A 129,154-nucleotide genomic window follows, 5' to 3' on the forward strand; every position below is an offset into this window, starting at 1 on the left:
TTCACGCCTGAAACAAACCAACACGTCTGTCACGTGTCTGTTGTTCTTCCTCTCCAGGCGCTGGTTTACTACACAGAGAGTTTGAAAAGCACTGAGGTTCAAATCCAACACTGCTCCTGTCTGGCTCTGAAATGCCTCAGGGTGAGAGACGCACATTTTACAAACTGTCTGCAGACGCACACACAGAGACGTGTAGTGTTTTGATTTGTGTGTGTGTGTGTGTGTGCATGTGTGTGTGTGTGTGTGTGTGTGTGCCAGGCGACAGAGTGTGTGGACCACATAGCAGATTTGTGGAGATCAGCGGATGAGGATCTCCGCGGCGCTGCCAGACAGACCGTCCTCTCTTTCGGTGAAAACAGTGAATCCTTCTTCATTGGGCACCTGACTCGTTTCTATTCGATCGTGTGTAAGTCGTTTCCTTGTCTGCAGGTAAGAAAGGCTTCTCGGCCTTCCAGAGGATGGAGCAGCTGTACACGGAGATGCAGGAGGAGGCTTTTCAGAACCAAGAGACGGAGATCACGATTCTATAGGAAACTGCTTTTATTTTAAAAACAAAAGATGAATCATGAAGAATCTCAACGGTCCTGAGTTTCAGGACGAGAGACGAGACGTCGATGACACTGCACTGAAGGACAAAGCCTCTTATTTTGAAAAACTTTCATAATAAAGGTCACGTGAGCAGAGGAAGAGCTGATGATGGACAGATCGACAGAAAAGTTGCTTTTACTGGGACTTGATTTCAGTCAAATATGAAAAATTATGTTCAAAAATAAAAGATGTTCTGTTGTGTTACAATCTGCTAAAGTTTTTTAACAAGATAAGAAAATGATTCCTGCTTATCCGGAGCTGGGAGTGTCAGAGCCATGTGGGCAAAAAATCTGAGATTTCACGAATAAAGAAATAAATTTGTAGTATTACAAGACTTAAAACAATATTCTAACACTTTTACGACAATTTTCTAGTTATATTAGAACTTAATTCTCATTAAAACTTTATTATTGTGATTCAACAATTTCATTTGTGGAATATTAGAACTTTATATACGTAATATTTAAATTGTATTTTGTAATATAACAACTTTTTTCTGCATAATATTATGACTTTATTATGGAGAGCTCTATTTTTTTTCCATTTGAGTCGTGCTTATACTCAATTGTAAATCTCTATGGTTGTTTCACTGGAAAATGAAGAAAACATTTTATTTTCACATTGTGTCACAAACGCATGTTGGAGGGAAATAATGTACAAACAAATCTGTGGTTATCTGGCTGCAGCTGCTGCAGGTGAAGAGCTGCGGAACGATTGGAGTTCGATTTGAGATAAAAACACAGGGGTTATTTACACGATTTTGTCTTTATCTCCCTTTTCAAGCATAATTTGTAAATATAATTTTAGTCCCACTAAACAAATTTGCTACCAACTATGGTTGAGAGCCAAAAATCAGGACACGAATATTGACACTTAGCAATATTTAAACCTCATGAACTGTGTTTCTCCAGAAAAAAGAAAACTATCTTTAGTTTCCCATGTTGTTGTTGAAGCCCAGCTGAGAAACACAGGCGGGTGCTGCCCTCTGCTGGCTGCTCAGGGAACCAGATGTTTGGGAGGGGCCCTGACCTCTGGATGCTTTGTCTCACCACACATCAGACTGAGGTCAAACTGACCCGGGACCTGAGATATTCACACTGTTTGTCAGGTCAATAAAGTGTCATGGGAAGACGACGGCAGTTTTCTATCTGGAGGAAGTCGTGGAGTCTGCGTCACGTTTCAGGATTTTTTTCTGTTTGAGTGCCCAAGAAATGCTACTCCATAAACTTCAGTTGTGTTGTCTTCGTCCTGCATGAACACATGCTGCAGATTCTGCTTATTCTTAATTGGTATATGTCCTTTTTTGTAGGATTGAGATGAGTTGAAATAAGGAGATGAGATAAGATGAGGAAATGATGGGTGTTGGTGGCACAGAGGAATACAAAGTACAAAGTAAAAGTACAAATACTACAGTGAGAAACACTGGGCTCCTATGAGTAGAAATACAAAAGTATTACCAGCCAAATGTACTTTAAGCACCAAAAGTTAAAAAAACACTTGTTATGCACAGTGACGCATTTCTGAATATCTCAGATTTTGACCATGATGATGCACAATCTGTATTTTGGCACAAAGATGTGCGTCTGTGATTAATTATTCTGTCGTTGTGGAAACACACAAGACCTCCTGAGCGGCTGCAGCAGGATGAAGATATTAATTATCAGGAGCTGAGTGACGGTGGTGGAGCAGGTTTGTTTGTCCTTGTGTTGCATCATCTGAAACACGTCAGTTTCATATCGTTTCCTCGTCTTGTAGCATTTTGTCCCAATACATATTTAATGTCCCATTTATACTTTCTAATACCATAAAATGTGAATTAAAACCATTTTATTGTTGGTTTGTATAACAAACACAATCTATTACTGCATTACTTCTTCCGAGTTACATGTAGAAACGATTAATGACACGATTTCTTAATTATTTCAGGTTTTTGCTTAAATTTACTTGAGACATTTTGCTTTGAAAGATATTAAACATTATGGTTTTTCTATGGGAATTTCTTTAGTTACTTTTAAATTAATTCCACCGTATAGAGTAAATAAGTAGAATGTATTTCAATTTGCTACAACCAGACACATTTCAGGGCATCTCAACTCCAGCTACATTCATTTGATCGTTGAAGTTTCTAAATCTTATAAATTATGAAGCAATGATATTAATTTAAATACCAAATACTTTTTACAATTACACATGAAACGATTAACTGAGTGTTAACTATTAAGAAACATATTAATCAAATTAAGAAAAAGATAGTTTGAGTGAGAATTGAATCTTATTGTCTGACTTCAAATTATTTTTCTAATAAAAAAAATCACTAGAGAAAATAATCAGGATTTTACTCAAATAATTTAAGACCAAACTTATCTAAAGAATAATTTAAAGAAACCCAATAACAAACTCAACTTATAACAGTTTGAACATGTTGAGGAAAAAACTTTATTTAAATTAAAACCAAAGCAATCAGGTAGCAGTGAGCATGATGTGCACTGCTACACAAGGCTACACACACACTCTCACACACACACACACCATTAGGTAAACAGTGTAAACACCGTAGCCTGTGTCCGACAGGGCATCATAACACTCAGAGCAGTGACACACACACACACACACACACTCTGATCACCAGTAAACTTGTCGATAACAACGGAGTTTCCGCAGCCAGCGCTCTGTATTGCTTATTTTTGCTGGAAATACTGCCCCCTGCTGCTTGCAACCATGCGTCAACACTTTGTTGTTTTCTTGCGCACATCAGCATGACTTGATCACACACACAGAAAAACCCAACACACCCATCACACAACACACAAACCTTTCATTCACCCTACACACACACACATCCAGATTTTTATACCCTTTGGAAACGTTCGGCATTTTGTTTAAACTCACTAAAATCTGTGTGTGAACTTAATACATGAAACCCAAAAAAATAACGTCAACCCATGCACAATGAAAAACAGCAAAAAGAACAAATAAAGATCAAATGGTAAGTCTGGCGGATCGGGGACGTTTCCCTCGAAGGCGGGAGGAGTCAGATGAGCAGAGAGGACGCTGGGTAATAACGACGGGACAGTTCCTCAGCATTGTTACGCCGCCTGAGTTGTGTGTGTGTGTGTACGTGTGTGTGTCTGTGAGTGTGTGTGGCAATGCGGCAAAGGAGGAATTATTCACAGCATAGTTATTGATTGTCCAGTGTTCTGTGTGCTCTCCTTGTGAAGGGTAGCATGACGTGTGCAGAGAGAGAGAGAGTTGGGAAAGGGTTGGACTCGGAGGCAGCCGACTCCACCAGGTCCAGAAGTGTGAGGACTGAAAACTCAAATCGCCTGAGCTCCGTCTGGAGAGTTCCCTCGGGCTCAGGTGGACTGAGGCCGTCGATTCCTTGAAGTAGAGAGGAACCAGAAAACTGAAACACAGCGGCCACAAGGACCCCCCCCCCCCCCCGTGACACCTGTAGTGTATTTATATATATATATATTTATTAATATCGTCTGGTTTTCATTCAAATGCTGGAATGAAAGATTCAGAAAATAAAATTCTTCTCTCCTCACGTCAACAGGTGTCGTCTCTCGTCCACCACGTCTCCTCCGATGCAGCTTCTCCCTCCTCTCCTCCGACCACTTCAGATTTAAGTCAGTTTTTGTTGACAGCATTAAAAAAACCTAAACCGCCCCCCCACCCCACCCCCTGTGGCAGTATTCTGTATTTTCAGCAGAACAACCCTCCAGCGCCTCCTCCTCACCACTCTCCGACCCCCAAAAGTGTGGTCCATCCCCTCTTATATCATGGCAGTATCATTCTACAGTAATTCTCCAGCAAAGCCTCATCACCCTTCACCCCCCCCCCCCCATCTCTCCCCGTCTTTTCCCCTCCTAGGTTCCGACTATGGCTGGGTCGTGGGCGGCGTCCGGCAGCGCGGCGTCCTGGCAGTGGTACAGGAAGCAGTTGCCCCAGCAGCTGTAGCAGATGAGGAAGAGGGCCGCGAGGAAGACCAAGGCGCAGATGGTGCACGGCTTCCTCTCCAGCAGGAAGCTGAGCAGGTAGAAGCCCATGAACATGGAGTGGTTGAACCACAGCGCCGGGTTGAGCGGTTTGGGGATGAGCAGCACGGGCAGCAGCCACTGTAGACAATACATGGTCTCTCTTTGGTGAAGGACGTTGGCAGAGGATCTTCTTCTGCGGCGGGAGCACCGTTCACTCACAGGTCGTTAGAAGGGTGTGGTGCTGGGGGGTGGGGGCGGGTGGGGTCAGCCCTTACGCAGATGGTGCGATGTGGAGGAGTCGTTCTACCCGACGGAGCTGCAGTGATGCAGAGACAGGTCGAGGAAGTCAGAGGCTGCGGTCGTCAAGTCCTCCCTGGAGACAGCGGAGGACAGAGAAGTCAAACAACGGAGGGGGAGTTTTAACATTTTAACAGTCTCTTCAAACCAGAGCTGAAATAAATATCGTTATCAACTCTTAATTGTTTGCTCCACAAAGTGCACGAAAGAGTCGCGATGGCGTTTGGGCAGGAGTCCGCAGCAAACGCTGATAAGTGAGAGGATGAGAAAAAGTTGAATGACGATAAGTAATGAAACCAATTACTTCTCCATTCATTATGGAATTGACTGCATCAGCTACAGTGCAAACATCTTTTCTGTGACTGTATATAGATACTATGAGAGTGTTTATTCAAACTTTAAATACAGAGAGTGGAAGAAGCTACATTCATACGCATCTTCACATTCCACAGATTAAAACATGATCAAATAGTTTAGTTCTGAGCTGAAATAATTTGTCGATTAGATAATTGACTAATCATTGTCCCAAGTTGTTTTAAAGCAAGAAATACTAAAACATTCTCTGGGTTTCAGCTTTGTAATTGTGAGTATTTCTATTTACACTATATAATTAAACACATTACAACTGATCAATGTTTTACACTCACGGCAAAATGTAATTTGAATCATCTGCCTTAGCTTGTGTTGTGGTTTTAAATGATCCTGGTTCCTTTAGCAGGGATTCGTCCACGTAGAAGAAGGATTAGACATTAATATAAACTGTATATTGGGTTTTAAAAGACGGCAGGTGTTTCCAGGACATGTGTCTCTGGACATGCAGGATAACGTTTCTCTCTTACACTCGCACACACTTCAGGAAGCATCTCACCAACTCTTTGCCTGGGTAACTTCCTCGTAAAGGGCCTGGTGCTGCAGACTAGCCTCTCAGCTAACGTGAACATATGACGTGTGGGAGAACAAACTCATCACATGCAGGTGTTTTTTGAATCTAATTCTGACTGAAGAGTCGAACCAGCATCGGCCTGTGTTCGAATCTGCAACCAACAAAATGCGGAAGTGACCGAAGCACGGAAAGTGAAGTGTGAGGAACAGCTGCAGCTTTTCTCCTGCCTCACTTTGCTCCCCTCGATGCTAACACACCAGCTACAGCTAGCTAGCTCGTTGTTCACTCGCAGCTGGTTAACACTGACTTTGTGCCACAGCTAGCTGCAGCTAACTGCTAGCTCACTCACACAGCAGAACACGCAGTCGGGTTCTTTACGCACAGATCTGGACGCTAATTGAAAGGCGTGTCTAATGCTAACGTGTGCTCACCACCGAGCCCCATTCAAAACCACAGCGGTGTTTACCAGCAGAGGAACTGGGTTCAGAGGCGAGTGGAGCCACGAACCACTTCGATCGCGATTGTAACCGAATAAAAACCCGTTAATTAAAAGGGTATTTGCCGGTAATTAAGTGTGATTTCCAGTCGCGGTGGGCGGCAACCTCCGTTAGCAGTGTGAGCTAGCTATGGAAGCTAACTAGCTTTGAAACACAACAAAAGGTGTCCCCGGTGTTTTCGAGGCGTTAAGAGTCAAACCGGTTCAGGAACGTCCCGTGTGGATGTGCAGTGTCTGTGTGGAAGTTGAAATGTCAACTGACCTGACTCCCGTCGGGCGCATTCTACCACAACCGACTGCGTGCGTAGCTGCTAACCTCCGACAAGCTAGCAGGCATCAGCGCTGGCGCGGAAGGACCCCTGGTGCAAAGAGGTTTAGGAGGCTGAGATCTGCCTGAATGAATTCATCTTAACTTGCGCATCAGACAGAAAATCCTGCAGATTGTTTCCCCTTTTCCCAACTCCAGGTGAAAAACACACTGTTACTGTATTACTCCCATAAGAATATATAGTGTAGTAATCCGAGCACGGACCACCAGACATAAAAACAGCTTCTACCCCCAGGCCGTAAGGCTTCTTAATCAGCAACACTGACCCTCTGAACAGTTACAATGTACATTCTGCTCCACCACCATACAAATACACTTTCAACACATATGTTCATATTATTTAATTTAATATCCCCTCCGCTTCAACTGTTGGTAAACTGCTGCTTCTTCTTTTTGCTTTGCTATGTTATATGTTATATGTTATATGTTATATGTTATATGTTATATGTTATATGTTTATGTTTTATGTTATATGTTATGTTATTTTTTGTTTTAATTTAATATTCCCCCACTCCACCCGGTAAACATCTGCTTAATTTTAATATTTTTCTGCTTCATTTTAATATTTTAATATGTTTTACGTTATATGTTATATGGTAGGTCAATTCTTTTTTAAATGTTTGTAAAGCCAGTCTACTGTGTAGATGCTGCCTGCATAGATGCTGCCTGCCATGTCCCAAGAATTTCACATGCACCAATGACGCTGTCATTGGTGCATGTGACAATAAACTTTGATTTGATTTGATTTATTACTAAATGAACTAATGCAGTATCTGCATGAAGATGCTTCTCACTCAAAAAGCTCTAGGTTTAAAATAAAGCAGGGCCGGGTCTAGGCAGGGGCAAGAGGGGGCTTGGCCCCCTCAAATAAATGTTGTGCCCCCTCAAACTAAATCCCAATTTATAATAATAATAATATAATAAAGCACAATGCCCCCTCAAGATTTGTGGCTGCCCCCTCATACATGCCTGTCTAGACCCGGCCCTGAAATAAAGTATAAAGAAATGTTGTTCACAAGGTGTAGGGACACTGTTCCCTTATTTGGTCACATGATTAGGGCCCGAGCACCGACGGTGGGAGGCCCTATTGTATTTCGAAGGATTTGTATTTCTCTTTTATGTCTTTTTCAGGGCCTAGACATGCTCAAATTGTTACCAAGGTTTGCAGGAAATTCAAAGCCCCAAAAAGTATTTGTATTCTGGAGTAATTCGAAATGGGCGTGGAAAAATGGATCAAGAGCGCAATCTAAGGAAAAGCCCCTCAGTTAGCTTTCACCAACCTTCACAGAATCATAGCCCAGGTGTATCATGACCAGATAAACAATACAGGAAAATTGGAACTCTGACCAATTTGTCCCAGGGCTTTCATCAGATCAACTTCATATTGACATTGTCATTTCAACAATATGGAGATATAAACTACCTCGTTATATTTTATTTGATCACACAGTGATGATTCGCCTCCTCTGTGCATTGTTCCATCAGCCTCAAACCTCATTCACACATTCACAGACCCGCCCTGATCAGATCCATGTGTCAATATTGACCCGTCGTCAAAGCCCCCCATGCTGGCTACAGGAAGTGACTTGTTTCATACTTTGATGAACTGCTCTTGGCTGCTTTACAATATACAGCTCATAAGAGCTCAGTCAAGTCATTGGACCATGGTCAGAATTGTTACACTTTCCTCAAACTGTGTAAACATTGATGTGCGGCGAAGGTTCATCCTTCGTCAAAGGATAAGATGTTGTCATAACTCCACTGTGCATTGTCCTATCACCACCAAACTTCTGTCTCATTATCAGAGACCAAGTCTGAACAGCTCTATGTGTCAATATTGCCTAAGGGTCATAGCGCCACCTACTGATTTGCCATAAAACAGGAAGTACTCTGTGATCCACTCTGACCTATAATCACAATCCAGACCTGAACAGCTCCATATATTAATATTAGTGCAGGGTCATAGCGCCACCTTCTGATCAGTGTGAAAATGTAATTGTTTTAACATTGTCCAATTGACACAAAATTGCTCACGCTTCATCAGAGCCCGTACTTGAACAGATCTTTTAGTCCGTAGGTAATAAAAGTGATTGCGCCACCTACTGGCAATAGGAAGTAAGCTTTGTTTTACAACTATTATTCGATTTACATGAAATTTTCACAGTGTAATGTGCAATTGATAGCCTGGACCGTAATGAGCAATTAGCAGGCAAGGATCGACATCACGTGACGGACGCAGGAAGTGAAGCGTATGTCCTCGTCGCAGTGCGCAAAACGCAACCAACGTGAGCACACTCCATTTTACCTGCCCCTTCATTCGCTGAGACAAATCACCAGGTGTGAGTCAAACTCCTGTTACTATAAAAACCTGCTGTTAACTTTGACAAAAACATTTTGAAAAAACACCTTCTGATTGATCAATTTTATTTTAAATGTTTTATACAGGAAAAGGAAGAAAGTGGGACATGATCTGATTAAGATATAATATACAAATTTCCTCAGAGGGGTACCAGAAGGACTCAAACAATGTTGACTCGTGAACATTTTGTGCTCCGTTCAAAATGAGACGAGACGCTCCCAGTCTCAGTAGCATCTGTAAAAGGACGAATGTATTCATAATTTACCATATTTGGAAGCTGATTATGAATACATTCGTCCTTTTACAGATTTCCCCTTTCATTTTCTCAGTTATTCTACAGTAAAAATACACAAAAATGTATCTCAGCATAGTCGGAGACACCATGAACAGGAATCCACTCGAAGTAACTTATAACCTCTCAAGAAATATTATTAATCAGCTTCCAAATATGGTGACATTATGAATACATTCGTATTCATTACAGACTTGCCCTTTAATTTGCATTAAAAATACATGATAATTGACATGAGTAGGTACGCCATGAAGATTGAAAAAAAAAAATCCAATAAAATAAAGTTGTGTTTTTCTTAATTTTGGGCCGTTTCACCCAACCATGCTGTTTTACCGTAAAGCCACAAGTAGACGCGCAAAAAAAAAACCAGCGGGGGCGGCTGGCTTCCCAGATGACGGCTCACTTTGCTGCGGTGCTGGCTCGCTTCGTCCACTCCGAGACTCAAAGTGCGCAAAGAGGAGGAAGATGTGCGACGTGCAGCTGCTGCGGGAGTCGGTACATGAGCGGATCAGCGCCGCCGCCGAAGACTTCCTGCTGCAGCTGGAGAAAGGAGGAGAAACGGCTCGAGTCCCGGAGCTGAGAGCGATGCTAACCGAGCGGCTAACGGCGGCGGCGGAGGAGATCGTCGCGGTGTTCGAAGACAGAATGGAGCGGTCCGAGCGGGAGATCTGCCGCCAGAGGAGGCTGCTGGAGGCCGTGATGAAGCCCGAACTCCGGCTGCACCGAGTTGGTGAGTCCCTCGAGGAGCCGCTCACAGGCTAACGCTAGGTAGCTTCAGCTCTGCTAACGCTAGGTAGCTTCAGCTCTTCTAACGCTAGGTAGCTTCAGCTCTGCTAACGCTAGGTAGCTTCAGCTCTGCTAACGCTAGGTAGCTTCAGCTCTGCTAACGCTAGGTAGCTTCAGCTCTGCTAACAGGAGAACAAACACTCCTTAAAGGGAACGATACGTTTAAAGCAATGTCTGGTTGGTGAAGTTGGTGGAATGTGTAGATCCGAGGATCAGGAGCTTTGACCCTAAGCTGCCGCCAGGGGTCACGTGTCCTCGATCATCATCTGCAAGCTGCTGTTAGAAGCTCAGCTCACATCTGGGCTGTTCTGCATTTTGGCTCCTTTTGTGTAAAAAGTTCTCCAGACTGCTTCGTCTCATCCTGAAAAACAGACACATATTGTGTGAATAATTATGATACTGGCATATTTTACAGTGAGTATAATTTCTACATCACTGTTGTGTCATATTAATAACAATCAGTCGTGTACAAAGTACTTGAAAGCCATACTTCAGTAAAAGTACAGATATCTTCCCTGAAAGTGACCTCGGTAAAAGTAAAAGTCACCAGTCAGAAAATGACTTGAGTAAAAGTCTTAAAGTAGCTCATATTAAATGTACTTAAGTATCAAAAGTATCTGGTGTTGAAATGTACTTAAGTATCAAAAGTAAAAGTACAAGTATCAAATTAAAAATGTAAAGTGCTTTTTATAGTAGGCCTACACAGAAACAAAACAACCAAAATTGTTCTATTCAGGCTTTATTTCAACTGATTTCAATTATTATTTATAAAATAATATAGAACTCATACATGAACAAGTGAAATTGGAAGTGATGAAACTTAAAATAAATATTAAATAACATTTTCTTACTTTCTAACAAAGAACTTTAACCACTTTAAACAAAATGTCGGGTTGTATTGTTACCGTGCCATGACAACCATGCCATATAACAGGACTTAAAGCGACACTTGTAGAACATGAACTGACAATGCATAAAATTACAAAACCCAACAGTGTTTTTTTCCTTTTTGTTTGTATTTACAGTGATTGATAAGGTCTGATTTTGAGACCCGTTTCACCACGCAACTACACGACCCAAACCTATACCAAAGTTTACAATTTTGAAATAAGCAGACCTAAAAACTCAATGCAGTGGTTAAACTTTGGTAGAGGTTTGGGTTGTGTAATTGCATGGTGAAATGCCTATAATGACTTTAATTTGTCATAGTGCTTTATTAAAAGTCAACAAACTTGTGGTTCATCTTCAGCAGAAGTTGATTCTCAAAATTGCGTGAATCCAGCCGAACTCTTCGAGGGCTGAAGACAAGTCCTGCATAGCTAAACAGTCGTTCACAGGCTGCAGAGGCAGGCAGAGGTGTGTTCAGCTTAACAGACAACTTGCAGACAGCAGGGAACGTCTTCAGTACATCCATCTGATCTGCTGTAAGGGCCAGGTATCCATCTAGTTGCTTGGAGCTGTCTTGAGTAACGCGAGAGCTCTTCAGCGAAGAGAAGAAGTCTCCCTCATCAAATGAGCTGGATCTAGTGGCTTCTCCTGACAATGAAGGATCCGCGATCTGCTCCTTGATGTAGTCCATTCCTGAAATACAGGGAGGGTCAAAATAGAATTAGTACAGCTGAAATACCATTAACCCTGATTTCATGTACACTCACATATTATTTTCCTTTACAAATGTCAACATTTATCCTCTTCATTTGTCTTACCGATTCTGATTGTAGCAATATCGTTCGTCCATGCAGTTCTAAATTTAGGGAGGAGAATAGCAGCGGCAACCAATTCAGGGTCTGTTGACATGTGGCCAAAGCGGTTGTTTACTCCCACTTGTAAGGCTTCAACCAACGGCTTGCAGTACTTTAGATGGAGCTTGGCTTTCTCCAGTTTTGAACTGAACAGGGTAATAGTCGGAAGCAGCCATCCCATCTGGACATTCGTTTCGGCCTGAAGAATGTTGATGGCCTGGGCGACTGGGCTCATGGTGGTGACATACTCAGTTAGGAAAGTGAGTTCAACTGGATTGAACCTGTTCGGAAAAAACAAAACATCAGTGTTTTACCACGCTGCATTAATATTTTATCCAAATAATCAATAGCTTATTCATCTATTAGGTTTTAGGCTAAGGTTTTAAAGTAAATCATGTAGCCAATTCTGGGGTTGTCTACCGGTTCCTATTGTGGCTCAGTTTATTGGGGCAATAAAATATTTTTACCACTACTGGAGTTGCAGTAGTAGATAGATTGTTGAAAGCTGAACAGGATTTGTAATGATGGATCAAAAGTGGATAAGTAATTTCCCCTTAGGGATCACTACATATGCCGGATTTTTTCTAAGGGGTCAAGAACAATATATAAAAGTAGGTGTTGCTGTAATAGGTAACAAACCAGGGACATTCACCAAAGCCATGACATAAGCATTACTATAAATTCAAATTCACACAACACATAATCCCAACTTACATTGGAACCTTCAATTCTGTGCAGACAGCTCTCAAAGCTGTCTCTCCCTTGTCTTTCAGAATCTTGAGCAGCCTTTCCACAGCCATAAACAGTGAGTTCCACCGGGTGGCATTTGGACGTAGCAGCTGGATGGAGCAGAGGTCTTCCACTGCTTCAGCTGCTAGAGTGGATCGCCCACATTTATTCCAGAGTCCATGACACTTGCTGAATGCTGAGCGATGCAGTTTTTTGTATGCATCGTTGGCAGTTGCTTTTTCAGCATCGACTGTAGAGACCAAATTGAGCAGATGACAGGCACAGCGTTGATGCTTTGGGAGCTCAACTTCCAAGCCATCATTCTGATTTAGGATCTCTGACACTTCAGCAAACTCCACTCCTTCATTACCCTCATTCTCTTCTTCCTCCCCTGGTTCTGCATCACCGCAGACTTCATTGTTGTTTGTCTCCTCCCCGAAAACTTTGAAAGCCTTTAGGAAGTTGGAACCGTTGTCGGTGGTTGTTGTCACAATTTTGTTCCTGATTCCATATTCTGAATGGATATCATTGAGTGCGGTGGCCAAAACATCAAAGGTATGGGAACCTCTCAAATGTCTACAGGTCCAGGGCTGCTGATTTTCTGGTTAGGCTGTCAGGGTCCACCCAGTGGGCAGTCACACCAATAAAGCTCCTTCTTCTGACTGACCAGCAGTCTGTAGTGGTGGCGATGTGATCCACAGCCCTCATGGCCTCAGATACCAATATTTTCATTTGCTTGGCGACAGCTTCAATCCTCGAACGCAGGGTGGCCCTTGAGATGAATTTAGCATTAGGCTGTAGATCTGTGACAAAGTCTCTAAAGGCTTGATTTTCCACTGTAGAAAATGGCTGGAGCCCTCTGACAACAAACTTCACCACAGCTTTGTCTATTGAGCTTTGAGAGATGGATCTGGCATTCACCAATGTGGTCTGTTTGAGGATGGAAGTCCCATTTTCCAAAGCCCGTTTTTTCTTTTCAGTGCCGTCAGCTCCTCGTATTTGGTTTTATGATTTGCATGCTTTCTCTACATCAAAAAAAGAAGAGAAAAATATCAGTTTGATGCTCATCACACAGCAGTTATTACAATGACAGGCAGCCTACAGTTTGTTTAAACATGAATTTTATTGTTAATACATTTTAATATCCCTTTCACAGCAGAAATTTTGACACTAAACTAGTAGGGTTGGGTAAACAGTTATTATCAATGATATCGGCAGATGAATATATTACATTGTATATAAATAGAATTGCATCTTTCCTAGGTTACTGAGGTAGGATATGCAACTATATGTTGCAGCCAGAGAATATAAATGGGAGAATAAATTACCAACTGCACTCAGACAATGGACATACAGAATATACATAGATTCAGCAGAAAGAATATACTCTACAAATAGCTGTAAATGTAGTGAACTATAACAATTATGAGCTACATGCAATCCAAACAACAATTTGTGTATGCACGCCTACACTTGGACCATACATGGAAGCGCATGCACGTGTCTACTTTGTAGACACGCATGTTAAGCATGTTGAGTAAAATGCTCAGCTGTATCTGTTCTGTTGGCAAACTATATTTTACCAGCGAGACTTTTGCACTTATTCCTGGCACAATACATAACATGACTCTGGCTGCCATTACTTAATTCACTTACCTGAATGTGTTTTTTGAGGTTCGACGGAGAGTTTTGAAACGCCATTATTTCCGTCTCCCTCGGTAGACACATGAGGCACTTCATTCGATAGGATGCATCTTGTATCCCCACGAAGGCAAACATGTTCGCGAGATACGGCCACGGGTGTGGTTGATTTAATTCTTCGGCGGTGTCTTCAACATCAGCGATAGATGAGGTGGATGAGGTAGCCATGGTGGTTTCAGGGTTTGTACGGTCATGGAAAACCTGGAAAAGTCATGGAATTTTAAAATGTGTTTTTCCAGGCCTGGAAAAGTCATGGAAAAAAATAATCTCCCAAAAGTTTTGGAAAAGTCATGGAAATTTGTTCTATTCTTATTTTCATGTCCTTCGTTTTAGGGATGGGCATAATTACTCGACTATTGATTAATTGATCATTAAGAATTTCATTGATGACATTTTTTCATCAATAAACTATTGCATGTTCGCTATGTGACAGGAGGTCGGAATATCCGAGTTGCCCTGAACGCAGCACAGCGAGGCTGTTAGCAGCTGGAGGAAGCAGCCCGGAGCTAAGCCTCTGCTGCTCGGCTTCATGTCCGCACACGGACCCTCAGTCCACGCGGAGGGTAACCCGGACAGACCCGGGTCTGGGTGAGGGGTTCCGGGAGTGAGGGCGTGACAACGACCGGACTGAGAGGTCGAGAGCCGTCAGATCGAGCTAGCTCTCAGCGGCTAGCTGCTCTCTCTCGGGGCTCAAGATTACAGCAGCGCATATTTTCAAGTGTAACATTGAACGGATCCCGTTTAACTGCCACAAGAGTTGTTAATCTTGTAATAAAGATCTCAATGAGGAAAGACGCTGTTTTTTCTATTTTCACTGCATTTTAATATAGGCTATAAATAGTGAATTTTAATATAAAAATATGAATGATTAATCGAAAAATCGATCGTTAATTCTTCCGACGATCGATTAAGACAATTTAATCGAATGCCCATCCCTAGTTCATTTACGCTGAGTTTTAAATAATTCATATATTTTTAAAGAAATATGCTCAAAATATAAGCAGGCATACTTGGGTTTGTGTCATTTAAGGTATACTGTATGCCTTGGAATTCTCATTGTTAGTTTGAATACTACATTTTGTCACTTTTTCGCGTATACACAGAGATTTCACGAAATGTTCGGTCATGGAAATTTGGTTTAAAGTCATGGAAAAGTCCTGGAAAAGTCATGGAAATCCATTGTTCAAAATGTGTATGAACCCTGTGGTTTACTCCGGTGTAGTCGGGTTGACGGCTAACTGCTTATCTCCCGTGCCGCCCTCAAGTTATCCTCGCGAGACACCGTCGGTTCACGCACAGTCCGGATAATCCAATCGCGATGAGAGACAATTATAATTATATTCAGATTTTAGTTTGTAACGAGTAACGAGGTGTTCAATGAAAATGTAACAGAGTAAAAGTATATATTTTTTCTTTTAAATGTAGTGGAGTAAAAGTAGAAGTCCTGATGAATAAAAATACTCAAGGAAAGTATAGATCCTCAAAAAACTACTGAAGTACTGTAAAGAAGTACTTCTACTCCGTTACTTTACACCACTGATAACAATAGACCCTATTTGTGAGAAGCTTGATTTCAAAACGATTGCTGTGACACACAGATGAATAAATCCATGTTTGTCAAAGCAACACTTTCCCTGAACTGGAGAATCTGGGTTTTATTTAAATTAGGGCTGCACATTTAATCGAATTTTAATCGCGATCACGATTTTTGCTGTCTCAATTAAATGAGCATGATCGTCAGCGATATTGACGTTTAAAATGCGTGCTCTGCTACGTTGGTAGTTGACAAATAAGGGTGAAACAGTATTTTTTAAATAAAGTTCTAATGAGGATTACAGTTGTATGAAATTATAATGTTCAAATGCTGAATTTTTTTAAACTGCTAGTATTCCGTGGATTTTTGTATAATTTCATTGTGGTCGTCACACCGTAGGACATTTTCATCCTTGTGGCCATTTTAAGTGATTGCTATACAAGACTGACCTTAGCTATTATGCTAACTGAATAATAACACAGTTTAACCTTAATATGTTTAATTAAATAAAAATTTTAAAAAAAGTTAAAAAAAATGTGACACATTCATTGTCTGACAGAAAGAGTGACATTTATGAAATAAATCAGAGGTTAACAGTCAGCTTTCAACATACACAGTGCATTCCAACATCTGGGGGACTTCCTGGTAGTGGGATAAACTAAGGGCCCCTATAGTTGTCCATTTAACTGCCGTTTCAAAAATCTGATTTTCCATGTCACGCCACAGGACAGCATCTGTGTTACAAAAGTTATTTTGCTGTAAAAACTAATATACTAGTTTTGTGCATATTAAAACCTAATATTAATAAAGTCATTATAATGCCAAGGCAGTTATTACCTGCTCCAGATATTTCTGTTTTATTTTGTTAATATGTAAGTTTAAAACAAAGTACCATAACATGCATCACATCCATGTGTTGTTTAAGTGGTTTAATGCATCTAAATAGACATTCACACTTAGTTACAGAAAAATCATGCGTCGTGTCATCCACCCACATATCAAAACATGCGCTACCTCAACTAACAGTCAGCCAACCACCAGGGGGAGACCGAGATGGGAGGTTTCATGCGCGCAGCGGCAGCCTCAAGAAAAGTTCCGTCTGCAGTCGACTCCGGTATTAGTAGGAGAGTAGAGACACAGACAACAACACAGAGAGCAGACGCTCACGGGTGACGTGTGAAAGGTAAATCAAATGTCAAGAGCAGAAGGCGAGGAGTAGGGCTGCTTGATTAAGGAAAAAATCATAATCAGGATTATTCAAACGATTATTAATATGTGCCCTTATTCTGTAGTCTATGCTTTATTTTTATTTTTAAATTATAACCGGAAGTACCAGTCACTTCCTGTTTCGGTAAACACCGATTACGGCTGCGTGTCTTATTCCTCCATGAAACCGGGATATCGGTGCCCGGTTATTCAAATCCTTAATGATGGCAACATTGACACTACAAAAACACTTTGTAACTGTGAACTCAGTTCCCATACAACATAACTTTTTTACACTTTTTGTCGATCAGACGGGGCTGCCCTCCCTCTGCCATTTTCCACTCGCAAGGTTTTTTTAAATACCTCCGGTCACCACGCACACAACTCGCCTCCTTCACTTCACAGCTGCTTGAGAGTGAGTGCCAGTCAGCGGGGCCGCGCTGAATGCTCCGGGGGAGGGACCGAATTGCGAATGCGCGTCTCTTTCGAAAGAAATGCCAAATAATCGTTTCAACTCGATTATAGTAGTTTGGAGATCGTTTGACCCAATAATCGTAATCACGATTAAATTTCGATTAATTGAGCAGCCCTAGCGAGGAGCTACTCCCACGAAAAGGATCATCATCCGTTGTCTGTCGATTTTTGGATTTAACGAACAAATCATATGCACCAAGTGTGTTAGAGTTGTGTCTGCGCCGCATAGCAATACAGCTAACTTTTTCAACCACCTGAAAAATCACCACAAACCACAGTACGGCGAATGCATTAAGGCCAAAGCTAACGTTACCTCACTGAATCTACGTCGATGTCCAATGTCAACCCAAAAAACCATAACAGCGACCCTGCATAGCGCCACAGCGTATCCATCCACCTGCTTTCTTTTAAAATGGAGCCCTTAGTTGAGATAATGAGGCTTAAGTTTAAAGGGGACATATACTATGAAAATTCCACTTTTGTAGTGCTTCTACACGTTAATTTGAGTATCTAGCATGTCTACCGTCCCAAAAACTCTGGAAAAAAACAACTCCCGCGATTTGTTGTGGTTCCTCTATGTCAGAAATATACGCTAGAGTGCGTCCAATGGGATCCGACTGGAATACACGTCATAGTCTTGCTACACGGCCCGGCTCCACCGGCCCGGTTAGCTCGCGAGCTAACGCTAGCCGGGGAACACTCAAAACACGTCAATCTGAGGAGCGCTGCTTTAGACAGGGTAAAAAGGGTGCTGTTTTTAATGATCCTTGTGGTATTTTGAACAAAATATGTTTCAGACATTTCATTAAGACCCCAATGAACCATATCAACTGCAGTAAAATGGGCATAATATGTCTCCTTTAAGGGGAATAAATTATACTGTAACAGTTACAGTATAATTTATCAATTACAAGGTTAGGCCGCCTAACACATGGTTACTGATAGGCCTGAATTGTTATTTGAATAAGGTGAATAAGAACTGTATACATTTTATTTTGATGCAAAAGCGTGTACATTAACTGGAAGGTAGCACAACATGGAAGTGAAAGCAGTGCTCTGTGGATTTAATTTTGGGTAAAAAGTGTTGATACTATTTTAATTATATTTTCCTTCTACGAGATGCACTGTGATAAGGACGAGTCTGATGCAATGATTTGTACATTAGCCAGAATGTAGCACAACAATGGAAGTGGAAGCAGTATTCTTGTTCATTTAAACGTGAAAGTGCAATAAAAAGATGTTGTCACTAAAATTAATGAATAATCGTGTTAAATAATCGTGATCTCAATATTGATAAAAAATAATCGTGATTATGATTTTGGCCATAATCGTTCAGCCCTAATTTAAATACAAAAATTGGTTTACAACATGGAGTGATTCAGTCACTAAAGTTGTGCAGTGAAGATGATCCCTGCTATCCCAGTCTATTCCATTCCATGTGTTGATAATCATAATATATTACACTTGTTTCAGGACAAAAAGTAAAACTTGCGGTTCTGTCTCGCTCCAGATGCCATCTTGAGAAATCTCCCCTGGATGCTCCAGCTTCAAGTGGTCGTGCATCACGGTTGTGCTGCTGTGATCATTTTGGATTTGCAGAGTTTACAGAGAAACATGTTGTTTGGTCTCCGTCTAAAAAACTCCCAAACTTTAAATGATCGTGGGCTATTTGTTTCCTGGCTTCAGTTTGATCTTTTGGTGAATCAAAGCTTTGACTCGACGCAGCCATCTTCCTTCCTCCTAATGACGTCATCACTAGAAGACCAGACAGAGATGAGAAGAGAGTTTGTGTTGATAAGAGCTGACGACGGTGTTGGGGTGATGTAAACTGATCACATGATCTATGCAGCGGAGTTAATATGTCACTTCCTGTCTCTATCTGCTGCTCCTCCTTCACCTGAATAATAAGGAGGATTTGATGCTGTTGTGAACAGAGACAATTCTCTGGTTTTTATCCACAGGTCATATCTGAAAACAGCTTAACCAACTAACTAACCTCCACTCGCCCTGCTCTGCTCTGTTAGTGTCCTTATTTGTTTATTTTACCTCAAAATATAAAACTTTTTTACTTCCAGTGTTAAATGCTTCTAAATTTACGAGCTGTGTCGAGATGTTGAGGTGATGTGAGGGAAATTCATCTTGAAATTTGAAATAATGAAATTCTCAGACTGGAGCTGCTTTTGAGTCTTTATAATAATAAGCATTACAGAGTTTATACAACAAGCACGGGTGCTCAAAATGGAACAACTGGCCTCAAGTTCACAAAAGCCAGAACTTACACAAAGAGGCGTTACATAACACATATGATAAAAAGAAGACATGAGATCATCATCTTTGTCTATCTGCTGATCTGTCCGTCCGCTGTACCAGTTGGAAGAAAACATCACCAATGTTGTGCAATAATGCTTAAAAAGTGATACCATAAAATGGTGTGCCTTTAGGCATTCAATACATTTGGTTATCAAAATTAAATATAAAACATTAATATTTAAATATAAATATTAAATCATAACTTTAATTGGTTAAAGTTGTCTCGGGTCACCACCCGTTGAAGGAAGGGAAAGGATAGCCAATTTATTGATTAAGATCAGTCTCATTTAGACCTAGTTCAATTAGAAATCTCAATATTTACTATTAAAGATTATATAATGAACAGTAAAGGTTATATAGTTCTTGACAGTGTAGCGGTTGGCAAAATTCACTTATGCAACATTAATGAAAAAACATTTGTGAAGGAAAATATTTATTATGAACATAATAAAGTATAATAACACAAATTATTAACAAGTGTACTAACTTACAAAGATGTGTATGTAAATAAGGGTGCTTCCCAAAATGGCTGACCAAAGTTCACACCTTCAGCATGCTTTCAACATGGTGGTTTGGCCCACTAAAGTTAACAGGCCCTCCTTTTCTTCTGCAGTGGGGAAGGAAATAAGTAGGTGTAGTGATATGCGTGTGTCTGTGTTGGTGCTAGATCAGAAAATGCAAGAGTCAGAGAGACCTACAAAGGAAGCCTGTGAATGGCCTAACTAACATTAGCTTTCATTTAACTTGTAGCCACAATATGTAGCCACGTATGGTCTCTGCCTTAGCGTTGCTGTGGAGCTGTGCGCTCAGATGCTGGTTCGAAGTCCTTACCTGCAGGACATCAAGTTGCTGCTAGGAGTTTGTAGAGCTTGATTTGAGCGGAGGGTTCCTTGAGAAGATGAGCTGGAAGCTAGACCTTTGCGCTCCTCTTGTAGATTGGAAGAGAAGATGTGCTGGAGCAGTCAGGCCCTCTCCTTGGCGATGCAGGAAGGGAGGCTGGCCGCCTGCCTCTTCGGTTGAGGGAAAGAGAGTGAAGAGAGGGAGATCTTGGTCTTATATAGGCCTGGTGACCTCACAGGTCACAGGGCCAGAGTGACCAATAGGAGGTGAGCCTTGTGGCATTTCACACCTCTGTGTGAGGTTGACCGGAACAAAGGAACATGCAGCATTCTGGGAGCCTGAGGTTTTTGTCTCTCATAGTTCTACTGAATAAGGGGCTATGCTTGTTCTCAGGCTTTGACCACACATGTAACCCTAACCCTAACTTCCCCTCGCCCTGTTCTCCTCTGTTAGTGACCTCATTGGTTTATTTAGCCTCAAAATAAAAACAACACAACACAAATTTTTCAAAACACTTCCGGAAACTCTGAAATGATAAACATGTGTATTTGTGATTCAGTGTGTCCTGCAGACGTACAGCAGCTGATGGTGAAGAAAGAAGAGGTTCCCCCTGAGGAGCAGCAGTGGAGCCTCCTTGTGGACCAGGAGGACCAAAAGCCCCCCCACATTAAAGAGGAACAGGAGGAACCGTGGACCAATCAGGAGGGAGAGCAGCTTCAACAACTTGAGGAGGCTGATATCAAGTTCACATGGACTGCTGTCACTATAAAGAGTGAAGAAGATGAAGAGAAACCTGAGTTGTCACAGCTTCATCAGAGTCAGACTGAGGAGAACAGAGCGGACTGTGGAGAACAAGAACCAGCCAGGAACTCAGGTCCTGATGGACATTTACAACAAGGTACTGAGGACAAGAATGAAGACAGTGAAGATGATTGGATGCAGACCAGGGAACCTCAATCTGGTTTAAATACAAAAAATAGCAAACAGCCTCTAAATGATATGAAATGTAAAACTGGTAAGAAAGCATTTGGTTGTTCTGAGTGTGGTAAAAGATTCAGACAAAAGAGCCATCTAACCGTACATATGAGGACTCATACTGGAGAGAAACCGTTTCGTTGCTCTGAGTGTGGTAAAAGATTCAAACGAAAGTGGGATCTAACTGAACACATGTGGGACCATACAGGAGAGAGACCATTTAGTTGCTCTGAGTGTGATCAAAGATTCAAACGAAAGGGCCATCTAACTCTACATATGAGGATTCATACAGGACAGAAACTGTTTAGTTGCTCCGAGTGTGGTAGAAGATTTCTTCAAAAGGGCCTACTAACTCTACATATGAGGACTCATACAGGAGAGACACCGTTTAGTTGCTCTGAATGTGGTAAAAGATTCAAACGAAAGTGGGATCTAACTGAACATATGTGGGACCATACAGGAGAGAGACCATTTAGTTGCTCTGAGTGTGTTAAAAAATTCAGAGGAAAGAGCGCGCTAACTGTTCATATGAGGACTCATACAGGAGAGAAACCGTTTAGTTGCTCTGAGTGTGGTAAAAGATTCAAACGAAAGTGGGATCTTACTGAACATATGTGGGACCATACAGGAGACAGACCATTTGGTTGCTCTGAGTGTGATCAAAGATTCAAACGAAAGGGCCATCTAACTCTACATATGAGGATTCATACAGGAGAGAAACTGTTTAGTTGCTCCGAGTGTGGTAGAGGATTTCTTCAAAAGGGCCTACTAACTGTACATATGAGGACTCATACAGGACAGAAACTGTTTAGTTGCTCCGAGTGTGGTAGAGGATTTCTTCAAAAGGGCCTACTAACTCTACATATGAGGACTCATACAGGTGAGAAACCGTTTAGTTGCGCCGAGTGTGGTAAAAGACTCAGACGAAATTGCGATCTAACTGAACATATGAGGATTCATTCAGGAGCAAAACCGTTTAGTTGCTCCGAGTGTGGTAGAAGATTCAGACGAAAGTGCGATCTAACTGTACATATGAGGACTCATACAGGAGAGAAACCGTTTTGTTGCTCTGAGTGTGGTAAAAGATTCAAACGAAAGTGGGATCTAACTGAACATATGTGGGACCATACTGGAGAGAGACCATTTAGTTGCTTTGAGTGTGATCAAAGATTCAAACGAAAGAGCCATCTAACTCTACATATGAGGATTCATACAGGAGAGAAACTTTAGTTGCTCCGAGTGTGGTAGAAGATTTCTTCAAAAGGGCCTACTAACTATACATATGAGGACTCATACAGGAGAGAAACCGTTTCGTTGCCCCGAGTGTGGTAAAAATTTTTTGCAAAAGAGCCATCTAACTGAACATAAGAGAAGTCATACAGGTAGAAAGCATTTAGTTGCGCCTAGTGTGGTAAAAGATTTAGACTAATGGGTAATCTAACTGCATATGAGTTAGCCTGGGTGCCAGATGAACTTAGCCCCGCCCACAACATTTGAGTTCAGGAAGTTCGGTCTGGCATTGCTCCGTTGGGGAGAAACTATGATCTAACAGAAGCTGTTCTGACCAATCAAATTGTCAGGGCGGGCTTTATACGATGATGGACAGATGATCTACAGTGATGTAATCAATCAAGTCACCAAACAGCGCTGCCTGCCGCTGGAGAGATGAGATGTGTCGATGCTGCCATTAAGTCTGTTTCAGCAGACATCGACAGCGCATTCATTTTGAAAGAGGAACAGAGGAATGCGATCAAGGCATTTGTAGAACAAAAAGAGGTTTTTGCCGTCCTCCTACGGGATTCTGAAAAAGTTTTATTTATCAGCTGGCCCCGATGCTGCGGCCACACAAGCAGTCATATAAATAAAAAGAGTGGGGGGTGCTACGGTCCTCAGCACAGATGAGACAAAAAGACACATGTTGGGACGCTGTTGTAGTTAATGTTGGAGCAACAAGTAAGTGTATGCCTGAAAAAGATGATTAACTGCTGTTTGACTCCTCGCTGGCCTCCTGCAGAGCCATGACAGCGGAGCTCTGGAAGCGCAGCTTGCGGATCAGCAGCTCCGTAGCGACGGAACTCTCTCAGAGCTTAGCTACCGGCCGGTGCTCTCACAAGCTATCCGTATTCATAGTTCACTGTTGTAAAAAGAGAATTAAGAATCCCTCAACCTGTTTAGTGTTAAACAACTTTTATGTTCCTAGAAAATACAACTCATTGAATAACATGAAATATTTGTGTTGATAGTTATTGTTTCTACTGATTTATGACTCATATAATTCACACCTATACAGTGAAAGAAATAAGTATTTGATCCCTTGCTGATTTTGTAAGTTTGCCCACTAACGAATAAATGAACAATATCCAGAACGTATAACTCACATCATATAAAAGTAATAAATTGATATGCATTTGATTGTGTGAAATATAAGTATTTGATCCACAGATTTTCTATGGAAATAAGGTCCGGAGACTGGCGCGGCCACTCCATGACGTTAAAGTGCTTCTTCTTGAGCCACTCCTTTGTTGCCTTGACCATATGTTTTGGGTCATTGTCGTGCTGGAAGACACATCCACGACCATTTTCAATGTCCTGACTGAGGGAAGAAGGTTGTCGCCCAAGATTTCACGGTGCAAGGCCCGGTCCATCCTCCTCTCGATGTGGTGAAGTCGTCCTGTCCCCTTAGCAGGGAAACACCCCCGAAGCCTTTTCTCCGAAAAGGGCGAGTCCAGTTGATGCCAAAGAGCTTAATTTTGTCTCATCTGACCACATCACCTTCTCCTAAGCTTTCCAAGAATCATTCAGGTGTTCATTGTTAACCATCAGACGGCCTGTGTCTTCTTGAGCAGGGGGACCTTACTGGTGCAACAGGATTTGAATCCACTACGGCATAGTGTGTTACCGATGCTTTTCTTGGTGACTGTGGTCCCAGCTGTCTTGAGATCATTGACAAGTTCCTCCTGTGTAGCTCTGGGCTGATCCCCTCACCTTTCTCATGATCATCGATGCCCCACGAGGCAAGATCTTGCGTGGAGCCCCAGACCGAGGGTGATTGATGGTAATTTTGTGTTTCTTCCATTTCCGAATAAGCGCATCAACATTTGTCTACTTCTCACTAAGCTACTTGCCGATGGTCTTGTAGCCCATTCCAGCCTTGTGCAGGTTTAAGATCTTGTCCCTGGCGTCCTTACAGCTCTTTGGTCTTAATCCATGGTGGTGAGGTTAGAATCTGACTGATTGATTCTGTGGTTGGCGTATGAGTTTGTATAAATGCACAAATAAACATGTACAAATAGACATTTATAGTCTTATTTCTATAGAGCTTAAATAATGAAGTCAATGGATCAATAGGTTCAATATATTTTAATCAATATTTTTTTTAAAGTACATAGAATAAGAGAAAATACTCTATCAATAATGAAATGAGTCATTATTAAATATGTTTATATACATTATGTTGTCAATTTCCTTGCAGTGTCACGATGCAACTACAATTGTGATTTACTCAAACCCGTGTTTGAAAAGAATTAGAGGAACCTGAACTCTTGTTAAACTGGAAGTTGAAGATGTCGTCTTTTCTTAAACATGACAAATTATACTGAAACTGACTAAACTAAACTACTTAATCACAGTAATCTAAATGAAAAGAACAAAGATTAAATCCTGCAAACATAAGAAATCATTCACTATCCATGTCAAGGTTGAAGGGGCGAGAAATTACAAAACATCACATTTTCTCCACACTATTTCTCACAGTTAACTTATTACATTGACAACCAAAAGGATGACACAACATGTGATACACATATAAACATATGTACAAAAAAGATACTTAAAAGAAATTAAATACCTGCCATGAATGACTAAAAACTGAACAATATATTCGTCGAATAGCAGCAATTTCACACTAGGAAACTAACCATCTTTTCTTTACACAAAGGGTAATTTTGTTTTTATTTTTTCTTACAGCTGAATACCCACTGACTTGCACTGGCACTGCTACTAAATGCAAAACTGCGAGAGGCTCCCAGGTTCTGGAAAGAAAAGCACTTGTTAAAACAGATGTAAAGGATCTGTTCAGTGTTAAGTGGATTTCTAGCAAGAAGGCGACAAAATTTGTCTTTCAAACCGACTCCTTCATCAAATGAAAGAAGCAGACGCTGTCTGTTCTTATATCGAGGCTGCAGTGCTGAAAGCTACATGCTCGTATAATCTGTCTTCAAGTGCAGGACAAGGGGAACGCGTCCTGCCGGTCTCTTGTGCTTTCAGAAACAGATCATATATACTGCACGTCTAAGAAGCTCTAATCCTGAGTCCTGGCTCGGTCCTGAACGCTCCGTAAATCCTGCTGAGCTGAAAAAATGCATTTAAATCAGCTTAGTTTATAGTGAAGCCATATACATTAGTTACATTGAGAAAAGTCTTAGAAAAAGAGCAAAAACACGGGCAACATCTGAATTAAATGAGATTTAAATGTGACCAGCATGGAGACGGAGAACAGCCGTGATGAAGTCACTGAATAAAATATGAGAAACGCAATGTTTAACACAGCTTCTGGACGATTGTCTGTCTCCAGTCAGTCAACTGAGCCTCTCACTGAAAACAACACAAAGGTTAATAAGTTAAACAAACTCCACAAACTGAAGCTCCTCAAAGGTCAAAGAGCACTGAATATTTAGACGCATGCTGATAATAAGCTCAGTATTACCTTGATTTTCGCTCAGTTTTTGGTCTCCACCACCTCCTGAGGGAAAAATCTGGTTATTTAGTAGTTCAAACTAACTATGAAAAAACTGACCAAGCTGACATCTCATCCAGTTATGATTGTTAATAAAGATGGACGGCGCCTGTCCACTTCCTCCCGCTGTATAAAAATGAGGTGAAAATATTCCGTGCTAGGTGACGTGTGTGAGCTACACAGCAGCCACCAGGGGGCCACTGAAATGTGGTTTCACTTTTGGGAAATTGTCATGTTATCCATTTTTATGAACAGTTGTACGTTACGTCACGACATGTTACGTTACTTTGCGTTTATTAAGGTTAGTTTGCGTTACATTTTTTCACATGTTTGTAAATGTCTCTTTTTAATGATTCACATACATAAAAATGAATGTCAATAAAACTGAAGAACATATATGTGATGCAGACGTGCAGAACAGGCCTTGCATTTCTTTCTGTGTCTGTGTATGTTCACTGACCGTTGTCATGGTTGCCGGCAGTCGTCTTTGCCAGCAGATGTATAAGAACCCAGAAGTGATGATGACCATGCAGACGGAGCCGATGATGACCAGCACCACAAACAGCTTCCTGTAGTGGCTGCGTGTCTGACTGGGCCGGGACACACAGCGGCTGGTGGCACTGTAGCTCTGGATTCCCACCTGAGGAGGCAAACACGCAGATTCAGTTCCTCCATGTAAAATAATGAAAGTTTCCTGCAGTTGACTTACAACTAATAAACCAGTTTGTAGCCCGGTGATCTTTTGCTAAATATTTTTAAACTATCACTCTTTCAGATTAGCTTCCTGCTAATATTCAGAAATGGAAACTAAAGAGCTACGTCCTTTATTTATGCAGAAAAATCCCTTTGAGAGGATTTAAGCTCTAAAATCGTAAACATAAATTAACACGTAGGTATCACAGTGTGTTTCCTACGAGCAGAAACCTTATAATCCAAATCTACACATGTATACTGTGCTGCAGTTATTTGACCTGAGAGACACAACACAAGAGTTAAAACACAATCTACAAACAGAATGTACTTGAAACGCAGTGAGAGAAACAACTGAAGAAGAAATTGGAAAAGAAGCAACAAAGGAACATGAATACATGTAAAACTGTAAATGGTACACACAGTATATCATGCAGGTAGATAAACTGTACATGCTGGGGTGAGAGTAAAGAGTGTGCAGGTGCAAGTGACTGTGTCTGAATCCCTGAGTTCATTTTCACTAGCAAATAAACACAGAGAAATACATGTGTATATATAGAATGCACTTTTGATTGTATATTCCATATTCACAAATCACAATTAGTCTCATAGGGCTTTAACAAGGTGTGACGTCATCTGCCCTTAACCCTCAACAAGAGTCAGGACAAACTACTAAAATAAACTGTGTGTGTGTGTGTGTGTGTGTGTGTGTGTGTGTGTGTGTGTGTGTGTGTGTGTGTGTGTGTACCGTGGCCAGATGCCACGTTCATCAGGAGCTGCTTGCTGAGGAAGATTACCCATGATCCTTCAGGGCTGTTCATCTTCCAAGCAAACACTCGCTCGATGATCTTCAGCAACCGCACACCCTGGTCCACACGGAACTCCTCCTGTCACACACACACACACAGACACAAAGAGGAGGAAGATGTGCGACGTGCAGCTGCTGCGGGAGTCGGTACATGAGCGGATCAGCGCCGCCGCCGAAGACTTCCTGCTGCAGCTGGAGAAAGGAGGAGAAACGGCTCGAGTCCCGGAGCTGAGAGCGATGCTAACCGAGCGGCTAACGGCGGCGGCGGAGGAGATCGTCGCGGTGTTCGAAGACAGAATGGAGCGGTCCGAGCGGGAGCTCTGCCGCCAGAGGAGGCTGCTGGAGGCCGTGATGAAGCCCGAACTCCGGCTGCACCGAGTTGGTGAGTCCCTCGAGGAGCCGCTCGCAGGCTAACGCTAGGTAGCTTCAGCTCTGCTAACGCTAGCTAGCTTCAGCTCTGCTAACGCTAGGTAGCTTCAGCTCTGCTAACGCTAGGTAGCTTCAGCTCTGCTAACGCTAGGTAGCTTCAGCTCTGCTAACGCTAGGTAGCTTCAGCTCTGCTAACGCTAGGTAGCTTCAGCTCTGCTAACGCTAGGTAGCTTCAGCTCTGCTAACGCTAGGTAGCTTCAGCTCTGCTAACGCTAGGTAGCGTCAGCTCTGCTAACGCTAGGTAGCGTCAGCTCTGCTAACGCTAGGTAGCGTCAGCTCTGCTAACGCTAGGTAGCTTCAGCTCTGCTAACAGGAGAACAAACACTCCTTAAAGGGAACGATACGTTTAAAGCAATGTCTGGTTGGTGAAGTTGGTGGAATGTGTAGATCCGAGGATCAGGAGCTTTGACCCTGAGCTGCCGCCAGGGGTCACATGTCCTCGATCATCATCTGCAAGCTGCTGTTAGAAGCTCAGCTCACATCTGGGCTGTTCCTGCAGTTTGGCTCCTTTTGGTTAAAAAGTTCTCCAGACTGCTTCGTCTCATTCTGAAACACAGACACATATTTTGTGAATAATTTTGATACTGGCATATTTTACAGTGAGTATAATTTCTACATCACTGTTGTGTCATATTAATAACAATAGAACCTATTTCTGAGAAGCTTGATTTCAAAACGATTGCTGTGACACACAGATGAATAAATCCATGTTTGTCAAAGCAACACTTTCCCTGAACTGGAGAATCTGGGTTTTATTTAAATACTAAAACTGGTTTACAACATGGAGTGATTCAGTCACTGGACTTGTGCAGTTAAGATGATCCCTGCTATTCCAGTCTATTCCTATTCCATTCCACGTGTTGATAATCACATTATATTACGCTTGTTTCAGGACAAAAAGTAAAACTTGCGGTTCTGTCTCGCTCTGTAATATCCTCACGACCACATGATGCTTTGTTTACGTTTGTTTATTAACCACTGCACACTGACATGGTAGCATAGCAACGGGCCTCACTTCTTCTCTGGTATTGTCCCTCTAACCCCGTGTCTTATACCTTCACCCCAACGTTACCTCCCCCTAGGGGATTAGTGCAGGTAGGCCTTTCTCTGCATTACTACACAGATGCCATCTTGAGAAATCTCCCCTGTATGCTCCAGCTTCAAGCGCTCGTGCATCACGGTTGTGCTGCTGTGATCATTTTGGATTTGCAGAGTTTACAGAGAAACATGTTGTTTGGTCTCCGTCTAAAAAACTCCCAAACTTTAATTGATCCTGGGCTATTTGTTTCCTGGCTTCAGTTTGATCTTTTGGTGAATCAAAGCTTTGACTTGACGCAGCCATCTTCCTTCCTCCTAATGACGTCATCACTAGAAGACCAGACAGATGTGAAGAGAGTTTGTGTTGATAAGAGCGGACGACGGTGTCGGGGTGATGTAAACATGATCACATGATCTATGCAGCAGAGTTAATACATCACTTCCTGTCTCTGTCTGCTGCTCCTCCTTCACCTGAATAATAAGGAGGATTTGATGCTGTTGTGAACGAGTCTGTGCAGAAAACCTGCTGCTGTGTTGTTCATGTGTGAAACACAAACTCTGGAGAAACTCTGGAGACAATTCTCTGGTTTTTACCCACAGGTCATATCTGAAAACAGCTTAACCAACTAACTAACCTCCACTCGCCCAGCTCTGCTCTGTTAGTGTCCTAATTTGTTTATTTGACCTCAAAATATAAAACTCTTTTACTTCCAGTGTTTAATGCTTCTAAATTTACGAGCTGCGTTGAGGTGATGTGATGGAAATTCATCTTGAGATTTGAAATAATGAAATTCTCAGACTGCAGCTGCTTTTGAGTCTTTATAATAATAAGCATTACAGAATTTATACAACAAGCACGGGTGCTCAAAATGGAACAACTGGCCTCAAGTAAACAAAAGCCAGAACTTACACAAAGAGGCGTTACATAACACATATGATAAAAAGAAGACATGAGATCATCATCTTTGTCTATCTGCTGATCTGTCCGTCCGCTGTACCAGTTGGAAGAAAACATCACCAATGTTGTGCAATAATGCTTAAAAAGTGATACCATAGAAAGGTGTGCCTTTAGGCATTCAATACATTTGGTTATCAAAATTAAATATAAAACATTAATATTTAAAATATTAATATTAAATCATAACTTTAATTGATTTAAGTTGTCTCGGGTCACCACCCGTCGAAGGAAGGGAAATGATAGCCAATTTATTGATTAAGATCAGTCTCATTTAGATCCAGTTCAATTAGAAATCTCAATATTTACTATTAAAGATTATATAATGAACAGTGAAGGTTATATAGTTCTTGACAGTGTAGCGGTTGGCAAAATTCACTTATGCAACATTAATGAAAGAACATTTGTGAAGGAAAATATTTATTATGAACATAATAAAGTATAATAACACAAATTATTAACAAATGTACTAACTGACAAAGATGTGTATGTAAATAAGGGTGCTTCCCAAAATGGCTGACCAAAGTCCACACCTTCAGCATGCTTTCAAAATGGTGGTTTGGCCCACTAAAGTTAACAGGCCCTCCTTTTCTTCTGCAGTGGGGAAGGAGATAAGTAGGTGTAGTGATATGCGTGTGTCTGTGTTGGTGCTAGATCAGAAAATGCAAGAGTCAGAGAGACCTACAAAGGAAGCCTGTGAATGGCCTAACTAACATTAGCTTTCATTTAACTTGTAGCCACAATATCACCACACATATCAAACTTACTATCAACACACACAGAATCAAGTAAACAGTCTTGCATAGTCTAGTATAATTATTAAGCCCAGATTATGTTACCTATCCGAGGGAAAGGGGAAAAGAAGTCGCAGTCCAGTTCGCAATTTCGGTGAAGTCTCCGGTTGGTCGTATGGTCTCTGCCTTAGCGTTGCTGTGGAGCTGTGCGCTCAGATGCTGGTTCGAAGTCCTTACCTGCAGGACATCGAGTCGCTGCTAGGAGTTTGTAGAGGTTGATTTGAGCGGCGGGTTCCTTGAGAAGATGAGCTGGAAGCTAGACCTTTGTGCTCCTCTTGTAGATTGGAAGAGAAGATGTGCTGGAGCAGTCAGGCCCTCTAATTGGTGATGCAGGAAGGGAGGCTGGCCGCCTGCCTCTTCAGTGGGTTGAGGGAAAGAGAGTGAAGAGAGGGAGATCTTGGGCTTATATAGGCCCGGTGACCTCACAGGTCATGGGGCCAGAGTGACCAATAGGAGGTGAGCCTTGTGGCTTTTCACACCTCTGAGGTTGACCGGAACAAAAGAACATGCAGCATTCTGGGAGCCTGAGGTTTTTGGCTTCCTCATAGTTCTACCGAATAAGGTGCAGTGCTTGTTCTCAGGCTTTGACCACACATGTAACCCTAACCCTAACTTCCCCTCGCCCTGTTCTCCTCTGTTAGTGACCTAATTGGTTTATTTAGCCTCAAAATAAAAACAACACAAGACAAATTTTTCAAAACACTTCCGGAAACTCTGAAATGATAAACATGTGTATTTGTGATTCAGTGTGTCCTGCAGACGTACAGCAGCTGATGGTGAATAAAGAAGAGGTTCCCCCTGAGCAGCAGCAGTGGAGCCCCCTTGTGGACCAGGGGGACCAAAAGCCCCCCCACATTAAAGAGGAACAGGAGGAACCGTGGACCAATCAGGAGGGAGAGCAGTTTCAACAACTTGAGGAGGCTGATATCAAGTTCACATGGACTGCTGTCACTATAAAGAGTGAAGAAGATGAAGAGAAACCTGAGTTGTCACAGCTTCATCAGAGTCAGACTGAAGAGAACAGAGCGGACTGTGGAGAACAAGAACCAGCCAGGAACTCAGGTCCTGATGGACATTTACAACAAGGTACTGAGGACAAGACTGAAGACAGTGAAGATGATTGGATGCAGACCAGGGAACCTCAGTCTGGTTTAAATACAAAAAATAGCAAACAGCCTCTAAATGATATGAAATGTAAAACTGATAAGAAAGCATTTGGTTGTTCTGAGTGTGGTAAAAGATTCAAACAAAAGTGTGGTCTAACAAGACACATGAGGGCTCATACAGGAGAGAAACCATTTAGTTGCTCTGAGTGTGATCAAAGTTTCAAACGAAAGGGCCATCTAACTGAACATATGTGGGACCATACAGGAGAGAGACCATTTAGTTGCTCTGAGTGTGATCAAAGATTCAAACGAAAGGGCCATCTAACTCTACATATGAGGATTCATACAGGACAGAAACTGTTTAGTTGCTCCGAGTGTGGTAGAAGATTTCTTCAAAAGGGCCTACTAACTCTACATATGAGGATTCATACAGGAGAGAAACCGTTTAGTTGCGCTGAGTGTGGTAAAAGACTCAGACGAAATTGCGATCTAACTGAACATATGAGGATTCATTCAGGAGCAAAACCGTTTAGTTGCGCTGAGTGTGGTAAAAGATTCAGACGAAATGGCGAGCTAACTGTACATATGAGGACTCATACAGGAGAGAAACCGTTTTGTTGCATTGAGTGTGGTAAAAGATTCAAACGAAAGTGGGATCTAACTGAACATCTGTGGGACCATACAGGAGAGAGACCATTTAGTTGCTCTGAGTGTGATCAAAGATTCAAACGAAAGGGCCATCTAACTCTACATATGAGGATTCATACAGGAGACAGACCATTTAGTTGCTCTGAGTGTGATCAAAGATTCAAACGAAAGGGCCCTCTAACTCTACATATGAGGATTCATACAGGAGAGAAACTGTTTAGTTGCTCCGAGTGTGGTAAAGGATTTCTTCAAAAGGGCCTACTAACTGTACATATGAGGACTCATACAGGTAGAAAGCATTTAGTTGCGCCTATTGTGGTAAAAGATTTAGACTAATGGGTAATCTAACTGCATATGAGTTAGCCTGGGTGCCAGACGAACTTAGCCCCGCCCATAACATTTGAGTTCAGGAAGTTCGGTCTGGCATTGCTCCGTTGGGGAGAAACTATGATCGAACAGAAGCTGTTCTGACCAATCAATTTGTCATGGCGGACTTTATACGATGATGGACAGATGATCTACAGTGACGTAATCAATCAAGTCAGCAAACAGCGCTGCCTGCCGCTGGAGAGCTGAGATGATTTTTGAGCAATTATTCATATTATCCATATTCATAGTTCACTGTTCTAAATAGAGAATTTAGAATTCCCCTTTCACCTGTTTTTATCAGAGTTAAACGATATCTTTGTCCTTAGAAAAAATAACTCATTGAATAACCTGAAAGATTTGTGTTGATATTTCTTTTTTCTACTGATTTGATTTATGCCATATATATTACATACCCATATATACTGAATGTATTTTTCATAATTTCCCCTGTGTCTGGTAAAAAACTTGCCCAAAATTAAACAGACATTAGAGGATTCATACAGGAGAGAAATTAATCGTTTGCAAAATATTTATATAGATTTATCAGCAGCTATCGCTATTATCCATATTCATAGTTAACTGTTGTAAAAAGAGAATTAAGAATCTCTCCACCTGTTTTTATCAGTTAAACAATTTTTATGTTCCTTCACAACACAACACATTGACTAACATGAAAGATTTGTGTTGATATTTTTTGTTTTTACTGATTTATGCCTCATATAATACACACCTATACTGTGAAGGAAATAAGTATTTGATCCTTTGCCGATTTTTCAAGTTTGACCACTGACTAATAAATGAACAGTTGATGATTGTAATGGTAGGTTTATTGTAACATTGACAGACAGAATATCAACAAAGAATATCAAGATCATAAAACTCACATCATATAAAAGTTTGAATTGATTTGCATTTGATTGTGTGAAATATAAGTATATGACCCACAGATTTTGTGAAAAAATGCATTTAAATCAGCGTAGTTCATAGTGAAGCCATATACATTAGTTACATCGAAAAAAAAGTCTTAGAAAAAGAGCAAAAACACGGGCAACATCTGAATTAAATGAGATTTAAATGTGACCAGCATGGAGACGAAATGTAGGTGAAAATATTCTGTGCTAGGTGACGTGTGTGAGCTACACAGCAGCCACCAGGGGGCCACTGAAATGTGGTTTCACTTTTGGGAAATTGTCATGTAATCCATTATGTACAGTCGTACGTTACCCCACGACATGTTAAGTTACTTTGCGTTTACTAAGGTTACTTTGCGTTACATTTTTTCCCATGTTAGTAAATTTCTCTTTTTAATTATTTACTTGTTTAAAATGAATGTCTGAATAAAACTGAAGAACATATATGTGATGCACACGTGCAGAACAGGCCTTGCATTTCTTTCTGTGTCTGTGTGTGTTCACTGACCGTCGTCTTGGTTACCTGCAGACACAACACAAGAATTAAAACAAACCTGCGCCGGTTTTATTTGTCACAAGTAGTCACAATCTACAAACAGAATGTATTTGAAACGCAGTGAGAGAAACAACTGAAGAAGAAATTTGAAAAGAATCAACAAAGGAATATGAATACATGTAAAACTGTAAGATGTACACACAGTATATCATGCAGGTAGATAAACTGTACATGCTGGGGTGAGAGTAAAGAGTGTGCAGGTGCAAGTGACTGTGTCTGAATCCCTGAGTTCATTTCCACTAGCAAATGAACACACAGAAATACATGTATATATATAGAATGCACTTTTGATTGTATATCCCATATTCACAAATCACAATTAGTCTCATAGGGCTTTAACAAGGTGTGACGTCATCTGCCCTTAACCCTCAACAAGAGTCAGGACAAACTACTAAAATAAACTGTGTGCGTGTGTGTGCTCGTGTGTGTGTTTGTCTGTCTCTGTGTGTGTGTGTAACGTGGCCAGATGCCACGTTCATCAGGAGCTGCTGGTGTGTGTGCTTGCTGAGGAAGATTACCCATGATCCTTCAGGGCTGTTCATCTTCCAAGCATACACTCGCTCGATGATCTTCAGCAACCGAACACCCTGGTCCACACGGAACTCCTCCTGTCACACACACACACACACACACACACACACACACACACACACACACACACACACACACACACACACAAAGAGGAGGAAGATGTGCGACGTGCAGCTGCTGCGGGAGTCGGTACATGAGCGGATCAGCGCCGCCGCTGAAGACTTCCTGCTGCAGCTGGAGAAAGGAGGAGAAACGGCTCGAGTCCCGGAGCTGAGAGCGATGCTAACCGAGCGGCTAACGGCGGCGGCGGAGGAGATCGTCGCGGTGTTCGAAGACAGAATGGAGCGGTCCGAGCGGGAGCTCTGCCGCCAGAGGAGGCTGCTGGAGGCCGTGATGAAGCCCGAACTCCGGCTGCACCGAGTTGGTGAGTCCCTCGAGGAGCCGCTCACAGGCTAACGCTAGGTAGCTTCAGCTCTGCTAACGCTAGGTAGCTTCAGCTCTGCTAACGCTAGGTAGCTTCAGCTCTGCTAACGCTAGGTAGCTTCAGCTCTGCTAACGCTAACTAGCTTCAGCTCTGCTAACGCTAGCTAGCTTCAGCTCTGCTAACAGGAGAACAAACACTCCTTAAAGGGAACGATACGTTTAAAGCAATGTCTGGTTGGTGAAGTTGGTGGAATGTGTACAGGGTTTCCCCCAGAAAACTTGCTAAGCCTGGTGGTAGGGCTGCTAGAAGGCAGCCGCGGGGGGGGGGGGGGGGGGGGGGGTTGAGTCGGATTTTGAGCTGGACACCATTGTTTCTTATACTTTAAACATGTTGCACTTTGTTTAATATGCAGACCTAACTTTTTTATTTTGATAAGGGGTTAAATAGAAACTTTGATATCTTTTTGAGTTGCACTGCTGACTTAACTTATAAGCCCTCTTTTTTATTTATTTTTATCACGTTGGAGTTGCTAGTTTAAACCTACAGTTTTGCACTTTAATATTTGAGCCTTTGTTTACATTTTGTTTTGTGCTGCATTATATGGTGACATACAGTTTGTTGTTATCAAAATAAAATTAACTGAATTGAAATGGTCAATTGGATTTTTTTTGGAGGAAAATTAATCGTTTACATTAATCGACTAATCGATAAAATAGTCGTCAGATTAATCGATAGAAAAATAGTCGTAAGTGGCAGCCCTACTTAATATTTAAAAAAATTCAAGTTTGCTGTGAACATAGCAGTCAGGCCTCTTATTTCAGAAACAATGAACCGTAACAGTTTGGTTACCAATAAAAGGTTAGCCTACTACTTCTTTGCTTTCAGCCAGCTACTCAAACAGACAAGCAACAAAATAACAAACAAACAAAATACACAGGCAAGTGTCGGCCTACTTTGAAATAAATTAAACACAGAACTTTGTAGGGCTATTTGAGTCCTCCTCATATTTGTGGAAAATGTATGAAACAAGAAGTACCCTATTTTTAAATAAATAAAACCAAATAGCTGCAGCCTAATCGTGTAACGGAATAGGTTTATGTTTATGTTTGGTTTTGACTTATGTTCAGTAAAACACTGTGTTGAAGGAGCTTTCTGATGTCCGACGGTCAGTGAATGGGTCTGGGTGGGACATGTGACTGTTTGGACCAATAGGATGGTTGCTTGGGGATCAGGGCCATGTCTTTGATCGGGGCTCAATGAGGAAGTGAAGTGTCGTTGATGTGCGCGAGTGACGGATTTATTATTTTTTTTAAATAAAAAAAACAAGCGACGCTTAGCCTGGCGGGGGGGGGGAGTATAGCCTGGCGGCCCGCCAGGCCTATACAGCACTGGGGGAAACCCTGGTGTAGATCCGAGGATCAGGAGCTTTGACCCTGAGCTGCCGCCAGGGGTCACATGTCCTCGATCATCATCTGCAAGCTGCTGTTAGAAGCTCAGCTCACATCTGGGCTGTTCTGCATTTTGGCTCCTTTTGTGTAAAAAGTTCTCCAGACTGCTTCGTCTCATCCTGAAACACAGACACATATTGTGTGAATAATTATGATACTGGCATATTTTACAGTGAGTATAATTTCTACATCACTGTGTCATTAATAACAGAAGACCCTATTTGTGAGATGCTTGATTTCAAAACGATTGCTGTGACACAGATGAATAAATCCATGTTTGTCAAAGCAACTCTTTCCCTGAACTGGAGAATCTGGGTTTTATTTAAATTAGGGCTGCACAATTAATCGAATTTTAATCGCGATCACGATTTTTGCTGTCTCAATTAAATGAGCATGATCGTCAGCGATATTGACGTTTAAAATGCGTGCGTTGCTACATATCAAAACAAGCGCTTCCTCAACTAACAGTCAGCCAACCACCAGGGGGACACCGAGATGGGAGGTGTCATGCGCGCAGCGGCAGCCTCAAGAAAAGTTCCGTCTCCAGTCGACTCCGGTATTAGTAGGAGAGAAGAGACACAGACAACAACACAGAGAGCAGACGCTCACGGGTGACGTGTGAAAGGTAAATCAAATGTCAAGAGCAGAAGGCGAGGAGTAGGGCTGCTTGATTATGGAATAAATCATAATCACGATTATTTTGGACAAAAACGAAATAACGATTATTCAAACGTTTATTAATATGTGCCCTTATTCTGAAGTCTATGCTTGATTTTTATTTTTAAATGACTAACCGGAAGTACCAGTCACTTCCTGTTTCGGTATACACCGATTACGGCTGCGTGTGTTATTCCTCCATGAAACCGGGACATCGGTGCCCGGTTATTCAAACCCTTAATGATGGCAACATTGACACTACAAAAACACTTTGTAACTGAGAACTCAGTTCCCATACAACATAACTTTTTTACACTTTTTGTCGATCAGACGGGGCTGCCCTCCCTCTGCCATTTTCCACTCGCAAGGTTTTTGAAATACCTCCGGTCACCACGCACACAACTCGCCTCCTTCACTTCACAGCTGCTTGAGAGTGAGTGCCAGTCAGCGGGGCCGCGCTGAATGCTCCGGGGGAGGGACCGAATTGCGAATGCGCGTCTCTTTCGGAAAAAATGCCAAATAATCGTTTCAACTCGATTATAGTAGTTTGGAGATCGTTTGACCCAATAATCGTAATCACGATTAAATTTCGATTAATTGAGCAGCCCTAGCGAGGAGCTACTCCCACGAAAAGGATCATCATCCGTTGTCTGTCGATTTTTGGATTTAACGAACAAATCATATGCACCAAGTGTGTTAGAGTTGTGTCTGCGCCTGGAATACACGTCATAGTCTTGCTACACGGCCCGGCTCCACCGGCCCGGGTAGCTCGCGAGCTAACGCTAGCCAGGGAGCACTCAAAACACGTCAATCTGAGGAGGGCTGCTTTAGACAGGGTAAAAAGGGTGCTGTTTTTAATGATCCTTGTGGTATTTTGAACAAAATATGTTTCAGACATTTCATTAAGACCCCAATGAACCATATCAACTGCAGTAAAATGGGCATAATATGTCTCCTTTAAGGGTAATAAATTATACTGTAACAGTTACAGTATAATTTATCAATTACAAGGTTAGGCCGCCTAACACATGGTTATTGATAGGCCTGAATTGTTATTTGAATAAGGTGAATAAGAACTGTATACATTTTATTTTGATGCAAAAGCGTGTACATTAACTGGAAAGTAGCACAACATGGAAGTGAAAGCAGTGCTCTGTGGATTTAATTTTGGGTAAAAAGTGTTGATACTATTTTAATTATATTTTCCTTCTACGAGATGCACTGTGATAAGGACGAGTCTGATGCAATGATTTTTACACATTAGCCAGAATGTACCACAACAATGGAAGTGGAAGCAGTATTCTTGTTAATTTAAACGTGAAAGTGCAATAAAAAGATGTTGTCACTAAAATTAATGAATAATCGTGTTAATTAATCGTGATCTCAATATTGATAAAAAATAATCGTGATTATGATTTTGGCCATTATCGTGCAGCCCTAATTTAAATACAAAAATTGGTTTACAACATGGAGTGATTCAGTCACTGAAGTTGTGCAGTGAAGATGATCCCTGCTATTCCAGTCTATTCCTATTCCATTCCATGTGTTGATAATCATAATATATTACACTTGTTTCAGGACAAAAAGTAAAACTTGCGGTTCTGTCTCGCTCCAGATGCCATCTTGAGAAATCTCCCCTGGATGCTCCAGCTTCAAGCGCTCGTGCATCACGGTTGTGCTGCTGTGATCATTTTGGATTTGCAGAGTTTACAGAGAAACATGTTGTTTGGTCTCCGTCTAAAAAACTCCCAAACTTTAAATGATCCTGGGCTATTTGTTTCCTGGCTTCAGTTCTATCTTTTGGTGAATCAAAGCTTTGACTCGACACAGCCATCTTCCTTCCTCCTAATGACGTCATCACTAGAAGACCAGACAGAGATGTGAAGAGAGTTTGTGTTGATAAGAGCTGACGACGGTGTCGGGGTGATGTAAACTGATCACATGATCTATGCAGCGGAGTTAATATGTCACTTCCTGTCTCTATCTGCTGCTCCTCCTTCACCTGAATAATAAGGAGGATTTGATGCTGTTGTGAACGAGTCTGTGCAGAAAACCTGCTGCTGTGTTGTTCATGTGTGAAACACAAACTCTGGAGAAACTGGGTGAGGTGATGTGATGGAAATTCATCTTGAGATTTGAAATAATGAAATTCTCAGACTGGAGCTGCTTTTGAGTCTTTATAATAATAAGCTTTGCAGAGTTTATACAACAAGCACGGGTGCTCAAAATGAAACAACTGGCCTCAAGTTCACAAAAGCCAGGACTTATACGAAGAGACGTTACATGAGACATAATATGAAAAAAAGAAGACATGAGATCATCATCTTTCTCTATTCCTGTGTCTGTCCGTCCACTGTAAGATTAAGATTAAGATACATTTATTCGTCCCAAACACATGCACAGACAAGCACACTCATGCAAGGAGGGAAATTTACCCTCTGCTTTTAACCCATCTCGTGCAGGACACACCAGTTGGAAGAAAACATCACCAATGTTGTGCAATAATGCTTAAAAAGTGATACCATAGAAAGGTGTGCCTTAAGGCATTCGATACATTTCGTTATAAAATAAAATATAAAACATTAATATTTAAACCACCCTTCCAAGGAAGGGAAATGATAGCCAATTTATTGATTAAGATCAGTCTCATTTAGATCTCGTTCAATTAGTAATCTCAATATTTACTATTAAAGATTATATAATGAACAGTGAAGGTTATGGAATTCTTGACAGTGTAGCGGTTGGCAAAATTCACTTATGCAACATTTATGAAAAAACATTTATTATGAATATAATAAAGTTCGAAGTCCTTACCTGCAGGACATCGAGTTGCTGCTAGGAGTTTGTAGAGCTTGATTTGAGCGGCGGTTTCCTTGAGAAGATGAGCTGGAAGCTAGACCTTTGCGCTCCTCTTGTAGATTGGAAGAGAAGATGTGCTGGAGCAGCCAGGCCCTCTCCTTGGCGATGCAGGAAGGGAGGCTGGCCGCCTGCCTCTTCAGTGGGTTGAGGGAAAGAGAGTGAAATCTTGGTCTTATATAGGCTAGGTGACCTCACAGGTCATTACATTACATTACATGTCATTTAGCTGACGCTTTTGTCCAAAGCGACTTACATTTTTAGTACACTCAACATTTATGAAGGGCCATTCAGGGGTTCAGTATCTTGCCAAGGACACTTTGGCATGCAGATGGGGAAGAGTGGGGATTGAACCGGCAACCTTCTTGTTGGAGTTGTTTTCCTCCACAGTGACAATCAACTACCTCAACATCTCTGCTTCCTGAATGTGATAATTCAAAAATAACAGTCGACGTTAAACGACACACCTCAAGTTTTTAAAAACACTTCCGGATACTCTGAAATGATAAACATGTGTATTTGTTTCAGTTTGTTCTGCTGACGTACAGCCGCTGATGGTGAATAAAGAAGAGGTTCCCCCTGAGCAGCAGCAGTGGAGCCCCCTTGTGAACCAGGAGGAACAAAAGCCTCCCCACATTAAAGAGGACCAGGAGGAACCGTGGACCAATCAGGAGGGAGTGCAGCTTCAACAACTTGAGCAGGCTGATATCAAGTTCACATGGACTGCTGTCACTATAAAGAGTGAAGAAGATGAAGAGAAACCTGAGTTGTCACAGCTTCATCAGAGTCAGACTGAGGAGAACAGAGCGGACTGTGGAGAACAAGAACCAGGCAGGAACTCAGGTCCTGATGGACATTTACAACAAGGTACTGAAAACAGTAAATATGATTGGATGCAGACCAGGGAACCTCAGTCTGGTTTAAATACAAAAAATAGCAAACAGCCTCTAAGTGATATGAAATGTAAATCTGGTAAGAAAGCATTTGGTTGTTCTGAGTGTGGTAGAAGATTTTGCCATAAGAGCAATCGAACTGTACACATGAAAATTCATACTGGACAGAGACCATTTAGTTGCTCTGAGTGTGGTAGAAGATTCAGACGAAACTGTGATCTAACTGAACATATGACGATTCATTCAGGAGAGAAACCGTTAAGTTGCTCCGAGTGTGGAAGAAGATTCATACGAAAAGGAAAACAAACTGAGCATATGAGGATTCATACAGGAGAGAAACCCTTTAGTTACCTCGAGTGTGGTAAAAGATATACTCAAAAGCGCGAGCTAACTGGACATATGAGGATTCATACAGGAGAGAAAGCATTTAGTTGCTCCTAGTGTGGTAAAAGATTTAGACTAATGGGTAATATAATTGCATATGAGTATTAATATAAGAGAGAATGAATTTACTTGCTCTGTGTGGTTAAAGATTCAAGTTGTACGTTTGCAACAAAACATTTATGAGGATTTGTCAGCAACGTTTCATATTATCCATATTCATAGTAAACTGTTGTAAATAGAGATTTAGAATTCCCCCTTTCACCTGTTTTTATCAGAGTTAAACAATTTCTTTGTCGCTAGAAAAAATAACTCATTGATTAACATGAAAGATTTGTGTTGATATTTCTTGTTTCTACTGATTTATTCCTCATATAATACACACCTATACAGTGAAGGAAATAAGTATTTCATCCCTTGCTTTTGAGGGGTGGCTGGAGGTGCCGTTGTTGGTGTAGAGCAGGGGTGCCCAATACGTAGATCGGGATCTACTGGTCGATCGATCGAACGACTGGACAAGAGACAGTCACGTGGACGCTCCGGTGCCAGTACCCCCTCTTCTTTTTTTCTTCGCCGCTGCCGCCAATTTCAAGAGTAGCTCACAAGCCTATAAAGTGTGGGCACACCTGATTTAAGGGGAGAAGAGTAGAGGGGAGAGCACACAACCTTGTGGGGCTCCAGTGCTGATGGTCCGGGGCTCAGAGACAAGCTTGCCCAGCCTCACGCGCTGCTTCCTGTCTGTCAGCAAGTCATTGATCCGACTGCAGTTGGGCTCAGGCACGCTCAGCTGTCTCAACTTGTCTCAGAGAAGAGCTGGGGCGTTGGTGTGGAATGCGGAGCTGAAGTCCACAAACAGGATCCTGGCGTAGGTGCCGGGGGAGTCGAGGTGCTTGAGGATGAAGTGGAGTCCCATGTTGACTGCGTCGTCTACAGACTTGTTGGCTCTGTAGGGAAACTGCATTGGGTCGAGGAGGTGGTTGGTTATGGTCTTGAGGTGAGGCACCAGGCGCTCAAAGATCTTTATTACTATAGAGGTCAGGGCGACTGGTCTGTAGTCAGGGTTAGGGTTAGAACTGGTCCATTGTCTGTCAAATCTGCAGTAAACAACATTCATTCAGGTCGTTGGCAAGTTTAATGTCTTCCACAGAGTGGTGATGACGTGTTCCTTTAACCCAAATATGAGAAGAGCTGGTCTGGTGTAATTCAAGTATTTATTAAGAAGCAATGAAAAGTTAACAGCATGGCTATGGGCACTCATGCATCGCCTCGGCTAAATCAGTAGCACGGGGTAGTCAAAAGTTGCACCGCACAGACTGCGTTTGTAATCTTTTATAACAGTAGGTAGAACAGGATTGGTCAATTACAAGGGGAAGTCCTCCTTTATGGTGCGCAGGCTTAGTACCATCATCCCGGGTTCGAATCAGGAAGTGACAAGGAGCTGTTCCCAGTTTAGGCCCTCCGACCGTTGCTGGGAAAATGTTCATATCATGACAGTGCGATTTTGTGTTTTGAGAAAAAGCCTTGAATCGGCTCATGCCTTGTGAGTCTTCAGTAAGAATGCTTAATCTAAAAAAAGTTATACGTGAGAAAAAGTTAGAGTACAGTGTATTGAATGTCACAGATTCAAAGTTCCCACAACAGGCATTATCAGACAGGTGCAAGATTGAATAGCGATGTGACCTACACACATTTTAACCAACTTCAAGATTCACACCAAGCAGCAAAGGTTGCTAAAAGTCACTGTGAGGGCCACATATTTCCCACATTTTCCGCCCAAACTGCCCCCAACCCCTATACATACTGTATCTTGTTTAAAGTTGAGTTTCATTGCCATATTCACAGACACACACACATGGGTAAAATAGATTTCCAGTCTGAACATCGGCCAGGCTGTTGGAAGCAGTTCTAAAAATGTCCCAGTCAGTGTTGTCCAGGCAGACACGCAGCTCCTCCACAGCTTCTCTGCTGCTCCAGGTCTTGGATCTCAGCACAGCAGGTTTAGAAAGTTTGAGCTTCTGTCTGTAAGCCGGGATCAGATGAATAAGAGCGTGGTCGTATAGACCCAGAGCAGCACAGGAAACTGCATGATAAGCCTTGCTGATGGTGCTGTAGCAGTGGTCCAGAGTATTCTCCCCCTAGTTGGGCATTAAACTTATTAAAGTCCCCAGGACAATAACAGGGGAATACGTGTTCTCTCCTTCTCTCCACTCCGAGTATCTGATCAGCAAGTTGAGCCTCGCGCACGTCGGCTTGCGGTGGGATGTAAACTCCGGCCAGGATAAAAGAGGTGAATTCAGGGGGAGAGTAGAACGGTCTGCAGGTGATGAAGAAAGTTTCCAGGTCAAGAGAACAGGATTGTTTAATCACTTTCACGTCGCTGCACCAGCCATGGTTCATATAGAAACAAATCCCTCCGCCTTCTGCATTGCTTGAGAGGTTCGGGTCGCAGTCCGCACGTAGCAGCTGAAGGCCGGTCAGCTGTGCGGCAGAGTCCGGTGTAGCTTCGGTCAGCCACGATTCCGTAAATCACAAAACAGAACTCAGAGCAGAACTCTCAAGGGTACTGAGAAGGCGCAGTTCGTCCATCTTGTTGCACAGTGAGCAGACATTAGAGAGGAGTATACTCGGTAGAGGTGAGCGTAATCCTCTCTCATTGAAGCGCACCAGGGCCCCTCTGCGTTTACCTCTCCGTCTCGCTGCGAGGCCGAGGACCACGGCACCTGTGATCAGTAAAGTCACTTATTCCACAGAAGAGGCGAGACAGTTGGGACATAGATCAGATGTTGTTGTGTCCCTGATGTTAAGCAGCTCGTCCATCGTGAAAATAATCAGAGTTGAGTCTCAATGAACTGAATTAAACACAGAAGTGTGCACCAACACACCGAGGCGCAATCAATATATCGTTAAGATAATCCCTGCTATTCCAGTCTATTCCTTTTCCATTCCACATGTTGATAATTGCAATATATTACTCTTTTTTCAGGACAAAAAATAGTACTTGTGGTCTGTCTTGCTCCAGATGCCATCTTGAGAAGTCTCCCCTGGATGCTCCAGGTTCAAGTGCTTGTGCATCACGGTTGTGCTGCTGTGATCATTTTGGATTTGCAGAGTTTACAGAGAAACATGTAGTTTGGTCTCCGTCTAAAAAACTCCCAAACTTTAGATGATCGTGGGCTATTTGTTTCCTGGCTTCAGTTCTATCTTTTGGTGAATCAAAGCTTTGACTTGACGCAGCCATCTTCCTTCCTCCTAATGACGTCATCACTAGAAGACCAGACAGATGTGAAGAGAGTTTGTGTTGATAAGAGCTGACGACGGTGTCGGGGTGATGTAAACATGATCACATGATCTATGCAGCAGAGTTAATGTCACTTCCTGTCTCTGTCTGCTGCTCCTCCTTCACCTGATTAATAAGGAGGATTTGATGCTGTTGTGAACGAGTCTGTGCAGAAAACCTGCTGCTGTGTTGTTCATGTGTGAAACACAAACTCTGGAGAAACTCTGGAGACAATTCTCTGGTTTTTACCCACAAGTCATATCTGAAAACAGCTTAACCAACTAACTAACCTCCACTCGCCCTGCTCTGCTCTGTTAGTGTCCTCATTTATTTATTTGACCTCAAAATATAAAACTTTTTTACTTCTAGTGTTTAATGCTTCTAAATTTACGAGCTGTGTCGAGATGTTGAGGTGAGGTGATGGAAATTCATCTTGAGATTTGAAATAATGAAATTCTCAGACTGGAGCTGCTTTTGAGTCTTCATGATAATAAGCTCTGCAGAGTTTAACAAGCACAGGTGCTCAAAATGGAACAATTGGCCACAAGTTAAAATATAAAACATTAATATTTAAAATATTAATATTAAATCATAACTTTAATTGATTTAAGTTGTCTCGGGTCACCACCCGTCGAAGGAAGGGAAATGATAGCCAATTTATTGATTAAGATCAGTCTCATTTAGATCTAGTTCAATTAGAAATTTCAATATTTACTATTAAAGATTATATAATGAACAGTGAAGGTTATAGAGTTCTTGACAGTGTAGCGGTTGGCAAAATTCACTTATGCAACATTAATGAAAGAATATTCGTGAAAGAAAATATTTATTATGAACATAATAAAGTATAATAACACAAGTTACTCATTAATGTACTAACTAACAAAGATCTGTATGTAAAATAGGGTGCTTCCCAAAATGGCTGACCAAAGTTCACACCTTCTTCAGCATGCTTTCACAATGGCGCTTTGGCCCACTTAAGTTAACAGCCCCCCCCCCCTTTTCTTCTGCAGTGGGGGAGGAGATAAGTAGGTGTAGTGATATGGGTGTGTCTGTGTTGGTGCTAGATCAGAAAATGCAGAGACCTACAAAGGAAGCCTGTGAATGGCCTAACTAACATTAGCTTTCATTTAACTTGTAGCCACAATATCACCACACATATCAAACTTATAAACACACACAGAATCGAATAAACAGTCTTGCTTAGTCTAGTATAATTATTAAGCCCGAGGGAAAGGGGAAAAGAAGTTACAGTCCAGTTTGTAATTCGGTGAAGTCTCCGGTTGGTCGTATGGTCTCTGCCTTATTGTTGCTGTGCAGCTGTGCGCTCAGATGCTGGTTCAAAGTCCTTACCTGCGGGACATCGAGTCGCTGCTAGGAGTTTGTATTTGAGCGGCGGTTTCCTTGAGAAGATGAGCTGGAAGCTAGACCTTTGCGCTCCTCTTGTAGATTGGAAGAGAAGATGTGCTGGAGCAGTCAGGCCCTCTCCTTGGCGATGCAGGAAGGGAGGCTGGCCGCCTGCCTCTTCAGTGGGTTGAGGGAAAGAGAGTGAAGAGAGGGAGATCTTGGTCTTATATAGGCCCGGTGACCTCACAGGTCATGGGGCCAGAGTGACCAATAAGAGGCGAGCCTTGTGGCTTTTCACACCTCTGTGTGAGGTTGACCGGAACAAAGGAACATGCAGCATTCTGGGAGCCTGAGGTTTTTGGCTTTCTCATAGTTCTACTGAATAAGGGGCCATGCTTGTTCTCAGGCTTTGCCCACACATGTAGGCAGAAAAGGAGGCCTTTGGTTTCTTAAAAAACGTGTTCCAACACCAAATAAGGGCCCAAACCCTGTTTATCAAGGTCATAGCAGTGAGACACCGCCAAATAAGGGTTCCATCCTGTCAGGTAGACAGTATCACAGCAGTGAGACATCTGGTCAGGGGATTTCCACTACGCTAGACACTGTCGACTGTTATCAAAAATAACAGTCAACATTATTGAACACAACTCAAGTTTTTAAAAACACTTCCAGAAACTATGAAATGATAAACGTGTGTATTTGTGTTTCAGTGTTTCCTGCAGATGTACAGCAGCTGATGGTGAATGAAGAGGAGGTTCCCCCTGAGCAGCAGCAGTGGAGCCCCCTTGTGGACCAGGAGGACCAAAAGCCCTCCCACATTAAAGAGGAACAGCAGGAACCGTGGACCAATCAGGAGGGAGAGCAGCTTCAACACCTTGAGCAGGCTGATATCAAGTTCACATGGACTGCTGTCACTATAAAGAGTGAAGAAGATGAAGAGAAACCTGAGTTGTCACTGCTTCATCAGAGTCAGACTGAGGAGAACAGAGCGGACTGTGGAGAACAAGAACCAGCCAGGAACTCAGGGTCTGATGGACATTTACAACAAGGTACTGAGGACAAGAATGAAGACTCTTCTGAGACTGAAGACAGTGAAGATGATACGATGCAGACAAGGAAACCTCAGTCTGATTTAAATACAAGAAATAGCAAACAGCCTCTAAGTGATATGAAATGTAAAACTGGTAAGAAAGCATTTGGTTGTTCTGATTGTGGTAAAAGATTTAGCCATAAGAGCAGTCGAGCTGTACACATGAAAATTCATACAGGAGAGAAACCGTTTAGTTGCTCCGAGTGTGGTAAAAGACTGAGACGAAAAAGCGAGCTCACTGTACATATGAGGATTCATACAGGAGAGAGACCGTTTAGTTGTTCTGAGTGTGGTAGAAGATTTCTTCAAAAGGGTGATCTAACGGTACATATGAGGATTCATACAGGAGAGAGACCGTTTAGTTGTTCTGAGTGTGGTAGAAGATTTCTTCAAAAGGGTGATCGAACTGTACACATGAAAATTCATACAGGAGAGAAACCGTTTAGTTGCTCCGAGTGTGGTAAAAGATTCGGACGAAAGGGCGAGCTAACTGTACATATGAGGATTCATACAGGAGAGAGACCATTTTGTTGTTCTGAGTGTGGTAGAAGATTTCTTCAAAAGGATTATCTAACTGATCATATGAGGATTCATACAGGAGAGAGACCGTTTAGTTGCTTCGAGTGCGGTAAAACTTTTCTTCAAAAGGCCAAACTAACTCAACATATGAGGATTCATACAGGAGAAAAACAGTTTAGTTGCTCCGAGTGTGGTAAAAGATTTCTTCGAAAGGACAATCTAACTGTACATATGAGGACTCATACAGGAGAGAAACAGTTTAGTTGCTCTGAGTGTGGTAAAAGATTCAGACAAAATAGAAGTCTAACTGTACATAAGAGAAGTCATACAGGAGAGAAAGCATTTAGTTGCTCCTAGTGTGGTAAAAGATTTAGACTAATGGGTAATGCAACTTCATATGAGCATTAATATAAGAGAGAATGAATTTACCTGCTCTGTGTGGTTAAAGATTTAAGTTGCATCGTTTGCGACAAAAGATTTATTAGGATTTGTCAGCAACTTTTCATATTATCCATATTGATAGTTCACTGTTGTAAATAGAGGTTTTAAAATTCCCCATTTCACCTGTTTTATCAGAGTTAAACAATTTCTTTGTCCCTAGAAAAGATAACTCATTGAATAACATGAAAGATTTGTGTTGGTATTTCTTGTTTCTACTGATTTATTCCTCATATAATACACACCTATACAGTGAAATATAAGTATTTGAGCCACAGATTTTCTATGGAATTAAGGTCCGGAGACCGGCGAGGCCACTCCATGACCTAAATGTGCCTCTTCTTGAGCCACTCCTTTGTTGCCTTGACCATATGTTTCGGCTCATTGTCGTGCTGGAAGACACATCCACATCCATTTTCAATGTCCTGGCTTAGGGAAGAAGGTTGTCGTCCAAGATTTCACGGTACAAGGCCCGGTCCATCCTCCTCTCGATGTGGTGAAGTCGTACTGTCCCCTTAGCAGGGAAACACCCCCAAAGCCTTTTCTCCGAACAGAGCGAGTCCAGTTGATGACAGAGAGCTTGATTTTGTCTCATCTGACCACATCACCTTCTCCCAGGCTTTCTCTGAATCATACAGGTGTTCATTGGCAACCTTCAGACCGGCCTGTGTCTTCTTGAGCAGGGGGACCTTACTGGTGCAACAGCATTGGAATCCATTACGGGGTAGTGTGTTACCGATGGTTTTCTTGGTGACTGTGGTCCCAGCTGTCTTGAGATCATTAACAAGTTCCTCCTGTGTAGCTCTGGGCTGATTCCCTCACCTTTCTCATGATCATCGATACCCCACGAGGCGAGATCTCGTGCAGCTCCAGACCGAGGGCGATTGATGGTAATTTTTTGTTTCTTCCAATTCCATATAAGTGCACCAACATTTGTCTACATCTCACCAAGATACTTGCTGATGGTCTTGCAGCCCATTCCAGCCTTGTGCAGGTCTAAAATCTTGTCCCTGGCTTCCTTACAGCTCTTTGGTCTTGCCCATGGTGGTGAGGTTAGAATCTGACTGATTGATTCTGTGGTAGGTGTATGAGTTTGTATATATGTAAAAATAAACATGTATAAATACACATTTACAGCCTTATTTATTTGTATTTATATTGTATTATAATTACATATATGTTTTTTGTAAAGGTAAATGTTGTATATTTAGCTAAGAGATCTTTTGAGCATGGTTATAAAACATAATGACATGTTGACATCTAAGGCGTGTTGATTCTCAAATTCTCAGACTCTAAAGACTATCCCATATGTTATTCGTCAGCTCTCTCCCCCAGAGAATACTCTTTGACCTGTACATTGAAGACGCTTGCACTACAAGATACTAAACATGTCCTTATTAAGGCAGAAGGCCCTGTTGTGTGAGGTCATGCTATCTCTAGTTTTGGGGTCCCACCTCCCCTATAAGACTCGATGTCTTGCAAGATGCAAGTCAGATTTTCACCATTCGACTTGTTTTATCTCCGAGCATCTAGAGCTCGTCCTGACCTGCGAAACTTCTTGTTATAAACATTGCATACATGTAAGTTCTGGGTCTGCGATTTCCTTCCCTCAAACATTGAACATGAACAACACTCTGATGCTTGAAAGACACTCTGATGCTTGTTGACGAACAAGTGTGTGATGCAGCCCCTCATCGGATATCTAAATCTCAGAAGGTAGCAGAAATTTTAGGAAAAGTAAGAGACTAGCGGCAGATAGCATGCTCATGGTGTGATTGAGCTCTTTGGCTGTGAAAATGTGTGTGCGTCTGTACAGGGGGCCGTCTCCCAGATGTGTGTGTGTAACAGGAATAGCCGTCTCTCAAACAGTGGTCTGTGTGTGTGTGTGTGAAGAATGTGGTCATTACTGTGTTTGAGCTGTGTGAGACAAAAAATGCAGCAGGGGCATGATGTGTGAATGTGTGACATGAACGAGTTGTTTTTGGGAGTGCTGTTGTGTTCTTGAGTTGAATTCACAGTGTTTTTTGGATGTATGTGCGTGTGAATCAATATGATTGAATAAACATATGAGAGGACAAATAAAACATGAGCCTCGTAATTACACACCATGAGCCTCTATTAAGGGGACCAATGAAACCATGAGCTGCTCTTATAAGCGGACATAATGAAACAATGAGCCTCATTAGGGGGACTTAATTAATATAACCACTAGGGCTGCAACTAACGACTATTCTGATAGTCGATTAGTCACCGATTATTGAAACGATTAATCGACTAATCGGATTATGAATGACACAAATTCTCAATTGCTATTATTTAGCAAGCAGCTTTTAAATTTAGCTTGAGGTTGTTCGAGGCATGTGATGACTGAAAATAAAGACAATAAAGATCGATACTTCATTATAAAAAATGTCTTTTAATAAACTTTGCTGCATATAAGGGTACTGTTGACACAAAAGCAAAGAAAAATCAAGTTTTTGTCCATTTTATTAATAAAAACATCTACAAACGAAACTACAGTCTTCTTCGGACTAAATCATTTTGATTAAAACAAGACGTTTGTCAGGCAATAGGATAACATTTCGCTTTTAAACTCGTTAAAAAAAAGTTTAAACCGTATTTTTGTAATGGATGCTAGAATCCTGGGCGCAGGTATATATATGTTTATATATAACATCTGACAGAGGCGAGTCCGCATCGTCTCCGTTACGAAGTCACACGTGCCTCCTCCTCAAATGCGCGTGTCCTGCTTCCATGGAGAGCAGGTCCGCTGTACAGATACTGCAGGTCGTTTTTCTCGGGCCATGTTAAGAGTGAAGTTGCACATGCGCGACTTTCAGAGACAGGAAGGGAGCAAGATGGCTCTCTCCTCAGGTACTTCCATCAGCACCTCCAGTAAAACAACGTTAAGTTCCGCTGCGCGGCACGAGAAACACGCGCTATGACGTAACCAACAATTCATCGACGAGTAAATTCGTCGGCGACTATTTTGGTCATATATTTTTGTCGACGACGTCGACTAATCGTTGCACCCCTAATAACCACTACTTTCATTTCCTCAACTGGTTCCAACTTTCTCCATGTGCTGTGAAAATGAGTGTGCGTTTGTGTAAAGGGAGCTGACTCTCAGTGCTGTGGTGTGTGTGTGTGTGTCTGTGTGTCTGTGTGTCTGTGTTTCTCTATCTGCATGAACATCATGCTGCACCTCTCCTGTTGGAGCAAAGGGAGGATTTTCACTGTGGTTTACACTCTCTTGTGGGTCACAGGGACAGACTCACACATTTAAAAAAAAAAAAAATTACAATAACGGGAATTACATTTATACACTTAAGAACAGAGATCTATATAGACCCTCAAAACAAAGGAAAGAGAGCTGTTTAAAGGGATTAGGCAACTTTAACTTTGAACCTGACTATTGAACAAGTCAGGGTTTAAATTAGGAAGTATGTGATTTTTGGTTAAATCAAACAAAAATCACTGAAAGAGAAATACAAAAAAGGAAATAAAGACCTCTCCTCGGCTCCGCTGAGAGAAAGCATCTGTTCAGAGAAGGGGGAGCGAGGGGGGGGTATAAATCCTCTAAACTCGTACAGCAACATGAGGAGATTTTCAAGGTCTCATCTCTGTAATTTACACCCTTCTGTGAGACATAGGGGCAGGGTCACAAAGAGTTTAAAAAAAAAAAAAAAAATTCTTTAATGGGGTTTAGTTGAAGCTGAGAAGACAATTTGTGTATTTATTTGTCTGTTTCACCATTGTCTGTTTCACCATTCGCCTTGTGTTATCTCCGAGCATCTAGAGCTTGTCCTGACCTGTGAAACTTCTTGTAATAAACATTGTATACAAATACTGGGTCTGCGGTTTCCTTCCCTCAAACATCGAACCTGAACAACACTCTGCTGCTTGAAAGACACAACATAAACAACATGTTCATAGATTTATAGGAAGCTGGTTAAGTAAGAGTAATTGTTAATTAATGACTTATGGAGAAGGCGTAAGACTAAATAAATTTGTGCTTCTCACTCATTTTCTAATATGTCGATTAAATCATGAAGTCTGCTCATCACTTATTGTAAATATTACTTTTTTCAGTTTATATTTTTTACATGTTGGTATAATTTAATTTTTTTAATTTACATATTCGAAGTTAATAAAAATGAATGAAAAAAAATACTGCCAAAAGAAAAAACAATAACTATATGAAAACATGCAGTATGTGCATAAAGATATTTCTCAACTTGTTAATTTATAGTTTTGTTTACACACAGCAGAGTGAAGCACAGTTTTATTCTAGAGCTTAAATAATAAAGTCCATGGATCAATAGATTAAATATATTCAATCAATATTTTTATAAAAGTACATAGAATAAGTGAAAATACTCTATCAATCATGAAATGAGTCATTATTAAATATGTTTTTATATATACATTATGTTGTCAATTCACTTGCAGTGTCACGATGCAACTACAATTGTGATTTTCTCAAACCTGTCTTTGGAAAAAATTAGAAGAACCTGAACTTGTGTTAAACTGGAAGTTGAAGGTTTCGTCTTTTTCTTAAACATAACAAACTATACTGAAACTAACTGCTACTGACTAAACTAAACTATTTATTCACAAACGTTAAATCCTGCAAACATAAGAAATCATCCACTATCCGTGTCAAGGTTGAAGGGGCAAGAAATTACAAAACATCACATTTTCTCCACACTTTATTTCTCACAGTTAACTTATTACATTGACAACCAAAAGGGTGACGCACATATAAACAGACATACTGTTGGGACTGAGGCCCCAGTGATCTGAGTTTCAACAATGAGTCGTAAAGCGTGAGACCAACCTCAGGAGACCCCTTACATTTAAAAATCCAGCATGGAGCTATTATCTCCATGTGGCAGCAGATCACTAACTGGGTCCTGTGAAGGACCCCACTGTAAGCCACTCCCTGAGACTTGACTTCTGACCTTTCAATTGGCCGAAGGCAACACTGACCCCTGACCCCTCCTCCAGGGGGGCTGGTACCTCTCAGGGGTACAAGACTGCTGAGCTCCCAGAAACCTCTCTCTTCACTCAGATGCCCAAGCGACAACAGAACCCCTAGGGGTTTTACTAGTTAACTCGGTGTTTTTAAGAGACTTTCTTTTCACCCTGCTCAAGTCGTCTCCAGACCCTCCAGGGGCCTAACTACACGACTCAGTAACTAAGGAGGCGATTAGACGTTTGTTTAATATCATTTTATTTGAAGTCGTTTCATTTTCTTCTTTTATTTTAGTCGAAGTTTTATCTTGATAGGACTTTTTGCTGTTTTAACTTGAAGACCGAAACAGGAAGTGCCCCGCTGGACGGACTCCGACACTTCCATAGACTTTTTCTTTTTTTTCACGATCCACAAACGGCTTCCACAAAGCCGTTCCCTGCAGAAGCGCGACGTTCATCCCGCTGAGGAGTAAGAGACAATTCACTCCGTTCCTGTAAACCAGCACGTTCTCCGCTGTTACAGAAGAAAGGCGAAGTTTCATTCCGTCAAGGCAGCAGGAATAATTCGCTTCCTTTTCCGGTCCAGCGGCCGAGCCCGGAGCTTCGCTCGTGAGAGAGACCACGTGATTCACTGGCCCCAGACACATTCGCGCAGATGCGCAGGCACACCGCGAGGGTGGTACAGTAAGAGACTTGATTATCTGTGCAGATACGTAGCATATTGTTTAATATTTGATTGTATTTGTTGCGAGACCGCTGAGTCTCATTGTTTAACCGGCTACTACGAGCCGCTACTTCCGGTTCATTTCCGGGTTTTGTGTTACAGTGAATAGGGCCGCGAGAAGCGCCTCCGCCCGCACTGTTAACGTCTGTGTTAGTCTGCAGTGAGTTTACCGATCAGAACCTCAGCCCACAACGTCCGCTTGGGGCTGAGTGGTTAAATCACTGTTAATCTATCTCTGGCGTGTTTTAAGAGCTTCTTTGAACTCTCCTTGCATGTTTTGCCTCTCTCTCTCTCTCTCTCTCTCTTCTCCTAAACCTAGTATACACCCGTTTCCGATCTGTATTTATAATACAGTTCATGTCACATAGTTAAATCTATATTCAGAGAGGCTGAACACATCTGGAAACCATTCGGCCCCCAAAGCCAAGCAGAGATAAGAATTCTCTTTGTCTGAAATTTCCTTTGTGTAATTCATCTGGCGACCACCATTGTGAGTTCCGACCACATGGTCATTAACATATTCTCCATTTTGGATAACGTTAAGTTAAACCACCATCTTGAGTCTATTATTGCCACGCCTTCTCTCCCTCTCTCCTCCTATTCTGGCTCTAAATTCATAACGGCTCCGCCATCGTGTTTTGTAGTCAATCCGCCATTTTGAGAGTTTTTAGGCCTTGATTCCACGAATCATGATCGGCCTCCATCTTAGATGTGATGTCACTACGTGACTGCGTCATCGCCACGCCCCTTCTTTTTCTCTCTCTCTCGCACACACACACACACACACACACATTGATAGACACAGACAGATACACACACACAGAGACACATAGATGGACCAGAGGTTACATGCGTGTTCTAAATTGTGATAAGCTGCTGTTGTTATCTTTGAAATATGGGAGTTCGTTAAAATGATAAATCATTAAATAACACTAACTTTATTTCACATACACACACATAGACACATACACACAGAGAGACACTTTGACACAGACACACACACACATAGAGACAGACATACATAGGTAGACCGCAGGTTTTACATGTATTTTCTGAATTGTGATAAGTGCTGCTGCTGTGTTTATCTTTGAAATATTGGAGCTTGTTAAAATGATAAATCATTGAATAACATTATAATTTATTTCCCCTTTTTAATAAATTCTTTTGTAATTAAAGTATCTGTAGTCTGTGATTATTTGTGCATAAGTGTGTGAATACAGCTGGATTATGATTGTCTGTGCACGAACTTAGAAGCCTTCACTGTTTATTAAGTAATCGTTAATATTAAAATATTGACATTATTAATTTGACATTTATCCTTATGAGACTGATAATTATAGCTTGACATCGTTGGTCCCTGTAACCAGGGTGGTGCCCCCCTTTCTCAATTATTAATATAGATAGTATTATTCTTAAATTGATAATTTTATTGTTTTTGACTAATTATTTTCATTATTCTTGGTTGATAACCTTATCATTGTTAATTGATAGCTTGTACTTTCTATTTGATAATTCCTATTTTCTCATTAGTGGTTTTATTGTTATTTGATTACTGATCATCTTCAATTAATAATTTAATTATTTTTGATAGATAATTTTTATTATTTTAATAATCATATTTCATGATTATTAATAATTAGCCAACGTCAAGTCTACTCCTATTGCACAACATACAAAAAGGGTAATTAAAACAAAAGAAAATAAATGAAATACCTGCCATGAATGAATAAAAACTGAACAATATATTCGTCGAATAGCAGCAATTTCACACGAGGAAACTAACCATCTTTTATTTATACAAAGGATCATTTTGTTTTTATTTTTTCTTACAGCTGAATGCCCACTGACTTGCACTGGCACTGCTACTAAATGCAAAACTGCGAGAGGCTTCCAGATTCTGGAAAGAAAAGCACTTGTTAAAACAGATGTAAAGGATCTGTTCACTGTTAAGTGGATTTCTAGCAAGAAGGCGACAACATTTGTCTTTCAAACCGACTCCTTCAGCAAATGAAAGAAGCAGACGCTGTCTGTTCTTATATCGAGGCTGCAGTGCTGAAAGCTACATGCTCGTATAATCTGTCTTCAAGTGCAGGACAAGGGGAACGCGTCCTCCTGGTCTCTTGTGCTTTCAGACACAGATCATATTTACTGCACGTTTAAGAAACTCTAATCCTGAGTCCTCGCTCGGTCCTGAACGCTCCGTAAATCCTGCTGAGCTGAAAAAATGCATTTAAATCTGCGTAGTTTATAGTGAAGCCATATACATTAGTTACATTGAGAAAAGTCTTAGAAAAAGAGCAAAAACACGGGCAACATCTGAATTAAATGAGATTTAAATGTGACCAGCATGGAGACGGAGAACGGCCGTGATGAAGTCATTGAATAAAATATGAGAAACGCAATGTTTAACACAGCTTCTGGACAATTGTCTGTCTCCAGTCAGTCAACTGAGCCTCTCACTGAAAACAACACAAAGGTTAATAAGTTAAACAAACTTCACAAACTGAAGCTCCTCAGCGCGAAACTCAAAGGTCAAAGAGCACTGAATATTTAGACACCTGCTGATAATAAGCCCCGTATTACCTTAATTTTTGCTCGGTTTTTGGTCTCCACCACCTCCTGAGGGAAAAATCTGGTTATTTAGTAGTTCAAAGTAACTATGAAAAAACTGAACGAGCTGACGTGTCATCCAGTTATGATTGTTAATAAAGATGGACGACGCCTGTCCACTTCCTCCCGCTGTATAACAATGAGGTGAAAATATTCCGTGCTAGGTGACGTGTGTGAGCTACACAGCAGCCACCAGGGGGCCACTGAAATGTGGTTTCACTTTTGGGAAATTGTCATGTAATCCATTTTTATTTACCGTCGTACGTTACGTCACATCATGTTACGTTACGTTACTTTGTGCTTATTAAGGTTACTTTGCGTTACGTTTGTTCACATGTTTGTAAATGTCTCTTTAATTATTTACATGTTTGAAATAAATAAAAATGAATGTCAATAACAGGCCTTGCATTTCTTTCTGTGTCTGTGTGTGTTCACTGACCGTCGTCTTGGTTACCTGCAGTCGTCTTTGCCAGCAGATGTATAAGAACCCAGAAGTGATGATGACCATGCAGACGGAGCCGATGATGACCAGCAGCACAAACAGCTTCCTGTAGTCGCTGCGTGTCTGACTGGGCCGGGACACACAGCGGCTGGTGGCACTGTAGCTCTGGATTCCCACCTGAGGAGGCAAACACGCAGATTCAGTTCCTCAATGTCAAATAATGAAAGTTTCCTGCAGTTAACTTACAACTAATAAACCAGTTTGTAGCACTGTGATCTTTTGCTAAATATTTTTAAACTATCGCTCTTTCAGATCAGCTTCCTGCTAATATTCAGAAATGGAAACTAAAGAGCTACGTCCTTTATTTATGCAGAAAAATCTGTTTGAGAAGATTTAAGCTCTAAAATCGTAAACATAAATTAACAGGTAGGTATCACAGCGTGTTTCCTACGAGCAGAAAACTTATAATCTAAATCTGTACATGTAAACTGTGCAGTTATTTGACCTGAGAGACACAACACAAGAGTTAAAACAAGCCTGCGCCGGTTTTATTTGTCAAAGTCACAATCTACAAACAGAATGTATTTGAAACGCAGTGAGAGAAACAACTGAAGAAGAAATTTGAAAAGAATCAACAAAGGAACATGAATACATGTAAAACTGTAAGATGTACACACAGTATATCATGCAGGTAGATAAACTGTACATGCTGGGGTGAGAGTAAAGAGTGTGCAGCTGCAAGTGACTGTGTCTGAATCCCTGAGTTCATTTTCACTAGCAAATAAATACACAGAAATACATGTGTATATATAGAATGTACTTTTCATTGTATATCCCATATTCACAAATCACAATTAGTCTCATAGGGCTTTAAAAAGGTGTGACGTCATCTGCCCTTAACCCTCAATAAGAGTCAGGGCAAACTAATAAAATAAACTGTGTGTGTATGTGTGCGTGTGCGTGTGTGTGCTCGTGTGTGTGTGTGTGTACCGTGGCCAGATGCCACGTTCATCAGGAGCTGCTTGCTGAGGAAGATTACCCATGATCCTTCAGGGCTGTTCATCTTCCAAGCAAACACTCGCTCGATGATCTTCAGCAACCGCACACCCTGGTCCACAAGGAACTCCTCCTGTCACACACACACACACACACACACACAAAGAGGAGGAAGATGTGCGACGTGCAGCTGCTGCGGGAGTCGGTACATGAGCGGATCAGCGCCGCCGCCGAAGACTTTCTGCTGCAGCTGGAGGAAGGAGGAGAAACGGCTCGAGTCCCGGAGCTGAGAGCGATGCTAACCGAGCGGCTAACGGCGGCGGCGGAGGAGATCGTCGCGGTGTTCGAAGACAGAATGGAGCGGTCCGAGCGGGAGCTCTGCCGCCAGAGGAGGCTGCTGGAGGCCGTGATGAAGCCCCAACTCCGGCTGCACCGAGTTGGTGAGTCCCTCGAGGAGCCGCTCACAGGCTAACGCTAGGTAGCTTCAGCTCTGCTAACGCTAGGTAGCTTCAGCTCTGCTAACGCTAGGTAGCTTCAGCTCTGCTAACGCTAGCTAGCTTCAGCTCTGCTAACAGGAGAACAAACACTCCTTAAAGGGAACGATACGTTTAAAGCAATGTCTGGTTGGTGAAGTTGGTGGAATGTGTAGATCCGAGGATCAGGAGCTTTGACCCTGAGCTGCCGCCAGGGGTCACATGTCCTCGATCATCATCTGCAAGCTGCTGTTAGAAGCTCAGCTCACATCTGGGCTGTTCCTGCATTTTGGCTCCTTTTGTGTAAAAAGTTCTCCAGACTGCTTCGTCTCATCCTGAAAAACAGACACATATTGTGTGAATAATTATGATACTGGCATATTTTACAGTGAGTATAATTTCTACATCACTGTTGTGTCATATTAATAACAATAGACTCTATTTCTGAGAAGCTTGATTTCAAAACGATTGCTGTGACACACAGATGAATAAATCCATGTTTGTCAAAGCAACACTTTCCCTGAACTGGAGAATCTGGGTTTTATTTAAATTAGGGCTGCGCGATTAATCTAATTTTTACTCGCGATCACGATTTTGGCTGTCACAATTAAATGAGCATGATCGTCAGCGATATTGACGTTTAAAATGCGTGCTCTGCTACATATCAAAACATGCACTTCCTCAACTAACAGTCAGCCAACCACCAGGGGGAGACCGAGATGGGAGGTGTCATGGGCGCAGCCGCAGCCTCAACAAAAGTTCCGTCTGCAGTCGACTCCAGTATTAGTAGGAGAGAAGAGACACAGAGAGCAGACGCTCACGGGTGACGTGTGAAAGGTAAATCAAATGTCAAGAGCAGAAGGCAAGGAGCTACTCCCATGAAAAGGATCATCACCCTTTGTCTTTACGTTTTTTGGATTTAACGAACAAATCATATGCACTGAGTGCGTTAGAGTTGTGTCTGCACCGCATAGCAATACAGCTAACTAGTTCAACCACCTGAAAAATCACCACAAACCACAGTGCGACGAATGCATTAAGGCCAAAGCTAACGTTACCTCACTGAATCTACGTCCATGTCCAACGTCAACCCAGAAAACCATAACAGCGACCCTGCATAGCGCCACAGCGTATCCATCCACCGCCCAAAGACACACTGAAATAACGGATGCAATCGCATCTCATCAAAGACGTGTCCAATAAATAATTTGCCAAGTAACAATAACTGTAGCTTTCTTTTAAAATGAAGCTCTTGGGTGAGATTATTTTGCTTAAATTTTAGGGGGATAAATTATACTGTAACAGTTACAGTATAATTTATGAATAACCAGGTGTTAGGCCGCCTTCCATTGTTGTGCTAACCAAAATGTAGCACAACAATGGAAGTGGAAGCAGTATTCTAGTTCAATCAAACGTGAAAGTGCAATAAAAAGATGTTGTCCCTAAAATTAATTAATAATCGTGATAAATAATCATGATCTCAATATTGATCAAAAATAATCGTGATTATGATTTTGGCCATAATCATGAAGAGAGTTTGTGTTGATAAGAGCTGACGACGGTGTCGGGGTGATGTAAACATGATCACATGATCTATGCAGCAGAGTTAATACATCACTTCCTGTCTCTATCTGCTGCTCCTCCTTCACCTGAATAATAAGGAGGATTTGATGCTGTTGTGAACGAGTCTGTGCAGAAAACCTGCTGCTGTGTTGTTCATGTGTGAAACACAAACTCTGGAGAAACTCTGGAGACAATTCTCTGGTTTTTACCCACAAGTCATATCTGAAAACAGCTTAACCAACTAACTAACCTCCACTCGCCCTGCTCTGCTCTGTTAGTGTCCTTATTTGTTTATTTGACCTCAAAATATAAACTTTTTTACTTCCAGTGTTTAATGCTTCTAAATTTACGAGCTGCGTTGAGGGGATGTGATGGAAATTCATCTTGAGATTTGAAATAATGAAATTCTCAGACTGGAGCTGCTTTTGAGTCTTTATAATAATAAGCTTTGCAGAGTTTGTACAACACGCACGGGTGCTCAAAATGGAAGAACTGGCCACAAGTTCATAAAAGCCAGAACTTACACAAAGAGGCGTTACATAACACAAACTATGATAAAAGAAGACTTGAGATCATCATCTTTGTCTATCTGCTGATCTGTCCGTCCGCTGTACCAGTTGGAAGAAAACATCACCAATGTTGTGCAATAATGCTTAAAAAGTGATACCATAGAAAGTTGTGCCTTTAGGCATTCAATACATTTGTTTATCAAAATTAAATATAAAACATTAATATTTAAAATATTAATATTAAATCATAACTTTAATTGGTTAAAGTTGTCGAAGGAAGGGAAATGATAGCCAATTTATTGATTAAGATCAGTCTCATTTAGATCTCGTTCAATTAGAAATCTCAATATTTACTATTAAAGATTATATAATGAACAGTGAAGGTTATAGAGTTCTTGACAGTGTAGCGGTTGGCAAAATTAACTTATGCAACATTAATGAAAGAACATTTGTGAAGGAAAATATTTATTATGAACATAATAAAGTATAAAAACACATTACTAACAAACGTACTAACTAACAAAGATGTGTATGTAAATAAGGGTGCTTCCCAAAATGGCTGACAATAGTTCACACCTTCTTCAGCATGCTTTCAAAATGGTGGTTTGGCCCACTAAAGTTAACAGCCCCCCCCCCCTTTTCTTCTGCAGTGGGGAAGGAGATAAGTAGGTGTAGTGATATGCGTGTGTCTGTGTTGGTGCTAGATCAGATAATGCAACAGTCAGAGAGACTTACAATGGAAGCCTGTGAATGGCCTAACTAACATTAGCTTTCATTTAACTCTTAACCACAATATCACACACATATCAAACTTATAAACACACACAGAATCGAATAAACAGTCTCGCTTAGTCTAGTATAATTATTAAGGCCAGATTATGTTACCGATCCGAGGGAAAGAGGAAAAGAAGTTGCAGTCCAGTTCGCAATCCGGTGAAGTCTCCGGTTGGTCGTATGGTCTCTGCCTCAGCGTTGCTGTGGAGCTGTGCGCTCAGATGCTGGTTCGAAGTCCTTACCTGCAGGACATCGAGTCGCTGCTAGGAGTTTGTAGAGTTTGATTTGAGCGGCGGGTTCCTTGAGAAGATGGGCTGGAAGCTAGACCTTTGTGCTCCTCTTGTAGATTGGAAGAGAAAATGTGCTGGAGCAGTCAGGCCCTCTAATTGGTGATGCAGGAAGGGAGGCTGGCCGCCTGCTTCTTCAGTGGGTTGAGGGAAAGAGAGTGAAGAGAGGGAGATCTTGGTGTTATATAGGCCCGGTGACCTCACAGGTCATGGGGCCAGAGTGACCAATAGGAGGTGAGCCTTGTGGCTTTTCACACCTCTGTGTGACAGGCATGTAGGGTTAAAAGGAGGCCTTTGGTTTCATAAAAAAACGTGTCCCAACACCAAATAAGGGCCCAGACCCTGTTTATCAAGGTCATAGCAGTGAGACACCGCCAAATAAGGGTTCCATCCTGTCAGGTAGACAGTTTCACAGCAGTGAGACATCTGGTCAGGGGATTTCCACTACGCTAGACACTGTCGACTGTTATCAAAAATAACAGTCGACATTATTGGACACAACTCAAGTTTTTAAAAACACTTCGGGAAACTCTGAAATGATAAACGTGTGTTTTTGTGTTTCAGTGTGTCCTGCTGATGTACAGCAGCTGATGGTGAATAAAGAAGAGGTTCCCCCTGAGCAGCAGCAGTGGAGCCCCCTTGTGGACCAGGAGGACCCAGAGCCCCCCCACATTAAAGAGGAACAGGAGGAACCGTGGACCAATCAGGAGGGAGAGCAGCTTCAACAACTTGAGCAGGCTGATATCAAGTTCACATGGACTGCTGTCACTATGAAAAGTGAAGAAGATGAAGAGAAACCTGAGTTGTCACAGCTTCATCAGAGTCAGACTGAGGAGAACAGAGCGGACTGTGGAGAACAAGAACCAGCCAGGAACTCAGGTCCTGATGGGCATTTACAACAAGGTCCTGAGGACAAGACTGAAGACTCTTCTGAGACTGATGACAGTGAAGATGATTGGATGCAGACCAGGGAACCTCAGTCTGGTTTAAATACAAAAAATAGCAAACAACCTCTAAGTGATATGAAAAGTAAAACTGGTAAAAAGGCATTTGGTTGTTCTGAGTGTGATAAAAGATTTCTTCAAAAGGGCAATCTAACTGAGCATATGAGGATTCATACAGGAGAGAAACCATTTGGTTGTTCTGACTGTGGTCAAAGATTCAGACGAAAGTGCTCTCTAACCATACATGTGAGGATTCATACAGGAGAGAAACCATTTGGTTGTTCTGACTGTGGTCAAAGATTCAGACAAAAGAGCGTTTTAACTGTACATATGAGGACTCATACAGTAGAGAAACCGTTTAGTTGCTCCGAGTGTGGGAAAAGATTTTTTCAAAAGGGCGATCTAACTGTACATATGTGGAATCATACAGGAGAGAAAGCATTTGGTTGTTCTGACTGTGGTCAAAGATTCGGACGAAAGAGCGTTTTAACTGTACATATGAGGACTCATACAGGAGAGAAACCGTTTAGTTGCTCCGAGTGTGATAAAAGATTCAGACGAAAGAGCCATCTAAACGTCCATATGATGATTCATACAGGAGAGAAACCGTTTAGTTGCTCCGAGTGTGGGAAAGGATTTCTTCAGAGTGGCGCTGTAACTGTTCACATGAGGTCTCATACAGGAGAGAAACCGTTTAGTTGCTCTGTGTGTGGTAAAAGATTTATCCAAAAACACGCACTGGAAAAACATGATAGAAGTCATACAGGAGAGAAAGCACTTAGTTGCTCCTAGTGTTGTAAAAGATTTAAGTAACATCGTTTGCAACAAAATTATTTATTAAGATTTGTCAAACTATTCATATTGTCCATATTCATAGTTCACTTTTGTAAATAGAGAATTTAGAATTCCCCCTTTCACCTGTTTTTATCAGTTAAACAATTTGAATGTTCATACAAAATACAACTCATTGAATAACATGAAAGATTTGTGTTGATATTTCTTGTTTCTCCTGAATTACGCCTCATATAATACACAACTATACTGTGAAGGAAATAAGTATTTGATCCTTTGCCGATTTTGCAAGTTTGACCACTGACTAATAAATAAACAGTCATTGTAACAGTCTGCTAAACCTGGCAGGTTATGCAGACTGTTTTATTCTGTTATTTGGGTTGGGCTTTTTTTGTTCTTTATGTTCAACTATGTGTTGGGTTATTTCAGTGAGTAATTTGTTGTCTTTGTACACATAGTGACTCCCCTCGCATAAATACCTGAAGCTTTAGGGAGTGGACCATTTTAATAAACACACCTATCCCTCGCTTCAAGGCCAAGGCAAATATAACAACTGCTGTACAGCCGCGGCACAAAAATATTAGCAGATAGGACGACAGGACGCTAGCAGAGGCAATTCACAACCATACAGACCTAACGATTAAAGTTTAACACCCCTCGCCGAGCGGAACGAGGTAAGGTAGCGGGTTCTATTCACTTTGCTGCAGGTAGCACGGAATGGGAGTCGCTATGTCACATTAACTCGCCCAACATATTCTCACGTGGTTGTTTGTTTATGTATTTTAACGGTTGTATTTGGCTTTTATTGAATAATTATGTTGCATTTGGTTTCATTTTAGTTTTACGGTGTTGTACGGCGCCACGATGAGGTGAAATAATAAAGAGCCGTGACATCAGTTGAGAACTCTGCATCGTGTTTGGATAAGCCGGGGGGGGGGGCACTTAGAGTCGTTAATTGTAATGGTAGGTTTATTGTAACTTTGAGAGAATGAATATCAACAAAAAATATGCAGATCATATAACTCGCATCATACAAAAGTTATGAATTGATTTGCATTTGATTGAGTGAAATATAAGTATTTGATCCACAGATTTTCTATGGAAATAAGGTCCAGAGACTGGCGAGGCCACTCCATGACATTAATGTGTTTCTTCTTGAGCCACTCCTTTGTTGCCTTGACCATATGTTTCGGGTCATTGTCGTGCTTGAAGACACATCCACATCCATTTTCAATGTCCTGGCTGAGGGAAGAAGGTTGTCACCCTAGATTTCACGGTGCAAGGCCCGTTCCATGCTCCTCTCGATTTGGTGAAGTCGTCCTGTCCCCTTAGCAGGGAAACAGCCCCTATACGCTTTTCTCCAAACAGGGCGAGTCCAGTTGATGACAAAGAGCTTGATTTAGTCTCATCTGACCACATCACCTTCTCATAAGCTTTCTCTGAATCATACAGGTGTTCATTGGCAACCTTCAGACGGCCTGTACATGTGTCTTCTTGAGCAGGGGGACCTTACTGGTGCAACAGGATTTGAATCCATTACGGCGTAGTTTGTTACCCATGGTTTTCTTGGTGACTGTGGTCCCAGCTGTCTTGAGATCATTAACAAGTTCCTCCTGTGTAGCTCTGGGTCATCGATACCCCACAAGGCGAGATCTTGCTCGGAGCCGGCTGAGGGCGATTAAAGGATATTTTATGTTTCTTCCAGTTCCGAATAAGTGCACCAACATTTGTCTACATCTCACCAAGATACTTGCAGATGGTCTAGTAGCCCATTCCAGCCTTGTGCAGGTCTAAAATCTTGTCCCTGGCTTCCTTACAGCTCTTTGGTCTTGCACATGGATGCGAGGTTAGAATCTGACTGATTGATTCTGTGGTAGGTGTATGAGTTGTTAGATATGTAAAAATAAACATGTAAAAATACACATTTACAGCCTTATTTTTTAGTATTTATATTGTATTATTATTACATATATGTTTTTTGTAAAGGTTAATGTGGTATATTTAGCTAAGAGATCTTTTGAGCATGGTTATAAAACATAATGACATGTTGACATCTTAGGCGTGTTGATTCTCAAATTCTCAGACTCTAAAGACTATCCCATATGTTATTCGTCAGCTCTCTCCCCCAGAGAATACTCTTTGACCTGTACAATGAAGACGCCTTGCACTACAAGATACTAAATGTCCTTATTAAGGCAGAAGGCCCTGTTGTGTGATGTCATGCTATCTCTAGTTTTGGGGTCCCACCTCCCCTATAAGACTCGATGTCTTGCAAGATGCAAGTCAGATTTTCACCATTCGACTTGTTTTATCTCCGAGCATCTAGACCTTGTCCTGACCTGCGAAACTTCTTGTTATAAACATTGCATACATGTAAGTTCTGGGTCTGCGGTTTCCTTCCCTCAAACATCGAACATGAACAACACTCTGATGCTTAAAGACACGACAAATTGGCGTCGCGGCACTCCAACAAGCTTCACACGGTGAGCATTTCTCATTTTGACTGGACGCTGGTCGTTCATTGTGCCTGTTGTGTGTCTGCTGTTTATCCAGACCGTTAAAAAACCTGTTTCTGGGGATGTGTCTTGTTGTGTTGGTGATTGACGTGAAGCTCCGTGCTAAATTTGATTTTATTTGCAAAGTGTACGTCGCGGTGAAGCCCTCAGTGAGGAGCTCGTAGTATGGGCTGTGAAAACCTCACTGGAGGTCAGTTTAATAACTGGAGATGTAGAAATAAAAATTCGATTGCATGCTCCCACTCTGGCATTTGCTGACGAACAAGTGTGTGATGCAGCCCCTCATCGGATATCTAAATCTCAGAAGGTAGCAGAAATTAATGAAGTATTAGTGAAGCACAGTTTTATTCTAGAGCTTAAATAATAAAGTCTGTTGCGGGTGGAAATCAAAGGCAAGAGTTGTCGTTCTCAAGTTAAAATTAAGCAGGTTTATTCAGAGGTCACAGGTCAGAAACCTGCGGTGTCCAGCAAATGATCATGCATGGTCCTCTAATCCTACGCAGTAAGCTGCACAGGAAAATGGCGCTTAGACAAAGTGCGCACATTGTTTATATATCAATATACTGGGCGTGACAGCGATGCATGTTGATGATACTGTAGGTGCGCTGTTACGGACCTATAAGAAATGGCTCGTGAGGCCCGGAACACATCAAATAAACGAATCAGAAACAACTGTTGCCACTAAATAATAACAAATGTTTATTGGTTGAAACAAACAAATATTTAGAAAGGCAACAAACCAAAAGGGTTGGAGGTTCCCGGCCAAAACAAACAAAAGAGAGGGGAACACTGAGCCAGCCATCGGCCGTCGAAGTCAGTGTTCACCCCCGAACTAAGTCTGCCTAAATAACCCACTACCTAAATGAAAGAAAAAGGGTATCCGAAAACAGGACTACCGGGAACCCCCGAACCAACTACCAACATAACAAAAGCTCAAAAGGACTTCTGGCATGGGGGAAAACGGAGCCTCGGTCTCCTCACCCGTTCACCTGCATGGAAGAATAGAGAGAGAGAAAGAAATTCACAGCCTCCTTAAGTCAGCTCCAGCTGACGAGGTGATGAGTCTCACCTGAGGACTGGCTGCGTGGAGAGAGAGAGAAAGGTGGAGAGAGGCACAAACACACACACATTCTCACACAGAGCCCCACCTCCTGGCCACACGTAACACCCCCACCCAGAGCTTGTGAATAGCCGGGGGCAAACGTGAAGACCAGGGAGGAAGGAAAAAAAAAACAACACATTCACAAGACCTAACACCGTGACAACGTGTCGGCCAGGACGTTGTCCCGCCCCTTCACATGCCGAATGACCACGTTAAAGGACTGCAGGAAGAGCGCCCAGCGCATTAACCTCTGGTTAGTGTTCCGCATCTGATTCACAAAAACTAAAGGATTGTGGTCCGTATACACAACAGTTGGCGAACTCGCGGAACCCACATAAACTTCAAAGTGGCTCAGCGCCAGGACCAAGGCCAACGCCTCCTTCTCAATAGTAGAGTACACGCGCTGGTGTTTGTTGAACTTCTTGGAGAAGTAAGAGACGGGATGTTCAACCCCGTCCCCCCCCTCCTGAAGCAGAACAGCACCAGCACCCGCATCACTGGCATCAACAGACAGTTTAAATGGACGATCAAACACAGGGGCACACAGGACTGGGGCCGTAGTCAACAAAGCCTTAATACAGTCAAAAGCACGCTGACAGCCCTCAGTCCAGCGAAAACACACCTTCGGGCTCAACAAGTCAGTGAGGGAAGCAGCTACCGCAGAAAAGTTCTTACAAAAACTACGGTAGTAGCCCGCCATCCCCAGAAACCGGCGCAATTCCCGCCGTGAACGAGGGACAGGGAAAGAAAGAATAGCCTCCACCTTGGAGTGCACCGGCCTGACTTGGCCCCGACCAACCACTTTGCCCAAATAGGTCACTGTCGCCTGGCCAAACTCGCACTTAACAAGGTTTAAAGTAAGATTGGCGTCACGCAAACGCCCAAACACAGAATACAGCTGCTGAATGTGCTCGTCCCAGGACCCAGAATACACAACAATGTCGTCCAAATATGCCTCACAACCAGAAAGACCAGACAACACAATATTCACCAGCCGCTGAAAAGTTGCTGGCGCATTACGCATGCCAAACGGCATCACAGTGTACTGAAGGAAAGCGTCTGGAGTCACAAAAGCAGAAATTTCTTTCGCCCGAGGAGTCAGTGGCACCTGCCAATATCCCTTTAACAGGTCAAGTTTGGTTACATACTTGGCACCGCCAACATTATCCACACAATCCTCAACTTGGGGAAGAGGATAACAATCAGGCCTAGTGACTCCATTCACTTTCCTAAAGTCTGTACAGAACCGGTCTGAACCATCAGATTTCATAGCCAGCAGACAGGGAGAACTCCAGGGACTACAGCTGGGTTCAGCAATACCGTGGCCCAACATGTAGTCCACCTGCTTCTGCAAGCGTGCACGTTTTTCTGGATTAACTCTGTAGGCATGTTGTTTAATCGGAAACGAATCTCCTACTTCAACATCATGTTGCAGCACCTGGGTCTGAGAGGGCACATCAGAGAACAGTGACATATGTGAACCAATCAAACGGACCACATCCTCACCCTGAGACGGAGGCAGATGCGAAACACAACCATCAAGATTAACCAGCAGTTCAGAGTTCTTCAAACGCCCATGAACAACAGCACTGGACAAGGCAACGACATCACCATCAAAATCCAACTCCTCAGACTCCGGCAAATCGGCACCGGACAGCGCCACAGCCGCCTCACCCTGATCAATCACTTCAGCACCGGACAGCGCCACAACAGATTTCAATACAACAGGGGAGGGTGAAACAGACCCTCGCTCCAGATAGGGCTTCAACATGTTGACATGACAAAGCCGACTTCGCCTCCTGCGGTCCGGGGTCGCGACCACATAGTCACGAGCGCCAACCTTCTCCCGGACAACATATGGCCCACTGTAACGTGCCTGTAACGATGAGCCAGGAATGGGCAACAGCACCAACACTTTGTCCCCTGGTCTGAAGCTACGGCTCTGCGCATCTTTGTCGAACATACGCTTCATCTTGCCCTGGGCAACAACCATGCTCTGTTTAGCCAGCTCACAAGCACGATGAAGTTTTGAACGAAAATCACACACATAGTCCAGCAGATTCTGTGGTTCTGCACTACCAACCCATTTTTCATGTAGCAATTTAAGCGGACCGCGCACCGTATGGGCAAACACAAGCTCAGCAGGACTGAAACCCAGCGACTCCTGTACCACCTCACGCACAGCAAAGAGAAGCAGGTGGACACCCTCATCCCAATCCTTACCATACTCGAGGCAGTAAGTGCGCAGCATAGATTTTAGGGTCTGGTGAAACCGCTCAAGCGCACCCTGACTCTCTGGATGGTACGCGCTGGAATGACAATGAGAAATGTCAAGCTGCTTCACCACCTGTGCAAAAACCTTAGACATAAAATTCGACCCCTGGTCCGTCTGCACCACCCGTGGCAAACCAAACAAGGAAAAAAACTTAGTCAACGCTTTAATGACTGCAGGGGCGGTGATCCTCCGCAGAGGAATAGCCTCAGGAAAACGAGTGTTAACGCACATAATGGTCAGGAGAAACTGATGACCCGCCTTTGTACGGGGAAGAGGCCCTACACAGTCTACGATAACACGTTCGAAAGGCTCCCCTACAACAGGAATCGGATAGAGTGGAAACGGGGGAATGGTTTGATTGGGCTTACCAGAGAGTTGACAGACATGGCAGGTCCTACAGTGCTGACGCACATCGGCTTTAAGACCCGGCCAAAAAAAACAACGCAACACTCTATCATATGTCTTATTTACCCCAAGATGGCCAGCCAGAGGATTATCATGGGCCAGCTTCAAAACTTCTGGTCGAAACAGCTGTGGAACTACAACTTGCTTCACAACCCCCCAATCCTCTTGAAAACCCAAACGTGGTGGCAGCCACGCACGCATCAGCACCCCGTCCTTCAAGAAATACCTGGGAGACCCACCCCCATCATCATCATTCAAACCCACAGCCGCAAAAAGAGAAACCAGCGTGGGATCACGCTGCTGTTCGATAATAAGCTGTTCACGTGACATGGACAATTTAACATCTGAACTGTCCAATATAGAAAGGGGAGATGGCGGGGGAAAAGGAACCGGGCCTGGGGAGGGAAGAGAAACCGGGTCTGGGGAAGGAAGAGAAACCGGGTCTGGGGAAGGAAGGGCTGGTAACACTGACGAACCGTCCCCAGCCATAAAACTGTCACTCAATTCTACTTCCTCATCACCGGACTCAGGCTGCAGCTGACGTTGCTTTGCTGCCATGGCACGGGTAATGGCGCAGACAGAAAACACCCCTGGGAACTTTCTCACCAACTCATCTGAACACCCAGACCGGGGAACAGCTGTTACTTCAGGATTAAGCAGGACCTTCCCCCCCGCTAAATCGTTCCCCAGGATGAAAGACACCCCCCCGACAGGAAACTCATCACTGACACCGACAATAACAGGCCCCGTAACCAACTCCGAGTCCAGGTGAATGGTGTGCAAAGGAATCCCCACAAACTGCATCCCAAACCCACGGACTAACGCAGCCGAGTCGGTTGAAGATTTCTCAGACAGAGGCAACACTCCACTCAAAATGACCGACTGAGAGGCTGCACTGTCCCTCAGAATAACGACAGGGACTTTCGGGCCTCCCGCAGTCAGCGAGACCGCCCCCTTCATGACGAAAGGCAAAAACACACCATCAAGCTCCGGAGACTGCCCAGGATGAGAGCGTGAGAGAGATGAACTGGGAGCACTAGGAGACTGACTCAATGAGCTTTCGGTTTTTAACAAATTAACAGCTTTAGGAGGCTTGTCCCTTTTGTTCAAAGCAAAACAGTAATTAACTGTATGGCCACGCTTCTTGCAAAAGGAACAAACCCTGTCACTCTCCTTACCCCCTCCACTCTCCCTACGCGTCACAGGGGGCCTGGGCGCAGAGAAGCTGCGACCCAGGGAGGACTGTGGCTTATCATAACTGTCCCTATGAGTCAAAACGTATTCATCAGCAAGTACCGCAGCCCTAGAAATTTCTAGCACGTTACGGTCATTAATGTGTGTCACAATTCGTTCAGGCAAACAATTCTTAAAGTCTTCCAGCAACATCAACTCACGCAAGCCAGCAAAATCAGAAACCTTCATAGAGCGACACCAACGATCAAATAACACTCCCTTCTCATGACCAAACTCCACGTATGTCTTCTCATACGACTTCTTGAGACGACGGTACCTCTGGCGATATGCCTCGGGCACTAACTCGTAGGCCCTCAGCACCGCCTCTTTGACATGATCATAATTCAGGCTCATACCAGACTCCAAAGACGCGTAGGCATCCTGGGCCTTTCCCGTGAACACACATTGTAAAAGCAACGGCCAAAACTGCCTAGGCCACTCCAGGGTCTCAGCTACACGTTCAAACAGGGTGAAATATTTGTCAACATCTTTATCATTAAAAGACGGAACGAAACGGATGCATCTACCTATATCAAAACCACTGGCGGCAGGAGGGGGAGGAGAAGGAGGTGCATGCTGTAACTCCAGCTCCTTCAGATGCACCTGCCTCTTTGTCTCTTCCTCCAGCTTCCGCACCTCCAGTTCACCCAACAGCTCCTTCTCCCTCAGATCCAGACGGCGCAACTCAATCTGCAGCTCCAATCCCCTGAGACGAGCCGCTTCATCCACATCTGACCGTGACTCCACCCCCTTCATGACCGCTTCACTCAAAAGACCCTCTTTATACAACACAGACAGCAGCTCAGTTTTTATAGCCTGCTTCTTCATCTGCTTAGTCACCGTAACTTTAAGAAAACTGGCCAGAGAAATTAACTGCTCTTTAGTGCAAGAACAGAACTGCTCCATCGTCGGATGAGCAACAAACTCCTCAGCACTAAACGCCATGACGAGACTGGCCACACTGATCAGACCAGGGCGAGAGGAAAAAAAACAAAAAAAACAGACCGCTCACCAACCTACTCCCTCAAAAATACTACCCAAGAGGGCAAAACACAGCAGCACCAAAAAGAAAACCATGGTGCACAAACGTGCCGGCCGAAAAAACACTGGCAACCACACTATGAAGTCCAAGCCAACAAACTCTGTCAGTGACGACCAAGTCACACCACAAAATCAACTAGACACGGTCTATCACAATAGACACGGCACTCACAGTTGGAATCAACAGAAACACTGAAGACCCAACATGTGATCTCGGACGAGCCCCCAAATATGTTACGGACCTATAAGAAATGGCTCGTGAGGCCCGGAACACATCAAATAAACGAATCAGAAACAACTGTTGCCACTAAATAATAACAAATGTTTATTGGTTGAAACAAACAAATATTTAGAAAGGCAACAAACCAAAAGGGTTGGAGGTTCCCGGCCAAAACAAACAAAAGAGAGGGGAACACTGAGCCAGCCATCGGCCGTCGAAGTCAGTGTTCACCCCCGAACTAAGTCTGCCTAAATAACCCACTACCTAAATGAAAGAAAAAGGGTATCCGAAAACAGGACTACCGGGAACCCCCGAACCAACTACCAACATAACAAAAGCTCAAAAGGACTTCTGGCATGGGGGAAAACGGAGCCTCGGTCTCCTCACCCGTTCACCTGCATGGAAGAATAGAGAGAGAGAAAGAAATTCACAGCCTCCTTAAGTCAGCTCCAGCTGACGAGGTGATGAGTCTCACCTGAGGACTGGCTGCGTGGAGAGAGAGAGAAAGGTGGAGAGAGGCACAAACACACACACATTCTCACACAGAGCCCCACCTCCTGGCCACACGTAACAGCGCGCCATTGCTATGGTTACCAGAGGTCATAGTGTTCTGGCTTCAAAGCATTCTAAGACTGACGATCTTACAGGAGAGAGGGCGTCTCAGAATTAATACAATGAAGTGATTCATGAAATACTGTGGGAAAAGGCATGAAAACCTCCTCAGATTCCCTGTTCGATAAGGAGCATGAAACATCTGAAGTTGAGATGACGTACTGTGTGTGTGTGTGTGTGTGTCTGTGTGTGAGGGAGGGTTTTGGCCGAAGTCTGTTCACTATCTGCCTCACCTCCCCCTGCTGTTGGATTCCTTCAGCACGGAGCTGCTGCCATGTGTGTATTACAAAGTGTTGACTATGCTCCAGAGCAGTGTTAATTTCGTTGACGATAACGATAACGAAAATTATTCGTTAACGCCCCTTTTCCCATGACTAAGACGAGACGAAGACGTAACGAAATGGATCTTTGAAAATAAAAACTATGACGAAATCTATTTTTAATTTTCGTTAACGAGACGAGACGAAACGAAAATGTTGGCGGTTGACTAAGTCACAACAATTTTTAAAAACATAATCGTATCAGGCCGTCATGAAGTACCCGGAGCGGTGAGTGTGTCTGTCTGTGTGTGTGTGTCTGTGTGTGTGTGTGTGTCTGTGTGTGTGTGTGTCTGTCAGACAGCGCACCGGTCCCGAGGCTCCGCCCCCGCGCACTCGCTCAGAGAGACAGTGAGATAAAAGCTTGTTCACATGAAGCAGGCCAGTCACTGACTCCCCGTCTGCTTCTTAACTATGGAAACAGTGAAACACACAGAGTTTCTCTGGTCTCAGCTGCTCTGAGATCAGCGCCGCAGCTTCTGGATCAGAGCAGAGGCTGCAGCTGGTTTCTACCGAGCTTCAGTTTCTGTGTCCTCCTCCAGTCTGATCTGCTTTCACTTTTTGTTTTCACATTTCGCCGACGCCAACTAAAATATATAGGCTGCAGCTATATGTTTTTATTTATTTCAAAATAGGGTACTTCTTATTTCATACATTTCCCACAAATATGGGGATGACTCAAATAACCCTACATAGTTCTGCGTTTAATTTATTTCAAAGTAGGCCTACACTTGCCTGTGTATTTTCTTCTCCTCTTCATAAGCATTTGGTGTTTCCCTTTGTTGTAACAGGTAAAAATAAATAAAATGTCAACAGTTTTCTTTACTGTTGTTCTATAATTTCATAAATGCAATAATCTACAGATTAGTATAGTATAACTTTATATAACATTTTATCAGCTTTGTTATCAAATATGTTTTGCGGCTCCAGACAAATTTTATTTGGGGGAAGAGGGGGCAAAATGGCTCTTTTGATAGTAAAGGTTCCCGACCCCTGCTATAGACCTATAGGAGGGACATCTAATGGACAACCTAAGTACTGCAAGCTAGACTAGTATGCAGTTGTAGACACAACACAGGGGGTCCCTGGACCTGAGAAGGGAAGATAAGGAGTTTAATGTGGCTATTAAATGTGACTAAAGCTAGACTAAAATGTAATTTGTTTTCGTCGACTAAAACTAGACTAAAATGTAATTTGTTTTCGTCGACTAAAAGTAGACTAAAACTAAGAAGGATAAAAATGACTAAAACTAGACTAAAACTAATATGCATTTTCGTCAAAAGACTAAGACTAAGACTAAATCAAAAATAGCTGCCAAAATTAACACTGCTCCAGAGTGACATGGTATGTGAATCTGACCACACGTTAAAGTGTGTGTATGTCAATAAGTCCATGGATCAATAGGTTAAATATATTCATTCAATATTTTTATAAAAGTACATAGAATAAGATAAAATACTCTATCAATAATGAAATGAGTCATTATTAAATATGTTTTTTTATATATATATATGGGCCATTCTACCGAATTGGTGCAAAGTCAGGTTGGAAATATTTTGAAATTTTGTATGTTTTATTCCCAAAACTTTTTCCGGATATATATTGTACCATATATATAAGTACACATATCTAGTAAAAGAACCGTCAATTTTTATGTTGTATTTACAGACTGTGTTGGAATGTTTTTCCTCTCCCAAAAATTGTCACTACCGAAACATAGTAATAAACTATAGAAAAAAAGTATTATTATTAACCTGTTAAAATTGTGTTTCCTTCCTTTCTCTTAAGAGTATTTTTAAAAATATTTCTTGAAGGTTTTCACAATTGAATCAATAAAAATTAAATTTTTACCAAATTTTAAAGTTCAATTTATACAATTCATCAAAATCTAAATGCAATATTTCTTTGTAAAATGCATAATACTGATCATATTGATTCCAGAGTTGATGATTGATGGAATTGAACATACATTAAACCAATAAGTATCATGACATTTTAGTTGATAACTCAATATACTTTATTTTTTACAAAACATCCAGTGTTTCGGTAGTGACTGCACTGTTTTTGTAGTGACCACAGTATTTTGTTTGCAAGGTTGTATCATATTTCCTCAACCTTATTGCTTAATCTTAACTCATAACATGCTATAGGTTGGGAATATTAAAAACACAAATGTTTTGTGGTCATTAGAATAATTTGATTCTTGAGGACATAACAATTGTTCGTCCAGAACCATTTAAAGTACAAACATTACCCAATTGGGTTCAGTAAAATAGAAGAAAACATTGAAAAATAACTGATATTATGTTGTACTGTATGTTTAAGGGGGTTTAGTGTCAGACACCATCACAAATCCATTCACAAATTTTAACTTTTCACATACTGCGATGAACACTCTTGGTGTGATCTGGATAGGCCTCTGTGTGACGTTTTCTGGTGGTTTCGCCCAATGTTGTGCGTGAATTTTGATCATAGAATTGGAAAAATTGTATAATGGATATGTCAAAATGGTCCTGTGAGCAGTTTGCAGCATTAAAGTATTTGTGCAGAACTAGCATCTCATGAGTTGGCAAATTGCAGCAGTGAGATCGGCTTCAGACTGTTGAATAATGTGCAGTTAAACTAGGCCTGAAGTTGGAACTTTATGTTTCGGTAGTGACGGTATGTTTCGGTAGTGACTGTTTCGGTAGTGACAATTATAGCTAACTTTGAGCATAACTAAAGAATGCTAGCAAGCACATGGCTAGTATACACATCTTTGAAGAGGTGTACACACATAAAAACACAATACTTTGCATAAAACCCCAAAAAGTTTACTTAATTGAAGATAATATGTGTTTCGGTAGTGACAATTCTTAAGGTTACACGCTGATTTTCAGACTTTGGAACACATTTACATCAAAAGTATGGGTTTTAGCTACTTGCCATTGAGCCAGGAGGGACAGGGATGCAGTGTCACTGCCTGCTCAAAAATGCAGGGGTGTGGCTAAAAACCGGGCTCAACCAATGGACTAAAACTCTTGTGTTTCGGTAGTGACATGAAAACTGGGGACATGATTTTTTGACTATAGTTTTTTAATTTAAAAATTAAACCCACAATAAATCTAAATCTTCCAAGTTCTGTTTGAACTAAATCATAAAGATCTTTGAAATAAGATCACTGAAAAAAATCTAAAAAATTGATAAAGTGTTATTTTCAGAAATTGAAATTTAGATGTCAGGGTTGGGGACAGCTACTTCCCAATAGAAAGTACCCTATAAATGATGATTTTGTATATATTTAGCTTATCCCTATCTCATTTAATGTCTTGGGTTTAAATAGACCTTAACACATTCTTAGTAAAAATCTATGTCATGAATAGTTAATTGTTTTGTAAAAAGCTTTTTTTGTTGGGGGACCATACTTTGAACCAATTCGGTAGAATGGCCCATATACATTATTCACTTGCAGTGTCACGATGCAAACTACAATTGTGATTTACTCAAACCCGTGTTTGAAAAGAGTTAGAGGAACCTGAACTTGTTAAACTGGAAGATGAAGATTTTGTCTTTTTCTTAAACATGACAAACTATACTGAAACTAACTACTACAAGAAATTACAAAACATCACATTTTCTCCACATTTTATTTCTCACAGTTAACTTATTACATTGACAACCAAAAGGGTGACACAACATGTGATACACATATAAACAGACGTACAAAAAGGATACTTAAAAGAAAGGAAAAGAAATGAAATACCTGCTGTTACGACCCTGCCTAGGAGGCAAAACAGTCGCTACATGATACAAGAGTTTCCCCCCTCCTTCCACTCTCCCAAGAACCAGCCACAAACAATTAACAGCCCGTTAGTGTTTATTGACACCTTTTCCTTCAGGGTGGGCTAGTAGCCAAAACAATAAACAGAAAACAACCCTAAGGCGAAACAACCTAAACTTCCCTACTCAAAATTAAGGAAAACAAAAGACAGGTTACTGACCTAACTCCTCCAGCAAGTGTAACCCTCTGGGAAAACCAGTTGTTACCAAAACACTTATTTATAGTATTATTTATATTTCCTCCTTACTGAGAATTCCTTTTATTTAATTAACAATTCTGTTTTATTTCTCTGTATTTAATTTATTATTATTAAGTCATTTCCTTTTTGCTCAGGAAGTGTTCTACAGGTCAAAAAACTTGACAACAAATGAGCCTATTGGTTCAAGGTGAGATAACTGCATGTTATTGGTGTAAAACGGTCTAAGTCCCGCCTCCTCACTCATGTTGGATGGGTGCAGTCGAGTGTGGAGACAGACGGGGCCTGATGAGAAGTGGAGAAGTTGAAATTACTGCTACTGGTACTCGATATAATACTGACAAAGAGAAGTTAGAGTATGTTTGAGCCCATAAGAAGTTTATCAACTACTGAGAGGACCTGGAGAGCAGCTTAGAGCACCGGTTATTCTTTTCTTTTCCCGGTGAGTTGCACATGCTCAATTAGCCACCACACGTGGCACAGTAGCGAAATGCTATATGACTTAGCATAGCCTCGTGGTGTTTTTGCCATTGAGTGTACTGAAAGATGTTTCATATTTCTTTAGTTATAGAGACAAAAGGGGACATTTGTGTGTGTAATATGAGTATGTATGTTAGTTACATTGAGTACAGAGCTAAGGATTATGTAGCTGAATTTCAGCTTTGAGATTAGCTTTCTGTTCATCATTGTGCTGCTTGCATTCACAAATGCAAGGTGTCAGTGTTGTGACAAGAAAAATATTCACATAACTTTACTTACGATATTCACATATAGTGAGTATTTGATGTTAAGCTGTAGGTTGTTTGCATAATAATCTAACATTCATATGGTTTCACTGCCATTAAAATTGTAATTTAATAGTATTGCTTATACTTTAATATTAAGAGTTAATGTTATGATACAACAGTAATCCTTTATTCATGGGTTTAGTACTGAATTGTATTATATGTTGACATTGATAAAATTGAACTGTACAGTTAAGAGAATACGAATATTTGCATATGTTGCTATATAAGCCGTGTTATGTTACACAGGCTGGGTTTTCTGGATACCCTTGAACTTTGAGTTGGATTGGAATCTCTCCCTGACGAGGGAGATGGCGAGCCACCCGTGTTGAGCGCTTCCAGCATTCATCTACCTTGCTGTCGGTGTGGTAGGACTGTGGGGAAGGACCTCAAAGGACAGTTGAATCTAGCAGAACATCCTATTTTTTGAGGATCACTTTTATTTTCTGGGTGCACCCATTTCAAAAGACATTTCTAATTTTACTAAACTGAATGCCGGCAATGTTGTAATTATTTTGTGTGTTAATACAATTGTTTTCATTTAAACTAAACCCTGTGTTCTGGTTGTTCATTGTGGTGTCTGATTCCTGTTAATTACTCCTCCCTACGAATCTGGGTTATACTGGTCCAGTGTGCACCTTCCCTCCATGTGGGTTACACAAGCAAAACAGGAGAAAACATGGATTAAACAAAGAGGCTACCCACCCCTACCATGAACAGGCTGGTACAAAAGAACAGTTTACAAAGTGCTGCACCAGGGGAGTCCAGCTGGAGGTCCGGCTGGCAGTGGCAAGGAGAGAGAGACCGCAGGAGCTGTGGGAAGCCGTCCTCTTATCCTTCCAGCTTGGGCTGGAACCAATCAGCTCCCTGTAAATACACCTCCCCACTCATCCACTCGTAGCGACAGACCTGCAACACATCACACCCAAGCATCACAGCAAAGAGAGAAAGAGAGAGAGGGGGAGAGGGAGAAGCAGAGGGAGAGGGAGAGGGATACACACAACCTTAGGGTTGTAACACCTCCCCCCTTAAAGATCGAACATTTTTCTCCCAACGAAAAAATGTTCGATTTCACAGGTCAATGGAACGCAAAAGGGCATCAGCCATAACATTATCTTTCCCTTCCCCACTCAATCGTACTGTAATTAAGTTGATGTTTGTTGAATTTCTTAGAGAAGAAACAGACCGGGTGATCCACATCATTAACATCCTCCTGCAGCAGCACCGCCCCAGCCCCATGACCACTGGCATCAACCTCAAATTTGAAGGGTAGTAGAAAGTCTGGGGAAGAAAGAACAGGTGCGCTACCGAGAAGAGTCTTAGAAGATTCAAGAGCTTCCTGACAAGAAGTAGTCCACACATAGGGTTTAGAGGGACTGGACAGAGTAGTGAGGGGAGCAACAATATCAGCAAAGTTTATGCAGAATCCACGATAGTACCCACACATCCCTGAAAAACGTTGAAGTTCTCGCCGGGTCTTGGGCACTGGGAAATCTACAATTGCCTGCAGGCCAGAACCACTAAATGGTAACAAAACCAGAACCTTAGCACCAGACTGGAACTTTATCGACAAAGATTTCTGGTGATCTCTGTTTTCCATCTTGGACTGAACAGAAGCTGCAGACAAACTACTAACTAAGGTACAGTCACTCTGTTGGGCCTTAATCAGTTCTACTTTGTCCAAGGACAAAGACAAATCTGGAACCGTCCACATGTGGTCATAAGTGTTTTCCAATGTTGTTTTTGTTGTTTGGGCCTCACCCAGAACAGAACTATCTACCACAACATTATCATGTACCATGAAAGTATCCGAAAGATGCACCACATCACCTAGCTTACGGCCACGGCTCCTGCAACACATCAAACCCAAGCATCACAGCAAAGAGAGAAAGAGAGAGAGGGGGAGAGGGAGAAGGAGAGGGAAAGGGAAAGGGAGAGGGATACACACAAGCTTAGGGTTGTAACACCTGCCATGAATGAATAAAAACTGAACAATATATACGTCGAATAGCAGCAATTTCACATGAGGAAACTAACCATCTTTTCTTTATACAAAGGGTAATTTTGTTTTAATTTTTTCTTACAGCTGAATGCCCACTGACTTGCACTGGCACTGCTAATTCCCCTTGTCCTGCAAGTGAACGCGGCTTGCAGGTCGCTTGTGCTTTCAGACACAGATCATATATACTGTACGTCACAGAAACACTAATCCTGAGTCCTCGCTCAGTCCTGAACGCTCCGTAAATCCTGCTGAGCTGAAAAAATGCATTTAAATCAGCGTAGTTTATAGTGAAGCCATATACATTAGTTACATCGAGAAAAGTCTGAGAAAAAGAGCAAAAACACGGGCAACATCTGAATTAAATGAGATTTAAATGTGACCAGCATGGAGACGGAGAACGGCCGTGATGAAGTCACTGAATAAAATATGAGAAACGCAATGTTTAACGCAGCTTCTGGACGATTGTCTGTCTCCAGTCAGTCAACTGAGCCTCTCACTGAAAACAACACAAAGGTTAATAAGTTAAACAAACTCCACAAAGTGAAGCTCCTCAGCGCGAAACTCAAAGGTCAAAGAGCACTGAATATTTAGACGCCTGCTGATAATAAACCCAATATTACCTTGATTTTTGCTCGGTTTTGGTCTCCACCACCTCCTGAGGGAAAAATCTGGTTATTTAGTAGTTCAAACTAACTATGAAAAAACTGACCGAGCTGACATGTCATCCAGTTATGATTGTTAATAAAGATGGACGACGCTTGTCCATTTCCTCCCGCTGTATAAAAATGAGGTGAAAATATTCCGTGCTAGGTGACGTGTGTGAGCTACACAGCAGCCACCAGGGGGCCACTGAAATGTGGTTTCACTTTTGGGAAGTTGTCATGTAATCCATTTCTATGTTTGTAAATGTCTTTTTAATTATTTACATGTTTGAAATAAATAAAAATGAATGTCATTAACAGGCCTTGCATTTCTTTCTGTGTCTGTGTGTGTTCACTGACCGTCGTCTTGGTTACCTGCAGTCGTCTTTGCCAGCAGATGTATAAGAACCCAGAAGTGATGATGACCATGCAGACGGAGCCGATGATGACCAGCAGCACAAACAGCTTCCCGTAGTGGCTGCGTGTCTGACTGGGCCGGGACACACAGCGGCTGGTGGCACTGTAGCTCTGGATTCCCACCTGAGGAGGCAAACACGCAGATTCAGTTCCTCAATGTAAAATAATGAAAGTTTCCTGCAGTTGACTTACAACTAATAAACCAGTTTGTAGCACTGTGATCTTTTGCTAAATATTTTTAAACTATCGCTCTTTCAGATTAGCTTCCTGCTAATATTCAGAAATGGAAACTAAAGAGCAACGTCCTTTATTTATGCAGAAAAATCCCTTTGAGAAGATTTAAGCTCTAAAATCGTAAACATAAATCAACAGGTAGGTATCACAGTGTGTTTCCTACGAGCAGAAACCTTATAATCTAAATCTATACATGTACACTGGGCAGTTATTTGACCTGAGAGACACAACACAACAATTAAAACACAATCTACAAGCAGAATGTATTTGAAACTCAGTGAGAGAAACAACTGAAGAAGAAATTTGAAAAGAAGCAACAAAGGAACATGAATACATGTAAAACTGTAGGATGTACACACAGTATATCATGCAGGTAGATAAACTGTACATGCTGGAGTGAGAGTAAAGAGTGTGCAGCTGCAAGTGACTGTGTCTGAATCCCTGAGTTCATTTTCACTAGCAAATAAATACACAGAAATACATGTGTATATATAGAATGCACTTTTGATTGTATATCCCATATTCACAAATCACAATTAGTCTCATAGGGCTTTAACAAGGAGTGACGTCCTCTGCCCTTAACTCTCAACAAGAGTCAGGACAAACTACTAAATAACACTTTTAACAGGGTGAAAACTTGTGTGTGTGTCTGTGTGTGTGTGTGCGTGCGTGCGTGCGTGTGTGTCTGTGTGTGTGTACCGTGGCCAGATGCCACGTTCATCAGGAGCTGCTTGCTGAGGAAGATTACCCATGATCCTTCAGGGCTGTTCATCTTCCAAGCAAACACTCGCTCGATGATCTTCAGCAACCGCACACCCTGATCCACACGGAACTCCTCCTGACACACACACACAGACACACACACACACAAAGAGGAGGAAGATGTGCGACGTGCAGCTGCTGCGGGAGTCGGTACATGAGCGGATCAGCGCCGCCGCCGAAGACTTTCTGCTGCAGCTGGAGAAAGGAGGAGAAACGGCTCGAGTCCCGGAGCTGAGAGCGATGCTAACCGAGCGGCTAACGGCGGCGGCGGAGGAGATCGTCGCGGTGTTCGAAGACAGAATGGAGCGGTCCGAGCGGGAGATCTGCCGCCAGAGGAGGCTGCTGGAGGCCGTGATGAAGCCCCAACTCCGGCTGCATCGAGTTGGTGAGTCCCTCGAGGAGCCGCTCACAGGCTAACGCTAGGTAGCTTCAGCTCTGCTAACGCTAGGTAGCTTCAGCTCTGCTAACGCTAGGTAGCTTCAGCTCTGCTAACGCTAGGTATCTTCAGCTCTGCTAACGCTAGGTAGCTTCAGCTCTGCTAACGCTAGGTAGCTTCAGCTCTGCTAACGCTAGGTAGCTTCAGCTCTGCTAACGCTAGGTAGCTTCAGCTCTGCTAACGCTAGGTAGCTTCAGCTCTGCTAACAGGAGAACAAACACTCCTTAAAGGGAACGATACGTTTAAAGCAATGTCTGGTTGGTGAAGTTGGTGGAATGTGTAGATCCGAGGATCAAGAGCTTTGACCCTGATCTGCCGCCAGGGGTCACATGTCCTCGATCATCATCTGCAAGCTGCTGTTAGAAGCTCAGCTCACATCTGGGCTGTTCCTGCATTTTGGCTCCTTTTGTGTAAAAAGTTCTCCAGACTGCTTCGTCTCATCCTGACTAGTCCTTCACTCTACAGCAGGCCTCAATAGCCCTGCTGTAGAGTGAAGGATGCTGGGAGTTATCTGTGCATGTGATGGAAGAATGTACAGTGGAGGGTTGAAACTCAACATGCAGCGTGTGCTGCATTCCATACATCTTTAAAATAGATAGATGGATAGATAGATAGACAGATAACTTTATTCATCCCCGAAGGGAAATTAAGTCTTCATAGCAGCCGGTATATTTGAATACAATAAAATACAATACAATACTATAAAACATAAAATATTGAGGTAGAAAGAATAAAAAATAGAAACACAAGATAAATAGGTAGATAAGGTTCAGTGGCAAGATGATGGTAATAGTACTGATGATATGATGGTAATGTTATTGTAAGACAGTATAATAAAATAGTACAGTATAAAAATAGTATATAATATATGTTTATATATGATAGTTATTATACCAATATAAAAGCAGTATATAGTAATAATGGCAGCAACAGTATATATAATAATAATATTAGTAATATAATAATTATAATTATAACATGTACACATGTATAAATATGCGTATATAGACTTATATATACAAAGAATATACAGAGAGTTTGATATAATATATGATATATAGTAGAGGTATAAATATAAGTATTTGACTATACAATAGATAATATACTATGAGTGTAAGAATATGTAGACAGAGTGTGCAAAAGACAATATTGTATAAAATGATATATAATATCAATATGGTTTATATGAACACATATCACATATGATGTGAAGTAAGTGTATATGGAGCGGAGTGTTGTACAGGTACACAGTGCAGGAGACTGTCAGTGCAGGCTCTGACAGAGGTAGATGAGTTGTACAGTCTTATTGCAGTTGGGAGGAACGATTTCCTGTATCGTTCCTTAGAGCAGCGGGGGGGTTGAATGAGTCTGTGTCTATGGTGCTCGCCACAACAGACTGGTAGAACATCTGCAGCATCTTGTTGCAGACGTGGAAGGACCTGAGCCTCCTCAGGAAGTAAAGCCGGCTCAGGCCCTTCTTGTAGACGGCCTGTGTGTTGGTGGACCAGTCCAGTTTATTGTCCAGTGTGACACCTAGGTACTTGTATGCAGACACCACCTCCACATCCGTCCCACCGATGCAGACAGGAGAGGGCAGGGGCTTGTTCCTCCTGAAGTCCACCACCATCTCCCTCGTCTTCGCCACGTTGAGCTGCATGCGGTTCTCCCCACACCACTTCACAAAGCGGTCAACCATGTCCCTGTACTCAGCCTCCCTCCCGCCCTCAACACACCCCGCAATGGCCGTGTCATCAGAGAACTTCTGCAGATGACACGACTCAGTGCAGTGCTTAAAGTCAGCAGTGTATGTGGTGAAGAGGAAGGGGGACAGTACAGTTCCCTGGGGGCCCCCGATGTTACTGATCAGACGTTCAGACACACAGTTCTGTAATCTCACAAACTGCGGTCTGCCCGTCAGATAGTCATCGACCCAAGTGATGAGGGGAGCACTCACCTGCGTGCCCTCCAGTTTGGCCTTCAGCAGTCTGGGCTGGATGGTGTTGAAGGCGCTGGAGAAGTCGAAGAACATGATCCGGACTGAGGTGTTGGGTCTGTCCGGGGAGGAATAAGCCTTCTGCAGCAGGTAGATGATTGCATCATCAACCCCAACATGGGGCTGATATGCAAACTGCAGGGGGTCTTGTGATGGGCACACCAGTGGCCTGAGGTGTGCCAGGACCAGTCTCTCCATGACCTTCATGATGTGAGAGGTCAGCGCCACCGACCTGTAGTCCTCCAGTGCAGCAGGACGTTCTTTTTTGGGCACTGGGACCAGGCAGGATGTTTTCCAGAGCACAGGCACTCTCTGAAGGTGTAGGCTCAGGTTGAAGAGGTGCTGGAGAACTCCACAGAGCTGGCTGGAACATCCCTTCAGCGCACGAGGGCTGATGCGGTCCGGTCCTGCAGATTTCCTCTGTTTGAGCCTCTCCAGCTCTCTCCTCACCTGGCTGGCAGTGATGTGGAGTCCGCGGTGGGGGATGTCAGTGGTGGGTTTGAGGGTGGAGGTGATGAGGGTGGTGCAGAGAGGTGTGTGTTGCAGGAGGTGATGGGGGGCTGTGGGTGATGTGAGGATGTCCTGGGGGTGGGAGGTGTGAAAAGGTCTGTGGTGAAAGCCAGCGGGGGGGTGGGGGGAGGTGGTGACGGGGAGGTGTGGGGGTTGTTGCTCGGAGAAGCAGAGGAGGCAGTGGAGGGTCCGCTGGGGGTGGGGGGTTGCAGTTGAACCTATTGAAGAAAGAGTTCAGCTCGTTCGCACGTCCCTCATCCCCCGCTGCTCCCCCCCCTCTCCTCTGGAAGCCGGTGATCTCCTTCATCCCACTCCAGACGTCCCTGGTGTTGTTGTCCTCCAGTTTTCTTCTGAAGTTGTCCTTGCTCTCCCTGATGCTGCGCTTGAGCTCCCTTTGTACCCGCTTGAGTTCTGCTCTGTCCCGTGATCTAAAGGCCCTCTTCTTCTGGTTCAGAAGGGCCTTCAGGTCGCTTGTTACCCACGGCTTGTTATTTGGGTAACAGCGAACCTCTTTAGTGGGGATGATGTTGTCTATGCAGAACCCAATGTACTCAGAGACACAGTCAGTCAGGCAATCAATGTCCTCACCATGTGGCTCATACAGAGCATCCCAGTCCGTGGCCTCCAGGGCTCCACGCAGTGTGTCCATGGCCTCAGGAGACCATTTCCTCACAGTCCTCACTGTGACTGGGTGCTACTGAACCACAGGCTTGTATGATGGTGAGAGCAGGACTAGGTTGTGGTCTGACCTGCCCAGTGGTGGCAGGGCAGTGCAGCTGTATGCATCCTTCACATTTGCATACAGCAGGTCCAAAGTCTTATTTTCACGTGTTGCACATTTCACAAACTGGAAGAAGGTTGGGAGTGTGGATGAGAGGGAGGCATGATTGAAGTCACCTGTGATGAAGATGAAGGCCCCGGGATGTTGTGTTTGTAATCCTGCAGTCACAGTGTGGATGAAATCACACGCTGCTTCCGCATTCCTGGAAAACACTGGTAAACTCCCTCGGCAAATAATATGGACGAAGTCCGACGGCGACAAGCTCGACGTCCGGGCTGCAGACACGCTGTTTAACCGTGACGTGCCCGGGGTGACACCACCTGTTCACGAGCACGGCGAGACCCCCTCCTTTCTTCTTGCCGGTCGCGGTGGTGTCTCTGTCGGCTCGAACCGTCTGGAAGCCGGGAATGGTGACGTTGGAGTCCGGTATCTGCTCGTGCAGCCACGTTTCCGTGAGACACACAATACTGGACTCCCTGTACTCCCTCTGTGTCCTGATGAGCGCTTCCAGTTCGTCCACTTTATTCGCCAGCGATCTCACGTTTCCAGTGATGACTGCAGGGATGAAGGGCTTAAACTTCCTCTTCTCCATCCTCCGTTTAATCCCCGCTCTGCAGCCTCGCCGTCTCCTCGTCAGCTCCTCCGGGATGGTGGGTCTCTCTCCGGCCAAGAGGGAGGTGTGCCTCAGGGCCATCAGCTGGTCGCGGGTGTAAACAATGCCGGCGTGTGTTGCAGGCATGCTCCCAGTGATCCAAAGAGACCGAAGTGCGGTTAAAAGTTATAAAAAAAGTGTCCGATCAGTTGCAAAAGCACCTCGTCCTTGTGCGGTACGTAGGTGCACAGAGCAGTGCAAAAATAAATGTAAAAAAACAAACAAACAGCAAACGTAATAAAAACACAAGAAACCGACAATAATACACGGAGCTGCTACGACAGGCTCCCGTTAGTACAGCGCCATCTTAGAAATAGAGTTTTGAATGATGTTTTTATTGCTCACCATTTAATTTGCGTAGTTTTTTTTTACTTCAATATTCTATTAAATAGAATATCAAAAATTTAAAATATAAAATATATATATCTTTACAGATGAAGAGAAAAATAAAACAACAATAGTGCAATTTGTGCAGTAGTGCAAATATGCCACGGTGCTGGTGCAAATATGCTAAGGTGCTGGTTTGGTGGAATTATTGCAGTTCAGAGGAGTATAAAAGTCTTATGGCCTGGGAGATGAAGCTGTCTCTTAGCCTGGTGGTGCCGGCCCGGATGCTGCGGTACTGTCGGCCAGACGGCAGCAGGCAAAAATGTTTTTGGCTGGGGGGAAAGGGGTCTAATAATCCGGGTGCTCTTCTTCCTGCACCGGTGGGTGTAGAGGTCCTCCATGGATGGTAGCGCCGTCCTGGTGATGTGCTGAGCAGACTTCACCACCCTCTGTAAAGCCTTACAGTTGAGGGCGGTGCAGCTGCCGTACCAGGCGGTGATGCAGCCAGCCAGGATGCTCTCTATGGTGCACCTGCAGAAGTTGCATAGGATCCTGGAGTCCATGTGGAGCCTCCGCAGCCGGCGGAGGAAGAAGAGCCGCTGCCTGGCCGTCTTCCTGATGGAGTCTGTGTGATGGTTCCAGGTCAGGTCATCACTGATGTGGACCCTGAGGAACTTGAAGCTGCTGACTCGCTCCACCGGGGTCCCGTTGATGAAGAGGGGGGCGTGTTCCACTCCTTGTCTCTTCCTGTAGTCCACGATCAGCTCCTTAGTTTTGCCAACGTTGAGAAGGAGGTTGTTGTCCTGGCACCAAGATGTCAGGGCTCTGACCTCCTCTCTGTAGGCCTTCTCATCGTTGCGGTGATCAGGCCTATGACTGTGGTGTCGTCAGCAAACTTGACGATGGTGTTGGAGCTGTGGGTGGCCACGCAGTCATGCATGAACAGGGAGTACAGGAGAGGACTGATCAGTCTTGTACAGCCAGGGGGAGATTTCCCCTTTGACAGCCCAGCTGGGTAAAAACCAAATCATCCGGTGGTGACTGGCAGAGGCTTATCTGGGGCCGGGCGTGCAGCACGTGGGTTCTTCTCTGTACTTGGACCCAGAGCAGGAGAGCTACTCCGGCTGCTACTCGCAGGACAGTGGGCGTGGCCATCTTCACCAACATCACCACCATCATCCACCTGGGAGCGTTCAAAAAACGTGGATATTTTTTCAGGTGGTTCATGCCACTTGTTCTCAGATGGAGGCTCTCTGTCCGCTGGTGGGAGGTTGCTCACCTGTGTGTGCGTGCACGTGTCTGTGTGTGCGCTAGGGCTGAACGATTAATTGCATTTGCGATAAAATCGCGATATGACAAAACGCACCTTCTTAATCGCAACGTGCACGATTATCACGTGCGAACGAGAGTAGGGCGCGGGGCTGCTGTCCTCACCCGCAGCCAGAATGCCGCGGGAAAACAAAACTCTGCTGATCCAGAAGATAGCGAGGCAGGCCTGCGTCACCTACAGGCGCCTCAAGTCTTCGTCGTGGCGGAAACATAGAGCGAGCTCATCTCGCTGGTGACCGCGGTGCCGGCGGCCAACCTGAATATCTCTCCCCGGAAAAGCAAGCCGAGCTCCGGGGCGGCGAGCCGATCTCCGGGGAGGCGGGGCTCCAGAGCCCCCCGGTCCCCTGCATGCACATCTGCGAGACGGAGGTGCTCAGCATGGGGGTCTTCCTGCTGAGGCCCGGCGCCTCCACACCGCTGACCCTATTTCTGAGATGCTTGATTTCAAAACAATTGCTGTGACACATAGATGAATAAATCCATGTTTGTCAAACCAACACTTTCCCTGAACTGGAGAATCTGGGTTTTATTTAAATACTAAAACTGGTTTACAACATGGAGTGATTCAGTCACTGAGGTTGTGCAGTGAAGATGATCCCTGCTATTCCAGTCTATTCCTATTCCATTCCACGTGTTGATAATCATAATATATTACGCTTGTTTCAGGACAAAAAGTCAAACTTGCGGTTCTGTCTCGCTCCAGATGCCATCTTGAGGAATCTCCCCTGGATGCTCCAGCTTCAAATGCTCGTGCATCACGGTTTTGCTGCTGTGATCATTTTGGATTTGCAGAGTTTACAGAGAAACATGTTGTTTGGTCTCCGTCTAAAAAACTCCCAAACTTCAGATGATCGTGGGCTATTTGTTTCCTGGCTTCAGTTTGATCTTTTTGTGAATCAAAGCTTTGACTTGACGCAGCCATCTTCCTTCCTCCTAATGACGTCATCACCAGAAGACCAGACAGATGTGAAGAGAGTTTGTGTTGATAAGAGCTGACGACGGTGTCGGGGTGATGTAAACATGATCACATGATCTATGCAGCAGAGTTAATACATTACTTCCTGTCTCTGTCAGCTGCTCCTCCTTCACCTGAATAATAAGGAGGATCTGATGCTGTTGTGAACGAGTGTGTGCAGAAAACCTGCTGCTGTGTTGTTCATGTGTGAAACACAAACTCTGGAGAAATTCTGGAGACAATTCTCTGGTTTTTACCCACAGGTCATATCTGAAAACAGCTTAACCAACTAACTAACCTCCACTCGCCCTGCTCTGCTCTGTTAGTGTCCTAATTTGTTTATTTGACCTCAAAATATAACACTTTTTTTATTGGTCACTATGAACTACTTCAACATCTCTGCTTCCTGAATGTCATCCTTCAAAAATAATATTAGACATTAAAAGACACAACACAAGTTTTTAAAAACACTTCAGGAAACTCTGGAATGATAAATGATATTTGTGTTTCAGTGTGTCCTGCAGACGTACAGCCGCTGATGGTGAATAAAGAAGAGGTTCCCCCTGAGCAGCAGCAGTGGAGCCCCCTTGTGGACCAGGAGGACCGAAAGCCCCCCCATATTAAAGAGGGACAGGAGGAACTGTTGACCAAACCTCAGTCTGGTTTAAATACAAAAAATAACAAACAGCCTCTAAGTGATATGAAATGTAAAACTGGTAAGAAAGCATTTGGTTGTTCTGAGTGTGGGAAAAGATTCAGACGAAACTGCGAGCTTACTGCACATATGAGAATTCATACAAGAGAGACACCGATTAGTTGCTCCGAGTGTGGTCAAGGATTCAGACTAAAGGGTGAGCTAACTGTACATATGAGGACTCATAAAGGAGAGAAACAGATTAGTTGCTCCGAGTGTGGTCAAGGATTCAGACTAAAGGGTGAGCTAACTGTACATATGAAGACTCATAAAGGAGAGAAACATATTAGTTGCTCCGAGTGTGGTCAAGGATTCAGACTAAAGGGCGAGCTAAGTGTACATATGAAGACTCATAAAGGAGAGAAACCGATGAGTTGCTCCGAGTGTGGAAGAAGATTCGCACGAAAATTTCATCTAACCATGCATATGAGGGAGCATACAGCAGAGAAACCATATATTGGTAAAAGACGAATGGCTGATGCAACTGCATATTACTAACTCTAATCCTAACCCTATTAATATAGGAGAGATTTGTTTTGTCCCTAGAAAAAGTAACTCATTGAATAACATGAAAGATATTGTTGATATATCTTGTTTCTACGGATTTGATTTATGCAATATATGTTACATACCCTTATTTACTTATGTATTTTTCATAATGTCCTCCATGTCTGGTAAAAAATCTGCTCTAAATTAACAGTGGAATATACATAAGCAAAGTCATAAAGGAGAGAAACTATTAAGTTGGTAAAAGATTTAAAGTAATGGGCAATCTGTGTATACGATGAGTCATACAGCAGATCATTATTTTACTTGCTCTCAGTGTGGAAAAAGATTTAACTGTAGTTACAATTTAAAGAGACTTATGAGGATTCATACAGGAGAGAAATTAATCCCTTTGCAACAAAATATTTATATAGATCTATCAGCAGCTATCGATATCCGTATTAATAGTTCACTGTTGTAAAAAGAGAATTAAGAATCCCTCAACCTGTTTAGTGTTAAACAACTTTTATGTTCCTAGAAAATACAACTCATTGAATAACATGAAATATTTGTGTTGATAGTTATTGTTTCTACTGATTTATGACTCATATAATTCACACCTATACAGTGAAAGAAATAAGTATTTGATCCCTTGCTGATTTTGTATGTTTGCCCACTCACGAATAAATGAACAATATCCAGATCGTATAACTCACATCATATAATAAATTGATATGCATTTGATTGTGTGAAATATAAGTATTTGATCCACAGATTTTCTATGGAAATAAGGTCCGGAGACTGGCGCGGCCACTCCATGACATTAATGTGCTTCTTCTTCAGCCACTCCTTTGTTGCCTTGACCATATGTTTCGGGTCATTGTCGTGCTGGAAGACACATCCACGACCATTTTCAATGTCCTGGCTGAGGGAAGAAGGTTGTCGCCCAAGATTTCACGGTACAAGGCCCGGTCCATGCTCCTCTCGATGTGGTGAAGTCGTCCTGTCCCCTTAGCAGGGAAACACCCCCAAAGCTTCTTCTCAAAACAGTGCGAGTCCAGTTGATGCCAAAGAGCTTGATTTTGTCTCATCTGACCACATCACCTTCTCCTAGGCTTTCCCATAATCATACAGGTGTTCATTGTTAACCATCAGACGGCCTGTGTCTTCTTGAGCAGGGGGACCTTACTGGTGCAACAGGATTTGAATCCACTACGGCATAGTGTGTTACCGATGCTTTTCTTGGTGACTGTGGTCCCAGCTGTCTTGAGATCATTGACAGGTTCCTCCTGTGTAGCTCTGGGCTGATCTCCTCACCTTTCTCATGATCATTGATACCCCACAATGCGAGATCTTGTGTGTAGCTCCAGACCGAGGGCGATTGATGGTAATTTTGTGTTTCTTCCATTTCCGAATAAGCGCACCAACATTTGTCTACTTCTCACTAAGCTGCTTGCCGATGGTCTTGTAGCCCATTCCAGCCTTGTGCAGGTTTAAGATCTTGTCCCTGGCGTCCTTACAGCTCTTTGGTCTTAATCCATGGTGGTGAGGTTAGAATCTGACTGATTGATTCTGTGGTTGGCGTATGAGTTTGTATAAATGCACAAATAAACATGTACAAATACACATTTATAGTCTTATTTCTATAGAGCTTAAATAATGAAGTCAATGGATCAATAGGTTCAATATATTTTAATCAATATTTTTTTTAAAGTACATAGAATAAGAGAAAATACTCTATCAATAATGAAATGAGTCATTATTAAATATGTTTATCTATATGTTTATATACATTATGTTGTCAATTTCTTTGCAGTGTCACGATGCAACTACAATTGTGATTTACTCAAACCCGTGTTTGAAAAGAATTAGAGGAACCTGAACTCGTGTTATATTGGAAGTTGAAGATGTCGTCTTTTCTTAAACATGACAAACTATACTGAAACTAACTACTACTGACTAAACTAAAATATTTAATCACAATAATCTATATGAAAAGAACAAAGATTAAATCCTGCAAACATAAGAAATCATCCACTATCCATGTCAACGTTGAAGGGGCGAGAAATTACAAAACATCACATTTTCTCAACACTTTATTTCTCATAGTTAACTTATTACATTGACAACCAAAAGGATGACACAACATGTGATACACATATGAAAATATGTACAAAAAAGATACTTAAAAGAAATTAAATACCTGCCATGAATGACTAAAAACTGAAGAATATATTCGTCGAATAGCAGCAATTTCACACTAGGAAACTAACCATCTTTTCTTTACACAAAGGGTAATTTTGTTTTTATTTTTTCTTACAGCTGAATACCCACTGACTTGCACTGGCACTGCTACTAAATGCAAAACAGCGAGAGGCTCCCAGATTCTGGAAAGAAAAGCACTTGTTAAAACAGATGTAAAGGATCTGTTCAGTGTTAAGTGGATTTCTAGCAAGAAGGCGACAACATTTGTCTTTCAAACAGACTCCTTCATCAAATGAAAGCAGCAGACGCTGTCTGTTCTTATATCGAGGCTGCAGTGCTGAAAGCTACATGCTCGTATAATCTGTCTCCAAGTGCAGGACAAGGGGAACGCGTCCTCCTGGTCTCTTGTGCTTTCAGACACAGATCATATATACTGCACGTTTAAGAAACTCTAATCCTGAGTCCTCTCGGTCCTAAACGCTCCGTAAATCCTGCTGAGCTGAAAAAATGCATTTAAATCAGCGTAGTTTATAGTGAAGCCATATACATTAGTTACATCGAGAATACTCTTAGAAAAAGAGCAAAAACACGGGCAACATCTGAATTAAATGAGATTTAAATGTGACCAGCATGGAGACGGAGAGCGGCCGCGATGAAGTCACTGAATAAAATATGAGAAACGCAATGTTTAACGCAGCTTCTGGACAATTGTCTGTCTCCAGTCAGTCAACTGAGCCTCTCACTGAAACAACACAATGGTTAAAAAGTTAAACAAACTCCACAAAGTGAAGCTCCTCAGCACAAAACTGCAAAGGTCAAAGAGCACTGAATATTTAGACACCTGCTGATAATAAGCCCCGTATTACCTTAATTTTTGCTCGGTTTTTGGTCTTCACCACCTCCTGAGGGAAAAATCTGGTTATTTAGTAGTTCAAAGTAACTATGAAAAAACTGAACGAGCTGACGTGTCATCCAGTTATGATTGTTAATCAAGATGGACGACGCCTGTCCACTTCCTCCCGTTGTATAACAATGAGGTGAAAGTATTCCGTGCTAGGTGACGTGTGTGAGCTACACAGCAGCCACCAGGGGGCCACTGAAATGTGGTTTCACTTTTGGGAAGTTGTCATGTAATCCATTTCTATGAACAGTTGTACGTCACGTCACGACATGTTACGTTACTTTGTGCTTATTAAGGTTACTTTGCGTTACATTTTTTCACATGTTTGTAAATGTCTTTTTAATTATTTACATGTTTGAAATAAATAAAAATGAATGTCAATAAAACTGAAGAACCTATATGTGATGCACACGTGCAGAACAGGCCTTGCATTTCTTTCTGTGTCTGTGTGTGTTCACTGACCGTCGTCTTGGTTACCTGCAGTCGTCTTTGCCAGCAGATGTATAAGAACCCAGAAGTGATGATGACCATGCAGACGGAGCCGATGATGACCAGCACCACAAACAGCTTCCTGTAGTCGCTGCGTGTCTGACTGGGCCGGGACACACAGCGGCTGGTGGCACTGTAGCTCTGGATTCCCACCTGAGGAGGCAAACACGCAGATTCAGTTCCTCAATGTAAAATAATGAAAGTTTCCTGCAGTTGACTTACAACTAATAAACCAGTTGCTACTAGTGTAGCCCGGTGATCTTTTGCTAAATATTTTTAAACTATCGCTCTTTCAGATTAGCTTCCTGCTAATATTCAGAAATGGAAACTAAAGAGAAACGTCCTTTATTTATGCAGAAAAATCCCTTTGAGAAGATTTAAGCTCTAAAATCGTAAACATAAATTAACAGGTAGGTATCACAGTGTGTTTCCTACGAGCAGAAACCTTATAATCTAAATCTATACATGTACACTGGGCAGTTATTTGACCTGAGAGACACAACACAACAATTAAAACACAATCTACAAGCAGAATGTATTTGAAACTCAGTGAGAGAAACAACTGAAGAAGAAATTTGAAAAGAAGCAACAAAGGAACATGAATACATGTAAAACTGTAGGATGTACACACAGTATATCATGAAGGTAGATAAACTGTACATGCTGGAGTGAGAGTAAAGAGTGTGCAGCTGCAAGTGACTGTGTCTGAATCCCTGAGTTCATTTTCACTAGCAAATAAATACACAGAAATACATGTGTATATATAGAATGCACTTTTGATTGTATATCCCATATTCACAAATCACAATTAGTCTCATAGGGCTTTAACAAGGAGTGACGTCCTCTGCCCTTAACCCTCAACAAGAGTCAGGACAAACTACTAAATAACACTTTTAACAGGGTGAAAACTTGTGTGTGTGTCTGTGTGTGTGTGTGTGTGTGTGTGCGTGCGTGCGTGTGTGTCTGTGTGTGTGTACCGTGGCCAGATGCCACGTTCATCAGGAGCTGCTTGCTGAGGAAGATTACCCATGATCCTTCAGGGCTGTTCATCTTCCAAGCAAACACTCGCTCGATGATCTTCAGCAACCGCACACCCTGGTCCACACGGAACTCCTCCTGTCACACACACACACACAGACACAAAGAGGAGGAAGATGTGCGACGTGCAGCTGCTGCGGGAGTCGGTACATGAGCGGATCAGCGCCGCCGCCGAAGACTTTCTGCTGCAGCTGGAGAAAGGAGGAGAAACGGCTCGAGTCCCGGAGCTGAGAGCGATGCTAACCGAGCGGCTAACGGCGGCGGCGGAGGAGATCGTCGCGGTGTTCGAAGACAGAATGGAGCGGTCCGAGCGGGAGATCTGCCGCCAGAGGAGGCTGCTGGAGGCCGTGATGAAGCCCCAACTCCGGCTGCACCGAGTTGGTGAGTCCCTCGAGGAGCCGCTCACAGGCTAACGCTAGGTAGCTTCAGCTCTGCTAACGCTAGGTAGCTTCAGCTCTGCTAACGCTAGGTAGCTTCAGCTCTGCTAACGCTAGGTAGCTTCAGCTCTGCTAACGCTAGGTAGCTTCAGCTCTGCTAACGCTAGGTAGCTTCAGCTCTGCTAACGCTAGGTAGCTTCAGCTCTGCTAACGCTAGGTAGCTTCAGCTCTGCTAACGCTAGGTAGCTTCAGCTCTGCTAACAGGAGAACAAACACTCCTTAAAGGGAACGATACGTTTAAATCAATGTCTGGTTGGTGAAGTTGGTGGAATGTGTAGATCCGAGGATCAGGAGCTTTGACCCTGAGCTGCCGCCAGGGGTCACATGTCCTCGATCATCATCTGCAAGCTGCTGTTAGAAGCTCAGCTCACATCTGGGCTGTTCCTGCATTTTGGCTCCTTTTGTGTAAAAAGTTCTCCAGACTGCTTCGTCTCATCCTGACTAGTCCTTCACTCTACAGCAGGCCTCAATAGCCCTGCTGTAGAGTGAAGGATGCTGGGAGTTATCTGTGCATGTGATGGAAGAATGTACAGTGGAGGGTTGAAACTCAACATGCAGCGTGTGCTGCATTCCATACATCTTTAAAATAGATAGATGGATAGATAGATAGACAGATAACTTTATTCATCCCCGGAGGGAAATTAAGTCTTCATAGCAGCCGGTATATTTGAATACAATAAAATACAATACAATACTATAAAACATAAAATATTGAGGTAGAAAGAATAAAAAATAGAAACACAAGATAAATAGGTAGATAAGGTTCAGTGGCAAGATGATGGTAATAGTACTGATGATATGATGGTAATGTTATTGTAAGACAGTATAATAAAATAGTACAGTATATATATAGTATATAATATATGTTTATATATGATAGTTATTATACCAATAAAAAAGCAGTATATAGTAATAATGGCAGCAACAGTATATATAATAATAATAGTAGTAATATAATAATTATAATTATGACATGTACACATGTATAAATATGCGTATATAGACTTATATATACAAAGAATATACAGAGAGTATAATATATGATATGATATATAGTAGAGGTATAAATATAAGTATTTGACTATACAATAGATAATATACTATGAGTGTAAGAATATGTAGACAGAGTGTGCAAAAGACAATATTATTGTATAAAATGATATATAATATCAATATGGTTTATATGAACACATATCACATATGATGTGAAGTAAGTGTATATGGAGCGGAGTGTTGTACAGGTACACAGTGCAGGAGACAGGTTTAGTGCAGTTCTGTGATGGTGGCTCTGACAGAGGTAGAGGAGTTGTACAGTCTTATTGCGGTTGGGAGGAACGATTTCCTGTATCTTTCCTTAGAGCAGCGGGGGGGTTGAATGAGTCTGTGGCTGAAGCTGCTCCTTAGCTTGTCCAGGGTTTTGTAGAGGGGGTGAGAGGGATTGTCCATGATTGCCAGCAGTTTTGCCAGCATCCTGTCCTCCACCACCTCCTCCAGGGTGACCAGCTTAGAGCCAGCCACAGACTCTGCCTTACTGATGATTTTTTTCAGTCTGTTGGCGTCCTTTGCCTTGATGCCCGCACCCCAGGACACCACAGCAAAGAAGATGGTGCTCGCCACAACAGACTGGTAGAACATCTGCAGCATCTTGTTGCAGACGTGGAAGGACCTGAGCCTCCTCAGGAAGTAAAGCCGGCTCAGGCCCTTCTTGTAGACGGCCTGTGTGTTGGTGGACCAGTCCAGTTTATTGTCCAGTGTGACACCCAGGTACTTGTATGCAGACACCACCTCCACATCCGTCCCACCGATGCAGACAGGAGAGGGCAGGGGCTTGTTTCATCCTGAAGTCCACCACCATCTCCCTCGTCTTCTCCACGTTGAGCTGCATGCGGTTCTCCCCACACCACTTCACAAAGCGGTCAACCAGGTCCCTGTACTCAGCCTCCCCCCCGCCCTCAACACACCCCACAATGGCCGTGTCATCAGAGAACTTCTGCAGATGACACGACTCAGTGCAGTGCTTAAAGTCAGCAGTGTATGTGGTGAAGAGGAAGGGGGACAGTACAGTTCCCTGGGGGGCCCCAATGTTACTGATCAGACGTTCAGACACACAGTTCTGTAATCTCACAAACTGCGGTCTGCCCGTCAGATAGTCATCGACCCAAGTGATGAGGGGAGCACTCACCTGCGTGCCCTCCAGTTTGGCCTTCAGCAGTCTGGGCTGGATGGTGTTGAAGGCGCTGGAGAAGTCGAAGAACATGATCCGGACTGAGGTGTTGGGTCTGTCCAGGGAGGAATAAGCCTTCTGCAGCAGGTAGATGATTGCATCATCAACCCCAACATGGGGCTGATATGCAAACTGCAGGGGGTCTTGTGATGGGCACACCAGTGGCCTGAGGTGTGCCAGGACCAGTCTCTCCATGACCTTCATGATGTGAGAGGTCAGCGCCACCGGCCTGTAGTCCTCCAGTGCAGCAGGACGTCCGTTTTTGGGCACTGGGACCAGGCAGGATGTTTTCCAGATCACAGGCACTCTCTGAAGGTGTAGGCTCAGGTTGAAGAGGTGCTGGAGAACTCCACAGAGTTGGCTGGAACATCCCTTCAGCGCACGAGGGCTGATGCGGTCCGGTCCTGCAGCTTTCCTCTGTTTGAGCCTCTCCAGCTCTCTCCTCACCTGGCTGGCAGTGATGTGGAGTCCGGGGTGGGGGATGTCAGTGGTGGGTTTGAGGGTGGAGGTGATGAGGGTGGTGCAGAGAGGTGTGTGTTGCAGGAGGTGATGGGGGGCTGTGGGTGATGTGAGGATGTCCTGGGGGTGGGAGGTGTGAAAAGGTCTGTGGTGAAAGCCAGCGGGGGGGTGGGGGGAGGTGGTGACGGGGAGGTGGGGTGTTGTTGCTCGGAAAAGCAGAGGAGGCAGTGGAGGGTCCGCTGGGGGTGGGGGGTTGCAGTTGAACCTATTGAAGAAAGAGTTCAGCTCGTTCGCACGTCCCTGAGCTCCCTTTGTACCCGCTTGAGCTCTGCACTGTCCCGTGATCTAAAGGCCCTCTTCTTCTCGTTCAGAAGGGCCTTCAGGTCGCTTGTTACCCACGGCTTGTTATTTGGGTAACAGCGAACCTCTTTAGTGGGGATGATGTTGTCTATGCAGAACCCAATGTACTCAGAGACACAGTCAGTCAGGCCATCAATGTCCTCACCATGTGGCTCATACAGAGCAGCCCAGTCTGTGGCCTCCAGGGCTCCACGCAGTGTTTCCATGGCCTCAGGAGACCATTTCCTCACAGTCCTCACTGTGACTGGGTGCTGCTGAACCACAGGCTTGTATGATGGTGAGAGCAGGACTAGGTTGTGGTCTGACCTGCCCAATGGTGGCAGGGCAGTGCAGCTGTATGCATCCTTCACATTTGCATACAGCAGGTCCAAAGTCTTATTTTCACGTGTTGCACATTTCACAAACTGGAAGAAGGTTGGGAGTGTGGATGAGAGGGAGGCATGATTAAAGTCACCTGTGATGAAGATGAAGGCCCCGGGATGTTGTGTTTGTAATCCTGCAGTCACAGTGTGGATGAAGTCACACGCTGCTTCCGCATTCCTGGAAAACACTGGTAAACTCCCTCGGCAAATAATATGGACGAAGTCCGACGGCGACAAGCTCGACGTCCGGGCTGCAGACACGCTGTTTAACCGTGACGTGCCCGGGGTGACACCACCTGTTGTTCACGAGCACGGCGAGACCCCCTCCTTTCTTCTTGCCGGTCGCGGTGGTGTCTCTGTCGGCTCGAACCGTCTGGAAGCCGGGAATGGTGACGTTGGAGTCCGGTATCTGCTCGTGCAGCCACGTTTCCGTGAGACACACAACACTGGACTCCCTGTACTCCCTCTGTGTCCTGATGAGCGCTTCCAGTTCGTCCACTTTATTCGCCAGCGATCTCACGTTTCCAGTGATGACTGCAGGGATGAAGGGCTTAAACTTCCTCTTCTCCATCCTCCGTTTAATCCCCGCTCTGCAGCCTCGCCGTCTCCTCGTCAGCTCCTCCGGGATGGTGGGTCTCTCTCCGGCCAAGAGGGAGGTGTGCCTCAGGGCCATCAGCTGGTCGCGGGTGTAAGCAATGCCGGCGTGTGTTGCAGGCATGCTCCCAGTGATCCAAAGAGACCGAAGTGCGGTTAAAAGTTATAAAAAAAGTGTCCGATCAGTTGCAAAAGCACCTCGTCCTTGTGCGGTACGTAGGTGCACAGAGCAGTGCAAAAATAAATGTAAAAAAACAAACAAACAGCAAACGTAATAAAAACACAAGAAACCGACAATAATACACGGAGCTGCTACGACAGGCTCCCGTTAGTACAGCGCCATCTTAGAAATAGAGTTTTGAATGATGTTTTTATTGCTCAGCATTTAATTTGCGTAGTTTTTTTTACTTCAATATTCTATTAAATAGAATATCAAAAATTTAAAATATAAAATATATATATCTTTACAGATGAAGAGAAAAATAAAACAACAATAGTGCAATTTGTGCAGTAGTGCAAATATGCCACGGTGCTGGTGCAAATATGCTAAGGTGCTGGTTTGGTGGAATTATTGCAGTTCAGAGGAGTATAAAAGTCTTATGGCCTGGGAGATGAAGCTGTCTCTTAGCCTGGTGGTGCCGGCCCGGATGCTGCGGTACTGTCGGCCAGACGGCAGCAGGCAAAAATGTTTTTGGCTGGGGGGAAAGGGGTCTAATAATCCGGGTGCTCTTCTTCCTGCACCGGTGGGTGTAGAGGTCCTCCATGGATGGTAGCGCCGTCCTGGTGATGTGCTGAGCAGACTTCACCACCCTCTGTAAAGCCTTACAGTTGAGGGCGGTGCAGCTGCCGTACCAGGCGGTGCAGCTGCCAGCCAGGATGCTCTCTATGGTGCACCTGCAGAAGTTGCATAGGATCCTGGAGTCCATGTGGAGCCTCCGCAGCCGGCGGAGGAAGAAGAGCCGCTGCCTGGCCGTCTTCCTGATGGAGTCTGTGTGATGGTTCCAGGTCAGGTCATCACTGATGTGGACCCTGAGGAACTTGAAGCTGCTGACTCGCTCCACTGGGGTCCCGTTGATGAAGAGGGGGGCGTGTTCCACTCCTTGTCTCTTCCTGTAGTCCACGATCAGCTCCTTAGTTTTGCCAACGTTGAGAAGGAGGTTTTTGTCCTGGCACCAAGATGTCAGGGCTCTGACCTCCTCTCTGTAGGCCTTCTCATCGTTGCGGTGATCAGGCCTATGACTGTGGTGTCGTCAGCAAACTTGACGATGGTGTTGGAGCTGTGGGTGGCCACGCAGTCATGCATGAACAGGGAGTACAGGAGAGGACTGATCAGTCTTGTACAGCCAGGGGGAGATTTCCCCTCTGACAGCCAAGCTGGGTAAAAACCAAATCATCCGGTGGTGACTGGCAGAGGCTTATCTGGGGCCGGGCGTGCAGCACGTGGGTTCTTCTCTGTACTTGGACCCAGAGCAGGAGAGCTACTCCGGCTGCTACTCGCAGGACAGTGGGCGTGGCCATCTTCACCAACATCACCACCATCATCCACCTGGGAGCGTTCAAAAAACGTGGATATTTTTTCAGGTGGTTCATGCCACTTGTTCTCAGATGGAGGCTCTCTGTCCGCTGGTGGGAGGTTGCTCACCTGTGTGTGCGTGCACGTGTCTGTGTGTGCGCTAGGGCTGAACGATTAATTGCATTTGCGATAAAATCGCGATATGACAAAACGCACCTTCTTAATCGCAACGTGCACGATTATCACGTGCGAACGAGAGTAGGGCGCGGGGCTGCTGTCCTCACCCGCAGCCAGAATGCCGCGGGAAAACAAAACTCTGCTGATCCAGAAGATAGCGAGGCAGGCCTGCGTCACCTACAGGCGCCTCAAGTCTTCGTCGTGGCGGAAACATAGAGCGAGCTCATCTCGCTGGTGACCGCGGTGCCGGCGGCCAACCTGAATATCTCTCCCCGGAAAAGCAAGCCGAGCTCCGGGGCGGCGAGCCGATCTCCGGGGAGGCGGGGCTCCAGAGCCCCCCGGTCCCCTGCATGCACATCTGCGAGACGGAGGTGCTCAGCATGGGGGTCTTCCTGCTGAGGCCCGGCGCCTCCACACCGCTGACCCTATTTCTGAGATGCTTGATTTCAAAACAATTGCTGTGACACATAGATGAATAAATCCATGTTTGTCAAACCAACACTTTCCCTGAACTGGAGAATCTGGGTTTTATTTAAATACTAAAACTGGTTTACAACATGGAGTGATTCAGTCACTGAGGTTGTGCAGTGAAGATGATCCCTGCTATTCCAGTCTATTCCTATTCCATTCCACGTGTTGATAATCATAATATATTACGCTTGTTTCAGGACAAAAAGTCAAACTTGCGGTTCTGTCTCGCTCCAGATGCCATCTTGAGGAATCTCCCCTGGATGCTCCAGCTTCAAATGCTCGTGCATCACGGTTTTGCTGCTGTGATCATTTTGGATTTGCAGAGTTTACAGAGAAACATGTTGTTTGGTCTCCGTCTAAAAAACTCCCAAACTTCAGATGATCGTGGGCTATTTGTTTCCTGGCTTCAGTTTGATCTTTTGGTGAATCAAAGCTTTGACTTGACGCAGCCATCTTCCTTCCTCCTAATGACGTCATCACCAGAAGACCAGACAGATGTGAAGAGAGTTTGTGTTGATAAGAGCTGACGACGGTGTCGGGGTGATGTAAACATGATCACATGATCTATGCAGCAGAGTTAATACATTACTTCCTGTCTCTGTCAGCTGCTCCTCCTTCACCTGAATAATAAGGAGGATCTGATGCTGTTGTGAACGAGTGTGTGCAGAAAACCTGCTGCTGTGTTGTTCATGTGTGAAACACAAACTCTGGAGAAATTCTGGAGACAATTCTCTGGTTTTTACCCACAGGTCATATCTGAAAACAGCTTAACCAACTAACTAACCTCCACTCGCCCTGCTCTGCTCTGTTAGTGTCCTAATTTGTTTATTTGACCTCAAAATATAACACTTTTTTTATTGGTCACTATGAACTACTTCAACATCTCTGCTTCCTGAATGTCATCCTTCAAAAATAATATTAGACATTAAAAGACACAACACAAGTTTTTAAAAACACTTCAGGAAACTCTGGAATGATAAATGATATTTGTGTTTCAGTGTGTCCTGCAGACGTACAGCCGCTGATGGTGAATAAAGAAGAGGTTCCCCCTGAGCAGCAGCAGTGGAGCCCCCTTGTGGACCAGGAGGACCGAAAGCCCCCCCATATTAAAGAGGGACAGGAGGAACTGTTGACCAAACCTCAGTCTGGTTTAAATACAAAAAATAACAAACAGCCTCTAAGTGATATGAAATGTAAAACTGGTAAGAAAGCATTTGGTTGTTCTGAGTGTGGGAAAAGATTCAGACGAAACTGCGAGCTTACTGCACATATGAGAATTCATACAAGAGAGACACCGATTAGTTGCTCCGAGTGTGGTCAAGGATTCAGACTAAAGGGTGAGCTAACTGTACATATGAGGACTCATAAAGGAGAGAAACAGATTAGTTGCTCCGAGTGTGGTCAAGGATTCAGACTAAAGGGTGAGCTAACTGTACATATGAAGACTCATAAAGGAGAGAAACATATTAGTTGCTCCGAGTGTGGTCAAGGATTCAGACTAAAGGGCGAGCTAAGTGTACATATGAAGACTCATAAAGGAGAGAAACCGATGAGTTGCTCCGAGTGTGGAAGAAGATTCGCACGAAAATTTCATCTAACCATGCATATGAGGGAGCATACAGCAGAGAAACCATATATTGGTAAAAGACGAATGGCTGATGCAACTGCATATTACTAACTCTAATCCTAACCCTATTAATATAGGAGAGATTTGTTTTGTCCCTAGAAAAAGTAACTCATTGAATAACATGAAAGATATTGTTGATATATCTTGTTTCTACGGATTTGATTTATGCAATATATGTTACATACCCTTATTTACTGATGTATTTTTCATAATGTCCTCCATGTCTGGTAAAAAATCTGCTCTAAATTAACAGTGGAATATACATAAGCAAAGTCATAAAGGAGAGAAACTATTAAGTTGGTAAAAGATTTAAAGTAATGGGCAATCTGTGTATACGATGAGTCATACAGCAGATCATTATTTTACTTGCTCTCAGTGTGGAAAAAGATTTAACTGTAGTTACAATTTAAAGAGACTTATGAGGATTCATACAGGAGAGAAATTAATCCCTTTGCAACAAAATATTTATATAGATCTATCAGCAGCTATCGATATCCGTATTAATAGTTCACTGTTGTAAAAAGAGAATTAAGAATCCCTCAACCTGTTTAGTGTTAAACAACTTTTATGTTCCTAGAAAATACAACTCATTGAATAACATGAAATATTTGTGTTGATAGTTATTGTTTCTACTGATTTATGACTCATATAATTCACACCTATACAGTGAAAGAAATAAGTATTTGATCCCTTGCTGATTTTGTATGTTTGCCCACTCACGAATAAATGAACAATATCCAGATCGTATAACTCACATCATATAATAAATTGATATGCATTTGATTGTGTGAAATATAAGTATTTGATCCACAGATTTTCTATGGAAATAAGGTCCGGAGACTGGCGCGGCCACTCCATGACATTAATGTGCTTCTTCTTCAGCCACTCCTTTGTTCCCTTGACCATATGTTTCGGGTCATTGTCGTGCTGGAAGACACATCCACGACCATTTTCAATGTCCTGGCTGAGGGAAGAAGGTTGTCGCCCAAGATTTCACGGTACAAGGCCCGGTCCATGCTCCTCTCGATGTGGTGAAGTCGTCCTGTCCCCTTAGCAGGGAAACACCCCCAAAGCTTCTTCTCAAAACAGTGCGAGTCCAGTTGATGCCAAAGAGCTTGATTTTGTCTCATCTGACCACATCACCTTCTCCTAGGCTTTCCCATAATCATACAGGTGTTCATTGTTAACCATCAGACGGCCTGTGTCTTCTTGAGCAGGGGGACCTTACTGGTGCAACAGGATTTGAATCCACTACGGCATAGTGTGTTACCGATGCTTTTCTTGGTGACTGTGGTCCCAGCTGTCTTGAGATCATTGACAGGTTCCTCCTGTGTAGCTCTGGGCTGATCCCCTCACCTTTCTCATGATCATTGATACCCCACAATGCGAGATCTTGTGTGTAGCTCCAGACCGAGGGCGATTGATGGTAATTTTGTGTTTCTTCCATTTCCGAATAAGCGCACCAACATTTGTCTACTTCTCACTAAGCTGCTTGCCGATGGTCTTGTAGCCCATTCCAGCCTTGTGCAGGTTTAAGATCTTGTCCCTGGCGTCCTTACAGCTCTTTGGTCTTAATCCATGGTGGTGAGGTTAGAATCTGACTGATTGATTCTGTAGTTGGCGTATGAGTTTGTATAAATGCACAAATAAACATGTACAAATACACATTTATAGTCTTATTTCTATAGAGCTTAAATAATGAAGTCAATGGATCAATAGGTTCAATATATTTTAATCAATATTTTTTTTAAAGTACATAGAATAAGAGAAAATACTCTATCAATAATGAAATGAGTCATTATTAAATATGTTTATCTATATGTTTATATACATTATGTTATCAATTTCTTTGCAGTGTCACGATGCAACTACAATTGTGATTTACTCAAACCCGTGTTTGAAAAGAATTAGAGGAACCTGAACTCGTGTTATATTGGAAGTTGAAGATGTCGTCTTTTCTTAAACATGACAAACTATACTGAAACTAACTACTACTGACTAAACTAAAATATTTAATCACAATAATCTATATGAAAAGAACAAAGATTAAATCCTGCAAACATAAGAAATCATCCACTATCCATGTCAACGTTGAAGGGGCGAGAAATTACAAAACATCACATTTTCTCAACACTTTATTTCTCAAAGTTAACTTATTACATTGACAACCAAAAGGATGACACAACATGTGATACACATATGAAAATATGTACAAAAAAGATACTTAAAAGAAATTAAATACCTGCCATGAATGACTAAAAACTGAAGAATATATTCGTCGAATAGCAGCAATTTCACACTAGGAAACTAACCATCTTTTCTTTACACAAAGGGTAATTTTGTTTTTATTTTTTCTTACAGCTGAATACCCACTGACTTGCACTGGCACTGCTACTAAATGCAAAACAGCGAGAGGCTCCCAGATTCTGGAAAGAAAAGCACTTGTTAAAACAGATGTAAAGGATCTGTTCAGTGTTAAGTGGATTTCTAGCAAGAAGGCGACAACATTTGTCTTTCAAACAGACTCCTTCATCAAATGAAAGCAGCAGACGCTGTCTGTTCTTATATCGAGGCTGCAGTGCTGAAAGCTACATGCTCGTATAATCTGTCTCCAAGTGCAGGACAAGGGGAACGCGTCCTCCTGGTCTCTTGTGCTTTCAGACACAGATCATATATACTGCACGTTTAAGAAACTCTAATCCTGAGTCCTCTCGGTCCTAAACGCTCCGTAAATCCTGCTGAGCTGAAAAAATGCATTTAAATCAGCGTAGTTTATAGTGAAGCCATATATATTAGTTACATCGAGAATACTCTTAGAAAAAGAGCAAAAACACGGGCAACATCTGAATTAAATGAGATTTAAATGTGACCAGCATGGAGACGGAGAGCGGCCGCGATGAAGTCACTGAATAAAATATGAGAAACGCAATGTTTAACGCAGCTTCTGGACAATTGTCTGTCTCCAGTCAGTCAACTGAGCCTCTCACTGAAACAACACAAAGGTTAAAAAGTTAAACAAACTCCACAAAGTGAAGCTCCTCAGCACAAAACTGCAAAGGTCAAAGAGCACTGAATATTTAGACACCTGCTGATAATAAGCCCCGTATTACCTTAATTTTTGCTCGGTTTTTGGTCTTCACCACCTCCTGAGGGAAAAATCTGGTTATTTAGTAGTTCAAAGTAACTATGAAAAAACTGAACGAGCTGACGTGTCATCCAGTTATGATTGTTAATCAAGATGGACGACGCCTGTCCACTTCCTCCCGTTGTATAACAATGAGGTGAAAGTATTCCGTGCTAGGTGACGTGTGTGAGCTACACAGCAGCCACCAGGGGGCCACTGAAATGTGGTTTCACTTTTGGGAAGTTGTCATGTAATCCATTTCTATGAACAGTTGTACGTCACGTCACGACATGTTACGTTACTTTGTGCTTATTAAGGTTACTTTGCGTTACATTTTTTCACATGTTTGTAAATGTCTTTTTAATTATTTACATGTTTGAAATAAATAAAAATGAATGTCAATAAAACTGAAGAACCTATATGTGATGCACACGTGCAGAACAGGGCTTGCATTTCTTTCTGTGTCTGTGTGTGTTCACTGACCGTCGTCTTGGTTACCTGCAGTCGTCTTTGCCAGCAGATGTATAAGAACCCAGAAGTGATGATGACCATGCAGACGGAGCCGATGATGACCAGCACCACAAACAGCTTCCTGTAGTCGCTGCGTGTCTGACTGGGCCGGGACACACAGCGGCTGGTGGCACTGTAGCTCTGGATTCCCACCTGAGGAGGCAAACACGCAGATTCAGTTCCTCAATGTAAAATAATGAAAGTTTCCTGCAGTTGACTTACAACTAATAAACCAGTTGCTACTAGTGTAGCCCGGTGATCTTTTGCTAAATATTTTTAAACTATCGCTCTTTCAGATTAGCTTCCTGCTAATATTCAGAAATGGAAACTAAAGAGAAACGTCCTTTATTTATGCAGAAAAATCCCTTTGAGAAGATTTAAGCTCTAAAATCGTAAACATAAATTAACAGGTAGGTATCACAGTGTGTTTCCTACGAGCAGAAACCTTATAATCTAAATCTATACATGTACACTGGGCAGTTATTTGACCTGAGAGACACAACACAACAATTAAAACACAATCTACAAGCAGAATGTATTTGAAACTCAGTGAGAGAAACAACTGAAGAAGAAATTTGAAAAGAAGCAACAAAGGAACATGAATACATGTAAAACTGTAGGATGCACACACAGTATATCATGCAGGTAGATAAACTGTACATGCTGGAGTGAGAGTAAAGAGTGTGCAGCTGCAAGTGACTGTGTCTGAATCCCTGAGTTCATTTTCACTAGCAAATAAATACACAGAAATACATGTGTATATATAGAATGCACTTTTGATTGTATATCCCATATTCACAAATCACAATTAGTCTCATAGGGCTTTAACAAGGAGTGACGTCCTCTGCCCTTAACCCTCAACAAGAGTCAGGACAAACTACTAAATAACACTTTTAACAGGGTGAAAACTTGTGTGTGTGTCTGTGTGTGTGTGTGTGTGTGTGCGTGCGTGCGTGTGTGTCTGTGTGTGTATACCGTGGCCAGATGCCACGTTCATCAGGAGCTGCTTGCTGAGGAAGATTACCCATGATCCTTCAGGGCTGTTCATCTTCCAAGCAAACACTCGCTCGATGATCTTCAGCAACCGCACACCCTGGTCCACACGGAACTCCTCCTGTCACACACACACACACAGACACAAAGAGGAGGAAGATGTGCGACGTGCAGCTGCTGCGGGAGTCGGTACATGAGCGGATCAGCGCCGCCGCCGAAGACTTTCTGCTGCAGCTGGAGAAAGGAGGAGAAACGGCTCGAGTCCCGGAGCTGAGAGCGATGCTAACCGAGCGGCTAACGGCGGCGGCGGAGGAGATCGTCGCGGTGTTCGAAGACAGAATGGAGCGGTCCGAGCGGGAGATCTGCCGCCAGAGGAGGCTGCTGGAGGCCGTGATGAAGCCCCAACTCCGGCTGCACCGAGTTGGTGAGTCCCTCGAGGAGCCGCTCACAGGCTAACGCTAGGTAGCTTCAGCTCTGCTAACGCTAGGTAGCTTCAGCTCTGCTAACGCTAGGTAGCTTCAGCTCTGCTAACGCTAGGTAGCTTCAGCTCTGCTAACGCTAGGTAGCTTCAGCTCTGCTAACGCTAGGTAGCTTCAGCTCTGCTAACGCTAGGTAGTTTCAGCTCTGCTAACGCTAGGTAGCTTCAGCTCTGCTAACAGGAGAACAAACACTCCTTAAAGGGAACGATACGTTTAAATCAATGTCTGGTTGGTGAAGTTGGTGGAATGTGTAGATCCGAGGATCAGGAGCTTTGACCCTGAGCTGCCGCCAGGGGTCACATGTCCTCGATCATCATCTGCAAGCTGCTGTTAGAAGCTCAGCTCACATCTGGGCTGTTCCTGCATTTTGGCTCCTTTTGTGTAAAAAGTTCTCCAGACTGCTTCGTCTCATCCTGACTAGTCCTTCACTCTACAGCAGGCCTCAATAGCCCTGCTGTAGAGTGAAGGATGCTGGGAGTTATCTGTGCATGTGATGGAAGAATGTACAGTGGAGGGTTGAAACTCAACATGCAGCGTGTGCTGCATTCCATACATCTTTAAAATAGATAGATGGATAGATAGATAGACAGATAACTTTATTCATCCCCGAAGGGAAATTAAGTCTTCATAGCAGCCGGTATATTTGAATACAATAAAATACAATACAATACTATAAAACATAAAATATTGAGGTAGAAAGAATAAAAAATAGAAACACAAGATAAATAGGTAGATAAGGTTCAGTGGCAAGATGATGGTAATAGTACTGATGATATGATGGTAATGTTATTGTAAGACAGTATAATAAAATAGTACAGTATATATATAGTATATAATATATGTTTATATATGATAGTTATTATACCAATAAAAAAGCAGTATATAGTAATAATGGCAGCAACAGTATATATAATAATAATAGTAGTAATATAATAATTATAATTATGACATGTACACATGTATAAATATGCGTATATAGACTTATATATACAAAGAATATACAGAGAGTATAATATATGATATGATATATAGTAGAGGTATAAATATAAGTATTTGACTATACAATAGATAATATACTATGAGTGTAAGAATATGTAGACAGAGTGTGCAAAAGACAATATTATTGTATAAAATGATATATAATATCAATATGGTTTATATGAACACATATCACATATGATGTGAAGTAAGTGTATATGGAGCGGAGTGTTGTACAGGTACACAGTGCAGGAGACAGGTTTAGTGCAGTTCTGTGATGGTGGCTCTGACAGAGGTAGAGGAGTTGTACAGTCTTATTGCGGTTGGGAGGAACGATTTCCTGTATCTTTCCTTAGAGCAGCGGGGGGGTTGAATGAGTCTGTGGCTGAAGCTGCTCCTTAGCTTGTCCAGGGTTTTGTAGAGGGGGTGAGAGGGATTGTCCATGATTGCCAGCAGTTTTGCCAGCATCCATCACCACCTCCTCCAGGGTGACCAGCTTAGAGCCAGCCACAGACTCTGCCTTACTGATGATTTTTTTCAGTCTGTTGGCGTCCTTTGCCTTGATGCCCGCACCCCAGGACACCACAGCAAAGAAGATGGTGCTCGCCACAACAGACTGGTAGAACATCTGCAGCATCTTGTTGCAGACGTGGAAGGACCTGAGCCTCCTCAGGAAGTAAAGCCGGCTCAGGCCCTTCTTGTAGACGGCCTGTGTGTTGGTGGACCAGTCCAGTTTATTGTCCAGTGTGACACCCAGGTACTTGTATGCAGACACCACCTCCACATCCGTCCCACCGATGCAGACAGGAGAGGGCAGGGGCTTGTTCCTCCTGAAGTCCACCACCATCTCCCTCGTCTTCGCCACGTTGAGCTGCATGCGGTTCTCCCCACACCACTTCACAAAGCAGTCAACCAGGTCCCTGTACTCAGCCTCCCCCCGCCCTCAACACACCCCGCAATGGCCGTGTCATCAGAGAACTTCTGCAGATGACACGACTCAGTGCAGTGCTTAAAGTCAGCAGTGTATGTGGTGAAGAGGAAGGGGGACAGTACAGTTCCCTGGGGGGCCCCGATGTTACTGATCAGACGATCAGACACACAGTTCTGTAATCTCACAAACTGCGGTCTGCCCGTCAGATAGTCATCGACCCAAGTGATGAGGGGAGCACTCACCTGCGTGCCCTCCAGTTTGGCCTTCAGCAGTCTGGGCTGGATGGTGTTGAAGGCGCTGGAGAAGTCGAAGAACATGATCCGGACTGAGGTGTTGGGTCTGTCCAGGGAGGGAATAAGCCTTCTGCAGCAGGTAGATGATTGCATCATCAACCCCAACATGGGGCTGATATGCAAACTGCAGGGGGTCTTGTGATGGGCACACCAGCGGCCTGAGGTGTGCCAGGACCAGTCTCTCCATGACCTTCATGATGTGAGAGGTCAGCGCCACCGGCCTGTAGTCCTCCAGTGCAGCAGGACGTCCTTTTTTGGGCACTGGGACCAGGCAGGATGTTTTCCAGAGCACAGGCACTCTCTGAAGGTGTAGGCTCAGGTTGAAGAGGTGCTGGAGAACTCCACAGAGTTGGCTGGAACATCCCTTCAGCGCACGAGGGCTGATGCGGTCCGGTCCTGCAGCTTTCCTCTGTTTGAGCCTCTCCAGCTCTCTCCTCACCTGGCTGGCAGTGATGTGGAGTCCGGGGTGGGGGATGTCAGTGGTGGGTTTGAGGGTGGAGGTGATGAGGGTGGTGCAGAGAGGTGTGTGTTGCAGGAGGTGATGGGGGGCTGTGGGTGATGTGAGGATGTCCTGGGGGTGGGAGGTGTGAAAAGGTCTGTGGTGAAAGCCAGCGGGGGGGTGGGGGGAGGTGGTGACGGGGAGGTGTGGGGGTTGTTGCTCGGAGAAGCAGAGGAGGCAGTGGAGGGTCCGCTGGGGGTGGGGGGTTGCAGTTGAACCTATTGAAGAAAGAGTTCAGCTCGTTCGCACGTCCCTCATCCCCCGCTGCTCCCCCCCCTCTCCTCTGGAAGCCGGTGATCTCCTTCATCCCACTCCAGACGTCCCTGGTGTTGTTGTCCTCCAGTTTTCTTCTGAAGTCGTCCTTGCTCTCCCTGATGCTGCGCTTGAGCTCCCTTTGTACCCGCTTGAGTTCTGCTCTGTCCCGTGATCTAAAGGCCCTCTTCTTCTGGTTCAGAAGGGCCTTCAGGTCGCTTGTTACCCACGGCTTGTTATTTGGGTAACAGCGAACCTCTTTAGTGGGGATGATGTTGTCTATGCAGAACCCAATGTACTCAGAGACACAGTCAGTCAGGCAATCAATGTCCTCACCATGTGGCTCATACAGAGCATCCCAGTCCGTGGCCTCCAGGGCTCCACGCAGTGTGTCCATGGCCTCAGGAGACCATTTCCTCACAGTCCTCACTGTGACTGGGTGCTGCTGAACCACAGGCTTGTATGATGGTGAGAGCAGGACTAGGTTGTGGTCTGACCTGCCCAGTGGTGGCAGGGCAGTGCAGCTGTATGCATCCTTCACATTTGCATACAGCAGGTCCAAAGTCTTATTTTCACGTGTTGCACATTTGAGAAACTCGAAGAAGGTAGGGAGTGTGGATGAGAGGGAGGCATGATTGAAGTCACCTGTGATGAAGATGAAGGCCCCGGGATGTTGTGTCTGTAATCCTGCAGTGTGGATGACGTCACACGCTGCTTCCGCATTCCTGGAAAACACTGGTAAACTCCCTCGGCAAATAATATGGACGAAGTCCGACGGCGACAAGCTCGACGTCCGGGCTGCAGACACGCTGTTTAACCGTGACGTGCCCGGGGTGACACCACCTGTTGTTCACGAGCACGGCGAGGCCCCCTCCTTTCTTCTTGCCGGTCGCGGTGGTGTCTCTGTCGGCTCGAACCGTCGGGAAGCCGGGAATGGTGACGTTGGAGTCCGGTATCTGCTCGTGCAGCCACGTTTCCGTGAGACACACAACACTGGACTCCCTGTACTCCCTCTGTGTCCTGATGAGCGCTTCCAGTTCGTCCACTTTATTCGCCAGTGATCTCACGTTTCCAGTGATGACTGCAGGGATGAAGGGCTTAAACTTCCTCTTCTCCATCCTCCGTTTAATCCCCGCTCTGCAGCCTCGCCGTCTCCTCTTCAGCTCCTCCGGGATGGTGGGTCTCTCTCCGGCCAAGAGGGAGGTGTGCCTCAGGGCCATCAGCTGGTCGCGGGTGTAAACAATGCCGGCGTGTGTTGCAGGCATTCTCCCAGTGATCCAAAGAGACCGAAGTGCGGTTAAAAGTTATAAGAAAAGTGTCCGATCAGTTGCAAAAGCACCTCGTCCTTGTGCGGTACGTAGGTGCACAGAGCAGTGCAAAAATAAATGTAAAAAAACAAACAAACAGCAAACGTAATAAAAACACAAGAAACCGACAATAATACACGGAGCTGCTACGACAGGCTCCCGTTAGTACAGCGCCATCTTAGAAATAGAGTTTTGAATGATGTTTTTATTGCTCAGCATTTAATTTGCGTAGTTTTTTTTTACTTCAATGTTCTATTAAATAGAATATCAAAAATTTAAAATATAAAATATATATATCTTTACAGATGAAGAGAAAAATAAAACAACAATAGTGCAATTTGTGCAGTAGTGCAAATATGCCACGGTGCTGGTGCAAATATGCTAAGGTGCTGGTTTGGTGGAATTATTGCAGTTCAGAGGAGTATAAAAGTCTTATGGCCTGGGAGATGAAGCTGTCTCTTAGCCTGGTGGTGCCGGTCCGGATGCTGCGGTACTGTCGGCCAGACGGCAGCAGGCAAAAATGTTTTTGGCTGGGGGGAAAGGGGTCTAATAATCCGGGTGCTCTTCTTCCTGCACCGGTGGGTGTAGAGGTCCTCCATGGATGGTAGCGCCGTCCTGGTGATGTGCTGAGCAGACTTCACCACCCTCTGTAAAGCCTTACAGTTGAGGGCGGTGCAGCTGCCAGCCAGGATGCTCTCTATGGTGCACCTGCAGAAGTTGCATAGGATCCTGGAGTCCATGTGGAGCCTCCGCAGCCGGCAGAGGAAGAAGAGCCGCTGCCTGGCCGTCTTCCTGATGGAGTCTGTGTGATGGTTCCAGGTCAGGTCATCACTGATGTGGACCCTGAGGAACTTGAAGCTGCTGACTCGCTCCACCGGGGTCCCGTTGATGAAGAGGGGGGCGTGTTCCACTCCTTGTCTCTTCCTGTAGTCCACGATCAGCTCCTTAGTTTTGCCAACGTTGAGAAGGAGGTTGTTGTCCTGGCACCAAGATGTCAGGGCTCTGACCTCCTCTCTGTAGGCCTTCTCATCGTTGCGGTGATCAGGCCTATGACTGGTGTCGTCAGCAAACTTGACGATGGTGTTGGAGCTGTGGGTGGCCACGCAGTCATGCATGAACAGGGAGTACAGGAGAGGACTGATCAGTCTTGTACAGCCAGGGGGAGATTTCCCCTTTGACAGCCAAGCTGGGTAAAAACCAAATCATCCGGTGGTGACTGGCAGAGGCTTATCTGGGGCCGGGCGTGCAGCACGTGGGTTCTTCTCTGTACTTGGACCCAGAGCAGGAGAGCTACTCCGGCTGCTACTCGCAGGACAGTGGGCGTGGCCATCTTCACCAACATCACCACCATCATCCACCTGGGAGCGTTCAAAAAACGTGGATATTTTTTCAGGTGGTTCATGCCACTTGTTCTCAGATGGAGGCTCTCTGTCCGCTGGTGGGAGGTTGCTCACCTGTGTGTGCGTGCACGTGTCTGTGTGTGCGCTAGGGCTGAACGATTAATTGCATTTGCGATAAAATCGCGATATGACAAAACGCACCTTCTTAATCGCAACGTGCACGATTATCACGTGCGAACGAGAGTAGGGCGCGGGGCTGCTGTCCTCACCCGCAGCCAGAATGCCGCGGGAAAACAAAACTCTGCTGATCCAGAAGATAGCCAGGCAGGCCTGCGTCACCTACAGGCGCCTCAAGTCTTCGTCGTGGCGGAAACATAGAGCGAGCTCATCTCGCTGGTGACCGCGGTGCCGGCGGCCAACCTGAATATCTCTCCCCGGAAAAGCAAGCCGAGCTCCGGGGCGGCGAGCCGATCTCCGGGGAGGCGGGGCTCCAGAGCCCCCCGGTCCCCTGCATGCACATCTGCGAGACGGAGGTGCTCAGCATGGGGGTCTTCCTGCTGAGGCCCGGCGCCTCCACACCGCTGACCCTATTTCTGAGATGCTTGATTTCAAAACAATTGCTGTAACACGTAGATGAATAAATCCATGTTTGTCAAACCAACACTTTCCCTGAACTGGAGAATCTGGGTTTTATTTAAATACTAAAACTGGTTTACAACATGGAGTGATTCAGTCACTGAGGTTGTGCAGTGAAGATGATCCCTGCTATTCCAGTCAATTCCTATTCCATTCCACGTGTTGATAATCATAATATATTACGCTTGTTTCAGGACAAAAAGTCAAACTTGCGGTTCTGTCTCGCTCCAGATGCCATCTTGAGGAATCTCCCCTGGATGCTCCAGCTTCAAGCGCTCGTGCATCACGGTTTTGCTGCTGTGATAATTTTGGATTTGCAGAGTTTACAGAGAAACATGTTGTTTGGTCTCCGTCTAAAAAACTCCCAAACTTCAGATAATTGTGGGCTATTTGTTTCCTGGCTTCAGTTTGATCTTTTGGTGAATCAAAGCTTTGACTCGACGCAGCCATCTTCCTTCCTCCTAATGACGTCATCACCAGAAGACCAGACAGATGTGAGGAGAGTTTGTGTTGATAAGAGCTGACGACGGTGTCGGGGTGATGTAAACATGATCACATGATCTATGCAGCAGAGTTAATACATCACTTCCTGTCTCTGTCAGCTGCTCCTCCTTCACCTGAATAATAAGGAGGATCTGATGCTGTTGTGAACGAGTGTGTGCAGAAAACCTGCTGCTGTGTTGTTCATGGGTGAAACACAAACTCTGGAGAAACTCTGGAGACAATTCTCTGGTTTTTACCCACAGGTCATATCTGAAAACAGCTTAACCAACTAACTAACCTCCACTCGCCCTGCTCTGCTCTGTTAGTGTCCTAATTTGTTTATTTGACCTCAAAATATAACACTTTTTTTATTGGTCACTATGAACTACTTCAACATCTCTGCTTCCTGAATGTCATCCTTCAAAAATAATATTAGACATTAAAAGACACAACACAAGTTTTTAAAAACACTTCAGGAAACTCTGGAATGATAAATGATATTTGTGTTTCAGTGTGTCCTGCAGACGTACAGCCGCTGATGGTGAATAAAGAAGAGGTTCCCCCTGAGCAGCAGCAGTGGAGCCCCCTTGTGGACCAGGAGGACCGAAAGCCCCCCCATATTAAAGAGGGACAGGAGGAACTGTTGACCAATCAGGAGGGAGAGCAGCTTCAACAACTTGAGCAGGCTGATATCAAGTTCACATGGACTGCTGTCACCATGAAGAGTGAAGAAGATGAAGAGAAACCTGAGTTGTCACAGCTTCATCAGAGTCAGACTGAGGAGAACAGAGCAGACTGTGGAGAACAAGAACCAGCCAGGAACTCAGGTCCTGATGGACATTTACAACCAGGTACTGAAGATAGTGAAGATGATTGGATGCAGACCAGGGAACCTCAGTCTGGTTTAAATACAAAAAATAACAAACAGCCTCTAAGTGATATGAAATGTAAAACTGGTAAGAAAGCATTTGGTTGTTCTGAGTGTGGGAAAAGATTCAGACGAAACTGCGATCTAACTGAACATATGACGAATCATTCAGGAGAGAAACCGTTAAATTGCTCCGAGTGTGGTAGAAGATTCATACGAAGGAACCATCTAAATATACATATGAGGACTCATACAGGAGAGAAACCGTATAGCTGCTCCGAGTGTGGTAGAAGATTCAGACTAAAGGGCAAGCTAACTGTACATATGAAGAATCATACAGCAGAGAGGCCGTTTAGTTGCTCCGAGTGTGTTAAAAGATACAGACGAAAGGGCGAGCTTACTGCACATATGAGAATTCATACAAGAGAGAAACTGTTTAGTTGCTCCGAGTGTGGTCAAAGATTCAGAATGAAGCGTGAGCTTGCTGTACATATGAGGACTCATAAAGGAAAGAAACAGATTAGTTGCTCCGAGTGTGGTCAAGGATTCAGACTAAAGGGTGAGCTAACTGTACATATGAGGACTCATAAAGCAGAGAAACAGATTAGTTGCTCCGAGTGTGGTCAAGGATTCAGACTAAAGGGCGAGCTAACAGTACATATGAAGACTCATAAAGGAGAGAAACCGATGAGTTGCTCCGAGTGTGGAAGAAGATTCGCACATAAATGTCATCTAACCATGCATATGAGGGAGCATACAGCAGAGAAACCATATATTGGTAAAAGACGAATGGCTGATGCAACTGCATATTACTAACTCTAATCCTAACCCTATTAATATAGGAGAGATTTGTTTTGTCCCTAGAAAAAGTAACTCATTGAATAACATGAAAGATATTGTTGATATATCTTGTTTCTACGGATTTGATTTATGCAATATATGTTACATACCCTTATTTACTTATGTATTTTTCATAATGTCCTCCATGTCTGGTAAAAAATCTGCTCTAAATTAACAGTGGAATATACATAAGCAAAGTCATAAAGGAGAGAAACTATTAAGTTGGTAAAAGATTTAAAGTAATGGGCAATCTGTGTATACGATGAGTCATACAGCAGATCATTATTTTACTTGCTCTCAGTGTGGAAAAAGATTTAACTGTAGTTACAATTTAAAGAGACTTACGAGGATTCATACAGGAGAGAAATTAATCCCTTTGCAACAAAATATTTATATAGATCTATCAGCAGCTATCGATATCCGTATTAATAGTTCACTGTTGTAAAAAGAGAATTAAGAATCCCTCAACCTGTTTAGTGTTAAACAACTTTTATGTTCCTAGAAAATACAACTCATTGAATAACATGAAATATTTGTGTTGATAGTTATTGTTTCTACTGATTTATGACCCATATAATTCACACCTATACAGTGAAAGAAATAAGTATTTGATCCCTTGCTGATTTTGAATGTTTGCCCACTCACGAATAAATGAACAATATCCAGATCGTATAACTCACATCATATAATAAATTGATATGCATTTGATTGTGTGAAATATAAGTATTTGATCCACAGATTTTCTATGGAAATAAGGTCCGGAGACTGGCGCGGCCACTCCATGACATTAATGTGCTTCTTCTTCAGCCACTCCTTTGTTCCCTTGACCATATGTTTCGGGTCATTGTCGTGCTGGAAGACACATCCACGACCATTTTCAATGTCCTGGCTGAGGGAAGAAGGTTGTCGCCCTAGATTTCACGGTACAAGGCCCGGTCCATCCTCCTCTCGATGTGGTGAAGTCGTCCTGTCCCCTTAGCAGGGAAACACCCCCAAAGCTTCTTCTCAAAACAGTGCGAGTCCAGTTGATGCCAAAGAGCTTGATTTTGTCTCATCTGACCACATCACCTTCTCCTAAGCTTTCCCAGAATCATTCAGGTGTTCATTGTTAACCATCAGACGGCCTGTGTCTTCTTGAGCAGGGGGACCTTACTGGTGCAACAGGATTTGAATCCACTACGGCATAGTGTGTTACCGATGCTTTTCTTGGTGACTGTGGTCCCAGCTGTCTTGAGATCATTGACAGGTTCCTCCTGTGTAGCTCTGGGCTGATCTCCTCACCTATCTCATGATCATCGATGCCCCACGAGGCGATATCTTGCGTGGAGCCCCAGACCGAGGGTGATTGATGGTAATTTTGTGTTTCTTCCATTTCCGAATAAGCGCACCAACATTTGTCTACTTCTCACTAAGCTGCTTGCCGATGGTCTTGTAGCCCATTCCAGCCTTGTGCAGGTTTAAGATCTTGTCCCTGGCGTCCTTACAGCTCTTTGGTCTTAATCCATGGTGGTGAGGTTAGAATCTGACTGATTGATTCTGTGGTTGGCGTATGAGTTTGTATAAATGCACAAATAAACATGTACAAATACACATTTATAGTCTTATTTCTATAGAGCTTAAATAATGAAGTCAATGGATCAATAGGTTCAATATATTTTAATCAATATTTTTTTTAAAGTACATAGAATAAGAGAAAATACTCTATCAATAATGAAATGAGTCATTATTAAATATGTTTATCTATATGTTTATATACATTATGTTGTCAATTTCTTTGCAGTGTCACGATGCAACTACAATTGTGATTTACTCAAACCCGTGTTTGAAAAGAATTAGAGGAACCTGAACTCGTGTTATATTGGAAGTTGAAGATGTCGTCTTTTCTTAAACATGACAAACTATACTGAAACTAACTACTACTGACTAAACTAAAATATTTAATCACAATAATCTATATGAAAAGAACAAAGATTAAATCCTGCAAACATAAGAAATCATCCACTATCCATGTCAAGGTTGAAGGGGCGAGAAATTACAAAACATCACATTTTCTCAACACTTTATTTCTCACAGTTAACTTATTACATTGACAACCAAAAGGATGACACAACATGTGATACACATATAAAAATATGTACAAAAAAGATACTTAAAAGAAATTAAATACCTGCCATGAATGACTAAAAACTGAAGAATATATTCGTCGAATAGCAGCAATTTCACACTAGGAAACTAACCATCTTTTCTTTACACAAAGGGTAATTTTGTTTTTATTTTTTCTTACAGCTGAATGCCCACTGACTTGCACTGGCACTGCTACTAAATGCAAAACTGCGAGAGGCTCCCAGATTCTGGAAAGAAAAGCACTTGTTAAAACAGATGTAAAGGATCTGTTCAGTGTTAAGTGGATTTCTAGCAAGAAGGCGACAACATTTGTCTTTCAAACCGACTCCTTCATCAAATGAAAGAAGCAGACACTGTCTGTTCTTATATCGAGGCTGCAGTGCTGAAAGCTACATGCTCGTATAATCTGTCTTCAAGTGCAGGACAAGGGGAAAGCGTCCTCCTGGTCTCTTGTGCTTTCAGAAACAGATCATATATACTGCAGATCTAAGAAGCTCTAATCCTGAGTCCTCGCTCGGTCCTGAACGCTCCGTAAATCCTGCTGAGCTGAAAAAATGCATTTAAATCAGCGTAGTTTATAGTGAAGCCATATATATTAGTTACATCGAGAATACTCTTAGAAAAAGAGCAAAAACACGGGCAACATCTGAATTAAATGAGATTTAAATGTGACCAGCATGGAGACGGAGAGCGGCCGCGATGAAGTCACTGAATAAAATATGAGAAACGCAATGTTTAACGCAGCTTCTGGACAATTGTCTGTCTCCAGTCAGTCAACTGAGCCTCTCACTGAAACAACACAAAGGTTAAAAAGTTAAACAAACTCCACAAAGTGAAGCTCCTCAGCACAAAACTGCAAAGGTCAAAAAGCACTGAATATTTAGACACCTGCTGATAATAAGCCCCGTATTACCTTAATTTTTGCTCGGTTTTTGGTCTTCACCACCTCCTATGGGAAAAATCTGGTTATTTAGTAGTTCAAAGTAACTATGAAAAAACTGAACGAGCTGACGTGTCAACCAGTTATGATTGTTAATAAAGATGGACAACGCCTGTCCACTTCCTCCCGTTGTATAACAATGAGGTGAAAATATTCCGTGCTAGGTGACGTGTGTGAGCTACACAGCAGCCACCAGGGGGCCACTGAAATGTGGTTTCACTTTTGGGAAATTGTCATGTAATCCATTTTTATTTACAGTCGTACGTTACGTCACATCATGTTACGTTACGTTACTTTGTGCTTATTAAGGTTACTTTGCGTTACATTTGTTCACATGTTTGTAAATGTCTCTTTAATTATTTACATGTTTGAAATAAATAAAAATGAATGTCATTAACAGGCCTTGCATTTCTTTCTGTGTCTGTGTGTGTTCACTGACCGTCGTCTTGGTTACCTGCAGTCGTCTTTGCCAGCAGATGTATAAGAACCCAGAAGTGATGATGACCATGCAGACGGAGCTGATGATGACCAGCACCACAAACAGCTTCCTGTAGTGGCTGCGTGTCTGACTGGGCCGGGACACACAGCGGCTGGTGGCACTGTAGCTCTGGATTCACACCTGAGGAGGCAAACACGCAGATTCAGTTCCTCAATGTAAAATAATGAAAGTTTCCTGCAGTTGACTTACAATTAATAAACCAGTTTGTAGCCCGGTGATCTTTTGCTAAATATTTTTAAACTATCGCTCTTTCACATCAGCTTCCTGCTAATATTCAGAAATGGAAACTAAAGAGCTACGTCCTTTATTTATGCAGAAAAATCCCTTTGAGAAGCTTTAAGCTCTAAAATCGTAAACATAAATTAACAGGTAGGTATCACAGTGTGTTTCCTACGAACAGAAACCTTATAATCTAAATCTATACATGTGAACTGTGCCGTTATTTTACCTTATTCAAACTGATCTCCCCCAACATGTCCAGCACATCACTGGTGCCGATCACTCCTGAGAGACACAACACAACAATTAAAACAAACCTGCGCCAGTTTTATTTGTCAAAATCTACAAACAGAATGTATTTGAAACTCAGTGAAAGAAACAACTGAAAGAAGAAGAAATTTAAAAAGAAGCAACAAAGGAATATGAATACATGTAAAACTGTAGGATGTACACACAGTATATCATGCAGGTAGATAAACTGTACATGCTGGAGTGAGAGTAAAGAGTGTGCAGGTGCAAGTGACTGTGTCTGAATCCCTGAGTTCATTTTCACTGGCAAATAAACACACAGAAATACATGTGTATATATAGAATGTACTTTTCATTGTATATTCCATATTCACAAATCACAACTAGTCTCATAGGGCTTTAACAAGGTGTGACATCCTCTGCCCTTAACTCTCAACAAGAGTCAGGACAAACTACTAAATAACACTTTAAACAGGTAAAAACGTGTGTGTGTGTGTGTGTGTGTGTGTGTGTGCGTGCGTGCGTGCGTGCGTGCGTGTGTGTGTGCGTGTGTGTGCTTGCTGAGGAAGATTACCCATGATCCCTCAGGGCTGTTCATCTTCCAAGCAAACACTCGCTCGACGATCTTCAGCAACCGCACACCCTGGTCCACAAGGAACTCCTCCTGTCACACACACACACACACACACACACACACAAAAAGGAGGAAGATGTGCGACGTGCAGCTGCTGCGGGAGTCGGTACATGAGCGGATCAGCGACGCCGCCGAAGACTTCCTGCTGCAGCTGGAGAAAGGAGGAGAAACGGCTCGAGTCCCGGAGCTGAGAGCGATGCTAACCGAGCGGCTAACGGCGGCGGCGGAGGCGATCGTCGCGGTGTTCGAAGACAGAATGGAGCGGTCCGAGCGGGAGCTCTGCCGCCAGAGGAGGCTGCTGGAGGCCGTGATGAAGCCCGAACTCCGGCTGCACCGAGTTGGTGAGTCCCTCGAGGAGCCGCTCACAGGCTAACGCTAGGTAGCTTCAGCTCTGCTAACGCTAGGTAGCTTCAGCTCTGCTAACGCTAGGTAGCTTCAGCTCTGCTAACGCTAGGTAGCTTCAGCTCTGCTAACGCTAGGTAGCTTCAGCTCTGCTAACGCTAGGTAGCTTCAGCTCTGCTAACGCTAGGTAGCTTCAGCTCTGCTAACGCTAGGTAGCTTCAGCTCTGCTAACGCTAGGTAGTTTCAGCTCTGCTCACGCTAGGTAGCTTCAGCTCTGCTAACGATAGGTAGCTTCAGCTCTGCTAACGCTAGGTAGCTTCAGCTCTGCTAACAGGAGAACAAACACTCCTTAAAGGGAACGATACGTTTAAAGCAATGTCTGGTTGGTGAAGTTGGTGGAATGTGTAGATCCGAGGATCAGGAGCTTTGACCCTGAGCTGCCGCCAGGGGTCACATGTCCTCGATCATCATCTGCAAGCTGCTGTTAGAAGCTCAGCTCACATCTGGGCTGTTCCTGCATTTTGGCTCCTTTTGTGTAAAAAGTTCTCCAGACTGCTTCGTCTCATCCTGAAACACAGACACATATTGTGTGAATAATTATGATACTGGCATATTTTACAGTGAGTATAATTTCTACATCACTGTTGTGTCATATTAATAACAATAGACCCTATTTGTGAGAAACTTGATTTCAAAACGATTGCTGTGACACACAGATGAATAAATCCATGTATTTTACACAATGCTGTGTTTTCAAAGAGGCTCAGGCCTATTACACCTACCTATAAAGTGTCAGCCAGGTCGTTAAATATCATGTATGATAAATTGTGTAAAAAAATAAAATTAAAAAAATCCAGCTGAAAATATTCCCAATGTCCTTGGAAACAATAACACTGCTTCTTTCTTCAGTGAAACATCCAGATTAGTAAAAGGTAAAAAGAAAAGGTGTATTTGAGACACCATTACGAATACGTATTCTCCACATCGGCTTGAGTGGAGAATACGTAATTTACCCTCCACACCCGACATTGAACGGAGCGAACAGCGGAGAAGTTCTTGAAGAAAGTAAAGTGAGCTGTATGATCCTCAGCACATATGAGGCAAAAATACAAACGTTGGGACACTGTTGCAGTTAATGTTGGAGCAACAAGTAAGTATATGCTTGAAAAAAATGATTAAATGCGGTTTTTACTGCAGGCTGATAACAGCAAAAGTATGTGATATTATTGGCGCTGCGCGGTGCTTCAGCAGCGCAGAGTAGGACTACACACACGAACATGCGCACAAACACACACACGGTTCGAGGAAGATTAAAAAAATGCACATGAGAGGACGGAAAGAGTGGAGTTGCCTTTGTGACGTGCACTGCCGCTTTCTTAATTCACTTCACTTGACTCAGGCTTAGTGAAACAGTTTAACTTAATTTTCTGTAACGGGACACAGTCACAGTTATCTACAAAAGAAAAGTTGCATATCACTAAACAAGTTTCATACACTAAAATAACCATTAGAAACCAACTAAAATACGGAAACGCCCAGAGGACACGTGGGGAAAAAAATGATGGGTTAAAAAAAAAAAAAAAGGGTGAAAGTATCTCGAGATCTCGAGATACTTTCTGACTGCAGGGTCTGTCATGGGAGACTGTGTGTTTGTGGGGGGTGTGTGTATGCTTGTCTCTGTTCCTCTTCACTAAAACTGATAATCACATGTATTTTTTAGTTATTATCCGATGATGACCGATCATGACTTCGGATCGCTCCGTCACTAACGCTGACGGTCCTGTACTGTGCGCGTCACGTTACGTCTCGTGTTGTGTGGAGCGGGGGACTACGTGCACACGGTGTTTAAACATGTGTTTCATGAGCTCAAACAAACACAAAGTAAACATCAGTCCTGTAGGTGTCCTTAATAACTTGTGATCAGTGCTGGTGTTTATTGTTAAGTGTAAAGTGAACGCGGAACAGAGGGACGTGAGGGCGGAAGCAGACTCCGACACACACAGGACGGCCGGACTTTTAATGAGCGTCTGTTCTGATCCTGGAGCAGCGCTGGTTATAAATATAAGTCAGTCCTTTTTTTTTTTCACCCATAATTTTTTCCCCCCCTGTGTCCCCTGGGGGGCTCCGTACTAAAACACTAACAGACAGAGCGACACAATTTACTCAGAGCGGGGGAATCTGCTTCTTAGATAAAAAAGGGAGCGCTGCTACACTAATCCCCAGAAGTTCCCGCTGTGGGCCTTCAAAATAAGACAGACACGGCCAAATAAAAGAAATACATAAAAAAAACTGACTGCAGTTCCACGTTGAACAGGATTTAACGAACAACATATTTACACCGTTACACCTGCTTGGTTCAAGTGGCTTCTCCAACTTCTCCAGTTCAGCCAGCTCTGGTGCAATCAACATCAACACGTCCATGTCCAACGTCAACCCAGAAAACCATAACAGCGACGCTGCATAGCGCCACAGCGTATCCATCCACCGCCCAAAGACACACTGAAATAACGGATGCAATCGCATCTCATCAAAGACGTGTCCAATAAATAATTTGCCAAGTAACAATAACTGTAGCTTTCTTTTAAAATGAAGCTCTTGGGTGAGATTATTTTGCGTAAGTTTTGGGGGGATAAATTATACTGTAACAGAAATAATAAATAATAATCGTAATCTCAATATTGATCAAAAATAATCGTGATTATGATTTTGGCCATAATCATGCAGCCTTCATTTTGATATTAAAACTGGTTTACAACATTAATTGATTCAGTCACTGAACTTGTGCAGTTAAGATGATCCCTGCTATTCCAGTCTATTCCTATTCCATTCCACGTGTTGATAATCATAATATATTACGCTTGTTTCAGGACAAAAAGTCAAACTTGCGGTTCTGTCTCGCTCCAGTCCTGTCATTGTTTTGACGTATACTCAGTGAAACACTGTGTTGAAGGAGCGTTCTGATGTCTGAGTGTCAGTGAAGGGGTCGGGGTGGGACATGTGACTGTGTGGACCAATAGGATGGGCTTGTCCGGGGATCGGGGTTCAATGAGGAAGTAAAGTGTTGACGGAAGAAGCTATGTTATTCAGCGACCCTCGGAAGAGGCACAATTTCTTACGGTATTTCTAAGTTGTATAAAGTTTTATTAAGGTGTACGGTGACAAGGACGGTTCAATAAACGACCTGAACATCGGTTAAGTCTCATCAATCTTTCGGGGGATCTGCTACACCGTCTTTGGTATCATGTTTCTGGTGCATAACATTTTTTTATTTTTTTTTAAATAAACAAGCGACGCTTAGCCTGGCGGGGGGGGGAGAAAAGCCTGGCGGCCCGCCAGGCCTATAAAGCACTGGAGGAAACCCTGGATCACATGATCTATGCAGCAGAGTTAATACATCACTTCCTGTCTCTGTCTGCTGCTCCTCCTTCACCTGATTAATAAGGAGGATCTGATGCTGTTGTGAACGAGTCTGTGCAGAAAACCTGCTGCTGTGTTGTTCATGTGTGAAACACAAACTCTGGAGAAACTCTGGAGACAATTCTCTGGTTTTTACCCACAAGTCATATCTGAAAACAGCTTAACCAACTAACTAACCTCCACTCGCCCTGCTCTGTTAGTGTCCTCATTTGTTCATTTGACCTCAAAATATAAAACTTTTTTACTTCCAGTGTTTAATGCTTCTAAATTTACGAGCTGCATCGAGATGTTGAGGTGATGGAAATTCATCTTGAGATTTGAAATAATGAAATTCTCAGACTGGAGCTGCTTTTGAGTCTTTATAATAATAAGCTTTGCAGAGTTTGTACAACAAGCACTGGTGCTCAAAATGGAACAACTGGCCTCAAGTTCACAAAAGCCACAACTTACACAAAGAGGCGTTATGTGACACATATGAAAAAAAGAAGACATGAGATCATCATCTTTGTCTATCTGCTGATCTGTCCGTCCACTGTACCAGTTAGAAGAAAACATCACCAATGTTGTGCAATAATGCTTAAAAAGTGATACCATAGAAAGGTGTGCCTTTTATACATTCGATACATATGGTTATCAAAATAAAATATAAAACATTAATATTTAAACCACCCTTCCAAGAAAGGGAAATGATAGCCAATTTATTGATTAAGATCAGTCTCATTTAGATCTTGTTCAATTAGTAATCTCAATATTTACTATTAAAGATTATATAATGAACAGTGAAGGTTATGGAATTCTGGACAGTGTAGTGATTGGCAAAATTCACTTATGCAACATTTATGAAAGAACATTTGTGAAAGAAAACATTTATTATGAATATAATAAAGTTCGAAGTCCTTACCTGCAGGACATCGAGTCACTGCTAGGAGTTTGTAGAGCTTGATTTGAGCGGCGGGTTCCTTGAGAAGATGAGCTGGAAGCTAGACCTTTGCGCTCTTGTAGATTGGAAGATCTACAAGAGGAGGCTGGCCGCCTGCCTCTTCAGTGGGTTGAGGGAAAGAGAGTGAAGAGAGGGAGATCTTGGTCTTATATAGGCTCGGTGACCTCACAGGTCATGGGGCCAGAGTGACCAATAGGAGGTGAGCCTTGTGGCATTTCACACCTCTGTGTGAGGTTGACCGGAACAAAGGAACATGCAGCATTCTGGGAGCCTGAGGTTTTTGGCTTTCACATAGTTCTACTGAATAAGGGGCCATGCTTGTTCTCAGGCTTTGACCAGACATGTAGGCCGAAAAGGAGGCCCTTCTTAAAAAACGTGTCCCAACACCAAATAAGGGCCCAGACCCTGTTTATCAAGGTCATAGCAGTGAGACACCGCCAAATAAGGGGTCCATCCTGTCAGGTAGACAGTATCACAGCAGTGAGACATCTGGTCAGGGGATTTCCACTACACTAGACACTGGTCAGTGGAATTTTCCTCCACAGTGACTATCAACTACATCAACATCTCTGCTTCCTGAATGTTATAATTCAAAAATAACAGTCGACGTTAAACGACACAACTCAAGTTTTTAAAAACACTTCCGGAAACTCTGAAATGATAAACGTGTGTATTTGTGTTTCAGTGTTTCCTGCAGACGTACAGCAGCTGATGGTTAATAAAGAAGAGGTTCCCCCTGAGCAGCAGCAGTGGAGCCCCCTTGTGGACCAGGAAGACCAAAAGCCTCCCTACATTAAAGAGGAACACGAGGAACCGTGGACCAATCAGGAGGGAGAGCAGCTTCAACAACTTGAGGAGGCTGATATCAAGTTCACATGGACTGCTGTCACTATAAAGACTGAAGAAGATGAAGAGGAACCTGAGTTGTCACAGCTTCATCAGAGTCAGACTGAGGAGAACAGAGCGGACTGTGGAGAACAAGAACCAGCCAGGAACTCAGGTCCTGATGGACATTTACAACAAGGTACTGAAAACAGTGAAGATGATTGGATGCAGACCAGGGAACCTCAGTCTGGTTTAAATACAAAAAATAGCAAACAGCCTCTAAATGATATGAAATGTAAAACTGGTAAGAAAGCATTTGGTTGTTCTGAGTGTGGTAAAAGATTCAAACGAAAGGGCTATCTAACTCTACATATGAGGATTCATACAGGACAGAAACTGTTTAGTTGCTCACAGTGTGGTAAAAGATTTCTTCAAAAGGGCCAACTAACTGTACATATGAGGACTCATACAAGAGAGACACAGTTTAGTTGCTCTGAGTGTGATCAAAGATTCAAACGAAAGGGCCATCTAACTGTACATATGAGGATTCATACAGGAGAGAAACCGTTTACTTGCGCCGAGTGTGGTGGAAGATTCAGAAGAAACAGCGATCTAACTGAACATATGAGGATTCATTCAGGAGCAAAACCGTTGAGTTGCTCTGAGTGTGGTGGAAGATTCAGACGAAACAGCGATCTAACTGAACATATGAGGACTCATACAGGAGAGAAACCATTTTGTTGCTCTGAGTGTGGTAAAAGATTCAAACGGAAGTGGGATCTAACTGAACATATGTGGGACCATACAGGAGAGAGACCATTTAGTTGCTCTGAGTGTGATCAAAGATTCAAACGAAAGGGCCATCTAACTCTACATATGAGGATTCATACAGGAGAGAAACCGTTTAGTTGCGCCGAGTGTGGTGGAAGATTCAGAAGAAACAGCGATCTAACTGAACATATGAGGATTCATTCAGGAGCAAAACCGTTGAGTTGCTCCGAGTGTGGTAAAAGATTCAAACGAAAGGGCCATCTAACTGTACACATGAGGATTCATACAGGAGAAAAACCGTTTAGTTGCGCCGAGTGTGGTGGAAGATTCAGAAGAAACAGCGATCTAACTGAACATATGTGGATTCATTCAGGAGCAAAACCGTTGAGTTGCTCTGAGTGTGGTGGAAGATTCAGACGAAACAGCGATCTAACTGTACATATGAGGACTCATACAGGAGAGAAACCGTTTTGTTGCTCTGAGTGTGGTAAAAGATTCAAACGGAAGTGGGATCTAACTGAACATATGTGGGACCATACAGGAGAGAGACCATTTAGTTGCTCTGAGTGTGATCAAAGATTCAAACGAAAGGGCCATCTAACTCTACATATGAGGATTCATACAGGAGAGAAACTGTTTAGTTGCTCCGAGTGTGGTAAAGGATTTCTTCAAAAGGGCCTACTAACGATACATATGAGGACTCATACAGGAGAGAAACCGTTTCGTTGCCCCGAGTGTGGTAAAAATTTTTTGCAAAAGAGCCATCTAACTGTACATAAGAGAAGTCATACAGGTAGAAAGCATTTAGTTGCGCCTAGTGTGGTAAAAGATTTAGACTAATGGGTAATCTAACTGCATGTGAGTTAGCCTGGGTGCCAGACGACCTTAGCCCCGCCCACAATATTTGAGTTTGGGAAGTTCGGTCTGGCATTGCTCCGTTGGGGAGAAACTATGATCGAACAGAAGCTGTTCTGACCAATCAAATTGTTAGGGCGGGCTTTATACGATGATGGACAGATGATCTTCAGTGACGTAATCAATCACGTCACCAAACAGCGCTGCCTGCCGCTGGAGAGCTGAGATGTGTCGATGCTGCCATTGAGTCTGTTTCAGCAGACATCGACAGCGCATTCATTTTGAAACAGGAACAGAGGAACGCGATCAAGGCATTTGTAGAACGAAAAGATGTTTTTGCCGTCCTTCTACGGGATTCGGAAAAAGTTTTATTTATCAGCTGGCCCCGATGCTGCGGCCACACAAGCAGTCACATATGAGACATATCCAATTGAGCGAAGAGAAATTTATTTTCCTGGTTCGGTTGAAACACGCCCCATAATCACAGCCCAATGGAGCAGTATCAGGCTTATATTCTGACTAGAATTATGAGTATGACAACGTCAGGCTACATATGAGTAGTAATATAGGGGAGAATGAATTGACTTGCTCTGTGTGGTTATAGATTTTAGTTGCATCGTTTGCAACAATTGCAATTATTAGGATTTTTCAGCAGCTATTCATATTATCCATATTCATAGGTCACTGTTCTAAATAG

The 129,154-nt window shown here is 43.2% G+C and overlaps 10 protein-coding genes across 12 annotated transcripts in view; 9 read left to right on the forward strand and 1 right to left on the reverse strand.

Moving 5' to 3' along the window:
* The window catches only part of ripor3 (RIPOR family member 3), a 34,876-nt gene extending 34,088 nt beyond the window's left edge, over positions 1-788 (forward strand). For both annotated transcript variants that reach the window (XM_061069743.1, XM_061069744.1), the window contains exons 24-26: positions 58-141; positions 259-349; positions 430-788. In XM_061069743.1, the coding sequence (XP_060925726.1) occupies positions 58-141; positions 259-349; positions 430-530 (276 nt within the window). In that variant the 3' untranslated portion in view covers positions 531-788. The remainder of the gene's footprint in view (positions 1-57; positions 142-258; positions 350-429) is intronic.
* A 3,652-nt stretch (positions 789-4,440) lies between these two features.
* blcap (bladder cancer associated protein) lies at positions 4,441-6,596 on the reverse strand. Its single transcript, XM_061069759.1, has 2 exons — positions 6,507-6,596; positions 4,441-4,941 (listed from the first exon to the last, which is right to left on the reverse strand). The coding sequence occupies exon 2, from the start codon at positions 4,719-4,721 to the stop codon at positions 4,458-4,460; it is 264 nt and encodes an 87-aa protein (XP_060925742.1). The 5' UTR covers positions 4,722-4,941; positions 6,507-6,596; the 3' UTR covers positions 4,441-4,457.
* Positions 6,597-9,618: 3,022 nt separating this feature from the next.
* On the forward strand, positions 9,619-26,565 carry LOC132999948 (uncharacterized). The gene is made up of 3 exons (XM_061069756.1): positions 9,619-9,953; positions 21,105-21,443; positions 25,487-26,565. Exons 1-3 carry the CDS (start codon positions 9,689-9,691, stop codon positions 25,663-25,665), a joined length of 783 nt encoding a protein of 260 aa, XP_060925739.1. The 5' UTR covers positions 9,619-9,688; the 3' UTR covers positions 25,666-26,565.
* A 1,201-nt stretch (positions 26,566-27,766) lies between these two features.
* LOC132999940 (gastrula zinc finger protein XlCGF57.1-like) lies at positions 27,767-34,423 on the forward strand. Its single transcript, XM_061069748.1, has 2 exons — positions 27,767-28,135; positions 31,717-34,423. Exons 1-2 carry the CDS (start codon positions 27,871-27,873, stop codon positions 33,057-33,059), a joined length of 1,608 nt encoding a protein of 535 aa, XP_060925731.1. The 5' UTR covers positions 27,767-27,870; the 3' UTR covers positions 33,060-34,423.
* An 800-nt stretch (positions 34,424-35,223) lies between these two features.
* On the forward strand, positions 35,224-47,429 carry LOC133000167 (uncharacterized). The gene is made up of 4 exons (XM_061070032.1): positions 35,224-35,514; positions 41,004-41,342; positions 47,084-47,147; positions 47,423-47,429. Exons 1-4 carry the CDS (start codon positions 35,250-35,252, stop codon positions 47,427-47,429), a joined length of 675 nt encoding a protein of 224 aa, XP_060926015.1. The 5' UTR covers positions 35,224-35,249.
* LOC132999946 (gastrula zinc finger protein XlCGF8.2DB-like) lies at positions 47,289-48,527 on the forward strand. Its single transcript, XM_061069755.1, has one exon. It carries the CDS (start codon positions 47,479-47,481, stop codon positions 48,337-48,339), a length of 861 nt encoding a protein of 286 aa, XP_060925738.1. The 5' UTR covers positions 47,289-47,478; the 3' UTR covers positions 48,340-48,527.
* A 9,738-nt stretch (positions 48,528-58,265) lies between these two features.
* On the forward strand, positions 58,266-64,407 carry LOC132999943 (gastrula zinc finger protein XlCGF57.1-like). Its single transcript, XM_061069753.1, has 2 exons — positions 58,266-58,609; positions 62,340-64,407. Exons 1-2 carry the CDS (start codon positions 58,345-58,347, stop codon positions 63,509-63,511), a joined length of 1,437 nt encoding a protein of 478 aa, XP_060925736.1. The 5' UTR covers positions 58,266-58,344; the 3' UTR covers positions 63,512-64,407.
* Positions 64,408-94,897: 30,490 nt separating this feature from the next.
* On the forward strand, positions 94,898-103,293 carry LOC132999945 (gastrula zinc finger protein XlCGF8.2DB-like). The gene is made up of 2 exons (XM_061069754.1): positions 94,898-95,266; positions 102,481-103,293. Exons 1-2 carry the CDS (start codon positions 95,002-95,004, stop codon positions 103,158-103,160), a joined length of 945 nt encoding a protein of 314 aa, XP_060925737.1. The 5' UTR covers positions 94,898-95,001; the 3' UTR covers positions 103,161-103,293.
* A 4,500-nt stretch (positions 103,294-107,793) lies between these two features.
* LOC132999942 (zinc finger protein 567-like) lies at positions 107,794-118,232 on the forward strand. Of its 2 annotated transcripts, XM_061069752.1 has the most exons (3): positions 107,794-108,160; positions 115,447-115,785; positions 117,381-118,232. In XM_061069752.1, exons 1-3 carry the CDS (start codon positions 107,896-107,898, stop codon positions 117,395-117,397), a joined length of 621 nt encoding a protein of 206 aa, XP_060925735.1. In that variant the 5' UTR covers positions 107,794-107,895; the 3' UTR covers positions 117,398-118,232. The 2 variants fall into 2 exon arrangements, with proteins under 2 accessions (XP_060925735.1, XP_060925734.1); XM_061069751.1 differs by having other exon boundaries at positions 115,447-118,232.
* A 3,169-nt stretch (positions 118,233-121,401) lies between these two features.
* Positions 121,402-129,154, forward strand: part of LOC132999962 (gastrula zinc finger protein XlCGF57.1-like) — a gene marked incomplete at its 5' end in the record, with an annotated part of 9,148 nt that continues 1,395 nt past the window's right edge. Inside the window, 2 exons of the mRNA XM_061069767.1 lie at positions 121,402-121,648; positions 126,704-129,154. The exon at positions 126,704-129,154 is cut by the window's right edge and continues 1,395 nt beyond it. Of these exons, the coding sequence (XP_060925750.1) occupies positions 121,402-121,648; positions 126,704-128,442 (1,986 nt within the window). The remainder of the gene's footprint in view (positions 121,649-126,703) is intronic.

Source organism: Limanda limanda, chromosome 4 (assembly GCF_963576545.1).
Source record: "Limanda limanda chromosome 4, fLimLim1.1, whole genome shotgun sequence".
NCBI classification, from domain to species: Eukaryota; Metazoa; Chordata; class Actinopteri; order Pleuronectiformes; family Pleuronectidae; genus Limanda; species Limanda limanda.

Bases quoted from the DNA above. Each gene is read 5' to 3' on its own strand.
- LOC132999946 (XM_061069755.1), top strand. From the start codon at position 47,479: ATGCAGACAAGGAAACCTCAGTCTGATTTAAATACAAGAAATAGCAAA.
- LOC132999948 (XM_061069756.1), top strand. From the start codon at position 9,689: ATGTGCGACGTGCAGCTGCTGCGGGAGTCGGTACATGAGCGGATCAGC. The intron at 9,954-21,104 runs GTGAGTCCCTCG...TTTGTGATTCAG, and splicing joins ACTCCGGCTGCACCGAGTTG to TGTGTCCTGCAGACGTACAG. The intron at 21,444-25,486 runs GTACTGAGGACA...TTTTTCTTACAG, and splicing joins TGATGGACATTTACAACAAG to CTGAATACCCACTGACTTGC.
- LOC132999940 (XM_061069748.1), top strand. From the start codon at position 27,871: ATGTGCGACGTGCAGCTGCTGCGGGAGTCGGTACATGAGCGGATCAGC. The intron at 28,136-31,716 runs GTGAGTCCCTCG...TTTGTGATTCAG, and splicing joins ACTCCGGCTGCACCGAGTTG to TGTGTCCTGCAGACGTACAG.
- LOC132999943 (XM_061069753.1), top strand. From the start codon at position 58,345: ATGTGCGACGTGCAGCTGCTGCGGGAGTCGGTACATGAGCGGATCAGC. The intron at 58,610-62,339 runs GTGAGTCCCTCG...TTTGTGTTTCAG, and splicing joins ACTCCGGCTGCACCGAGTTG to TGTGTCCTGCTGATGTACAG.
- LOC133000167 (XM_061070032.1), top strand. From the start codon at position 35,250: ATGTGCGACGTGCAGCTGCTGCGGGAGTCGGTACATGAGCGGATCAGC. The intron at 35,515-41,003 runs GTGAGTCCCTCG...TATTTGTTTCAG, and splicing joins ACTCCGGCTGCACCGAGTTG to TTTGTTCTGCTGACGTACAG. The intron at 41,343-47,083 runs GTACTGAAAACA...TTTGTGTTTCAG, and splicing joins TGATGGACATTTACAACAAG to TGTTTCCTGCAGATGTACAG.
- LOC132999945 (XM_061069754.1), top strand. From the start codon at position 95,002: ATGTGCGACGTGCAGCTGCTGCGGGAGTCGGTACATGAGCGGATCAGC. The intron at 95,267-102,480 runs GTGAGTCCCTCG...TTTGTGTTTCAG, and splicing joins ACTCCGGCTGCACCGAGTTG to TGTGTCCTGCAGACGTACAG.
- blcap (XM_061069759.1), bottom strand. From the start codon at position 4,721: ATGTATTGTCTACAGTGGCTGCTGCCCGTGCTGCTCATCCCCAAACCG.
- LOC132999942 (XM_061069751.1), top strand. From the start codon at position 107,896: ATGTGCGACGTGCAGCTGCTGCGGGAGTCGGTACATGAGCGGATCAGC. The intron at 108,161-115,446 runs GTGAGTCCCTCG...TTTGTGTTTCAG, and splicing joins ACTCCGGCTGCACCGAGTTG to TGTGTCCTGCAGACGTACAG.